We start from the raw sequence: 112,878 nt of genomic DNA, 5'->3' as shown, positions 1-112,878 counted from the left end.
TCAACGTCGTCGATGGACCACATTCAAGTGCCAAAGCGACGATGATGCAACGGTATCTGTAGGACCGGAAGATATCAATAGCCGTACCAGATCACAACCGTTTCGAACTATCATATTTTTTCAAAGCCCATTTTACACAGCACATTTTGTTTGGTATATGTTTTTTTTTTGTATTTGATATTTTTTTGCAAACATTTTTGTATTTTTGTTGAAGTAATTTTATGTAAAATTCTGGCAGGGGAGTATTGTAGCGAATTGAGGCATGTCGAATTTTACATCGTGGAATAACGGTCTACAAAATACCCAGAAATATAATCCCAGATGTTGAACACGGGCGGGGTGCCAATTGGAACCCGACACCGAATAGCTGGCGGCAACCCCGAGACGTTTATCTGGGATATTATTGAAGGGTATTTCGGTCATTCAGTGCTCAACCCTCGTTCGATTAAGACGTGCCACCATCGACTGCCCAAGCCTCGTCAACAGGTAACTCCGCTGCCATCCTTTTTATCTTTATATTTTTCTCATTTTTTATATTGTCAATAAATAACGGTCACATCATGTAAACACCACTGTTTCATTTCGATTTACCTCCATTCACCGAGCCACATCATTTACCCTAAAAAGGCTTTAAAGAAAACTGAATTTGTATTGTTTTATATGTATAAAAATTGTGTAGTTTTATACGAAACATTTATTCATAAACAGTTATTTATATAAGTTAAAAAACACTTAAGTATGTGTTGAGATACAAAGGGTTGAATTTTATTACCAAAATTCAAAAAAGTGATAAATAAGTGGTAGTAACTATAAAATCACTAAGATAAAATCGAAATCATATTTAAGGTCATTGAATATTGAAAAAAATACAAAACACTTGCTGTTATTTTGTTAAAAATTGTTTATTTTATATTATTTATTCCAAGAAAATAACTTTTTGGTAGAAATATTGTTAAAATAATGTTGGCTTAATAGTTCAATAATTACAATAGTAAGTTCGTCCTATAAAACACAGATAGAGTAAGTAAAAGTGGTTTTCTCTAAGTGCTTTTTAGATTTGAATATTTTTAGAAGAAAATCGATTATTAAAATTGAGATTCATTATTAAAGAATTAAACAAGTGAAATACATATCTTTTTTAATTGCATAAAATTTGCATTTTTTACATAAGATAATATTTTGATATAAGATACAAGCATCATCAAGCCGAGTTTAATTTTAGAATTTAAAAATCAATCAAAAGTAATGCCCATCAGTAAATGACCCTGTGTAAAATATCTTATTTTATTACAAGTATCTTACTTTCTTTTTATTGCACGCTCTGGATAGTCATATTTGATATTATATCTTATATCATTGATGGTTTTTGACGATTTTGGTTCAGTCTATTTAGCTTATGAATAACTTTCTTAGCTCTCTTTTTGAGCTTCTCAGAAATTAACCTTATGTTATAGATTGATACATTGATTATAAAAACATATTTAAATAAAATAAACTTTTGGGTTGAGTATTGAAGGTAATCATCTTATTTTCAACGAAAAGCGCTGTTAAATGATTCTGTAACATGATCTTATGCCGCAAAAATTATTAAATAGCACTAGAAGTGCTTAAATGAAGAATAGAATAGAAGGCCTATGCTACCTGCTGTATTTGCTGGAACTTACACATAATGAACTTTTTTTTGGTTTAAGGTGATAGAGTTGTTCAAACTTTTAATATAGATTTTCACTTTTTATGTCGATTTTTATATTTCATATATTTGTAGTTTCTAAGAAAATATAGCATGCCTCCAGTCATTACAAAGCTGAGGAAATATCTTACTTTCTTTTTTATTGCAGACTGTGGACAGTCATATTTGATATTATATCATTGATGATATATGACGATTTTGGTTCAGTAAATTTAGCTTATAAATAGCTTGCTTTCTTTTTTGAGCTTCTCAGAAATTAACTTTATGTTATACATTCATACATTAATTATAAAAACTTATTTAAATTGAATAAACTTTATTTAAAAACTAGATGTATCTCACACATTTATTAATTATACAGTTGTATATTGTGAATTCTTTGGATGGCATTTCCTTGGATGTTCATTTCTTTGGCATCATTCCTTGGATGCATCACATTCAATCAAAAATGTTATTACTACGGAATTTTACGTGTCAAATGTTGACAAGAATTATTTTCCAAAAGAAATTGTTTTTTTTTAAACATCCAAGATTTTCCAAAGATAAAAGTAACTACCAAGATATACTCAGATATCTTTGCTACTATCCAGTGTGTACTAAGTATTTGGCACACTGTTTATATTATTAAAATTATTTCTCCAATAACGAGAATAGATTAAAGTATTATTTCAACATTATCTCATAATTATTTATTACTCCACTTTATAGGTTATTATTTATTTTATTTGGAAATAACTGTACTTTTGAAATATAATTTTTAATGAATATAATAAATTTAAACAGTAAATAAAAGCATGCGATGATGTTACAAATAACAATAACCAATACAACGACATGAAAAATGTTAATCACTTTGTAAATTATTTAGTACATATATAAATACACTACCATCAAACAAAGAAAAATGCTACCAATACATTTTGTTAACATTATTAGTTTTAAATTACCATATTTTAAGATAAGGTATTTGTCAACAATATAGCCTGGGAAATACATCAGATATTTTGTATCATTATATTGTTTTTATTTTGTTTGAGTTTTGAGTCAAATCAGAGTCATCTGAGGAAACGTTTTTTGGTTTACAGCAATTTAAATAATAGAAATTGATAAGATTTATTCAGTCAAGTATGAGAGTAGTTAAATCAACGTTAAAAACAGTGAAAATAGCAGAAAATAAGGAACAGGTTCAAACTAAACGAAATCATCATGTTTGGGTTGAGTATTGAAGGAAATCATCTTTTTTTCAACGAAAAGCGCTGTAACATGACCCTATGCTGCAAAATTTATCAAATAGCACTAGAAGTGCTTAAATGAAGAATATAATAGAAGGCCTATCCTATCTGATGTATTTAGTGAAACTTACACATAATTCACTTGCTTTTTTTTGGTTTAAGGAGATAGAGTTGTTCAAACTTTTAATAACTCTTTTCACAAATAAGTTGTGAATACGCAACTATAGATTTTAACATTTTTATATTTCATATATTTATAGATTCTAAGAAAATATAGCATGCCTTTGGTCATCATAAAGCTCAAGAAGATATAAAACCTGTAAAAAAATTTCGTGGATATGAGAGAATTCGTAAATGTATCTCAGAATAAAAATGATAATAGAAAGAACAGAAAAAGAGGCAAATCTGGGTCCAGTAATTTGAACAAACAGAAAGTTTAAGAAAATATTGTGTTGAAATAAATTTGTATCTCTTTAGAAAATATGCGCGCTGATGATACAGAATACCGTTGCTACTTTGGAATTTGTACTGAATAAAATATGTTTAATGAAATTTTAACAGGAAAAAAGTTTAGCTAAAATAAATGTATTGTAATGAAAGTTTCTAGCTGATCGAACAAGACAGGCCATCAAGTTTCAATCATAAAAAAAAGATTTTTACATCATATTATTACCTTTGTCAAAAAATGGGTTTCCTACAACAATCCCAATTGGATTTGTGAGTTAAGCTCCATAAACCATCAATACAAGTTGTAAATACTATTTATGTTTTTGATGAGCTCACCAAATAATTAATACTACTTTTAAAACCAATTAAAACTGTAGCAAAATTCGCTGTATAGAATTATTTTGAAATTTCAAAAATCAATCGTAATATTCTAAGAAGAAAATGCCATTTAGCATGATCTCTTGCTTTGGAACAATTGGAAATATCTTATTAGTTTTTCCAATATGTTGTTAAAAAATTTAGTAATAATTTATTCTACAGTGTTATAACATTTTACAACAAATATATTGTTACCTGTTACATGTTATTCCAAAAGATCAATCCTTATTAAAAAAAGATTTCACTACACTGACAATACGTTGAATAAGAATTCCAATTGGCAGAAAGTGATGTTATTCATGAGCGGTTCCGATTACAAGTGATAACAAAATGCTGAAAAAATTGTTGTTTTTGGTCATCAATTCCAATGTTATTATTAGACTAATATCAGCGAACAAGTCAAGTACCAATTGTGTTTGTTTTGTTCCTGTTTATTGTTGACAATATTGCAGTTCAACGTGCTTGAATCACATTTTTATCTTGAGATCATCTTCACTTTCGACTTTCTGGAGGTATAAAAAGATCGATCGAACACCGAGTAGCCATTCCTTGTGTTCAAGCGATTGAAATAAGGTAAGTTATTACGTATATCTGAAAATGTATTTAACTTGTTTAATAAAATAAGTTGTATTTTAAATTTACTAAAACTATGACCGGTTTTCTATAGGATTATGCGAGTATCTTTGGCCATTTTGGCGATAGCCTGCGTGGTGGGTATCCACGCAGGTGTCTATACTGACCGTTTCTTGGAGCAATATAATAAAATACACAACTCCGCAAATGGATATTTCTCTTCCCAAGGTATACCCTATCACAGCGTTGAAACATTGATGGTCGAGGCTCCTGATCATGGTCATCAAACTACCTCAGAGGCCTTCAGGTACAACTGTCTATATAATTTTATTTTGGTTTTGATATTTACGCGTTGTTTCCTAGTTATCATGTATGGTTGGAGGCTATGCATGGAGCCATCACCGGCGACTTCTCGTCATTCAGCAATGCCTGGAATATTTTAGAACAATATGCCATTCCTGCTTTACAATCAGCGAATGGTGCCTACGACCCCAGCAAACCTGCTACGTATCAAGCTGAGCTGGACAGTCCAAGCGAATATCCATCACTTATTGATAGTAGTGTCCCAGTAGGTATGTTAACACGTAAACATTAAAATTTATTTCGTTACATAAAAAACGATTAAATTACAGGTCAGGATCCAATCGCCAATGAATTAAAGAGCGCTTACGGATCAGATGTTATGTATTCTATGCACTGGATTTTCGATATTGACAACGTATATGGATTTAGTAACACCCAGGGACAGTGCGAAGATGGTTATGGAGGTCCATCTCTATTTAACACGTACCAAAGAGGTCCTGAAGAATCCGTCTGGAGAACCATTCCACAACCAACTTGCGATCAATTCAGGTAATCAGTGATATTTTAGTGATTTAATTCTAGTTTTTGTTAATATATCTGTTTTGTAACAGATATGGTGGTCAAAATGGTTTCTTAGATCTATTCACTAAAGACAACTCCTATGCTCACCAATACAAATACACTGCTGCTCCCGATGCCGATGCAAGAGCTGTTCAAGCCGCTTTCTGGGCTGCGAAATGGGCCACCGAGAAAGGACAATACGGGGTCGTTGCCGATGCCGTATCTAAAGCATCTAAAATGGGTGATTACCTCAGGTAAAACTACATTTCTAGATAAGATTTACCTCATATTTACTCATACATGTTTAGATATTCCATGTATGACAAATACTTCAAGAAAATTGGAAACTGCGTTGGTGCTTGGAGTTGTCAAGGAGCTAGTGGAAAAGACAGTGCACATTATCTGATTAATTGGTACTTTGCCTGGGGTGCCTCTTACAATGCACAGTACAGTTGGGCTTGGCGTATCGGAGATGGAGCTGCTCACTTCGGTTATCAAAATCCTTTGGCCGCCTACGCTCTCTCCAACGACGCAAATCTTAAACCTAAAGGAGCTACTGCTGCTCAGGACTGGCAAACTTCACTAGATAGACAACTGGAGCTATACGAATTTTTGCAGACACCCGAAGGAGCATTCGCTGGTGGTGTTACCAACTCGTGGAAAGGAAGATATGAAACACCTGATTCCGATTTGATGGCCAACACTTTCCATGGCATGTTCTACGATTGGGAACCTGTGTATCATGACCCTCCATCCAACAGATGGTTTGGAATGCAACCTTGGTCTGCTGATCGTCTTGCTCAATATTACTACGTCACTGGTGATACCAGAGCTCAAGCTATTTTAGCTAAATGGGTCAACTGGGTTATTCCCAACATCAAATGGAACGGAGATGACTTCGAAATGCCCGCTAATCTAGGATGGTCTGGAGATCCACCTAATGCCCATGTCACCATTACTTCCTGGGGACAGGATTTGGGTACTGCAGGAGCCACTGCGCGTACTTTAAGTTACTATGCCGCCAAAGCTAACGACAGCAATGCTAAAAGCACTGCCAAGAAACTGTTGGATGCCCTATATACCAGATACCAAACTTCTAAAGGTATTTCTGCCCCAGAGGTTCGTGACGATTACAGCCGTTTCAACGAACCAGTCTACGTTCCAAACGGATGGACAGGTACATACCCCAATGGTGATGTCATTGACTCTTCCGCCACCTTCATCAAAATCCGTTCATGGTACAAAAACGATCCAGACTGGCCAAAAGTTGAAGCTTACCTCAATGGTGGAGAAGCTCCCACATTCACTTACCACAGATTCTGGGCACAAGCTGACATTGCGCTTGCTTTTGGTGCATATGGTCTTCTTTTCAATGAATAGATTAATGTTACGAATTATGTTGAATGAAATAAATATTTTAAAATGATATTATATCTTTTATATGAAATATTTTCTATAACTATGACATAAATAGTTCCCTATTTTTTTAAATATATATTGTTTACTCTTTTATAGAGAAAAAATCGGTAATTTTTATGAACTGGGATAAATATTTATACCACCCTTTGAACGTCAAAGATTTTTAATCGAGTTATAACTTTTAATATTCAGCTAATGTTTTCACTATCATTACATAATTTATAAGAATTATATTATATTATTACCTAAATGTTTATTATTTTGAGCACTGTTGCAGCTGAAGATTTACTTTAATTATGAGTGTATTGGATTTCGTATTTACTAGGGAACAATATATTGAAAGAAGGTTTTTAAAAAGCACTAGGAATATTCTGTGTTGTTTCTTTTATTTTCGTTATTGTCAAGGAAAATGGGTCTAGATAGTACTGGAAACTTGGTATTTCGTGGTAAAACCGAACGAATCTTGTTAGTGTGTTACTTCCAAACACCATATACTAAGTCTGATGAAAAATACTTTATTTATATACTTTATATATATATACATTTTAATACTTTGTTTGATTAAAACCGTTCATCCACAGAATTAGTTAAAAGTCAGAATGACTTAAATCTGCAAAATAAACTGAATACCAAAATAATTAACATAACCACATATCTTGGTACACTAACTTTAGCAATAAGATAAAATATTTTTAATTCGATATAAACTCCCATTATACCCTCATTTTATTCTGACATTTGGGAATTATTTTTTAGTTTTTTACACTTAATTTAATTTAATTAATAATAATAGTTTAATCTTCTCATGAATGAAGAAATATCAAAGTTACAAAAGAATTGAATTTTTGCTCTTGACGGATTTCTTAAAGGTTAAAAGTACTGGGACAAAGTTGTTATGTTATTGGGTAATAGACAAACTTATTGAAAAATAGTTTAAAAAAGTTAAAAAATATATAATTCTCTAGAAAAATATGCATCCACTTTTCAAAATTTAAAATTATATTAATTAGACTCCAGAATTTGCTTATAGTCTATCAAAGTATTTTTGTACCTAGATCATCAAGATATTTAATGTATTGCCTGCCACAGTTTGTGTATTCGTTTAATGGCCAGACAATATTTTCCTACTCATTTTTTTCTAGTTAAAAAGAGACACAATGCTGTCTGATTAGTTCGAACTCGTACACGAATGAGCCTGTCAAAGTCGCCCAGTTGTCAGACGTATGTAAAGTTCTTGAAAGCAATAGTGATAAGAGGTTATAACTCACTAGAAGTACAGTAATGTTAAAATTAATTATATTTGATAACATTTTCGTTCAATTATTTTATTTAGATTAAAATTTCGTTGTGTATCAAAGCTCAACTAAACTAAAACTCAGAGTTGATGAGACAACATTGCGACGTTTTGATTTCACAAATTTAGATGACGTAACTTTGAATAGACTATCGACAACTTTGTACAACATAACTATTTCTGATTATATTACTACTTATTGAGACTGCAGAGGCATGGCTTGGCCGGCACACAGTTTTAAGATGCTGAAGAAGAGCGAAAATATATCGATGTTGCCAGAAATATGGAAAAATTTAATTGTATTATTAACTAGCATTTTATTTTGATACTATAAAATATATAGTACTAATTTTTCTCAATAAATGTCTGTTTAAAATGAAAAAAATATCAGGCAGCCTGTAAATATCTAATACAAACACAATTTATATACATAAGTGGTGAAATATGAAGGGTTTAAAATAATAAAAAAGTTTAGTTTACTTAAAAAATTATTTTATTTTATTGGAAAGACAAAATTGGCGACTTGTTGAACGGCCATACAAAACAACAATGAAAATATATCTAAACCTCTGATAATTATTACGATGAATCTTACAGCGCTTGTTGGCTGTTTTTTTTAATTTCAAGATGTTCACTCACATAGTAACCTAAAGGGCAACTTCTTCTCGAAAATGGAACAATTGTTTGTTTCAAACTGTTTCGAATATGAACACATTTTGTTTGATTTCGTTCATTTTGGAACGCCCATAGAGTCAATTGATGATTTCCTTTTGGGATTATTACAGATTCAGAATTTCACTGCTTTGGTATTAGTTGACCCTTACACCAATCGATATAAGTATCTTTTTAAAGTGTTTTGAACTGAAATTTACAAAAGGTGATACTTAATTATATTGGTATTATTACCAATATTATTTAAACGCTATATGTCTATTATTTCAAGCAATTCGTGTACACAGGGTGTAATTATGGAGTGGTCACTTCTTGGGTTATTGTCTAAATTGAAAAGAGAAAAATGAATAAAATGTCGTCTTAAATGCCTTATGGTTATTATATAATATCTTATTAGAACTTAATCAAGGAACACATGTTGATTGTGATAAATTGTCTGAAGTAAAATTCTGCAATTTTTAAACATTTTTATCATTCTCATAGGGACAAAATATCATCAGAGAAATGTAAATGACACAAAACACGTTTAAATAATAGCGGCTTGAGGAATTTTATTGCCAAAAATACCAAATATTTTATAGAAGCAGTCACCATGCTTTAACATTGATTGTTGTTGTTATCAAGGCTCTAAATGGACCTTATATTATTTTGCTGAATGGTGAAGAATCGCCTTTATATGAATTTTGATACATTTTTGGGGTAATATTTACTTGAGAACTTAATGTTTTTTTTTTGGTAAAAATATTATTGTTAATTGTTAATACGAATTAATTTACTATAAAATTATTTATAAACTAAATTATTCTAATATTTAATATTAAAATTGGGAAACAAAAATCACTTGGAAACAACATTTCACTTTACACTTTACTAATCAAGGAACAATAACTAAAAACATATTCAATACAAATTCACGTAACACCATTTTATCATTTGAAGTACAGTGGATAATTAACAACAAAAACAACAATAAACAATTAGGCGCTTAGTGACCAATCCTATATATAAAAAGATATCAGTAAATAAATTCAAAAACACTTGAAAATAATTATTTTGATACCTTTTTTTGGCATTTGTTTGTTATTTACCATTAGACGGAATTGATAAAATGCAATTTGTTTATCGCTTCTTCTGATTTAGCCTTAGATATATAAACCGTAGAACTGAAATCAGAGGATAATTCCTTGTGCGTGCCTGGTCGAACCAAGGTAAGAATAATTGGTTGTTTGTATTAATTTTTTATATTATAATTTGCTTTAAAAATATTTAAAAGTAACAAAAAAATTAGTGTTAATTAAACCAATGTTATTTGTGTTTATAAAGGATTATGAGAGCACCTTTAGCCGTGTTGGCGATAGCCTGCGTGGTGGGTATCCACGCAGGTGTCTATACTGATCGATTCTTGGAGCAATATAATAAAATCCACAATTCCGCAAATGGATATTTCTCTTCCCAAGGTATACCCTATCACAGCGTTGAAACATTGATGGTCGAAGCTCCTGATCATGGTCATCAAACCACATCAGAGGCCTTCAGGTACAACTGTCTATATTATTTTATTTTGGTGTTAAAATTTATGCGTTGTTTCTTAGTTATCACGTATGGTTGGAAGCTATGCATGGAGCCATCACCGGCGACTTCTCGTCATTCAGCAATGCCTGGAATATTTTAGAACAATATGCCATTCCTGCTTTACAATCAGCGAATGGTGCCTACGACCCCAGCAAACCTGCTACGTATCAAGCTGAGCTGGACAGTCCAAGCGAATATCCATCACTTATTGATAGTAGTGTCCCAGTAGGTATGTTAACACGTAAACATTAAAATTTATTTCGTTACATAAAAAACGATTAAATTACAGGTCAGGATCCAATCGCCAATGAATTAAAGAGCGCCTACGGATCAGATGTTATGTATTCTATGCACTGGATATTCGATATTGACAACGTATATGGATTTAGTAACACCCAGGGACAGTGCGAAGATGGTTATGGAGGTCCATCTCTATTTAACACGTACCAAAGAGGTCCTGAAGAATCCGTCTGGAGAACCATTCCACAACCAACTTGCGATCAATTCCGGTAATCAGTGATATTTTAGTGATTTAATTCTAGTTTTCGTTAATATATCTGTTTTGTAACAGATATGGTGGTCAAAATGGTTTCTTAGATCTATTCACTAAAGACAACTCCTATGCTCACCAATACAAATACACTGCTGCTCCCGATGCCGATGCAAGAGCTGTTCAAGCCGCTTTCTGGGCTGCGAAATGGGCCACCGAGAAAGGACAATACGGGGTCGTTGCCGATGCCGTATCTAAAGCATCTAAAATGGGTGATTACCTCAGGTAAAACTACATTTCTACATAAGATTTACCTCATATTTACTCATTCATGTTTAGATATTCCATGTATGACAAATACTTCAAGAAAATTGGAAACTGCGTTGGCGCTTGGAGTTGTCAAGGAGCTAGTGGAAAAGACAGTGCACATTATCTGATTAATTGGTACTTTGCCTGGGGTGCCTCTTACAATGCACAGTACAGTTGGGCTTGGCGTATCGGAGATGGAGCTGCTCACTTCGGTTATCAAAATCCTTTGGCGGCCTACGCTCTCTCCAATGACGCAAATCTTAAACCTAAAGGAGCTACTGCTGCTCAGGACTGGCAAACTTCACTAGAAAGACAACTGGAGCTATACGAATTTTTGCAGACACCCGAAGGAGCATTCGCTGGTGGTGTTACCAACTCGTGGAAAGGAAGATATGAAACACCCGATTCCGATTTGATGGCCAACACTTTCCATGGCATGTTCTACGATTGGGAACCTGTGTATCATGACCCTCCATCCAACAGATGGTTTGGAATGCAACCTTGGTCTGCTGATCGTCTTGCTCAATATTACTACGTCACTGGTGATACCAGAGCTCAAGCTATTTTAGCTAAATGGGTCAACTGGGTTATTCCCAACATCAAATGGAACGGAGATGACTTCGAAATGCCCGCTAATCTAGGATGGTCTGGAGATCCACCTAATGCCCATGTCACCATTACTTCCTGGGGACAGGATTTGGGTACTGCAGGAGCCACTGCGCGTACTTTAAGTTACTATGCCGCCAAAGCTAACGATAGCAATGCTAAAAGCACTGCCAAGAAACTGTTGGATGCCCTATATACCAGATACCAAACTTCTAAAGGTATTTCTGCCCCAGAGGTTCGTGACGATTACAGCCGTTTCAACGAACCAGTCTACGTTCCAAACGGATGGACAGGTACATACCCCAATGGTGATGTCATCGACTCTTCCGCCACCTTCATCAAAATCCGTTCATGGTACAAAAACGATCCAGACTGGCCAAAAGTTGAAGCTTACCTCAATGGTGGAGAAGCTCCCACATTCACTTACCACAGATTCTGGGCACAAGCTGACATTGCCCTTGCTTTTGGTGCATATGGTCTTCTTTTCAATGAATAGTTTTATATACATAACTAAATAAAATATATTTTAATATAACATTTATTGTTTTCGAATTCATTTTAAAAAAGATAAACGCATAGCTAATTTCATAATATAAGATATAGTTTGTAAAGGCCGATGACATAATTCAGTCAATATGTGGGACATTTTAAAATAAAAAATAACAATTTTAATATAATATACAAAAGAAGGATCAAAATGGTGAAAGTTTATCTCCAATTAATTGCAACTTATATCAGACCAAATTACATAAATTTCATCGGTTATATGTAATAATGCAGTTAGAAACTATTAATTTCATTATTCATTGGACGGGTGGTATTATGAATACTCTGTAACATTATTAAAATAATACCGAAAATTCATATTTTGTTTGCGTTTGTGTTTGTGAGCATATAAGTCAACGACTTCCCAGAATCTATAATCTTAAATTAGTTTTTGTTCTCTTAAGACAAAAAAACTATTTCTAATTTTGCCATAAATTGCTTTTTAATTATACACTATTTTTTATTCTTATTTCTCATCTCGCATAGCTTACGTAATTTTTTTGTTAACATTAGGAAATAAAATCAGCCAGGTGGTATCAAGTATGCCATATTCTTGTCTATATTTTAATGATATTGTAACTTTTGTTTTGGAAATTTAAGAACGTGAAACTAAAAATAAATTGCGGTGTATTTTTTTATCTGATAAGTTTTAAAATTAATTATCGATAAAATTAGTGTTCGGATATATTTTAAAGTTTTTTTTACAGCTTTCCACAGAGAACTAATTATAATGTAATTCAGTATTTAGATTTTCTTTTATGGATCGAGATTTATTTATAAACCATGCTATTTTCACTTTAATGATAATATAAATACGTTAATAAAGATATATTTAGAGATATATTTCAAAATATTTATTTTAATAATCTATTTTCAATATGATTTTCAGTGTGTACTTTATAATCGATGAATTACGTGATAAATTCAATGTAAATATGAAGAAATATAGTTTTTTAATTTTAATTCGCTTATCAGATGCTTAATGCTTAGTGTGGAAAATATAATGCTATTATTGCTGTCCCCTTATTGCTGCTAAAACAGGTAAGTATTAGAACTTTATATTCAATTATTAAATTCCTTTTCGAAATCAATATTATGTGTGTGGCGCCATCTATACAACCGAATTGTGACTAACTCAGTGAAATATTGTATTGCATTGACATAAAAGTTACTTTGGTTTGGTATTGTTTTATCGCCATATTTTTACAAATACTAAAACTATTTCACGACACTTTTCATTAGTAACTATTAATATTTGTTATATTTATATACAAAAAGTTATTTTAATGTACTTTATTCCATAGTGGAGTAATTACCCTTTCCTTAAAACTTATACACATTTTGTTATAAATTGTAATTATATATTTCTTTTTTTTTATTTGGATTATTTTCGATTATTTTGTTTCCGAAATAGGCACATTAGTAAAATAGCAGTTTTTATATGAGATTGATGATGGGGATAATCGATAACATGAGGGTACATTGAATATCAAGTATAGCTTATAAAGTTACATTTCTTTCTATTACACATTATTAAAGTATATTTTAAAGTTTTCTTTTTACCAACGAGAGTTTATCTGGACTGAACCTATTGATTAACGTGGGCTCCGAACCACGGTCTTCGGTATTAAATTAGAGATTCACTTAGAGACCATCTTAAAATACATCCGGTATTACCCAGCTTGGTTACTGGCGTGACCGGGTTGGTCATTCATTGTCAACTGTTGCTTATACAGATATTTACAATTACACACATAAACTACACCCATGTCCCAGTAGGATTTGAATCGCCGATTATCGCGCCTGTAGGAGGAACGTCCAGTCGTCTTGACCACTGCACCAACCTAGCCGGATTTCTATTATTCCAAATATTATTTTTATCATTGGCAAACACTGTCAATTTTATTGTTGATTCGCATGGGTTACCAATAATAGTTTTAGGTGGTTTAACGAAATCATTTTTTACTCTCTTTTTTATTTTCTCTGTTCAATAATTCATTAAAATATTTTCATCAATAATCGCTTAAATCCGAAAAAAAAATTAAAGGTTCTTATATCTATAAAATACGAATATTCAAAGGTAATATATGCAACCAGTACTACCAACAACGAATAGTACTAGATAGTCAAAATATTCAAGATACTCAAGATATTCAAAAGCCTATTTTATATTTTAACTTTATACAATGAAGTAATATGAATGAATTCTAAAATATATCGATTGGGGAAAAGGAATTTCGTTTGTCAGCTATTTTTCAAACACTAATCAGTGGTAAAACAGGATTTCAAAAATGAAAAAACGAATCAAGCGATTTTCGCTAGACGATGCATCGGTGAAAGAGTTTTTCAGAGACCAAAACAAATGAGTCCGGTGAGGCAAGGTGTGGGCTGTACATGGGATGTATCAAAACTTCCCAGCTAAACTCCTTACAATTTTTATGGGGTGATTGGATTGGATGGGGCTATTATCATCGTAAAAAACAGCGGTTTTTCCTTTTGATTAATCTCTTTGTATATCATGCCACCTTAAGATTATTTTACCTCAGAGATCACCCATACATGGCATAGGCAGTTCTATTTCCATAATTCTTCGTTGAGGGTCTAGCATTACTTAAGTTATTGGTTCTTTAATAGTTGTTTAACAATTGGTAAATCTTTTAATATTTTTGATAATATGTTAGTAAAATATTCCTCTCCAATGTTCAATATTAGTTAATATTAGTTATAACAATTACAATTTTCTATTCAAGCAATATGAGAGCATCTTTGGCCATTTTGGTACTATACTGTATTGTGGGAATCTACGCAGGAGTTTACACCGATCGTTTTCTACAACAGTACAATAAAATCCACAATTCAGCCAATGGATACTTTTCCTCGCAAGGTGTACCCTACCACAGCGTGGAGACGCTGATTGTCGAAGCTCCGGATCAAGGACATCAAACCACATCTGAAGCTTTCAGGTAATATTTTATGCTCATATATTTAGTGTCCTAAATAATGTATTAACTTCCAGTTACCATGTCTGGCTAGAAGCTATGCACGGTGCTATAACAGGAGACTTCAGTTCCTTCAACCAAGCTTGGAATATTTTGGAACAATACGCCATACCTGCTCTGCAGTCAGCTAATGGCGCTTATGATCCTAGCAAACCTGCTACCTTCCAAGCCGAATGGGATACTCCGAGCCAATACCCTTCCTTATCAGATTCTAGCGTCCCTGTTGGTAAGCTCAGCGACATTTTAAACCATAACTCCATATTAATTAAAATACGGATGCTCTTAGGTCAGGATCCTATTTACCAAGAGCTGAAAAATGCTTATGGTACAGACAGCTATTACTCAATGCACTGGCTATTCGATGTGGACAACGTCTATAGATTTAGTAACACCCAGGGAGCCTGCGAAGATGGTTCAGGGGGACCATCACTTTTCAATAACTATCAAAGAGGACCGGAAGAATCAGTGTGGAGGACTGTACCTCAACCAACTTGTGATCAGTTCAAGTATGGAAAATTTACTTAATTTTTTTTCCTTGAAATGACGTTATTCATAACGTAAACAAGATTATTACTTTAGACCTTATAACATTATTAACTAACTTGACATTGATCAGTATTTTAGACAGGCATTTTCTTGTGAATAGACTTTTAGACCGTTATTTATTGACGAGATAAAATAAAATGTGGAAAAATCTAGTGATAAAATGGATCGGCGCTGGGTTTACCTGTTGACGAGGTTTGGGCAGTGGATGGTGGCACGTCTGAACCAAACGATGTTCAGGTATATGATCGAAAGTATCCTTCAATAACATCCCTAAATATGATAAACGTCTCGGGGTTGCCAGATAATCGTTATTGTTTGATAGTTGGCGCTGCTATCACCCCGCCCGTGTCAACACCTGGTATTATATTTTTGGGTATTTGGTACACAGTTATTCCACGATGTAAACCTCGACATGCCTCAAGATCGCTACAGATTGATACTGGTGATACTAGATGATTGCTGTCTAAAGTTGTAATATTCCAAATTCTATTGAGATACACTGGCATTTTAAGTATATAATTTTTTCAAAAATTTAATATTTCAGGTATTCACACTTCTATTTATTTTCATTTACTACTTTATTTCATCTGCTGATACATCTTCATCCCTCTGAGACTATTTTTCTAAATCGAATATAATTAATATACCAATTTTAAGGTATGGCGATTGAAAATTAATTATAAAATTCATTTTCTTCTTTATGCTAGCTTTTTGCGGATCGATCAATGTTATTTAAGGCTTTCTTTTGGGGTATAAGAAAAGCCAGAATTTAAAAAGAGTTAAATCCAACGAATATATGAAACCAGATGTGAAAAAATTGTCCCTTAATTCATTGATTTTAGATTGATATTTCTTTCAGTTGTATGAACAGAGGTGTCATTTTGATGGAACATTTTCCCTCAATTCTGTTACTATACGCTTGAAATAATAATGTGTGTTGACAATTCCTATGAAATATATTGAAATGGTGCGTAGTTTTTGGTTATTTTGTGGAAAAATTATAGGTGTCCTGAGAACTTATTCCAAAACCTTTAATATCAGCATTATCGCCCAAATTTAGTCGTTTTAAATACAATAATATAGTCTTATTAAGAAACTATGTTTTATTAATTGTAACTATTATTTAATCTTTTATATTATTAACTTTTTGCAATGCTATTATTGGTTTAATATATTGTAGATTAAATATTACTGCTGTACATTGCTAAAATAAAAACATATTTATTTGATAATTTATTTCTAACTACACTAATAAAATTAAAATATTAAAGATAATTATAATTATAGATAATAATACTTAATTTATTTTATTATTGAATTATTCATTATAATTTTTATAATTAGTTTTGCTATGTAAGTTATATTTATTAAAAGTAAGGTAAAGAAAATGTTTAAAGAAAAAATATTTTTTTATAGATATGGAGGACCCAATGGTTTCTTAGACTTGTTCACCAAAGATAATTCATATGCGCATCAATACAAATACACTGCTGCTCCGGATGCTGATGCCAGAGCTGTCCAAGCTGCTTTCTGGGCAGCAAAGTGGGCAACAGAGAAAGGTCAATATTGGTCTGTTTCTGATACTGTTTCAAAGGCTTCCAAACTTGGCGATTATTTACGGTAACAAACTGGAGGTATATAATGCCAAAGAGTTCTAATTGAGTTATGTAATGTTGCAGTTATTCGTTGTTCGACAAATACTTCAAGAAAATAGGAAACTGTATTGGTGCTCAAGCTTGTCAAGGCGGGACTGGCAAGGAGAGCGCCCATTACCTAATCAGTTGGTACTTCGCATGGGGCGCTTCTTACAATGCTCAGTACGGCTGGGCCTGGCGTATTGGAGATGGAGCCTCTCACTTCGGATACCAGAACCCACTTGCTGCTTACGCCCTTAGCAACGACGCCAATCTCAAACCCAAAGGTGCCACGGCTGTGGAAGACTGGCAGAACTCTTTGGACAGACAGTTGGAGTTGTACGAGTACCTGCAAACTAGCGAGGGTGCCTTCGCGGGTGGTGTTACCAATTCCTGGAAGGGCAGATATGAAACTCCGGATTCCGACTTGTTGTCCAACACCTTCCATGGCATGTTCTATGACTGGGAACCCGTGTATCACGACCCTCCATCCAACAGATGGTTTGGAATGCAACCATGGTCAGCTGATCGTCTCGCTCAGTACTATTACGTCACTGGAGATTCTAAAGCCCAAGCCATATTAGCCAAGTGGGTTAATTGGGTTATAGCTAGTATAAAATGGAACGGCAATGATTTCGAAATGCCGGCTAATCTTGCATGGTCTTCTGACGCTCCTGATGCTCATGTAACAATTACCTCTTATGGAAAGGATATAGGAACTGCTTCAGCAACGGCTAGAACATTATCGTATTATGCGGCCAAGGCCAATGACGCTAATGCCAAGGCTACCGCCAAAAAATTATTGGATGCCTTGTACGACTTGTATCAAACCGAGAAGGGTATATCCGCGCCAGAGAGTCGTGATGACTACTCCCGTTTCAACGAACAGGTCTATGTTCCTAGCGGATGGACTGGTAAATACCCCAACGGCGACGTCATCGACTCTTCCGCCACCTTCATCAAAATCCGTTCTTGGTATAAGAACGATCCAGACTGGCCAAAAGTTGAAGCTTATCTCAACGGTGGTGCTGTTCCCGTATTTACTTACCACAGATTCTGGGCTCAAGCTGACGTGGCTTTGGCATTTGGCGCCTATGGACTTCTTTTCGACGAATAATACTTAAAGTTTTCATGTTTTAAGAAATAAAATATTTGAGTAAGACAGGAAAATATTTCATTTCCATATTCTTAAAAATGGCTTTAATTTTTAGTGGTAAAAAATGATTCTTTTGGTTTTTTTAAATAAATTTTATAATGTAAATGAACATCAGCAACAGATATATATTTAAATTAAAACGGGTTAATGACATTGTAATATATAATCGGTTATGCAGACTATAGGAGAGGCGGATTTAACGCCCTCACAATCTGGTAATACTAAATTCGCTTTGGTATCTCTTTGTTTATATTACAATTATCGCAGATGTATTTCGAAATAAAAATATTCCATTTTAAAGTTGTAAAGTTGACTTAATTTTACAGTATAAATTATCTGAAGGGTAATCTTCTGATCTACAGAATTCAGCTATAGAACTTCTGCTCTTCTGTAAGTTTGGTATTTTTTACGAATTGTTATAAGTAACTGATCCAACTCCTTTTGCATCTCAATAAAAACTTACGTCGATTTCTCAAGACCAAATTGTCTCGTACGCTGAAATATAACGAAATATCGATGATATAACGGAGAAAACATTCCTGGCATTGCTTGAGCTAACGAATGAGCTTGAGTTTCTAATTCTACAGTACTATAACTAGGAATATATGAGTTAAAAAAAGATTCTCAGACCTAATCCTTATGAATCTGAAATAACATCGTGAAGGAACCCGAAGATTATAACAAACCATCCCAGCTACCTTGTTCAAAAATGCTAACAATTCTTTTGCAGTACCCACTTAGTATAACCGAGCGGTGATGGTTATCCCTCCTTCGTCTACCTTTCACCTTCTTCGACTGTCCGTGGTTCTTTAGCTCATTCAAGAACTAAGTCTTCGTACCGTACGCTTAGCTTATAGCACTCTTTCGCGGGCATTACTCGGCATCGTCAACACAACATTATCCCCAATAATTTTACGCGTTAGTGTTTAGTGTACTAGGATATTTGGTTCTTCTTTTTAGTGTTTTTCATGGTGATTGGATAAACAATTATGATCATGCCGGTGAGTGAACTTTATTAAATAGTGTCCCGATTTTTGTTCAAACAACTCCTGACTATACGATAAGTGAAAACTAATATACTGAAAATAGTGTGATCGCATTAGAATGCAAATTGTCCTGCAAATCCATACTCTACGTTTATTCGTTTATGTTTAATATCGACTTATATCAAATTAGTGGCGTAACAAAAGAAAAACCTCTTATGTAAGAAGCCAGGAAAAAGCGCGTATCGAATGATATTTGGTTGAATGATAATATTTAAATGTAATGTATTCAGCGAGCTTTTACTTTCAATCTAGCCCGAGGTTTAGGCGATAAATGTTGAACAGGTTTTCATTAAAATCTGAGGAATTTCAACAAATTGATCGTATTAATTATTGAGGTGATTTTTTAGGTCAGATTATCTATTAGTTTATTAATAGAAACATGAATTTTTCTATAAAAATATGTAATTTATATTTATGTGACACAAAATTGATATAATAGTTTTCTTCTTGTCAATTTACTATATATCTCAATATGTATTACACTACTCTGTGTTTTTTTAATTATATTAATTAATATTTTATAATTATTGTCGTCCTCTGTTATAACAAGTTTTCTAAAAAGAAAATCTAGCTACCCATCAGAAGTTATTACTTTGATATCAATGACAAAGAATGCAAGCATTTTTGAGCAATAACTGCTTATAAATTCATCTCATATATGCAATAAAGTTAGAGGTTTTTACCTGGTTATTCAAAAAGTAATATATATATATATATATATATATATATATATATATATATATATATATATATATACAGTTCAAACAATAATTTAAAAAAATACTATTATAAGAAAAAAACGAAAACATTATCAACTAGAACTGAAGAACCATTTTGAATAAGGAAACTGATGTACTATAAGCTCTTAACAAAATGGGCGTAAAGCCTACGAAAAATACCAACAATTGGGAGAGGGTATAATGGGTTACCTGTTGTATGGAGTTTAAAAACATCTAAAGCCTATTCTAAAATCTACATGTATCCAGCAATCAGATCAGGTGGTGTTAAACGTTTTAGTCTACGCCCTTCATTATCACGTCGCATATTTAGCTGATGAGCGAGTACATTGGGATGTTCTGACACTCTTTCGAAGTATTTCATACAAACACGTTGAATTACACTCGTTATAGGTTCTAGAGGAATATCGCGTTGTATCACTTTATTTGAAATATAGTATGGAGCATCAACAATGGCACGCAACACCTTATTTTGGAACCGTTGAATGATGGATATATTAGATTTGCTAGCGGTACCCCATTGTTGGATTCCATATGACCAAACAGACCAATAATGATAACTTGGATTTGCGCCCGATGAGCCAATACATTTGATATAATTTCAGTCCAAGTTGTTTCCGTTTAGAGAGTATGTGCTTCTTCCAGGCTAGGCGTCGATCTAAGTGCATACCAAGATATTTAACATGTTCTGCTTGGGGGAGTTGACGATGATTGATATTCGCTTGTGGACATGTTCTTCTACGCAGGGTAAACGTTACATGCGTGGATGTTTTCTAATATATAATTCTAATTTTGTACTCGAAATTTGTAAACTAGCTGCAAGTATGTAAATTATTTTAAGTTATACTTCAAATCAAAATCAAGTACGTAAGTGTTCTTTAAGAAAGAATAGATAAAATATTAAGATTACATTGTATTCATATGTCTTAAATGGCTTCTCACTGTTGTGTATAATGTTTTTTATTGTTAGGATTATTTGTATATAAAGTATTTGAAGGTAAGAAGCCATCCATTGACATTGAGACATCGGCACCGAAATTATAATAAAATCGTTAGAATATTTTATAATAGAGTTATTTGACAACATTGCATCTTTACTAAATTTGTTGATACATAACATATGTCAAGTGAAAAAAAAACTATAATGTGATATGAATACAAATATACAAATATAAAGTAAACATTATTTTATTTGTTTTTAAGTTCCATTTGAAAATATAGCTACTATAAAAGATATAAATGGAATCAAGAATTTGTAATGTAGGTAGAGTGAGTTGCGAAATAATAATACCTGGATATCATCATCGATACGGCGAAAAAATAAATATTACATTTCTCTGCGAATTCAATGTTGTGTCGAAAGTTAAATCATGAAAAATATTGATGAAAATTACTAATAATTTGAACTTTGTATTTTATTTTGTGTTTTTATTCAGTGAAAGCTGATCTTAACCTAAAAATCGGACAGCTATAATTAAAAATTAGCGAAAATATGTAAACAAATCATTTCTGACCTGAAATATTAAAAATTAAGTAAAAGTTAAACTCGGTAAAAGGATATGTAAATCTTCTACTAAAACTGTGACAAGAAAAAAAAACTAACGATATATTTTCATGATTATTTAAATTCGATATTATAATTAAAAATTTAACTCTATTTTAATCAAAATTATTACCCATTGTGTGTTTACATATTCTATTGGTTGTCTTTGTGGTAACAAATGAATCCCATACTGTAAAAACTGATTATCTCTTCAATTATTTATATTTTGATACTTAGACCCTGTGGTAGGGATGTCGAAAAATATCGATTTCTAATTTTTATCCATATATATTTTTTTACTTAATTTAACTCTATTTTAATCAAAATTATTACTCATTGTGTGTTTACATATTCTATTGGTTGTCTTTGTGGTAACAAATGAATCCCATACCGTAAAAGCTGATTATCTCTTGAATTATTTATACTTTGATACTTATTTTGACTAGAATCTGTAAAACTCTTTAGTAGGGATGTCGAAAAATGTCAATATCTTATTTTTATCCATATATATTTTTTTACTTAATTTAACTCTATTTTAATCAAAATTATTACTCATTGTGTGTTTACATATTCTATTGGTTGTCTTTGTGGTAACAAATGAATCCCATACCATAAAAACTTAATATCTCTTGGATTATTTATACTTTGATAATTATTTTGACTAAAATCTATAAGACCCTGTAGTAGGGATGTCGAAAGATATCGATATTATATTTTTATCGATATATATTTTTTTCAAAAAAGTTAGATATATTTCTTAAAAATTAAAAAAAAACTACCCCAGTGTATTTTGATACATAATTTTAAAGGCTCAGTAGCTTTTTTTTAATATATTTTTTAAAGTATCGATATACTTTTTTTAACTATCGATATAAAGAAATATCGATATTTTTCTCTGTAGTCGACACCCCTACCCTGTAGCTCAAGTTTCTCACACTACCTTCTTTTCGAATCACTTTTATTTAACTATAATAACTTGACCGACGCTTAATGCTGTTAGAAATGATTTTGTGTTTGACTTTGATTTTTGCCCAATAATTTGTTTAAAAAATTGTTTACATTAAAATTACTATTTTCTACGTCTTTTTCTTCTATTCACAGTATCTTATAATTTAGAATCATAAGAAAATTATCTATCAAAAAATATAGATTTTTTATATAATATATTTCTGTTGTTTTTAAATTAAATTAATATGGGTTTAAGGGTTTGTATACAATTATAATGTTATTATGCGACTTTTAATTAAATATTACTTAGAATATAATAATATAAAGTTAAAAGCTATATTAAACTATTTATTAATAGCTGCAATTAGATTGTCACACATTTTAATCTTTCTCGTGTAATTTCCTATTGTTACTGGTTTCGGCTAGATGACTTTAATTATATCATTGGTTTAATTTAGTTTTGCATAATTTACTATACAATTTGCGTAATTAAAGTTATTGTTTTTGAATTTCCAAATTAAATATTACTTATCAGACTTTAGATATAATGTTCAATAGTTATCAGCTATTCTAAAAATAATATTAATAAAATGATAAATATTCTAGTTTTATCAATTATACAACATAATTTTGAGTCAATAATAGCAACTTTATCAAAGCATAAAATTTATTATTTTGCTAGTATTTTTTTTTATATATACTTTAAATTCTCCTTTTACCAACTATGGGTTTATCTGGACTGGCCCCACAGTTTTTAACGTGGGCTTCGAGCCACGGTCCTCCGCATTAAGCCTACCGACTGGCGAGTGACCAACTTTAGAAATCATTCCAGAAGACATCCGGTCTTACCCAGCCTGGTTACTGGCGTGACTGGGATGATTTTCCTTGTCGGATTTTACACTCTTGCCTAGAACATTCACAAATTTTAAACAATTACAAACATAAATTTACGACCCCAGCAGGATTCGAACCCGCGGTTATCGCAACAGTAGGAGGAACGTCCCATCGCCTTTACCACTGCGCCACCAAGCCGGCTTGCTTGTACTTTCATTTGCATTATATATTTTTGTTGTCAAAAATATTGAGTTTCGAACAGAATAAGGTAACAATTGATTTGAATAAATTTGTAGATGTCATGGCGATTGCTCGATATCCCTAACATATGATAAAAGTTTGGGAACGGAAAATTTTATGCAAACGATTAAGTGACTGGTTTATTTTTAGTTGCAGAAACTATTTTTCATACCGAGATACCAGACAATTCTGTCAATTACCCATTCTGTTCGATGGAACTACCTAGCTAGTTTCAGAAAACACTTTAGTTCCCTTTACAGGATAAATAGAAATCACACTCGTTTTTACTTAAGACCGCCTTGGTCAATTCTTCTTTTATTCTTTTCGTAGTAGTTTTTAATGTACCTACACTATCTAAGACCTGATTTGGTATTCATGGACATTTATACAATTATCATCGTCCTTTTTTGCGGTAGATTTTTTACTTTGTTTCTGCGAATGACAATGAACTTGTTTTAAATTAGATCATCTCAAAAAAATAGCAAAAACAGAGGCGTAACTAGTAATAATTTGAATTGTTTGTTTGTGATCTTCATATTGTTCAAAGTCAGTAGGCCTTCAAAGTTGCTAAAGTTCACGTTAAACAGTAAATTGACCCTAAATAGTTACTGTACTTGGTGTTGTTTATTATAATTTTTTCTGTTGGGCCTAACTGTCATGAATGTCATGAAGTAATATTATTTGAGTGTTACGACTCGTGTCAGATTTATGAACTGATAACTCACACAGCATCGGTTCCTCTTTCAAACGCAGCATTGGTACAAGTTCAAAATTCATGATTCAGCAATCGCTCTATTTACTGAATTCATTAAATTAACTTCGCTGGGTTTCTGGCGTGGCGAGTACTTTGAAAAACAATAAAAATATATTCGCAGCTTAACTATTTGTTTTTTTCCTTATTCTCGAAATATAAATAGTGACCCTCGTATATAAATATATACATAAATATTTATAAAAATAACAATACTGGAATGTTATACGTGAATGAAACTCACAGACATTTCACAAAAAGTTAAACGCAAGGCGTCAAGCCTTCAAAACGTGTACCTAGAAACGCGTCAGCGATAAAATGCGGAACAAAATACAGATAAAATAAGTGAAAGCTTCAATATTAACTTCTAGTTCGTCAATGTTGTTAACAGTTGTCTCATAGTTAAGAGTAATGTTATTAAAGAAGCATGTTTGCTTATTTATAACCAAAAGAACAGTTATTCGAAGTTATCACGAAGATGATTAAATGTCATTTTATTTTTTTTAACACGTTATATCATAATACGTCAAGGTAAAATAATTTAGCACTTTCGTAAAGCACTTGTTCGTAAAGTAAAAAAACTATTCGAATAATGATACATATTTATAATATTGCTAAAATTAACAATTAACTATTAATTTTCAATTAGTTGTTAGTATATAATATGATAATAACACAATTATTCACGGAAAGATCACAATATGAATGCTCTATTGGCCTACAAATTCTTCTTTTGTTAGTACTAATTATACGTAAACAATGTTTCACGGTTTTCTTATTGAATACAATGTCCAGTTTAAGGTTAGAGGAATTTTCCATAATTCCCACATAAAAACAATATGTATTCTTTGGTTTTAAGTTTATTTAAGTATTGAATATTATTATAGGATTTAATTATAAATATAAATTTTTAAAAAATACTAAAACCTGAGCAGGATCAGACATATCGTTGTTAGTTTTCTTAGTGAATTAAATTCGTCATGTAAATGTTCTCAACACGTCTTAAAACAGTGAAAGCGATTAAATACTTATGTTTAAACCGAAAAAATTATGATGTATATGGATGGAGAACTAATTGCATACAGATTCTTCTTTCTTAAATCTGTTAGAAGTTATATTTTTAATTAAAACAACTACAATTACTTATTAATAGATGTCCCTCGTATAAGAATTGATAATGAACCTGATTTTGGTTGCCAGAGGTATGTAGGGGCTGGCCAAATATCTGCCCCACCCTAACAAATCGAGACATTTTGCTTTCTACAGAAGAAAAAAAACCAATGCAATATTATATTGTCAAGGAGAGTATACCTCGGTGCATGATAAAAAGACAATAGCTTTTTTCGGGGCATTTGTTGCAGGAAATAAATGCCAAACTATGTTAACCATTATTTTTGAGGTTCGACTAACGTTTTACACCTTAACGTTCTGTCGAAAGTGACGCAATATCAGTTTCATTTCTTTTTTCGCTTAATTAACATTATATACTTACTACGTTCCTGTTTTGTTTAAATCTATCAAGAAATAATGTTGACAGCATTGACTTATAGCCAAGGAGAGTAGACGGAACTATAAAGAGTCCAAAAAAGATGCCAGTTGCCTTTCGTTTTCTTTGAACTAGTTTTTTTATACGTCATACATGAAGTATTCATTATGAAAGAGGTTTGGTCGGTAATACACACACCCTTTATACATAGTATAAGTGAAAACGAAGCAAACATGACATAAAACTAAAAAAAAACTCAAATATTGCTAAAATGTTAAAATCATTAATAGACGACTATTTTTGAAAAGCCATTTCTGCAAAAGAAATCGATTTGAAAGCTTGAAAGCGAAATTGACGTTTGAAATATTGCAATTTTAAATGTGTGCTGAAACTCCAAAAATCTGGGCGTGACGTAGTTGTTTTGGTCGTACTGGGCAGTTTGTACAAGTCTTACTTACACATTATTTTAAAAATTTTGCGTTACTATCGTGTAGTGTCTTTAATTATGTCTAAAATGTAATTAACGTTATATCAAGGTATATAACACAGTTGATAACATTTGATGTGAGGCCTTATTTATTTTGTTTATTGTATATATATAAAAATGTTGGTGTTCTTTCAGTTACCAATTAATATAGAAAATTGTATTATTATGTGCGTGGTTTAGTCGTATAAGTATGTAAGAAATAAGTAAACATTTCTACAAGATCCTATATATAATGCCTATATAACACCAACTAGCCAGAAAAAAATGGGCTTCTATAAACTCACGGAACATTCACTGCTAGTCATTACTAAATGACCATATATTCTCAAAATACAAAGATAAATACTAATTAAATTCAAGCTTCAACAAGTGTAAATCAATTATGTTTAAACTACGAAAAGCCAATGTCAAATATCTTGTACTTCAAATAGTTAGATGGGTTATACTTCACCAGGTTAAAGGTAAGTGACATTTAATTAACCAATATGATTTTCTGAATGGTGTTTGATCTATGATCATAGCAATCCCACTTTTAATTTTAAAATAAACACATTTTTAATAATCTGTCTAGAGTATATTGTTATTATCAATCAATATTTTTGTAATTCTTTATTACAGTTATCTAGCCAATTAAAATACTAATTTATATAATTTCTTAGTATTTAATTTTAAATATATTTAACTTTTGTTATGAGCCAGAATCTATTAAACTCCTTCGATTTATTTTAGAATATTTTAAATTAAACAATTACTAAACAATTTCGAACGATGTTCACATATACACACCCAAAAAATATAAGTGAAAACGCCGACAAAAAAAAATGACGCAAAACCGATGTAAATTTGGTTTGATTGTGATTGTTTAAAAAATTTCACTATTACGTATGTCATTCCACCTTTGAAATATTTGTATAAGGTGACAATATGTTTCCTTCTTGTCAAACATGTTAGGAAACTTGTTGAAATCAACACACATATACGTAATATACAATAAATATTTCGAATGTTTCGAGTAACTAATTGTTGAAATGTAATTTACGTGAATTCGTTTTAATGAATTTTAAATTTGTGTAAGACATTCCTGCATGATATTAAATAAATCTATGATAGTTCCTAAATCCCTCTTGTCGGTTTTTTAAAGTCATTTATTAAAATATTCATTTGATTTATATGTTGAGTACTAATAGCATATTAAATACATATATATATATATATATATATATATATATATATATATATATATATATGTATATATATGTATATATATGTATATATATATCCACCGTAACCTCTGTAAGAATTAAGCCTACCTACTGGCGAGAGACCAACTAAGAGATCCCAGAAGGTTACTAGAGTAGCTGGGATTATTTTCCTTGTCGGATTTTACACTCTTACCTTGAACCTTGACTCTTGACAGGAAAAACACACATGATAAAAATGACAAACACATTTGCTAGCACGATTCGAACCCGCGGGTATCGCGATAACAAGGGGACCGTCCTGTCGCCTTTACACTGCGCCAAATAAACCGGCCTGTTAAATTCCAGTTTTACCAAAAAAAAGTCTTTGAAATGTTTGATTTGTTGTCTTAATTAATTTAGTTATTTAATCAGTTTATTCTGATTTATTGTGATAGTGTTTATGCTTTATGCAAGAAGTAAACGTTTTTGTAAGACTTGACACCCAGAAGTGGCCAGAAAATGTTTTTCCCGGTATAGAAATTAAAAGTTAAAGATAAGACACGTTAATTCATATAAAGATATATTACTGTGTTAAAAATCTCCATTAGCTGTTGATTAATGATCTATTTGAACATTTGTAGATTGACTTATCAGTACTTTTTATAGAGGACTCCAATAGATCATTGTATGTGATACTTTTCAATAGATAACTGATAAAAACAGTCAGCAGATTTATAATGTTACTAATGCCCTTACATATGACGAATATCTTTCTATACTTCCAGTACATCCGCAACACTGACAGGTACTTGACCTAATAGCCTTAGTATCAGAGTTGCCACCCTGAAAATGTAATTTGCGAAACGTCGACTAGTTTTGGCTAACCAACACAGCTCCAAATCCAATTTTGAAGCCGATAGTTCAGACAGTGAATCCTACAACAACTAATACATGAATTCACTGATTTTTCTATCAAAAATCCCCAAAAGGTTATATATTTACTTGTTTAAAGATTTATAGAAACAAATGGACAATTGTATTCATAAAATTATTTTATGCTCCAAAAAGTAAATTCTAACTAGCCCTAATTCGGTTCAGAGTGAACACAAAAAACAAATTAGCCGGCTTGGTGGCGCAGTTGTAAATTCGATGGGACGGTCCTCATACTATTGCGATAGCTGCGGGTTCGAATCCTGCTGGGGCATGGTCGTAAATTTATGTTTGTGATTGTTTAAAATTTGTGAATGTTCTAGACAAGAGTGCAAAATCCGACAAGAAAAATGATCCTAGTCACGCCAGTAACCAGGCTGCGTAAGCTGAGTCTTCTGGGATGATTTTTAAAGTTGGTCACTCGCCAGTCGGTAGCTTAATGCCGAGGACCGTGGTTCGAAGCCCACGTTAAACTATAGGTCCAGTCCAGATAAACCCATAGTTGGTTTCACAATTTTTATGTTATAACAAAAATGAAAAATTATCTTTAGCGTAATAATATAATGAAATTGTAGATATACAGTGAAGTTTTTATTCTTTAGTATAAAATATGATTAACATATAGTAATAGTAAATCAGTGCCAGATTTCTTTATTCATCGATAAGTGAAAAGGACGCCATCTATTATCGACAAATATAACTTAGTCAAAACAGTATTACCCCTTTCGATTAAACATTACATTTTATTCAAAACAGTTATGTAACCTTTTAAGTGTTTTGACCAATTTCGATTTTGTGACACTACTTTTTACTTTAACTAAATTGTTTTACTGTATAACTTGAAACATTCTACATTTACCTTGAATTCATTCATGTAGTATTTTAACATATGTGTGAGGAATTTTCATCTCGAAATGAAAAACGTATATACGTCGCGCTTTGACCCTGACATTTCGATTTTGGCCAGTCCTAGACGACGGCTTGAACCTGTGACCTTTGCCGATAAAACATGTCGGAAACTAGATCGATTTCTAATCGAATTGCCATCGATTTAGTTCAGACCGTCGTTCTTAATTGGCATTCATTCTTTTTCGCTTTAGTTTATATTTTCGAAATTCGAAGCATTTCTTGGAATTGCGACAAAAATGTTATCGACATAATGGTACGTCATATATTTTGTAATTCCCCCACGAGTTTTAGTGAGAACTATGTTATCATCCATGTTTAAACTAAATTAAATTGTGCGTGATCGTCTTTTATCTGAATTGTTTCCACTATTTGTTTATAAAACGTAATATCTTGTTTAAAAATTTAAATATCTATAGTTGGAAAAATTTTAAATTAAAACATAGTATGTTTGTATCGATAAATTGGGTATATATCCTTGTAGCGTCGTTGATTTGTAGAGTAGGTGGTATTTTATAGATGATAGATAATTTTTCAATGTTTTGATGTTAATTTGAGTTTAAATATACCGATACGCTTTTTTAGCCTATTTAGGAGCTAATATTATAATTTACATGGAATGTGTGTTTTGACATTAATTTAACATTATAGCCTATTCAAAGTTTTTTCGCAATTTGTCAATTCTTTTCAGAACCAGACAATGTTTTTCTTGTCATTTTATTCTAGTTAAAAAGAGACACACTGCTGTGTGATTAGTTCGAACACGGAAACGAATGTCATTGTCAAACGTATGCAAAATCCTTAAAAGCAATAGTGATAAGAGTTTACAACTCTAACCTATAAACTATTGTGGCTGTATATTAACTGTAGTTTTTGGATGTACTAAAATGTTAAAATAAATTATATTTGATAACATTTTTTTTCAATTATTTTATTTAGATTATAATTTTGTTGTATGTCAAAGCCAAACCGAGTAAAATCCAGAATAGCTTTGACTAGACTGTATGTATAATAGGTAGTAATCAGCTGGTTTGATATCTCAGTTTTGAAAATCTTGATTCCGATCATTCAAGGCTATCTTGATTGTTATTATTGTTTAGGTAGGACGATTTTAACTATCATGGTTGAATTCTTGTTCTTCTTCTTCATCTTCAACTAATAATACTAAGGTTCTTGTTAATAGATCTATCTGGAATCTGTTGTCTAGGTCATTTTTGCTTCAAGGGTATCAGTTTATTGATACCCAACGTCTGACGACACAAGTCTGCTGCAATTTTCTAAGCCCTTTTGATACCACAGCGACTGAACAATAAACAGAAGTTTAAGCAGATGCCACCAAAACATCATAGCTGTCACTGGCTATGTCACCATCAACACTTCCTTATTGAAAAATCCCTACAGAATATGATTAATCATAATTTTCCTCAACTTTCCTCTTCCTTTCCTAATTTTCCTTTAATTATTGATATTCTGAAAATATAGAAGAAGTTACAAGCTAATCAGGTCGTATAAAGGTGTGTTGATTGATATATTTGCATTGGTTCTGGTCATTTGAAACGAAATTAAAAAAAACTATTATTAAATGTTATTAAGTCTTCCCACAATTCTGCTGAGTTCAATGGAAATCGATTAGACATAATTCAATATGAAAGCCATGGCTAAAACTACCAATTCCAAGAAATCAAGAATTGGTGGTCTAGACACAAAATACGTTTTAATAATTATTTCAATAATTTTTATATCAACTGAAATAGTGTGTTATATGTAATTCTTAATTAATTAAAATACATATTGAATGAAAAACTGTATATTACATATCAGACAACATATGTATATAAATTAATTATATCATTTCAACTACAATTAATTAATCACTATGGTGGACCACGATTTCAAGTAAAAACGTTACTTCCGATAAGAAAACTAAAGAACGCGGAACCAATAATTAAAAAGTCTCCACTCTAAGTTATTACGGGCTCGTATTAATTATATAACTGGCTACAAATCGAGTTCCTGCATTATGGTATGAAACTTTAATAAATATGCGTACAAGAGAAATGCATTGCAACCGTAAATATTCTATAATTTGAGCCTAACGTCGAGCGCAACCTGCATAACAAACTAGTAGGCTGCGACTTTCGAGACTTTCGTTTGTTTCTGTTCGGCCGTCAGCTCCGAAAAATGTTTGTTCTGTGCGAGTGGTGACGGTAAAAAAGACGATACCGATTTTAATTGAAATATTTCGGTAGTTTTTTATATGGGCAGACTTACGAATGGTGCTTTATGTAATGCTGGTTTCTAATGTTGTCGGTTTTCTGTAAAATATTTTATGTAATAGAGTTGTTTGATACAAACCTGAGTTTTTTGTAACTTACCGTATGATATTTAGAATTATTGCTCTCGTTTTCATGTTTGTAATGTAATTGTAACAAATAGGTTATCGATAACTAAACTTATATAGACATAAGTTTCGTAAAATTATGCTAGTATTTATAGAACTGATTAAAACCTAAGGATAAACCTAGGGATATTATAAAAAATATAAAAAATTAAACTTAAATAATATTGTCTTATAAATGGCTATAAGACAAGAGTGTAAAATCACTAGTAACTAGGCTGGGTAAGACCGGATGTCTTCTAGGATGATCTCTAAGTTGGTTGGTCACTCGCAGTCGGTAGTCTTAATGCGGTCGAATATCATTAAAATATTATAAATAAATAATTTTAATTTGAAAGAATATGAAGAATGTCGAAGAACCATATATATATGATATTTAAAAATACAATAAACAACAGAATAGAAATAAAACAGGTAAAAATACAATGCTACAATAAGGTATTTAATTATTAACATCATTAGTATAGCTCTTAAACTATCATTATCATTATTAACAGTTTTGTTTAATATACGAATATTTTATGCTATTTATGAAGATACTTTCATCTCTGATAAATTATAAGGGAATTAAAATGTGAACTTTTTCACTATTTGTTTTTATTTTTAATCAATGGATGAATTCCGTTTTGGTTGTAGGTTGTCAGATATTGTTGAATTTCAATCAACGAATATTCATGTGTGAAAAACAGGTGAATTATATTTCACTCAATTTTTCTATTTTCTATTAGTAGTTATTATTTTGTTACCAGCTATTGAATATATCGCTTTGTTATATATTTTGTGGCAGGAGCTGTCCTAGAAAAGTGTATGCCATAATAATATGGTGCGCCTTCAGCAAACATTCACATTACTAAAATAGTGAGTTAATGTTGAAAGATCTACATTAAAATATAGAACATTAGATACATATAGTCTATTCAAATTTTATTTTTATATACGTAATGGAAATATCTGACGTCAAAACGCCGCAATGTTGCCACATCAACTCTGAGTTTTAGTTCAGTTTGGCTTGACATATAACAAAATTCTAATCTAAATAAAATAACTGAACAAAAATGTTATCAAATATAATTTATTTTAACGTTATAGTACATCTAAAAACTACAGTTAATTTATACAGCCGCAATAGTTTATAGGTTAGAGTTATAACCTTTTATCAATATTGTTTTCAAGGAAATGCATACGTCTGACAAGCGGACGACTTTGACAGGCTCATTCGTTTACTCGTTCGAACTAATCAGACAGCATTGTGCATCTTTTTAACTAGAATAAAATGAGAATGGAAATTATTGTTCAATTCTATAACGTATTTACAAATTGTGGCAAGCAATACATTAAACATCTATATGACGGATATACAAATAAACTTGAATAGACTATATGTAGCACATACTCATGCTATTAACTATCCTTTATTAAACATAGTACGAATTGAATATTATTAGAGTTGATAAAATACGATTTCCTCTACCAAAAAAAACCCTAAGATTGTTTTTTTTCGATACACCAGGTTACCAAAAAAGCAGAACGAAAAAGAAGATGAGCAATAATTGAATTTAATTTTTGATTTCATTCAACGTCCATTAACTTTAACTAAAAATATCTTATTGTTATTTCAAATATCTTTTTAAAAATATACATTATTTTAAAATATTCTAGCTAACGAATAATAAGGAATAATATCCTTCTCTTACGATTATTTGATGTAATTGTGGGAAATCTCGATAAGTTGTAGAGATCGGTCCATTCTCTTATACATTTATTGTACCAGCGAAAGTTTAACCAAACGAAATCGCATCTTATTACTATGACCATTCACTCATCTGATGGCGGTACATTCTTGTTCAAGACCATTAGTTCGATCTGTATTAGCTTTTAGAGAAACTGACCTTATTTTACAAGTGATTTAATTGTCCATTGATTTCAATTTCTATCCATAGTAGCACTTGTTTATGAGTATAGCTTTAACACTGTCTGTTGTACCTTGAATCATATTTGTGATCTACGATACTGTCAAACAAGTCAGCGAATGTAAATATTTGCATATTCAGGGGATATTTTAATTATGCTTAGCGAGGATACTTGCAATTTGTTTTAACCTTAAACTGATTTTGCTGTAAAATATAATATTAGTTTAAAAAAAAACAGCAATGGGATGACTGTTAGGTAACAATTCTATTGTTTCTAGTATTTAAATGCTTCATTTTTAATGAATTGAGATATTATTCATTATATCCTCCTTAATCACTAGTTAAGGAGGATAATGAATAAAAATGCGAGACTCTTTTTGACTCATTTTATATATTCGGTTTTATTTATTTTACCATTATTCATTAATAATATAAATAATACAAGCCTTCTTTGATTCAGATGTATAGTATTATTTATTATACATATAAATATACCTTAAAATTATATATATCTTTTTAAAGTAATATTTCATTATTTTCATCTATCGATATATCTTTTTGTAAAATATCAATATTTTTTATACTTGTTGCAACAAATATATCGATTTTTTTCTCTCTGATATATCGATATTTTATTTTAAATATCGTAAAAAAATATCGATATTGTTTTGGTGGCCATCATCACTAAGTTAAATCGTCAAATCAGCAAATGCCACTCACTTCAATCTACTCATCATTATTTTGAAATCTACTTACATATATTTAAGAGTCTATAAAAAATTGAAAACCCACTGCAATACTTCAAATATCTGAGGCAACTTCATTTTTGCGGTCTTTCAATCTATTTTGCCGATTTTTTAATGTTTTTTTCAGGCGACTATGATTACATTTAAACCTAGCACCCAGAAACAGTTATTTACGTAGGGCAGTCATTATTCCGCCCTTCAAAGACCCTGTTCGGTTTTTAAATAATTTAAGGTCTATCCCAAGTTACTTAGAATTTTTGCTGTGTGGGATAACAGATATTTATTGGTAGTTTGGTTCTAGCTGAATTCAATATGATCTGGTTTACTCTCGTTAACTATTATTCTCCATGTTTGAGTCGCTGGTTTGGATAAAAAATGGTTGTATGGAAGTATCATCAGCAGGTATAGTCATATAGTAACATTTTCTATTTATATGTCGAATTCCTACTTTTCTTTCTTTCATTGTTGAATAAGCTTCTTCTTATTTAACCCTAAATATCCTGGCTGAAATAGAGATAGTTTAAGAGTTCAACATATTTCCTGTGTAATATTTTAACAAGTTTACATATATAAGTCCCCCATATCAGGCTTTATCCAACGCTTGCGCTATGTCCAAGAATATAGCTGAGCCAAATTTTTTCTTTTCGTAAGTGTTTTTAACAATATCTGTGATTCTTTGCAGTTGCGTAAATTGATTTAACTTTTGTAAAGTTATTTTTTTTTTCAGTTTAATTGAATTTCTAATAAGCATATAAGTGGTAAAGGAGATGGGACGGTTCTCCTACTGTTGCGATAGTCGCGGGTTCGAAAACTGCTAGGGCATGGTTGTTTAAAATTTGTGAATGTTCTAGGCAAGAGTGTAAAATCCGATAAGGAAAATGATCCCAGTCACGCCAGTAACCAGGCTGGGTAAGCCCTGATGTCTTCTGGGATGGTTTCTAAAGTTGGTCACTTGCCAGTCGGTAGGCTTAATGCTGAGGAACGTGGTTCGGAGCCCACGTTAAACTTTAGGCCCAGTCTGGAACTCAGAGTTAGTAGAAGGATACTTTAATATATATATATATATATATATATATATATATATATATAATATATAACATGCATGGAAAAATTAATGTATAGAGATATTCAAAATAAGATTTTTTGATAGCACAAAGTTAAATCATAAATATTATATACGCTACTTTAATTCATATATGATATTTAATTTTATGAAAGTTGATATAATATCCAACCAGTTATTTACGATCTGTATTAACCTTAAACAATTTGCATGAATAAAAAATATATTAAATTCTAAACTTTCGCGTGGTTGATACTGATATATCGTATCAATATGATAACTTTATTCTATTTATCAAGTTATTTTCACGTAAATTTAAAAATATTGTAATTTAATTGTGACTAATACAGCAAACAATAATAGCAAAAATACCATAAAGATTAGCAGAGTGTCGACATCCACTGGTGATTTATGTAAGACCATTATTTAACAGATTTTATAGCTGGTATAAAAGAAATGTGTGTTATGTTATATCAGACATCGCATTAGATATATTGAACAGATAATATTGCAAAAAATACATTTAATTTAGTACCGGTAACATCCTAGGCTATTAGATACTTAAAGGAAAGTTTAAAAGAGAAATTATTTTTTATGTGGCTCATGAATAATTTGGTTTTCATTAGACTCGCATTGTTTAACAAGTACATATATGAAGTTAGCTATAAAATATTGTTTTATCCGTGCTTCATTTTGATGTTTAATTTATTCGGACTTTCTACGTATTAATTTATCTATATGCCACTTTATTTGCAGAGTGTTTAGTGATATTAAGATAAAATTATGGCAGAACTGAGTTTAATTCTTTAAGTATCACAAATGTTTAACTGACTTCAAATGAGGAAAAGTTTCTATATTCGACTGTATACTTTGTTAATGTATATTCACCGATTTCTCCATCAACTATGAACCGATTTTCAAAATCCTCTTTTTATTCGAAAGAGTGCCCTTCCGAGGTGGTCCCATTGGAACCAAATCAGGATCTGATGGTAGAACGGGGAGGAAATCAAGGGAATCCCTGAAATTTCAAGACACGTACACTGTTTTTGTTTGGGTATAATGTATACGTAATAATAACGTATTTCCTATGAGGCCATAGGAAGCAATAATTGAATTTAATTTTTGATTTCATTCAACGTCCATTAACTTTAACTAAAAATACCTCATTGTTATTTCAAATATCTTTTTAAAAATATGCATTATTTTAAAATATTCTAGCTAACGAATAATAACGAATAATATCCTTCTCTTACGATTATTTGATGTAATTGTGGGAAATCTCGATAAGTTGTAGAGATCGGTCCATTCTCTTATACATTTATTGTACCAGCGAAAGTTTAACCAAACGAAATCGAACGAAAAATTGCAGAGTGTTTAGTGATATTAAGATAAAATTATGGCAGAACTAAGTTTAATTCTTTAAATATCACAAATGTTTAACTGACTTCAAATGAGGAAAAGTTTCTATATTCGACTGTATACTTTGTTAATGTATATTCACCGATTTCTCCATCAACTATGAACCGATTTTCAAAATCCTCTCTTTATTCGAAAGAGTGCCCTTCCGAGGTGGTCCCATTGGAACCAAATCAGGATCTGATGGTAGAACGGGGAGGAAATCAAGGGAATCCCTGAAATTTCAAGACACGTACAATGTTTTCACATATTTTTTATCTAATAATAATCAGATATTTGGGTATAATGTTATTGCTGAAATAACGTGATGAAGAACCGAGAGTTGTTCAGGGTAAAAGGTGTTCAGTCTGCTTTGGTGGCTGGCTGCTAAGCACTAACAAGATGATATGAGAAGCTGTAGAAATATTGCTCACAGACGGAGGTTGCGGGTTCGATTCCCAGCGGGGACAACGACATTTTGTTGTTGTTTTAGTTAAATATTTTTGACAAAAGAATTGAACCGACTTCAAAAAATAAATAAAGAACTCACTAAAAAGTAAAAAACAATCAAACTTAGATTTCTAACACAAAAAAAGTTTTTAAATAACATATGTACATAATAATCGTTATGATTATTATGTACAATAATGTATATGTATATAATAATGTATAAATAAAATATAATATGTATAAATAAAAATAAACAAAAAACTTATTTTACCTAGTTACTATATGTATTTTATATTCTACTATTTAGACAATTTAGCTTAATACCTACCTAAACCTATTTGTTTATTTACAATATTATTTTAACTACTATCAACTAATGACTTTGAAGTCAGTATTAAACTAAATTGTGTATATACTAGAATATAAATTACGTATAGTAGATACCTTAAAAAATCATTGTGTTTCTAAATTTAAGTTTTCTTGATAAAAATACTTTATTTAGAGTTGCCGTTACTTTAATGTCAACACTGCACTGGGCCTTTTATCTTTGATCTAAACAAGTTCACTGACTGTCAGTGATATTTGTGTGAACCTAAATTCTTCTTGCGCAAAGGCAGAAGGTATTTTCACACGATAATGAATGTGAAGTTTTCTTGTCAAGTTGGTAGTTCTATTGTTTACATTTTATACATTTGCATAAATCTACATTATGGCTAATTAATTATACAGTCAGGTCATGTCATTTAAATCGCTAGAAGATTAAGTTTCATTTGAGATTAATAACTAATTGCAGAAGAACAATGTTTTATTGATAATATCTTCGATAATAGTGATACCAAGAGGTGATAACAGTTTTTTGAATTATTATTATCAAACTTGGTCAATAGAAATGCATAAAAGTTTCGACATACACTGAATTTTATAGTTTTTAATGTATCCATTATTTAAACGATTATTATCAATATATATTGGATTATTATAAATTAAATAACGTTGTAATAGATGAAATATGTATCGTATTACTATTTTTTATTTAATGAGTAACAATTGAAAAGAAATAAAACCTTATATTGAGATTGTTCAAATAATTAACTACTCGGTACTATATTCATTGTTATATAATATATGTAATTAATCAAAATAAGTCTTTAAAAACTGTCGCTTAAATTTTGAAAATTACAGACCTACTATTGGTATCTTGTTTGTTAAACTTGCAATAAGGTTCACAAATTCCAAGCAAGTATCAAGCAACAGGTAGTGAAAGTCTTGAATGCAACGTATTTATAGTCACGTAAATTATCTACTAACACAATATTAATTTAGGCGTGTAATAAATAGATATAATAAAGGTGTTATAAAATATAACATGTATGCTTGGTTCAAAAGTTTGGAATCATTTAGTTAGAACAGTTACTTAAATATATTTAGTACAAGTAAATACATTATTAATTTATTGCTTTTTAAGCACTATTATACTGAGCTCGATGAGCGTCGATTATTCATTTTTCTATCAAGTTAATTACATATTTACTATAGAAAACATGGGAGATTGGTATTGATTCCCCACGATTGGGACACAGACGTGTCTCACTTGGATTTGGTTAAATTGGCAGTTACAAATCAGTAGCCTGTTTAATTCAAGAAGTTTGAGCTGATTTAATAAAAGATCTAAGAATCAGCCCAAAATGTTTCGAATACATTGCATCTAAAAGGATTACCTTTTAAAGAAAATTATTAAAAAAACTATACCAGTGAATAAATTATAAATTATGTAACAAAAATAGTTTTAAAAATGATGAAGGCTGTTACGACAACTTACTTTAAAGATCAGATATCTTTGCGGTAACGTTTTGGGTTACATCCTAGCTGAACAAGAACAAAACGAATATTTCGTCTTGCGGTACGACACAGATGGCGCAAGGTACTCTCAACAATTAACTGCAGATTACATAATGATGCGCTCTGATAATAAGTAGAATAATATCTAAAATTACGATTAACTGGGGTACTTAATCAGAAAGGATTTGTATGGTTTATGCCCTGTACAAGATCTGCTCAGTTTTATGTAGAACTCGATTTAACATAAACTTTTGCTGTTGAATTCATCTGTTTTCAAAAATATTGCAGAAGTTCGTCTATATAATTTACTGCTGCAACAAACGTTTCTAATACGAACACAACTATGTCATATTGAAAAAAAGGGAGTCCTTTTCTTGATATTTGGATGTGTTGGCTACGGTGAATTCATAATTAAATTTTATGGGAATTCTTACGCAAAATTTACTAGTGTAAACCTTGACATTTGCGGTCAGTTTGGTATAGGAATGTACCGAAGATGCTGATGCACGGGTATCAATAGGATGAGACACAAGCTCAAGGTTATAACATTTATTTTTGGTTGATTTACGATCTTGTCTGTTGTCTGTTTTGAAATCAGTTTTATTAGAAACGTATCACTATAAATCAATGTTGTAACAAAACATATTTAATTCGCCTTAATCTTAATAAAATTAAGGTTATATGACATATAATCCATAGTTCTAGCCTAATACAAGCAAATAAAAGATATTTATACCCAATTCCATTAATATCTCATCTAAATTTCTCATAATTCTTATTATTTACAATATCTAACCATATAACTTGATATTGGGTCTCAAAACGAGACGATTAGAAACCAACTGAACGACTGAATAAATAAGAAAATGGAAAGTGAATATTTATAAAGATAAAATGTGCCGAATTTCACGCATTACGTGTATTATTCTTGACAATGAATGAATATCCCGCAGTAGTTTATTTTAATTTTTGCTCAAAGCCTCTCTTGCAAAATCCATTAATATAACTTATTAAAATATTTAAATTATTAATAAACTTACTTTGTAACATATATATATATATATATATATATATATATATATATATATATATATATATATATATATATATATATATATATATATATATATAATGCCTGAGAACAACGGGAATAGCAATGCTGCAAAAAAAGATAATTTTATTGTTTTTGCGAAGCATATATCGTCTATTAACCTGTTTTTGTATATACATCTTGATGTTTAATGTATTGACTGTTATTTTATATATACATCATCTAAATTTGTGACGTCAAAACGTCGCAATGTTGCCGCATCAACTCTGAGTTTTAGTTCAGTTTGACTCTGACGTACAAAAAAATTTTAATCTGAATAAAATAATTGAACAAAAATGTTATGAAATATAATTTATTTTAACATTATAGTACATCTAGAAACTACAGTGAAATATACAGCCATAACAGTTTATACGTTAGATAACACCTCTTGTCACTATCGAATTCAAGAATTTTGCATACGCTTGACAACCGGACAACTTTGACAGGCTCATTCGTTTATCTGTTCGAACTGATCAGACGGTATTGTGTCTTTTTTTAAGTAGTATAAAATGAGGAAAATATTGTTTGTATTAACTATATTTATTTTGGTAAAAGAAAAGCCTCATAATCACCAATGTCAACATAGATCTGTTCAAACTGAGTAAAATACGATTGCAAGATAAGTGGAGTTTTTTTATAAGACAATCTGGCAGAAAATTTACTGAAATAAATTGATATTTCATTAAACAGATAGAGAGTTAATAGTTAACTGTATTGTACAACTGTTCAGATATTATATTAACTCAAAATTAGGTTAGATTAGTTCGAAATGAAGATAAAAATATAATTTCCATGGCAATCTAACAGTACAATTCATTAATACATTAGCAAATCGACTCGATTATAATCAAGGCCCTCTAATTGTCCTAATTAGCGTCTGACTCACATAAAGAACGGACGTTTTCGTCATCGAGCGCCGATAAAATAAAATCGCCGCCATTATTGCCGACATTTTCCAGCAGGTTTTTCTCTCCTCGAAATGGAAAAGTATCGGCAGGAATTTACGTTAGGTAACCGCGTGCTTGCGTTGTTATTACTGTTTTTTTTTAACGTTCATATGTTAACCCAGTTTAAAGGTCGCAGTTCTCTTATTAATCCGATTACCCTTGAGAAAAAACAAACCAGTACTACCCTTGAAGGAACTTAAATGCAATGGTCATGAAACACTGGTTTGATGGTAAACATTCATAAAAATAACTATTTTATAAGTATTTTTATTAAATTTTACAGCGTTGCAATTTTTATACCAGCGCATTTTAAAAATTTTTTCGTCCACCAACCTATTAAACGACTTAAAAATACGTTAGGTTGTCTTGCTGTTATTTACTTTGATAGTTCACATTTTCATCAATAGATATCGCTAAGATGTAGCAGAAGCCTTCGATTTACAATAAACAAACAAATATAAATATAAATATAAATATATATATATATATATATATATATATATATATATATATATATATATATATATATATATATACTATAAATATATATATATATATATATATATATACATATATATATATATATATATATATATATATATATTATAATATAATTACATATATATATATATAGAGAACTATTGTAGGTATACCCAGATAATACAGGACTGATTACTTACCTTCAGATGCCAACTATCACTCAGGAAAACAAGAGAATCGCAAGGAGTCATGAGGAAATATTTCTTTCTCATATGAATATTGAAATAATGCAAATCTTGGATAACATCAAAATAGGACACAAGCTCAAAAGAATCAATATATCTCTACATAGTATAAAACAAAGTCGCCTATTCTGTCCCTATATCCCTATGTGCGCTTAAATCTTTAAAACTACGCAACGGATTTTGATGCGGTTTTTTTCAATAGATAGAGTGATTCAAGAGGAAGGTTTATATGTATAATACATGCATAATATACTAAGGCAACATTGCTAATTTTAGAGGTTTCTAACGTGATGTCGTAAATTAACTTATTTTTTTAGGCTTATTTAGCAATTAGCAAAAACGCTGCCTAACACTACGAGTTAGATCAAATTAATGTACTACAGTATTGTACACCATAAAAGGTCTACAAAAAAGTCCGCGATGGTATATGTTTATCTTTTAGGGATAACCCACATTAACCATTTTTATTGTTTACTTTTTACGTGTGAAAATGGCTTATTTACGAAGCTATTTTAAGCAATACGGCATTAATCCTTATCGAATTAAGTACCTTAAATACAGTGTGCAATTAATATAGATCAATATGGTTCCTTACAGCATGTAAATTAAACAAATATTTTCGGAGATATTACAAATTTAAAATTTGCGTTTAAAAATGTGTAATGTAATAAAAATTGTATGAATTTAGATATTCCAAAGATAGCAGGAAATCTTCATAGTAAGTATAGGGGAAGAGGAATTGTTTTACTCCAAATTTAATGCGTGCAGGCCAAGGGCAGTAATGAATGAACCAAAAATACTGGATCGATTTTAATCATGTTTTCATTGAGTGACATAGGCATATATATTTTATGCCCGTGCAAAGTCGGAGCGGGCCGCTATGTTTTTATATACAACGTTCATATTATTTCTGTAGTGTATTTAATTTAGTATCAGCATTGCACCCGTGCGAAGCCGGGGCAGGTCGCTAGTATACTATACAACTATATATAGTTAGGATACATTTAATAGAAAACCAGTAGTGTTAATACATAAACATTAGTTAGCAACGACTAGTAACGATGTAATTAATAACATATATGATAAAATATTTAGATAAAAAAAAACCTAGATTTTCAATGTCTTTGTAGAACAATGGTTTTCTCGTAAAATAGCCCTCAGTTTCAGAAATTAAATTTTCATTCAAATATTGATTATCAGGTCATCATCGCGTGTAGAGTAGAATAAATCCTTTCTAGGTACGAAAGTGCGACATCTATTTGATAAGAAACTTGTGTGAAACTATAAACACGCTACCTTCTGTTGTATAATGTTCTTCAAAAATATTTAGTGGGTTATCTTAATATTAAAAAAAAATTGTACGGCTGCCTTTATTGAGTTTACATATTTGACTTCAATTTTATAAAATATTTTTCCATCAAATAAAAATGTTTAAATAATATTTACTAAATTAACCATACTAAACTAACTGTAACTTTTAAGAAAAAGACTTGTATCAGTTATGTTATCTATGTATCAGTTTTGATCTTATCTTCTCATAATTATATTCTCATAGACCAAAATCTTATCCAATAGAATCTGGCGTTCTAGTGATATTTACAACTATCTTTACGTAACCGCCATACATACTGAAAACCGTGCAATTAATTTATCTTTAAACGGCAACAATCAAAAGACCATACTTAGCATATTCGTTCCGACAGTCTGCACGACTACGAAATAATACGGATGATATTTTCCGTGTAGATGGCGTTCAATAGCGTCCTTGCATATTCTGACATTTACTTTTTGTCTTTTTATGATCGTCGTGATTCCGATCATGGATAAACTGGGAGCAGCTGAAATATCGCCAAGGATCCGTTTAAAAAATCGGCGATCGCCACGTTTTATTGTAGACAAGTCGTATATCACATTCAGTTTCTGTTGTGAAAGAACAAATATAGTAGGTCAATGCACACTTTATATAGAATGTGCAAATAACATCTCATAACAATAACATCAAGTCACTAAACGATTTTGATACTGTTTCTGTTATATTACATAATAACAGGGTTAAAAATTAATTTTAAATGATTTACAACAGATGGTTAGCAATCATCTTCATGTTGATGCCGCACACTTTTCAATATATATCATTTTGTCAGTAAATATGACCAAATTTCTTTTTTTACAGTGTGTTGAAAATGTCTGAATTTGTACCGATTAAATTGAATTTACGGGAAATTTTACTTTCTTATATTAGGATGAAGAAAAAGGTAACCTTAATATGAAGAGAAAGGTCATCGAATGTTCGGTGAAGCTTATGGCAGCCATGCTCCATCGATTTCAATATGTGAATATTGATTTCACCGCTTTGAACGTGGTGATTTTGATATTTAAGACAAATTGTGATCTGGACAATTAAATAAGTTTGAAGACAAATATTTGAAGACATTATTTTATAATTATCGGTGAAAAAGCAAAAATAATTCAGAATTGTTAAGAGGAACACAAGTAACCACCTTCAGTGGTTTGAAGAACCTGGAAATGATCCAATAGCTTGGATATTTTGTTCCATATAAATTGAGAGCAAGAAAGAGGCTTTTGGTCATGTGTGAAATTGCTTAAAATTTAATGAAACCATCGATGGGAGTCCCTTTCGACTACAACTGACGCGTTTTAACTGAGCACTACGCGAAAAACTGCCGGAATTTGGTGGCAAAAACACAAGCTCGACTATATGTCTTAGAACCGGTGAAAACGTATATGAAAATATTAAAATGGACCTCATCCGTTGTATTCTCCAGACCTTGCCCCCTTCTAATTACTACTTCAGCCTCAAAAGATGCATTGTTCTTTCGAGATGGATTCCGTAAATTGCTTGAAAGATGGAAAAAAGTAATGACTATCAATGGACAATATTTGGAATAAAATACAATATACCAATTCTTTGATTCAACTATATCATTCAGTATTCAATATAGGCCTAATATTAAATATTTAGCTGTATTCTTCAAAATGTATTGATTTATTGGAGGCAAATCTAGTTATTCTTCGATAACAAGATACTGCTGAGTGAATAAACTCTTAATATCATTTGGTCATTCTTAAGGCCATCTGAAAATTAAGAATATTACTTAGTTTTATTGAAGTGTTTTTTTGTGTTTAACTTTGTCCTTCTTCTAATGATTCGCCCACAGATTCTCATATCACTATATTTAATACCGTAATATTTCTTTATCAAAGTCTTAAGCCAGTACTGGTTTCTATTACATAAACAAATAATGCTTGTTTTTAGTTGTTTTAAACTTTATAATGCAATATAAGCTTGAAATAATTTTCCAGTTCCTCAAAATAACCTGAGAAAAATAGAGCGTTATAACATAAAATGTTAGTAACACTACTACTAAATATCTTGAGGAAAAAGCTCTCAAATATACCTAAAGTAATAGTCTAATTTATATGAAATATAATTGACTACATTTTAATTTTTAACTAATGATACGACAGCTGTCAAATTTATACACGCATCTTTTGAGGGTTAGGGCTAACTAAAAAATATATGGATTTAATTCTAGTAGCGCCATCTATGTGTCAGACTGGAGATTTTTCAATTGACATAGTATCTGTACCCTCGCTAAGCAAAATCAGGAATTAACCGATATACAAAGTAAAGTAATATCGAGGGCACTTATTCTATTATTTAATCTTTATTATTCCGAGATATATTAATTTGTTCCGAACTAAATTCTCTAATCAGTCATAAATCTAAACAATGTTCCAATTTAATTAGAATACAAATAGCACAATCACGATGCCGCAAATAATCGTGAATCCGAATTAAGAGTTGAAAAAACACCTGCTTCGGTAAACTGTATCAAAATCGAAAGTGGCTCGCATTCCTGATCGTTTGGTTTTTACTGTTAATGTGTTACACAAGCGGACAAGAGAAGCGATACAGTCAAACACGCAGATCGCCAGTCAGCTTCAGCTGACCATTGCGAGACAACGTCGATGAAGCAATTGCCCAGTCTTTGTCATTATAGTTAAAGGTATGCGATGAAGTGACTCTTTGCCTTTGAACTTTCTATAATAATTTTTCGTTACGTTTTGTTTTATTTTTATTGTAAACTATGGTAATGGTTCGAGTACCCCAAACCACTATTTTCATGATCATCTAGGTTTTTCTAATATCGATGATGTAGCCTGACACCTGTAATTAATTTTAAATTAAGAATATTCCACTCTAATTTAATGTTTCCTCTTATACTGTCCAAACATTACACGACAATAAAATTTAGCCAAAATATCATCGATTAATTATCATATTTTCGAACTAACTAACCTGTTAATTGCTCCATGGAATCCAGCACGAGTGATGGTAAAAATATCTCGACACGTTTTCCTTTCACATGACCTTAAATGATCTTGAAAAATCTTGAGAATTACTGTTTTATCATTCGTCAAATGCATAGATAATATATAAGTTTTTTGCTCATTAAAAACAATATAAAATGTTAATTAAGATATATACAGTACGTGATGATTACGATCTAATGTCTGCTGTTAAATTGTTTTTACAGAAAGAAGACTCCTCATTACATGATTGTTCGTGTTTTAGTACAGCCTTTTAGAAAACATATAATCGATGAGTACTAAATGAAAGTAATTTGGCTTTGTTTTTATTCTGTGACAAGATACAATTTGTTTAGTTTCACAAATAATATATATAAGTGTTTTGTGGAATTATAAGTATATTTTATTAGATCTAGAAGAATAATTGGATATATTGGGATTTTCTCTCATTAAAATAGTAACGACAATATTATAATAAAGTACTTGATTTCTGTGCTATTTGATTGGCATCATGGGATCATTAACAAGGAGAGAAAGCGTTCTGTAATGTTTTTTGTTTTATTTTATGACAGTTTTGCTTCTGTTCTGAATAAATAACTTTACTTTATCTATGAAGAAATCATGTTGATGAGTTATTTAAATCATTATAGCACATTACTTCCAAAATTAGTGTTTATTTTACTGAATATATATAGTACTATGTGAAATTCACCATCTTTTAGTTTTTATTTGTTAACCTATTATGAAAATCAGTACAATTTCTAAATTTGAAGCACTGTTGCGTCATCAAGAATGTATTAAATGCTGTGGTTAACAATAAAACAGACAATATACGTCATAGATGATTGTAAAAATGTAAAATTCGTTTAAAACTCGGAGCGGATTTCTCCTTTTCATTTTACCCGGATTTCAAAGTGAAGCAACTTGTATTGGTTAGTCGAAAGATACTCCCAACTTGACCTAATATCAAAGAGATTAGTTTATCGTATATAGGGCCTCCTATTTTAGGCTTTATCCCATATTCGGATATTACCACCAATAATTATTCTCAGAAATCTTGTTTTGTTAAATATGCCACTTTCATTACATAGGACATTGACATTCAGGTTTTCTAACGCTTGGTTAGTTCACCTTTTTTCGAACGTATGTTTTTCAATTATGTAGAAATTGAATAATTAATCTTTTGCAATAAGTAAATAACACCGTAAACCTAATACCCAGAAACATTGTATGGTCGGTGACATTACTATGAAGTGAATAATAATGAAGTTTGGGTTTAAAATAAATCGCCTAGGTATGATCTCATAAGCTTTGATGATATAAATTCCGAACTACGAAATATATGTCAATGAGTAATTATTTAAATATATAACAAATATTTAACGAGCTTGAGGCGTTTTTGTTCTTGAAAAAATTAATACTTTCTTAATTTCAGTATTTAATCAATCTGATAATATTGTTTACTGTTAATTAATCATACTATTTCTCAAATAAATTGTATATTATGTTATGTTTATTCCTAAAAAATATTTTGTTTGTTTCTCTTTAAAGATGATCAAATAAATCAATACATTTTTATGGTCTTGACTATGTTGAGATTTTCTTTTTTTTTTATTAACAAATGTTGTGAAATAGCCAGGACCTCAACTGTATTGAAGTCAATGTTATGACCAGTGTTTATCCACTGATTAGTCAAAAATTACTGTACCGTACGTCCATATCTCACACATCGTTGATGTTCTTTTATTCATATATATCACTTTCTCCGTTACTTTTATATGGACATTCCTACTCTCACAGGGGAACTTACAGGGATTCACTCTGATTGGTTTTGGTTTATCCCTTTTAGCTTTGGGGTTAAGGAGTCTTCCTGTGTTTTCCTTCCTTCACTATCCTGTCAATGTGATGAACTTTTGTGAAAGAAGAAGTGTGAGAAACTTTTAGAGCCATCAACTGTGAATTTCGAAACAATAAGAATTAGTGAGGGTTCTATCACAACCTCAAAATTAAGTACAACGTGGGGCAAAAGTCCCGCTACCATTTTGATTGCCTATAACTTTGCTCAAAGAAAAGATAAGTAAGTTTGGTTTTCATAAAAAGCTTACTTGATCTTTACATTTTTTTTCGTTATGATTGAAAAATGCCATTCGCTATGCAGCTTTCGGCTATTTTTAAGGCATTTTTAATTACATCCTGTAACATCTGAGGCTGAATTTCTTCAATTTTGTGACCAATATTGTCTTTAAGATGTTAAATCGTTTGGGGCTTATTGACATAGACTTTCGATTTAAAAAAAAACATAAGAAAAAGTCTGGCGCTGTTAAATCCGGAGATCTGGCTGACCATACTAAATCGCCACTTCGCGAAATTAGTTTTCGTGGAAAAATGGCATTCAATAATTGAATAAAAACATAAATCAAACGAGCTGTGTATGCTGTGACCTCATCTGGCATAAACCACATGTCCTCTAGTCCTTGCTCTTCCATTTCAGGCACAAGAAAATTTGGAATCATGTCTTGATACCATTCAGCAGTAACAGTAGCAGCAACACCTTGGTCATTTTCAAAAAAATAGGGATCAATGATGTTTCCAGTATACCAAATCAAATCATACAGTTGTTTTTAGTGGATGCAATGATGTTTCATGAATTAATTGAGGATGCTGTGTTCCCCAAAACTGACTGTTCTATTTATTGACGTGGCTACTGAGAAGATTCATCGTTCATTATCAATTTAGACGAAAAATCTTCAATTTCACCTTAGAATTGCCTTAATGTACTCAACTCGTTGATCAGGATCTCTTGATAGCAATTTTTGCACTAATTGAATATTGTACGGGAACATTTTCAAATCAGTTTTCAAAATTCGCCTTAAACCGCATGCATAAATGTTTAACTGGGAACCACGTCTGCGAATTGATGATTCACCAGAGCCCCATTTTCAGCGTTATGAGATGTTCGTTGTCTTCCAGAAAGAGGCTTGTCTGCTGTCGTACCATAGTGTAGCAAATTCGCATGTAAACGATAAATTGTGGTTTTGTGAAGAACTGTGCAATATTGTCGCTTTTTCGGCTCGTTCATGTGGCATATACTTATCTATAATAAAATTTGGACGTCTACACAAATGGTAGCAGGACTTTTGCCCCACCTGTTTTATCAATCAGTGATATTTGTTTTCTTTTGAGTGGCATGATTGTTATTATATTTTTATGGGTTTCACACTAAACGCAACGCCAATAAAATTATTGTGTCTCAATATTTAATGATCGACAGATGATACTTTCGAAATCTACACATTTGTCATCGAAGGTTACGTTTTTGTTTCTAAACTGTAAAATGATTATTATACTTATGTTTTAGTATGGATATGTTTCTATATTTGGATTGAGTCTCATTTATTTAATAATCTTTTTGTGCAAGTTTAAAGACAACTAATAATTAATAGATATGTCTATAAAAAATAATTTTGCCAGTAATAAAACATATGATGCCTTATTCGTCAGAGAAAATTGGACATCGATCATATTGAGTGTTGATGTATTATGCAGTATAAATTATTGTATTAAATAAAAATTAATTACACATGTACGTTGTTCTATTTAAAATCATTTATCGTTGTATTACAACATAGTTACAGTAAAATTTTTCTTTTAACGGCTATTTATTCCTATTTAGCATCGTTAAAGAGTTCAGTTCCAACCTTCGTAGGGTGAAGACGTATTTTCAATACGGTCCAAGCTATAAAAAGATACCTTTCTTTAAAAAAACCCAGTATTTTATTACGGTTATTTAATTGAGTGTCAAAAACGCATAACAGATGCGGCTATCCGTCTCTCAGTGGACCTAAAGTGTAGTGAATACGTGTTTACGTGACCAGACAAAAGGACTGCATCTCATTTTTATTAGTGTTTAAAATAATTTCATCTTATTTTACAACAGTCCTTTTGAAAACCATTTATTGTATTTATAGTAAAAAACTAGTGCTAAAATAATGTAAGTGAAAAATGAAGTGCGTGAAATAAACAATGTATTTATTTTATTTTTTTTATCCTCTGGAAGTAAATTAAATAAAATATTAAAAATTAAAAAATGGCAAACAATAGCGATTCAACCAAATCACCTGCACACTTTGATATAAGATTAGAACAAACAGCAATAACGCAAACTCCACCATCAGAATGGACTACAGTCGTTAACAAAAAACGATTGAGAAGTCCAGAAGAAGAAATCGCGAGGAAACAAACAAGAATCAGTGACTATTGGTTGCAGAAACCGATAGAGACAAAAAACAGTTTTAGCAACCTGTCGGAAGAAATTGAAGAGAACATACAACCAAGCCCTGAAAAAGTTGTTCCCAAACCACCACCAATAACAGTCTATAAGGTAGGAATAATAAAAAACATCCATGATTTATTAAAAACCATTACTACGAACTACACATTTAAAACAGTGAGCTATGAAACAATTAAAATCCAATTGTTCGAAGCGGATCACTTTAAAGTTCTTATAAAAGAATTAGATGAAAGAAACACCCAATACCATACATTCAGGCCAAAATCCGAGAGAACATTTAAATTCGTATTAAAAGGATTACATCACGGGACGGACTTTAACACCATCAAGGTAGCACTAGCTGAAAAAGGCCACGAGATCGTAAATATTCACAATATACGACATCACACGACAAAAAAACCTCTGCCTATGTTTTATATAGACATAAAACCTAATGGAAACAATAAGGCGGTGTATGAAATCACCAAATTGGAAAATAATATTATTAAATGCGAACCACCACATATAAAAAGAATTATACCACAATGCACAAGGTGTCAAGCGCACGGGCACACAAAAACTTACTGTCGCAAATCATATAGATGCGTAAAATGTGCAGGAGAACATAAGACAGGAGATTGTACTCGTAAAGTTCGCGATGAAAAAGTGAAATGTGTCAACTGTAACGGAAATCATCCAGCGAACTACAAGGGTTGCGCAGTTCACAAGCAACTACAGCAGAAACTCTATCCTGCCTTAAGGGAAAAAAGGCATCAACAAAAACAATCCACTACTACCAATCTACCACTACCCACCAGAACAAGTCAACCAGACATAACTTATGCCCAAATAGTTGAAAATGGTTCAGCACAAAAACGAGAGACAATATCTCAACCTACTGAAACTAGCAACATCTCAAGATTAGAAAATATGATGGCCAAACTAATGGATCAAATGAGTACGATGCTTGGTCTACTCACAACCGTCGTAAGCAAACTTGCCTAATGCCTGAAACCAATAGCTACAAAATCGCCGTCTGGAATGCCAATGGGCTCCAGCAACATGCCAGGGAACTAAAAATGTTCGTAATTGAACAAAATATTGACGTTATGATGGTTTCCGAAACACACTTTACGGACAAAAATTATTTGAAAGTTCCTAAATATAAGCTTTATCATACAAAACACCCTGATGATAAAGCACATGGAGGTACAGCCATAATAATTCGAGATGATATAAAGCATTTCGAAAAAGAAAAATTCCGCAAAGACTACCTGCAAGCCACCAGTATAACCATAGAGGAAGCCCATGGACCATTAACAATTTCTGCGATTTATTGCCCACCCAAACATAACAACAAGGCAGAACAATTTCAAGAATTCTTCCGTACGCTAGGTAATAGATTTATAGCAGGAGGAGATTATAATGCAAAACATTTAATGTGGGGTTCAAGAATAATAACCTCAAAAGGTAGAGAACTGCTCAAAGCCATAAGGATAGATAACTTACAACATATCTCTACTGGAGAACCAACATATTGGCCTTCAGACAGAAATAAAAAACCAGATACAATAGATTTCTGTATTACAAAAAATATTGATCCAAAAAAGTGTCAGGCAGAATCATGTTTCGACCTGTCTTCTGATCATTCACCAATAATAGTAACAATTTCTTCAAAAATTACCATCAAAGATAAACCCCCTTCTCTGTGCAATAATAGAACTAACTGGCCCTCATTTAGAGAAAACTTAGACCAAAATATCTCTCTAAACTTACCGTTACAAACTGAAATGGATATAGAAATAGCAGCAATAAATCTTACAAAAAATATACAGGAGGCAGCATATTCCGCGACTCCCAACATTGAAACATTTCCAAGAAAAAATACACATATATCATGTACAATACAGAAAAAGATAGCAGAAAAAAGAAAGTTACGACGAAATTGGCAACAGCAAAGGACTGAAGAGAATAAAAGAAAATTTAATAGGGCCATAAAAGAGCTGAGAGATCTAATCCAAATCGAACAGAACCAAGGCATTCAAGAATACCTAGAAAACTTGACATCAACTGAGGCTACAGACTATTCGTTGTGGAAAGCAACAAAAAAGCTTAGGAGATCCCAGCAGCATAACCCACCTATTAAAACAAGCGAAAATAATTGGGCGAGAAGCAATAAAGAGAAGGCCGACATTTTCTCAAAACACTTAAAAAATGTTTTTAAACCTTTCCAGTCTCAGCTACATAAAGATGACGAAAATAAAATTACTAGCTTTCTAGATTCGCCATTTCAAATGGATTTACCGCACGAGAAATTAACGGTCAAAAAAGTTAAACATACAATAATGAGAGAGATTAATATTAAAAAAGCTCCTGGTTATGACTTAATTACTGGCAAAATTTTAAAAGAACTATCAGAAAAGGCTATAAAACTATTAACATATATATTTAATGCTATGCTACGAATTAATTACTTCCCTAGTATCTGGAAAGTAGCTAAAATATTAATGATACTTAAACCAGGAAAAATACCAGAAGATGTGATCTCCTACCGACCTATAAGTTTATTACCAATAATCTCGAAAGTTTTCGAGAAGTTATACATAAAAAAACTAAACTATATAATAGAAAAAAGAAAAATTATTCCAGAACATCAGTTTGGCTTTCGCAATAAGCATGGGACTATAGAACAAGTGCATAGACTTGTAAACCAAATAAACGCTGACCTAAATGCCAAAAGATATTGTTCGGCTGCTTTCCTAGACATATCTCAGGCTTTTGACAAAGTATGGCATACGGGCTTGCAGGTTAAACTAAAGAAACTTCTCCCTCATCCGGACTATCAGCTACTAAAATCGTATCTCACTGACAGACATTTTATTGTAAATCAAGGCGATGAACATACCGAATTAAATCCCATATATTCAGGAGTTCCGCAAGGTAGTGTACTGGGTCCAGTACTGTATCTTCTGTATACGGCTGATCTGCCCACCACAAAAATAACTACTGTGGCAACATATGCAGACGATACAGCAATCTTAGCATCCCATGAAGATCCAGTCACAGCATCAATAAACCTACAAACCCACCTGGAGCAAATACAATTATGGTTGAAGACATGGCGCATTAAAGCCAATGAATCAAAATCCACGCATATAACGTTTACCCTGCGTAGAAGAACATGTCCACCAGTAAATATCAATCATCGCCAACTCCCCCAAGCAGACCATGTTAAATATCTTGGTATGCATTTAGATCGACGCCTAACCTGGAAGAAGCACATACTCTCTAAACGGAAACAACTAGGACTAAAATTATATCAAATGTATTGGCTCATTGGGCGCAAATCCAAGTTATCATTAGATAACAAGGTATTGCTGTATGAGTCTATACTCAAGCCCATTTGGACATATGGAATTCAACTATGGGGTACCGCTAGCAAATCCAATATATCCATCATTCAACGGTTCCAAAATAAGGTGTTGCGTGCCATTGTTGATGCTCCGTACTATATTTCAAATAAAGTGATACAACGCGATATTCCTCTAGAACCTATAACGAGTGTAATCCAACGTGTTTGTGTGAAGTACTTCGAAAGAGTGTCAGTGCATCCCAATGTACTCGCTAATCAGCTAAATATGCGACGTGATAGTGAAGTGCGTAGACTAAAACGTTTGATCTGAACACCATCTGATCTGATTACTGGACATATGTAGAGTTTAGAATAAGCATTAGAATAAGACTAATTAATTAAGATAATATTTTATACAGAAGATTGCTTAATGAAGTGATTTTCTACATGCCATGTATATATAATATAAACAGAAGAAATACTTATTGCCAATAGGGCAGATTGTGGACTCACGAAGAGTAATAATAAAAAAAAAAAAAAAAAAAAAAGCATCGTTAAAACTATTAGGTATAATATAATCTACAACATATACTTGTGTTTGTTATAAATTATTATATAACCTTATAAAAATGTCAGAAGTGGTTATGATTATATTTTTTTAATATTTGACAGTGTCTCAGGGTCAGTCTTAAAGGACACCCACATTTTACTTTATCTATCGACACCTTGTAACTATGTCACATATTTTGCATTCATATCACTACCATCATATCAAATTATCTCTTTCTTCAAGCTCCGTCTCTGTTTTTATAGTCATTGGTGATTTTTTAATTGTATATTTTAGTACGCAAATAAATACTTAATTTACATTAAGGATTGAATTATAACTTTGATTTATTCAGGATTTTTTTCTTGATTTAAAATTGATATTGATAATATTAAAGATTGATATAAATTTGATTTTATTGGACAGCACTGAAGAAGTTTTTACTGATAGGTTAATACGAACAGTGAATTGATATTTTCTTTCAATTGATTCAATATATAGCGTTGATATTGATGACGAAGCCTCAAGTTTGGGTCAGAGTATAGTTTACAATATGAAGTCGAGTCAGTTTGGATGAAAATATCAAGGTGTTACCGATAATTGGATCATCAAATACTAACGATATTAAATTGTTTTCACGGGAAAATAAATTCACAGGTTTGTTACAGAATAATTAGAAATTTTATATAGAATAAGTCTTAAAACATCTTAATTGTTTAACATTTTACTAGCGTCAGTATCTATGGTTGTTATAGCATACAGAAAAGAAAATCTGACTGAAGAACATTAAAAAGGTTTGTGGCCGGGCCACATAAAATACCTCGGTAAAAGTGATAGAAGAATTCCACAATCACTTGAGTAAAACTGTTGGAGGAAGCTCCATAAAGCTAACATTAATGGAAGGCTCAATATTGTAAAGCTTTTTATAATAGAAGTTAACGCTAAGCAATAAAAAACTTGTGCAACTATCATAAAACTTGAACAATCGATAATTTGAAGAATGTAGTAAGATCCAATGATAAATGAATCGTCATTTACATGTTAGTTTTTACAAACGACTAGATTTATGTATGAAGAACATAAATGAAATAATTGAACAAAAATATTATCAAATATAATTTATTTATTATACATTATATTATACATAACACTCTAGTACATCTAAAAAGTACAGTTGATTATACAGCCACAATAGTTTATAGTTATCAATATAGATATCAATATAAGGACAAAGTATATTTCCATCTCCAAGATTACTGAAACAATTAGCGGCTGTTCTGGAACAATAATGAGATAAAATTCCTTTGGAAACTTCAGACACTTTACGAATCTATTCCACAAAACATACCAGCTGTTTTAAACACCCCGTTAATAGGTAAATATTCTGTATGTATCAGCTTTTCATATTAATTTGTCCATAAAATACCAATTAGTTATTCAATAAGCGCATTTTTATAAAACATACGAGACTAACATAAAATATATATGAATGGCTTAAAATTGCTATTTCACGTACTCATCAACATCCGCGTGACTTCCTACGCTTCATTGTTACACAACCTCCCATCCTGTATATTCCAGTTTTTTTTATTAAACAATACGAAATATGCTTTGTCGGTTTTCGTCAATGGTCGTACCAAATTACGTGTTCATATTTTAAAAGCTTCATTCATATTTTCGTGGAAGTCTTCTTTGGAATTAATGTTTTTATGACATTTCGCGTGGATTCTAACAGAATTATGATACACGGTGAGATAGAGGGAGAGAGAAAAGAGATTGTTATGTCGGTATTGCAAATATTTCAAGGCCTATGATTGATTTGATTTGCATTCAGTTTCATATCGTTCTTTCGGTTTAGACGATACGTTGAACAATTTTATTGTGTAATTATTTGTGGTATTAAAAGTTTCGTTCAGTTTGTTCATCAGGTTCCTCGCCTAAGAACATTACAATAATATAATATATGGTATAAATAATATGTATTAAGAGTAGCCCCCTTTATCTTCCGATGTTAAATTCCAAAATCTGTTATCATTAATGTTATAGAAATAATATTCTTAGAATATTCATTTGTGTAACTATTTCTTCATTTATATTTTAATACTATATATAGCAGAAGAGATAACATAATATATAGATAAGTTGCTACTAATTGTTTAAACATTCCCATTTCTTATAGTGGACGGTTTATTATTGAATAATAAAATACGACTAGAATATATTCTGTTCATAAAGTTTTATTGTATTTTCCATTTAATATATAGTATATTCAAAGTTTTTTGTACACACGTCATCAAGATGTTTAATGTATTGCCTGGCACAATTTGTAAATTCGTTTGAGAATCAGACAATATTTTCCTTCACATTTTATTCTAGAGAAAAAAAAAGAGACACAATACTGTCTGATTAGTTCGAATACGTAAACTAATGAGCCTGTCATAGTCGTCCGGTTGTCAGACGTATGCACAATTCTTGAAAGCAATAGTGATAAGAGGTTATAACTTTAACCTATAAATTATTGTGTCTGTATAATTAACTGTATGTTTTTGATGTACTATAATATTAAAATAAACAATTATTTTATTTAGGTTAGAATTTTTTGTATATCCAAAGTAAATCCAACTGAACTAAAACTCAGAGTTGATGCGACAACATTGCGACGTTTTGACGTAACAAATTTAGATGACGTATGTACAAAGTAACTATAATATATATTTGAATAGACTATAAAAGGAATGGTATATTGCTATTAATTATACTCTTTCCTCTATTTCGTACATTTTAATTAATCCAACTGGATCTGAGATGTACAATTATGTAAAATTTTAGCTAAAAATAAAAACTTATACTGTTGCATATCCGCTGAAATAATATAACTGAACGTTCGAGACAAAATTTACAATAATTATGTCGAAACAAGCGTAACAACTAATTATATAACACTAACAGGAAGACATTTTCACACTTACTTTATAGACTTCAGACATAAAACATTTTCTGTACGAACAGCAAAAAGCTATATTTAAGTTGTACAAATATTTTTTAAACTTTACCATTCTTTTCTAATTAGCATTAGGTAATGTATTTGAATAAGAGCTTGTCAGAAATATAATACAATTGAATCTATTATTTTCCGGGCTTTCTGAGCCACTACTATACTTTAAAATGTATCAAAACCAGCCAAAACCAAAAAAGTACCAAAACAATGTCTGCCGGTTTATAACCTCTTATCTCTGGTGATGGTTTCAAGAATTCTGACAATCGAACGACTTTTGGAGGCTGATTCGGTTACATATTCTAACTTATCAGACAACTTTGTATTTCTTTTTAACTGGAATAAAATGAAAAGGAAAATATTATATTGTCTGGTACTAAAACGAATTTACGAACTCCAACAGGCAATATATTAAAGATATTGATGACGTAAGTTCACTGCTACCTATCACAATAATTAGTCTCAAAAATACCGATTTATTTGATTGAAATTCATTAATTATTCATTAATTGCTGCATATATATATATATATATATATATATATATATATATATATATATATATATATATATATATATATATATATATATATATATAAACTTTATATTTATAAATTTGCTAATGCTAGGTAACGATGTATTTTTTATTTAAAAAAATGTTGGGTAATATTTGTTTTAAAAAAATAAGTTCCTTTATTGACACCAAAATCAATAGCAAACTGAAAAAAACCATTTCACCAATCGTGTCTATTTAAGCGAGTGAAACAAATCATTGTATGCAAACTTGTTCGTGAAAAGGTCAGAAAAAAACTTCGTCGATTGAGCCCGCGGTTTTCCTCTCCCATTTCTACATTTAGCGCGTTACATTCTACTCGTATCTCCACAATAACCGATACAAAAAAGTATCCTATAGTTTTATTAATATAATTTCGCGTTCGATCGTCAGAGAGGCGGGGGGAGGAAGGGGCAAGATCGTGAAATGTAGACAAACGGTCGTGGCAGGATATGGCGCAAGCGGAACGGACCTGCTAGCAAGGTGAGCTGTTCTAGATATCAGTAACCCTTTTAAACGAGGCTAATTATTATGCAGTCTTACTGCAAAAGACATTATAGACTGATGTGTTTTAAGAATTAATATATATCTTATATAACAGGTCAATTGAAAAATCCCCGGCCTACTGTAGTAAAACACATTATTTTGGCAAAATTAGTTTGTTTTTATTCAACATAATTCCCTTCAAGGGTGAGACACTGATTATCGCGACCCTCCAACTTTTCAATACCATTTTTGTAGTACGATTTGTCCTTTGCTTCAAAATCGGCCTCAGTTTCGAGGAAGACCTCTTCATTCGACGAAAATGTCTTCCCAGCATGCATACTTTTGAGATCTGAGAACAGGAAATCGTCGCTAGAGGCCAAATCTGGAGATTCCAAATCTGGCCAAATCTTGGATGAGGAAGCAATTCGAAGCCCAATTCATGGATTTTTCACACGGTGCATTGTCTTGGTGAAGCAGCACTTTCTTTTTCTTCAAATACTTCCTTCAAATTGATCCAATAACGCTATGTAATAGTGGCTGTTGATGGTCCATCCTTTTTGAAGGTAGTCAATGAAAATTATTCCAGGCGCATCCCAAAATACAGTGATCATCAATACATTATCATATCAAGACAATATCAAATTAGTAAGTAGCCGGCTTAGTTGGCGCAGTGGTAAAGGCGACAGGACGGTCCACCTACTGTTGCGATAGTCGTGGTTTCGAATTCTGCTGAGGCATGGTCTCCGGATCTCTTCTGGGATGATTTCTAAGTTGGTCACTCGCCAGTCGGTAGGTTTAATGCCGAAGACCGTGATTCGGAGCCCACGTTAAAAGGAAAAAAATATATAAAAAATTCATAACTTTAACTTGTTGATGATTAAACATCACACCTAATATTATTTATAAAATCAAGTAATAATTAGTACTCGAGTGAATATCAAAAATAATTTCTATTCAGGACAATATATAACTAAATCGTGAATAATTATTGCAGATATTTTTATTTAATATGCGAAAACATAATTATACTTTTCAATTAATGTATGGGAATCTAGTACCTGTTTTTTTTGCTTAATAATTTACCATTATTATAAACTCATTATCCTATAAAGATAAGCTCCAGGGAATATTATTTTAAAACAATCGACCGTTTGAAACGGAATTTTGGGTGATCAATTTCACTTTCGCTTTGTTGCCCAAGAATACAGCGAATTGACTTGCTATTACTTTTATTTTCGTTGATGTTTTTATACATCTAAGTGGTAAATGTTGATGGGCATCCAATTTAATGTAACACTGTATATAGTGAGAGTTTTTTTTAATTTCAAGCCTGCCTTTTTTTAATCAAATTTTTTAATTTTATCTAATATTTGTTATGGTTTGATTGTTTCCAATGAATCCTTTAATTTTTAGGTAGCAAGTATCTTAACAAAATATTTGATATTTTACAATTAAAAAAATTGTTTTGTACCACCAACGGAAAGAAAAGATAAATGAAAAAAACTGAACTGGGATTTATCAAGGCAAATAATCTACATTTTCCCACAATCGATTCATCGATAATGATTGTACTCTTTGGCCGAATTGAAGTAATAATTTTAAAAAGAACAGTAGTACATTTATAGAATTGAAGTGTGTGAGTGTCCCAGATGCACTAACCAATATTGATGAGCTTCAAGTAAATATACTGTCAGTATAACACTTGGCAAGAAAACTAATATATTTAGATAATAACTGTAAACAGTAGCCAGTAATAGCACAATCGCCACTTAGAAACTATGAGGATATTATTGAAATGAAGTGATCTATATTTGCTGAGACTAATCAGAATTGTTTCAATGACACACTTACTAAAATAGTGTCAAATGTATTTGACCAAAATATTCATTTTACATAGTTGAACAAAATTATTAGCGACTCATACAAGATAAACAAAACAAATTAGGCCCAACATCAAATGTTATCAATGGTATTATTTACTCATACACAAAAAAAGATTCATTTGATGATGCAACTCTGTATTCTACTGTCAAATTTCCTTTAATGTTTGGGTAAATAAAAGCACAACTTGTAATTTTGAAGTTTATTTTAATAATAGCCCAACAATCTTATAAACATTTGGTTAACTACAATACTTCACCAAACACTTTACAAAATCTGGTTTAAAATATTAAGATATTAAGTTTTCTTATGAATTTTTCATACATTGTCTTTACATAAGTATTATTCGAAATGTTTGAAATAACATACATATATTATATACTAGCGACCCGCCTCGGCTTCGCACGGGTGCAATGCTGATACTAAATTAAATACACTACAAAAAAAATATGAACGTTGTATATAAAAACATAGCGGCCCGCTCCGACTTTGCACGGGCATAAAATATATATGCCTATGTCACTCAATGAAAACATGATTAAAATCGATCCAGTATTTTTGGTTCATTCATTACTGCCCTTGGCCTGCACGCATTAAATTTGGAGTAAAACAATTCCTCTTCCCCTATACTTACTATGAAGATTTCCTGCTATCTTTGGAATATCTAAATTCATACAATTTTTATTACATTACACATTTTTAAACGCAAATTTTAAATTTGTAATATCTCCGAAAATATTTGTTTAATTTACATGCTGTAAGGAACCATATTGATCTATATTAATTGCACACTGTATTTAAGGTACTTAATTCGATAAGGATTAATGCTGTATTGCTTAAAATAGCTTCGTAAATGAGCCATTTTCTCACGTAAAAAGTAAACAATAAAAATGGTTAATGTGGGTTATCCCTAAAAGATAAACATATACCATCGCGGACTTTTTTGTAGACCTTTTTATGGTGTACAATACTGTAGTACATTAATTTGATCTAACTCGTAGGGTTAGGCAGCGTTTTTGCTAATCGCTAAATAAGCCTAAAAAAATAGGTTAATTTACGACATCACGTTAGAAATCTCTAAAATTAGCAATGTTGCCTTAGTATATTATGCATATATTATACATATAAACCTTCCTCTTGAATCACTCTATCTATTGAAAAAAACCGCATCAAAATCCGTTGCGTAGTTTTAAGGATTTAAGCGCACATAGGGATATAGGGACAGAAAAGGCGACTTTGTTTTATATTATGTAGTGATATAACATACATACAAATATATAACAATATATAACAAATGTTATAGCGAACATATAACATACATATGTTTGCTATAACACACATACCACTCTAAGAACGTGATAAAATGACATTGTTCAATCAAATATGGGTCACTTACCCTTAACCTGGTGAAGTATAGCCCATCAAAACTATTTCATCTGCCAGAACTTGTTTGATATTGACCTATAGTAATGTAACGATGATGAGGTTTGATTGACACTTGTTGAAGGCTTGATTTAGTGGTAAACAATAGTGAATGTTGAGTGAGTTCTATCTGGTTGGCATACGAATCTTATATAGAATATACTGACTTCATGCATACTTGTATGACTAAACCAGTCACATTATATTAAATAAAATTTGAATTTTTATTTGGTAACTGAAAAAAAAAGAAAATTATTACTCATATACACTATAAACAATACAAATGAGGCCTAACCTAAAATGTTATCAACAGTGTTATTTAGACATAATTAAAGGTACTTAAAATACTAAATACTTACATTAGAATGAAGTTTTTGCTGTGAATAAATTACCGATATTCCAAATATACTGGCTGGTTCCGGTATAGCAATATTTTTATGCCTTGGGACGAAAATACAAAACTTGATGGGTTTTTTAGTATAGTTACATTAGGGACACCAATACAATCGATGCACGATAGAATGTCTGATTATAACGCAAGATTATTACAATAATGTATAAAGAAGACATGTACCCATACAAATCGTCCGATGCTACCAAAACAACTGCGTTACGACAAGTTTGGAGAGTTTTCGCGCTCATTTAAAATTATATTATTTCAAACGTCAATTTTTCCTTCAAATGGATTTTTATGCAGGCATAACTTGTATTCCGGGTAAAGAATTATCATAAGGTGGTTTTTCAAAAATAGTAATCTAAAGAGTATTTCAAAAAATGTTTGAATTTAATTTAATAGTACCTTTGAGGACATTTCCCATAAGGATGGCGTGTTCCTGACACACCTCTTTGTTCTACTATAACCCCTAGTGTTTATCTTACTCTGTCTAATGCCTTTTCCAAATCTACCAAACTGATGTTAACAGACAGCCTCCACCAATTATTAAACCGGTATAATAACGAAGAACTACTTTTATGAAAGTGATTTACTTTGATAAATCTATACGGCATCTGCATTTAAAAGGTAACATTTCCTCATCGATGTTTTCTAATAATTACGTTGGCTCCGAAGGCAGATATATCCACGCCCGTTTGAAAAAAAGGATCGAGGCTTTTTTAATTTATGTAAAATTATTAATTGCCGACGTAAGTCGTCCGATATTCACAGCGGTTACGTGAACGCCATCTCACTGCGTGTTAGATTTTTTTCTAATTCGTCTGGTTGCGTAAATTTTCATTTTTCCGCTTTCACGACGACTCATCGTTCGATCGATTCGCGTTCGATATTTTTATGATACTAGTTCGATTGTAACCTTCAAAAGGCCGAATGCGCACCTGCGTTTATAGAAACAAAATCGCTTTCTCTTTCGTTGACAGCCAAATACCAGTAGTTGACGATAATTTGCTATTATTTCGTTGTTTTTGATAGATGAAATAATTAAATTTAAGAAAATACTTTATGATTATGTAGCTTTTTTAATAAACTCTTATATAAAATTGTTTTATTCCCGCTGAAGTTGATCCAATTGTCCCATTAATAATATAGAACTTAACAGTAACAAATTAAAACAATACATCCAGTACTACGTGGATCGGAAAGACATTACCCGTTTTTCTTTTCGGAAAAAACTACATCATTTTCAAGAAAATGGAAATATGTATTTATTCGAAGTATTGGCCATTTGATTATATACATCTTACCCATATTTCAGGCAATTTATGGATTATAAAAAATATATGTTTGTCCAAAATACTGTTTGTCAATATCGAAATATGTCATCGGGGATGAGCGAAAAGCAAAGCAAAATGGAATATCACAATAATATCAGACTACTGTTGAACGCTTGGAAATAAAAGTACAAAGAGGAGCCCCACTGAAAAAAGAAAAGGTTTTATGGTTTTATTGTGTGCTAGTGAACATATATTATATAAATATATATATATCGTTAATAGATTGCACATAAAATTATATTTTTCATGTCTAGTCTCTTTTATATTAATGTAATAACTCGTTCAACATAAACATTTGTCATCCTATGACAAAAATGAAGGCATTTTCGCATTCAGCACACTAAAAAACATAAAGATTGCGCATTTCTTTGCAAACCTGCTTATTAGAAATATAATTATAATATTAAAAACCTAATTATCAATGGTAAAAAATATATTGTTCCCATTCAGATTACATATTTGAATAAATTGACAAAATCGTTAATAATATGCACTCAATTTATAAGATAATATCTTTAAAATATCTTAGTCTTAGTCTTTTAAACCAAATTTAAACTGTTTTTACATATCTCTTGTATAATATTTACAAGATCGAGCATATATTCAGACACAAATTAATTGGCCTCGAGCGTAAAGAAGAAACTTCCTAGTCGTTTACATTATAATAAATAGCTCAACAGACCATACAATGTTACACTAGTAACACATTTTCTAGTTCAGAATCCCATTAAGATTAGAAACAACGTGACGTTATTACGTAAGTAATATTACCGATTTGCTAAACTGAAATCAATGCAGAACTATGGCGGATAAGATCAAATATAATAATATAGATAAAAATAAATATTAGAGTGGGTACTATCAACTGTATAAAATGACCATTTGTTTCTTAATTTCAAACATTTAATGACATTTTTCAATTCATTCGTTCATCAGAAATAATTTAAAATAAACGTGTAATTTCGTGCAATAATGGATCGGAGAGAAAGTGCTATATTAGTTAATTTGGTTTGAAATTACCCTAAAAGAACATTTGGGTTCTAATTGTTTAATACTTAAAATTATATTTAGACAGTCCTCAAATTTACGTAATATATGAAATATGCTCTAAAATTGTTTGAATCGGTAAAAATTAAGTACCGAAAAAAGAACGAGTTTCTTCATATTTTAAATGAGATGATTTGATTTAACAACACTGTTTGATTTACTTTTATGGACTTATTTGAAATCCAAATTCTACACTAAACACACAAGAGAGTAATTCAATTTTCAATGTTCAATATTAAGAAAATTCAATAACATTCACTCAATCACATAATTATCATTTAAATTAAATACATTTTAAACAATATGTGTCATATATATTTGATTTAAATTAATTAATTAAATTAGATCGCATGATACTAATATAAATTATAAGTTAGATTAATTATATGAATAAGGAAAATTGTTATTAAAGTTATTAAATTCAGTCCAGTTCGATTAAATTTGTTAATGTTTGTTACGAATTTCCTTTTACTTCTTAAGATCTCATATCCTGCAATTCTCTTTATTTCCTGAACTCTGACAGATGATAAATGATTATGCCTCTTACATATATATAATAACCTTTAGAGTACTTCCTATTTTATTGTCGTTATAATGACAGTTCTGTTCATTATTCTCTACCCTTAGTAGTTTAATGTTTTTCACTTTTTATGCTACAAATATTACATATTGTATAAGGTTGAAGGCAAAACAAATTCTTTATTTGGATGCTGAGCATGATTTCACTTACTGGATTTCATTTCACTAGAAAACTGACACAAGGTCATTGATTAAAACGGTCCTCATATTATATTAGTGTTCGAAATGTATTCGCATAATAAATTCGCCTGGAAAAATACAATAAAACAATTTTATTTTTACCTCAATTTATTATTATCTACAATATTTATTTTACTATGCACTTTTTATATCCTTTACCTTTGTTTTTGACCATTTTATATACTCTGCTCCATATCTATAAGTTTTTTTTCTTCAAAAATATGGTTTAAAATTAGATAAATATAGATAATGAGAGTTAAGTTTATAAATCTAGTATAATAGTCCAATTACTCCAAATAATAAATAACAATCTTAAAAAATGAGTTGCATTTGTGTTACTTCGAGAACGTACAACTGTATAATTAATGTATTAATGTAATTATTAATTTTAATGTTACAAGATATCGGCAACATTATCTATACTTCGGCAAAAATAATAAATCACTGCTAGCTGAAAATGTCAGGTACAAAATGTACGATAATCGTATTTAAACGTAAGTTTTAAACTTTATTTGCAATTATTATACTCACAAAGAGTCGTATGAATGCCAATATCGTATGAATTTTGAAAAATAAATCTTCGAGCTCGAATATAAGCAGTGGTTGATGAACATTTCAATGAATTTAAATATTTTTCTCCTCATATTTTATTATAAAAATAGCTTTGATTTTATACAAGGGGGAATTAAATATAAACAGTAATTTTGTAAAATAAATTTATTGGTTGATTTATTTGTTGAAATCTAAAATATTTAGATTTTGTGTTAATTAATAATTCTATAGTAATAAAAGCACGTAGGGTAAGTGCAGAATGTAAGGTTAAATTTTTAAAAGTTATAAAATCCAAACAGCATCAATTTTATTTATAGTGAGAATTTCAGCAGCCAAATTAATAATTCATCATGTTCAACGACCTGGAATAGGTATCAGCATATGCCAAAATTTAATGATAACAAGAACAGAGAAGGAAATGATTCCTGTTGCGTTGGAAGTAGTAAAGTCACTAATGAGGTTTGTCCATCAAGAATAGTAGCAAATACTGTAATAACTGGTAATAATTAGACATTTATTTTAAACATAATATATTTTAGTAATGATTTAAATTTTATTTTATAGCTCAGGTGTAGCTAGAATTTCTTGAAAGTAAAAGTCGAAGAATGTGGAATTCAGAGAATCAGAGAAGAAATTAGACAGCATTTTGCTGAGGTGTAAGAACAATGTACAGTGGATCAAATCAGACCTGGATCAAATAAACAAAATATAAGACTAGCAACGACAATCTAATGATCTAATGATAAGGAAAATATAATGCATTATTATTTAAAAGTATAAGTAAATAAATTATTGTTTTGTAAAAATAATGAGTGAGATGTCTTTCAGCTTTACAATCATGCATTCGTTTTAGGCTAGTAAATGTACAATATGTTAAGCGAAAACTCGAGGTAGTCAATTTATTAATGAGGTTTGTGGATCAAGAATAGTAGCGATAATATTTGGAGATATTTAGGAAAATTCTACGGCTTTTGGTCTTTTTTTATGCAGATGTTTATTTATATGGTTCTGGGAGTCCTTGTTAATTGTTTAAATATGTAAATTAATTTAAATATGTTTTTTTTATAAAAATTGAAAGAAGATAATTTTTTTTAATAAATTTTATAAAAATGGAAGGCATATAGAAATTATTTTTGTTATATCATTTTATTTAATTATTTTTTAAATAAAATGTGTTATTTCAAAAAATTTCAAATGTTTATTTCCCTCTTTATATATAGTTTCAACATTAAATCAATTATTTATCATATTAGTTTATTTTTATTTATAAAAAATAATGATGCTGTGTAATATAATGTTATAATAAAAATAGTGTATATAAAAATAGTAAAATAATTATCATATTATATAGAATAAAAATTATATTTCTGTTATTTCGCTTTAATTAATATTTTTTAAATAAAATGTGTTATTTCCAAAATTTTACTATTTTTATTTAACTCCCTAAGCTATTTACCTATTTAATATATTCGACAGAAAATCTAATAATCAAGGTACAAAGAATATACAGCCGAACATAGAACTTCCTTTTTCGAAGTCGGTTAGCATGCGCCAAAATCGGATTACTCTCTATTTTAAAATTAAATGGCGCCAATATGCGCATGCGCCAAAACCCGAGATGTGTTATGGAGAAATGTATCCTGAGCTCCTCATAAACCAAAGGACACTTCTAGTATTGAATCCTCTAGATCGTAATTAAGTGCTAAGCTAACTAGTACAATTACCGTTTATATTTGATTCCCCCTCGTATATGAAGGCTGAAGATTTATCGGTATAAGTAGTAAAATAGAGGATGCAAGCTTGTATACCAATATTTTAGGAATCAGGTATGTTTACGCTATTAATTTTGCCAGTACTTCTTTGCAAAGAAATTTTTTATTTCGAACGATCAGATTTTAGATTAGATGAAACCTATTTTTAATAATAAAAAATGCCTAGCATAAACAAGAATTGCCTGTGACGTCCGACGTTTTGGAGTATGTGACTAAAGCCAAACAGAGAACAATAAAAATATCTTGGCATTAACAATACCATGTATTATAAATCATCTATGTTTAGATATAGTTTCTAATATATCTGTAACTGATATATGATATTGTTATTGATACTTATGTTTCTATTTGAATAATTCTTTTTGAGACAACATCTAGATATCAATGATCTTCCCATCGATATCATTTGAACAAAAATGAGTCTTTCTTCTTATTTATTTCGATTAAGCTATCAATAATCGTAATTGCAACAGAACTGTGTTGCAAAGGCACAGCATTAATCATAACGGATCCAATCAAACGGCTGTGGCTTCCTGAGAATAGACTTTTTCTAATTCACGAACCCATAATATTAAGAAATTCCGTGCGGAGCCTTTCATTCACTGCGATTATTTTAATTAGTTCTTTATGCTGTCCGAGAAATCAGGTTTGGTCGCTCTATTGGCAATTTGCATTATTAACGATATTCTATAATTTATTAAATATAGTTACCGATTTTTTTTGCCTCCTAAATCGTTATAACGAAATAATATTTTAGTGGCAGGATATTTTAATTGAAAATTCCACCAATACAGTTTGGAAAAAATGATAATTAATTTAATGTGCGCTTTTTTTGGAGATATTAAAATACGTAAATAATGACTGGATGAGAACCTTTTAGAATAACAATATTTTGGTGTTTCACTTCACAAGTTGGCATCATTCTGCATTTGACGAAATTAGAAAGTCTTGACCCAGTATTCGGATTATTATCAACAACGATAATTGCAACATCTTCACAGCAAAAGGAGAGCATCTGAACTAATAACAGAAATCTGTAATAATAAATGAAATATTAAATTATCATCAATTAACATTTTCAATATAATGATAATAATAAAGGTAATGTTTGGATATCTTCAATCTTTTATATTCAAGTAGTATTTTATATCTTTGTTATTATAAAAAAAAACTACTCTTACTAGATCCACAATCTGCCCAGATGGCCATAAGTACATCATTGTTTATATTCATCATTATACATAGATACTTCATACGTCATTAAGTGATATCCTGCATAAAATACTATTTTAATTAATTAGTTTTAATCTAAAGCTCATTCTAAAGTCTATATGTGTCGAATAATCAAATTGGATGGTGTTAGACGTTTTAGTCTACGCACTTCACTGTCACTTCGCATATTTAGCTGATTAGCGAGTACATTGGGATGTACTGACACTCTTTTGAAGTACTTCACATAAATCCGTGAAATTACACTCGTATTTCATTTACAACATAGTACAGAACGTCGATAATGGCACGTAACACTTTATTTTGGAACCTTTGTATGATGAATATATTAAATTTGAGTTGGATTCCATATGACCAAATAGGCTTGATTATAGATTTATACACTAATATCTTATTATCAAGACCGATAAACCAATATATTTTGCAAAGTTTAAGTCCATGTTTGTTATAAATGTTTATATTCTATATTGTTCAGTAAATTATTGAAATTAAGCAGACATATCCGAAGATATTCAAGCTTTAGATATATAATACAAAAAATTAATAAAATGCTTCGATAAAAATAAATAAAGATCTGTGAAAACAAGTGATGTTATATCTCTTATCTTGTTATTAATAAGCTACAATTTTGCATACACCAAGGCATATTGAAAGTGTCATATTTAAACATACAGACTATATTCTAGAAATCGAAATCGCAAATATAACAAGAGAGAACATGTCAATATTACCAACCTAAAAAAATCGTATATATTAAAAGTAGATTATCGATGAAAGTATATAAAAATCACTTTCCTTTTATTCAAATATTACCGTTTAATAAACGATATATTTTCTCTTATTTAAATACTACTTCATACGTCACCTGATAATCGAAAAATCCAAGTAATATTGCTCAATTTTTTCTTACTTAATTTTCACATGTTACGTATGACTAATCTGCCGGGAAACCTTGAACATTTAAAACAACTATAACGTTAAACTCAAGAAGAATAAAAATCACACGAACAGACCTTGACTTATAGGATAAACATTCCTTTGTCTGTATGGATTATTTTTCATTATTATTAGTGTTCATTAAAAATAGTACTGATCGTTTAGGAGCCAGCAATAAGATCCCATGTGGGACGCCATAATTGTGCAGGTAAAAGTGAAATGAAACTGTTTCTAATGAAAGTATTTTCATTTTTCAGACTGGCATTTATCGATGGCTGTTTCTATTGATATCACTATCAACATGGACAACATTAACAGGTAATTAATTAGTTATAAGAAAACAATCTATCGTTAAATAATTGTTAATAAATTTCACTACTAATATACTACACTACACGCATTTTACTAGTATAGTCCGTTCAGTAAAAGAGTGAACTCACGTCATCTGAATTGATGACGTCAAAAAGTTTTAGGTCATTTTGGTTTTGACATACAACAAAACAAACAAAAATACTGTTATCAAATGTAATTAGTTTTAACATTATAGTACATCTAATGTATATATTATCGAAGGACTTAAAACTACAATTGGTTAATAACGCCTTCGGTTTTGGATGAATTCTATATAAATATTATAACTGTATAATTAATTTCTGTTTCTAGCATGAAAATGTTATATCTACAACGAATTATTAATACATTTTTGACTAATAAAACTTAATCAATGTTATTCCAACATTTACCTTTTTGCATCAACTTTTGTTGTTTTTACACTATACTTATTATTATCTTGCCATGAATGACCATTGGATATATTGCTCCCATTCTGAAGTATGCATGTCTAACCTAAATACACAAATCGAAATAATAAGTCTTCCTTAATTTTATTATAAGCTTCTAAAAGCTTTATTTCTTAAGTATTATTTTACAAGCAATGTCGGGAAGTTGCATTAGACCTCTTCGTGGATTATCTTTACATCAATTAAATCCTATATTATCTAACAGTGTAAGAAGGATGTTCTACGTTCTTCTTCTGAAATAATTATATTAAAATATGTTTATATTGAAAAAACTAAACTATAATACATTAAACATCTCGTTGATTTGCGTTCACTGTTATTTTAAACAGACTGTATTATAGGTGAAGTTTTTTGATGCAACAGCTTGAATTGTTATTCGCATTTTAATAACTTTGCATGCAATGCTGTGGTTGCTTATTTTAAATTAACTGATTTTAACGAGCGAGATTGCCATACCTGTATAAAACTTTTTTTTTGTTTCAGATTCAAAAGAAATGCGTGTGGTTTGTTACTACACGAACTGGTCGGTTTACAGGCCAGGCCAGGCAAAATTCAGTCCGCAAAACATCAATCCCTACCTCTGCACCCATTTGGTCTACGCCTTCGGAGGCTTCACCAAAGAAAACACACTGAAACCGTTCGACAAATATCAGGATATTGAAAAAGGTATGCACCCGATAGATTGTTTTGATCGAAAGCGTTAACATTAATTGAATAAAGATTTCATGAAAAAAAATTGTTTCATGCCAATGTGAAGCCAATGCCAACTGCTTATATTAAGATCGTAGAACTAGTTGTCCTTATAAAGTTTTAACCAACTATATAATATTAATATTTATAATTTGTTTTTTATAATAAATAAGAGCTAATTTAAATAAAGAACACTTTTTTATATATATATTTTGAAGTCTCCTTTTACCAACTATGGGTTTATCTGGACTGGGCCTAAAGTTTAACGTGGGCTCCGAACCACGGTCCTCAGCATTAAGCCTACCGACTGGCGAGTGACCAACTTTAGAAATCATCCCAGAAGACATCCGGTCTTACCCAGCCTGGTTAATAAAGAACATTTGATTAAAAATATAGAATATTAATAATATATAATAATTCAAAAAGTTTCTATCAACTCTTAGTCTATATTAAAATAAATTGCATCATATGCATCTAGTTGAAATATTTTTTATGAATCTAACTTGGATATTTTATTTTTGAATTACTATCTATATTGTCAATTTATATATAATATTATGTTCTGTTAATATTTCTGTTATGTGAAAACAAAAATGACAAAATATATCGGGAAGGTGAGATAAAAGGTCTAGACTTTTTTTAAAAAAACAGCAATAGAAACATAAATCTTGTTTTAATTAATATTGTAAAAAAGATTAAGTAATAATTATATAATTAATTATAAATCAGCAATGACTTATACAGTACAACACTGATGTATTACATCTTGCCATCAGGCAAACAAAAATATGTAATAACTTTAAATTTTATAATTGATATCTAACCAGCTTTTACTATCAGTATATAAATACATCAGTACATATTACATGTATTCAACCACAAGAACAAGAAGAAAATAAACATTTCTAGTAAAGATTATTTAAATCTTGCAATCCTATCTCGATTATCTTTCTTTTTATTGCATTTATTTGTCGTTATTCTTTTTGTTTTCTCTTTTCTTTACACTTACAATTTCCTTTTTTCATGTCTTTTATTGTTTCTTTCCTATCTTGCGATTCCCAGCAATTTTGAGTTTATTATTTTTCCGAATTGTGATTTTAAATAAAGGGCCGTAGAGAAATACGATGTTTTAATGTAATATATATATATCATTGGTGAACATGATACTAAATGTTATTTTTTTTACATTTCAGATAGATGAGTGTCTCTGTCTTCAATATTTTGTAAATTGAAAGAGACAAAAATCGAATAATTGCCTCTTTAAATGCATTAAAATCTCTAGATATTGTAATACCTACACTGCAGTTCAAACGTTTGGGGCACTCTAGTTTTAGTTGGCATAAAAATATAATAAATACCTAAACTGGCGGTTTCAGTTATTGTTTTTTTATCGAATATGGTCTAATCTATTCAATTTGGGTTTACAATGCCAAAAACTATTAGTTTAAAGTTTAGTGTATTTTGTGTTGTTTATGTTATACTTATAATATCTACAAGCGCATAAAATGACACAAAGGATGTGGATTTTTCTTGAATAACAGCATGCCATCTGTACTTTGGGTAAGGGAGGATATTCTATGTGCCAAAGTTTATAAAATGTCGGAATTTCATGTAAAGATGTATTATACTGTAACACAAAATGAGCTACTGGTGGAAATCCAAGCCGAAAAAGATCTTGACACTCCAAAGCTACAACAAGGCAGTAAGATAAGATTCTTGTAATGTTATTGAAACGAAATTAACGTTTAACTGCGGTTCAAATTACCGATGCTTTAAATGTAACACAGACAAAGTCAGTTTTAACGTCAACTGTAGAGAGATTCTTACGGTCAGTTGCCTGAAAGGATACGTGGTAGCCAACAAAATGATACTAACTAGTAAGAAATAGCTGGAGTGGGCTAAAATACATAAGAACTGGATGGAACAAGACTGGAGAAATATCCTATGGACGGATGGGTCAAAATTTAAGATTTTTGACTCTGGTGTACGTGTTTTGTACCTTTTGTGTGTTGTGGGTTTCAGAAATCTGCTCTGTACAAAGTGTTAAGCATTCTAGCAAACAAACATTCATATAACTAAAATTGATGGAAAAAGTGAATAAAATAGGCTGAAAATGCTTCAGATATGATACTTTCTGGACTGAATCTAATTATTGGATATTGTTTTTTATTAAAATTATCGGTTCCTGAGGCAAAAAAGAAACGAAGAAACTTTGGAAATAATGAAATGACCATCAGCATCATCATACCATTCTTCTATTAAAGTGAAATGGAAAAACCCTGATAGTAAAGTGAATAATCGATGACGATAGAGCTCAGCATAGTTATGAAAATACTTACAAGGTGCATGAAAGAATGGACCCGAATACTTAAATAAGCTAAAAAATGATCACTAAAATTCTGTAGACGAACATTCATTTTGTATACAGGAAAAGTATTTGTATATTAGTCGAGTATTTCCTAATAGATGTTTAGCGATCAATTAGAACACGCAACAGTAATCTAAAACATGCTCCAAATAGGGAAACGACTATTATCTCTCAACGCACACACCTAATACATCAAAAATTCTGCATTTTCTGGGCACACCTTGTACATGGAAGCTGACCGTTAATTGGTTATGGATACGTTACGCAACATCACCAATTTAGTTTTAATTAAAAAGTCATTTTAATTGGCTTCGTGTGAGAGATACGTTGACGAACCTCGATTCTTCATCACTTTGTGTCTGCCGAGTTATCTTCTGTGAAGCTATTTGCGACGACCTTCGCTATTATTAAAAATTATTTTGTTCACCTACACTCCTCGAATTCGGACAGCATTGTCTCTTTAAACGCTTTCGTTTCGTAAACATTCGAAGCTCATCGTGCAGAAGTAGTCGTCATTCTGCTATTTTTATAAAGGAGTGATTCAGATTTCGTATGAATATTGTAATATGATTATATATTTTTCATATATTTACATACTATTGATTAAAGGTTTAAAGTGTACAGGAATAACTATAATGAAATAGTAATAATTACTAATTACCAGCACTAAATAATTCTGCTATTTCTTTTAGAATCTATATTTGTTTTTATGCTGTTTGAGTGTCCAGGGTTGGTCATCTTCAAAAACCAAAGAGTCTTTTGTAATAATATATGTGTTAAATTGAATAATTTATTTCTATAGTTAACTCTAGGGTGGGGCAAAAGTCCATTGATGCAATTTCCTCTGAGTGACAATAATGGAATGATTAATTTCAATAAATATTGTCATTATTTCTGCTTTCTGCGTTCTTGTGGCGTATATTTATCCATAATAAAATGGACGTCTACACAACACTTTTGTCCCAGCCTATATATCTGCAATTACAAACTATATTTGAGGGAGACTTTCCCTTTTCGGAAATATTCCCAAAACAGGTGGCAGAAAATAATCTTAGATCCAACTTTATGAACCATCACCAAGGACTCAAGGAGGAAGTACTTTGTATCATTTTGTAAATACTTTAGTCTTACATCCCTTATTGTGTAGTTTAAGTATTTATCATAATATCTAAGTTGTTCATAAAATAAAATCACTTAAAATTAAGTCCGTGTATGTCCATTCATTTACGGAAAGAAAAGAGAAAATACAGTTGCATTTTTTAAATCAACATGTTTGCTCTCCTACAGTTCAAGACTGCTATCTGAAAAAAAAATGTTAAAAGCATCAAAGTTAACAGTTGTTTGCAATACATTAAACGTTCACCAAATGATATCATAGGTCAAAATATATACAAGCACCTAGTAAAAACGACCTGGTGAAGTAAAATCGAACTTTCCATCCATCAAATTTCAAATACTTGAGAAAATGGTTATCAAAATAGGGATATAGAATTTTAAATTTTAGAAATTTAGAATTATTCTATATATAATATACATGCCTTATTCTTTCAGGTGGTTATGCCAAATTCACCGGTCTAAAAACCTACAACAAGAACCTGAAAACCTTAATCGCTATTGGTGGATGGAACGAGGGTTCCTCCAGGTTCTCGCCCATGGTGGCCAACGCCGAAAGGCGTAAGGAACTGGTCAAGAACACAATCAAATTTCTCCGACAAAACCATTTCGACGGATTGGATCTAGATTGGGAATATCCGACGTTCAGAGATGGGGGGAAGACGCGAGACAGAGACAATTACGCACAACTGGTGAAGGTGAGCTAGGCAATGAATCATATCGTTGTGGGATTAAGAGGTTTTTGTCTATTTTCGACTGGTGGAATGTAGTTTTGTGTAAATAAATGTGTGTTTGTACGAAAATAGTCTATAATGTTTGAATAATTTGCTCATTTTATGATCAAAACAAACAATTTAAAATAATAACTTAATAAATAATAACAAAGAATAAAAAATTATCAACACTTATACGACGTGATATAGCAAATATTCTCATTTTTATAACAATGTATTTCATTTACAATCAAAATGTCATATTTTGTTAGTCAAACAAACTGCAAGTTTATTTGGTTTAATTATATTTATTATGTTTTATCATTTATTTATTATTAATTATGTTTTTTAACTCAACAATACAGAATACCAAAAATGTGACAGTTACATCCAATGTCTTCTTTGATTTTATGAACTAAAATGCTTTATCAACTGAAAATCATTACTACTAAATATAAGAGATCATTAGTCTTACAATATTCTTTTAATTTATTTTATTATATACATTGAAGTAATATAATTAAATAATTTTGTATGGGGTATTTTAAGAATACAGCTATTGTCTGTCTGTTAAAACAGCCAATGCACGTCATCATAATTTATGACGTCCACACGTCGCGATATTAAATTGTAAAGAATTTTGTAAACATTTGACGACAGTGTCGAGTGGTAACAAAACAAATCGAATATAACAGACTGATTTGGTTACATGTACCGACGCATCGGTCCGCATTATGTCTCATTTTAATTAGTGTAAAATAAAAAGGAAAAATCCGCTTGTAGTTCGAAAAAAGATTATATTTTTACAAACTGTATTTGGCAGTATATTCGAAGGCCAAATTAAATTGAATAATGTTTTTGATGAGAAAGATCAGTACTATTAAAACATAAATTCCACTGCTGTATAGAAACATAAAGTTTTAATGGGCAAATTGAATTATTTTGTGATAATATTTCAGCATCAGTGAAAGGCATGTTTTACAATACATTATTACATTATCTTATTATTCAGTTTTTAAATTCGACTGCATTTAAAACATTTTGTAGATAATACATTTTTGGCTCTTATGTTTTCCTGATATATCTATTTCCTCTGCAGTTTTCCATGATGCGTGGAGACTGGTAAATCTAGTATCCTTTTTATAGACTATTTAAAACTGTAATAAACTTAGGTTGTTCTCTAATAGATTGCATTAAAAACTACATTCACCCTTTATCTCCAGTATTTTTTCTATTTGCTATTAAAAAAACTATTTCTACTCTTTGTATTCAGATATTTAAAGTAATTCTCGTTATTCGCCTTCTGTGCATTTATTTACAGTGTATTTATTAACTATAGTTTATTCAAAGTTGTTTTGTACATACAACATCTGATTTTGTGACGTCAAAACGTCGCAATGTTGTCGTACCAATTGTGATTTTTAGTTCACTTTTTCTTTGCCATACAACAAAATTCTAATCTAAATAAAATAAGTAAACAAAAATTTTATCAAATATAATGTATTTTGACATTACAGTGTATCTAAAAATTACATTTAATCATACAGCCCCTATAGTTTATAGGTTAGAGTTATAACCTCTAATCACCATTGCTTTCAAGAATTTTGCATACGTCTGACAACCAGACGACTTTGACAGCCTCATTCTTTTACGTATTTGAACTAGTTAGATAGCGTTGTGTCTCTTTTCAATTAGAATAATCAACCAAATCAGAGTAATCCCAAATATTCAGCAGCGATTTGAAGTTTAACAAAACAAATAAAGCGCCAAAATACCGATTTATAACCTCTTATTATCACTAATGTTTGAAGAATTTTGCAGACATTTGACAACCGGCCGACATTTGCAGGCTAATGCGGTTACTTCCTCCATTTCACTTGATAATCTCCTTTTAATACATTATGTATCTTGATCCCGTGAGTTCACTGCTACTTTAGACAGACTATATATTACAAAACATTCAATAACGAGCCTAAAAGTCCAAGGTCTTTAATTAATTAAAAAAAAAACTGAGTAAAAAAAACGCGACAACTTATTTTCTATTTCTAATAAAGCTCTCTTTGCTGTTAATTGCTGTGATTATGTAAGATATTAGAAATGTATTAATTAACCTGTAAAATTAATGAAATTTTTAGGAACTTCGTGAGGAATTTGAACGTGAATCTGATAAAACCGGCAGGACACGACTCCTGCTCACCATGGCGGTACCGGCCGGTATCGAGTACATCAATAAAGGTTACGACGTACCGAAATTAACTAAGTACGTGTCTTAACTAAGAATTTTATGATTATTTCCATATATTTTTCTGTTCATAGATATCTAGACTGGATGAACATTTTATCTTACGACTACCATTCAGCATTCGAGCCGGCGGTGAATCACCACGCCCCCCTGTATCCCCTGGAAGAAGATAACGAATACAATTACGACGCGGAACTGAATATCGTGAGTATCCGTCCGTTAATTATTTAACTGTTTTCTGTGTGTATGTGTACGGTCATTACAGTTATTTTGTTTAACGATCGTATTGGCACGCATAAATTAAATATTTAAATTCGCTTTTTGTTTGATTTCAATAAAAAAAACGCCGATTGTTAATATGACTGGATTCGAACGTGGGGTTTCGTTTAGAATTTTAAGTAATTTGTAACTGTAGCTGATATCTATAAGTTCTTTTACTTCCTGGTTACGTCCGGGTGTATACCGTGTCAAAATGTTATAACAAAGAGCATCCGTTGAAAGCATACGATTTGATATTTTTAATCTATATGACTAAAATGATAAAAATGACTCTGAAATGCAATAAAATTTAAATATACCAATTCAAAAAACTACTACTTCTCCTACCACTCCTTAAGGGATTTGATGTTCGCTGATTAATATAGCTTAAAATTAATAAGGAAAGAAATAAAGCATCAACAACTCACACTTTGGGATCCAATTAGAATAGCCCAATACTTCATAAACTTGGGATTAGTAAAACAGGAGAATTTTTCTATTGTAGAAACGTTTGCTTATCTGAGATGATCTGCGTGGTAGAGAAGAAATTTTAAAAGCATTTTTGCAGCAAAAGCTAAAATTTGCCTTTTTCATTTTTATTTCCTAGATCGTGTTAAAAATAAAGTAATTCGTCGCGAAGATGCGACAATCAGTTCACTGTTGCGAAACAAATTCAGAGATGCAGATTCGAATGGTATAGACATGCCTATCAAATGAAAGGCGAATTAATTTTTCGTAGACTTCTGGATGAAAGATGATGGCTGGACTTCTGAATGAAAGAAGAGCTCCGAAAAAGTCATGGATGAAGAACGACCCAAAAAAAAGAACATCTACGCGTTTCGTGTCAAAAATTCATGCACATATCAGACCACTATGTTGGCCGAAAAAATCCATCATCCAGTTAACAGAAATCATGAGCTTTGTGCCGTTTTTTTTTTGGACTTTACCGAATGGATCGAATTCGTATAGCATATAGCAGATATATCTGAAGACCTGATGTACAGATTGCAAATTAATGCATGCAAAATACAAGCTATTATTGTCCATATACATAGATACATTCGCGCATATCAGTTAATCCCATGACATGAAATTAACCCCAATCAACAAGGCCTGCAATAAAACATATACAATCGCCACATTCCTTTCCCAACTCATATACAGAAAAAGAAAATTATAATATAATATCCATCTATATTATATCTATGTGAATATGTCATAATATAGATATATTATAATGTCCATATACGAACTAAATGTCTGGTATCATTATATTAGTTTCAGTCGGATGGAAAAAGTTCAGGTAGTACAGAATACGATTCTACGGCATCTTTGAACGTTCCATGGTTTGTCAGAAGCACCCAAATTCATCCGGAAACTGGCAGACGCTGAATGTTTGAACAGTTCAAACCGAATCGAACCCGATAACAAGTCTCTCCAAAGTGTTTTCTTACTGTTAACCCACCGAAAATAACTCCCAAAGCTTCAAAAGAGTTGGTGCCTTCGTTAACATCAGTCAACATCAGCAAAGATATAAATCAGTTGACCAACCAGGCAATAGAACATTATTCCATACACTGCCACGTAGCTAGCTTGTAGCATGTAGTAGATTCCGTGTTTAAAGCTACAAGGTTATCCTACTGTTTCAATATTCGTAGATTCATCATCAGAATATCGAGTGGCCTTAGATGTATATTAAAATTGTTCTCTCTAGAGATAGTTTAAAGTTAGACAAGAAACAACCATCCCAGTTACTACAATAATCTGTAGGTTTAAGTAAAACAAAAACTTGTTATTATGCGGTAATAAGAAATTCTAATTTTAAATAAATAAAACAAGAGTATGTACGAATGTGAAAAAAATCTTTCTTAACATTCCATGGCACATTCGAAATGGTTCTTGAACAAATGTGAAATTATATTTTCAACATTTTAACATGCAATTGAAAAGTCCCGGGCCTGACACATATATGGCGCTACTAGAATTAAATCCATATGTTTTTTAGTTGTCCGTAACTTTTAAAAGATGCGTGTATAAACTTGACAGCTGTCGGGCCATTAGTTTGTAAATTTTAGTATTTTGAGTGAAGCAACTTTTTTATTGTGAAAAAAATGGATGAAAAGGAATTTCGCGTGTTGATAAAATATTGCTTTTTGAAGGGAAAAATACAGATGAAGCAAAAACTTGGCTTGATGCCGAGTTTCCGGACACTGCCTCAGGAAAATCAACCTTCAAGGATTGCTATGCTAAGTTTAGACGTGAATTGAAACTGAATAAAATAGCAGATACTCTAAAGATATCAACTGAACGTGTACATCATATCATTCACGAATATTTGCGTATGAGGAAGCTCTATGCAAAGTGAGTGCCGCGCGAGCTCACTTTTGACCAAAAACAACGACCAGTTGATGATTCGGAGTAGTGTTTGAAGGTTATCAAGCGTAATAAACCCGAGTTTTTCCGTTGATATGTGACAGTGGATGAAATTTGGCCATCATTTCACTCCGAAGTCCAATCGACAGTCATCCGAGTGTAAAAAAAAACGTGGAAAAACGTAACAGTCAGCTGGCAAGGATATGGCGTCTGAATTTTAGGGTGCGCATGGAATAATTTTCATTGACTACCTTAAAAAATGAAGGACCACCAACAGAAACTATTATATAGCCTTATTGGACCGTTTGAAGGACGAAATCGCCGAAAAATGGCCATATTTGGAGAAAAAGAAAGTCCTGCTTCACCAAGACAATGCAACGTGTTCAAAATCCATGAATGGGGCTTCGAATTTATTCCTAATCCACCGTATTCTCCAGATCTGGCCTCCAGCGACTATTTCCTATTCGCAGATCTCAAAAGGATGCTCGCTGGGAAGAAATTTTCGTCGAATGAGGAGGTGAACGACGAAAATGAGGCCTATTTTGAAGCAAAGGACAAATCGTATTACAAATATGGTATCGAAAATTTGGAATCAGTGTATCACCCTTGAACGGAATTATGTTGAATAGGAAAAAACTAATTTTGCCAAAAAAATTTGTCTTACTATGTTGGGCCAGGAATTTTTCAATTGACCTGTTAAATATGACGTTATTAACTTCTAGGACAACCTTCCAAATGTATGTAGTTGCTAATATATTTTATTTACTATTTATTTGATCGATATATAAGACTATTAATAGATTCAGCATTTCATTACATTTATATTTATTATAAATTAGTTATTGTTCATTTAATTCTCTCATCGACAAAAAATAGTAGCCTCAGTTTCTAGCAATTATTTTCGTCGTATATATTAATTTTAATTAAATCTCAACAATTTCAAATACATTACAATGATATCTGTCCGATTTCGTGTCGAAAGTTAAAATCAAAGGCCATTGTGTTCAAACTGACATGGGAATACGTATCTTAATCTTCGCAATTAAACAATGCTCATTCTCTTTGACAAATTCTATTGTTCCCTCTATCCAATAGCAAAAAAAATTAACATAAAACTTTAAGGCGTATTTAATTAACAATTAATACAAACGAAAGAAAATAGAGAAAGCCTTTATAACATGCTTTCTTTGTCTTATGTAATGATCTAGTGTCATTTAGTATGTAATTGCAGTGATATTTTAACTGTGACATCTGTCATTTGTAATTTACTTTTAGACAATCAATAAATGTATTTTACTTCAATTTTCAATAAATTCTGCGTTCTAAGGTCGTATTAATAATATATATAACATATGTTAATAGTAGTAAAAATTTGACAATATAATAGGCTTTATTGTCGATCTTCGATCATAGGAAATTCTGACCGTTAGATATTTACCCGTTAAATTTATTTAGGTGAAGGTAACTGTAATACGCAGTTAGTATTTTGAATAAACCGCATTTACAGTAATCATTCCCTTAAGTAGATCAATGGTCTGCAAAATATTTCCTGTCTGTTATTGTAAAACGAATTCAAATACAAATTTGCAATGACAATTTTGTAAATTTACTAGGTCAAATTATATTAATTATTTATATGATAACACTAAATTGTAGGTCAGTATATACTATCTAGTAAGCTTGTATATTGATTTATAAAGTTCAATAAAGATAAATTATTAAAACACCAGACCTAATCTACTCTAAATCTTATTCAATCTATAAAATTATAGATGATAGAGGAAATTTTTATTATGTGTTGAGCAGACCTAAATCTAGATTGGGAACTTAATATTAAAATTTGTCCAAATGAAAATTTTTTGGTAGTTAGTGAGAGTAATAATGTTTCAAAAGTAATAATATAGTAATAGTATATAATAAACAAGAAAAAAATGACCAAAACACTTTTAAGTTCATATAATATTTTGTTATATCTTCAAAAATATCAAATTTTTTTAGTGAATATTAAGGAAAAATGGCTTTAAAATATTGGTTTCTAAACACAGTGAAACTTTTATATTATACGTAAATTGTGAAGAAAAGATTATAAAACTATATTTTTTATATGAAGCAAATAACCTTTCAGATACAACCAAAAATTAAGTTCATTTTCTTTTTTCTAAAATTATATTTTGTCTGTATTTTTAAAATACTTAAGTTTTAACCTTGACCAATATAACCTGATAACTGAACATTAGAATTTACATAAGTGCTGATATTTTTAATCAGTGTATCTTTGATTAAACCAAAATTAGAAGAAAAAGACTGAAAATGGCCTAAAATCGCGATTTTTCCTGTAAGAAAAGTGCAAGAAAAATGTGGATCTCCAAATGAACTAAAAGTTTTGTATTTTAGCAATTTTGAGGTTAGGAAAACATAAAAAACCTTATTTTTTATATAAAGTTAATAATTCTTTTGCTATGAATAAAATCAGTTATAAAATTTTTCAGAGTTTCCAAATATTTTAATATAAATGAAATTATACAGTTTAAAATACTATATTTAAAAAATTAATACATTTATAAAGAAAATGGTATCATTACCTTAGTACCCACATATTTTTACAGTATAGTTGGTTAAGAAATACTCAACCCGCTACACACTATAAGATAAACGACATATTTTTCTTACCATTTAAAAAAGTTAAAGATAATAAAAAAACATTTAAACCTTCTTATGAAGCATTAATTTTTGCCTAATGATGATATTTTAAACAACATATCATTGTCTTATCCAGAGTTATACGATAATATCCAAGAACATTTTAAAATGATACTTACGTAAACATTTTAAACATTTCAGACCTACCAAAGAAATAATTACAGCCGTTAAGACTTTTAAATTCAACATACATCATCTTTAATTTTGGGAAATCGATATATTTTTGCAATGTCTTGTCAACTATCATATACAAAACACGTATTATTGCAGGTTTCATTGCAAAAACATCACAAAAACACAAGACTAAATATCAAAAAATAAACGGCGCGAGCAATGACATCAAAGAAACTTGAAAATCGCCGTAAAATTTTATTGATAGCAGCGCCTTTAGTGTGTATAAGATCAAAAATACTTCGCCCTGCTATGAAATGATACCATAATTCGCGGACAAGCAATGACACATCCAACAAATTTGGTGAAAATCAGTACTGTGCTGTTGTATAATCTTTGATTAAACCGTTTTTGTATTTAATCCAACTAACAATATTTCCAATATCGTAACAAGAGAATGTATCTTTCTTATTTGTTATTTGAATATTATGGTGCAGCTAAACAGTTTAAAAGGTCTATTTAAAATCAATTGCTTTTGAAAGTATTCGGTTATATTGAAATTTCTTCATACTAACTAGACATTTATAATTACAATTTAATAATTAATGGTCAGTTTTATAAGCATTATTTTGTGACTGTTCCGGCTATTAAATCAATTCAATTGAATTTTATGCAAGAGATAATTAAGTATAATACATTGGTCTGTTTCTTGTGTTATTTTATCTATGGATTAATGCACCAGACCCAATTCTGAGATAGTGTAATTATGGATAAAAAGTTCTATTGATTAATATTGACTGGTTATATAATTTCGTCTTTAAACAATAGCACAGGGTTTTCTGATTTTTTAGTTGTTAGTTTCTGTAACATATTCAGTTTTATAAAAATCAGTTTAATAATTAACCGAAAAACTACTGGAACGATTTTAATGATATCTGATTTATTGGATTCGTCTTCGTTCTGAATTGCAGAATAACTATTAAAATATCAGAAAAAATTATAAGGAAAATTGGTTTTTGAATAAATTTGGTTTACCATTGCAAATTAATGACATACACAGAATAAATAGACTTAGAATACTATCTCCCATGTATAATACTGTAAAAGTATTGGTCGTTCGAGCCACATGAGGGCGCGCAAAGTGGATTTATTTACTACAGGGGGAAATAAATGAAAAAATAAAATTTTCATAAAATATTTTTTACAAGACTAGTTTGTACTAGTTTGTACAAATATTCAAATTGGAATGTATGTTTTTAATGACTCTGACAAAAGAGAAAAAGTTAATAATTTTAATACAAGGTCAAATCGATTGGCCTCAATCATTCCAGATTATTGGATCAACCGATCATCCAGATTCACAACACACAATGTATGGGAAACCTCAATATACTCCAATGTTGGTGCCCTATATGTAGTTACTAATTATAGCTGTATATAACCTCCATTATTCTTCTTTTTTATATTTGTTTTGATTTTGTTTTGAAACTTTTTGTGGTTTGTTTAAAGAAATGGTACATTGCTTTTAAATATATTTATGACCAATTATAATGAAAGTGTCAAAAACCATTAAAAAAAATAAGCTGAAGTTCTGATTTAAGTATAATATTGAATTTATTCTATGTGATAACGGTATATTGTAATAACGACGGGAAAGTATATTGGATAAAGATTATCAATGGTTTTAATTAAAAATGAAGTTCCAATGTTTCTCAAAAGAATGGTGTCATTGATGAAACAAGAAGACGAAACGAATTCAGTATTCAATATTGTCAAAAATAATATTTCCAACAAACCCTTTCGCGAATTTTTCTGAATTTTGTCGCGGATTTCAGAAACACGACCAATCAAAAGAAAAAAATAATTATAAAACAAGCGTAACGTTTTTGTAACGTTGCGGACTTTTTCAATGGACGGTTACCTAAACTATTTACGATTATAAAAATTACTCATTACCGATTATAGAATATTTCGATACGCGATTTATCGGCACAATCAAGAAAAAAATGGAGCTCGGAGATGTTTTTCAACTGTCTAATTGATACGGTTCTCGATAACCGATTTGCGGTTAATTAAAATTGAATGATTCAGTTAGCATCATCGGATTGGCCGTTTAGGTAATATAACTAGTGTTGCCCGCGTTGGAAGAACATTTGGCCTGTTCCAAAACAAAAAAATCTATAAAACGAAAAAAATAAAAAACTGATAATTAAACTGATGATTAAAATGCAGTCTAGGTAATTTGACAAATATTCCAATCAAACTAGAACAAACATAGTTGCCACCCTGTTGGGAATTGAATCCACAACCTCCGCATATGGGCCCAACGATCTAACCAATACACCATAGAAACAGTTGCCTGAAATGTTTCTACAACGTCCCATATGCTATGGGTAGAGCTTAAAAAGCAAACCGACTGACTTTTACACTGAACTACTTCCAATTATTCGTTACATCAGTTCAACAATTACAGTATACACCAATATCTGATTATTTTAGATAAAATAATATGTGAAAACATTGTACGTGCGTTTGGAATTTGAGATTTCCCCCCCTTCTCCCCATCAGATCCTAACTTGGTTCCAATGAGACCACCTCGGAAGTACACTATTTCGAATAAAAAAATAATTTTCAAAATTAGCCCATAATAGACGGAGAAATCGGCGAACATACATTTGAAAATGTATATATAGCTTGGTGGCGCAGTGGTAAAGGCGATGGGACGGTCTTCCTACTGTGGCAATAGCCGCGGGTTCGAATCCTGCTGGGGGGGCTTGGTCGTAAATTTATGTTTGTTATTGTTTAAAATTTGTGAATGTTCTAGGCAAGGGTGTAAAACGACGAGGAAAATGATCCTAGTCACGTCGGTAACCAGGTAGGGTAAGACCGGATGTCTTCTGGGATAATTTCTAAAGTTGGTCACTCTCCAGTCGGTAGGCTTAATTAAACTTTAAACACTTTAAACTTTAAGCGCAGTCCAGATAAACCCATAGTTGGTAAAAGGAGATTTTAAAATATATTTAAAAAAGTATATATATACAACCGAACATAGAATATATAAATAATCATGGCGTGTATATCTGATCTGATTGATATTAATTTATCTATTCCTTGCATATTAGTCTTAAAATAAGCTTAAGGAGATTCATTTTTGTAACAATATTCATGTACTTTAATAAACCACACATTTTACATTTTGGTCTAATCACAATTTGAATGTTTATAACATAATATTTGCAATTTTGTTTTCTCAGTTGATTAATACTTTTCCACTAAATTATCAATTGCATAATTTTTTAAATGTTTTTATTCTCTACTTCGATTCAATTTATAACTAAATAATATAGCTTATTTTAACAGTGACTTGCAAGAAATATAATTAATACATTCTGACACCTTAGTGCTAAATCTTTGATTTTAATAACAAATTCTTAGCAGGATTTAGTAGAATTTGCGAACATTTTTTGTTTATAAATTTAAAAATACTTTAGCTCAATTATGTATTATAAATTTTTATGTGTAATTATTACTTGAGATTTTATTTATTAAGGTACTTAGAATGTTTCTAAAAATATTTTCGTCAACAAAACAATCAATGATAAGGATTACTAATTGAGGTTTTTATTGCTACGTACGCTAATGTCGTAAAATATGATTTATCGCTTTTGTGTCATTTAAAAATACAAAACTAATATAAATCAATAACTGTACCTAATTCACGAGAATGCGCTATTTCATAACAAAATATTTCTTGGATCAAAGCCTCTTGATTTGTAATGTATTAAAACCTTTATTTAATCATGACATTTAATATTTGTTTTGTAACATTTGTGTTTCGATAAGATATAGAGGCTATTGACATATACATTTTTATTCCACTAAAATTAAATTCGTTATTTTAGTTCGAATCTACTAACTAATGGGTTTATAAAGATTACACACAAAATAAACGAATCTATATATATTTAGCGACCAATCAAACATGTCGATCCTTTGTGAAAATGAAACTATTGATAACAGCGACGGGACCCTTTATTTTTTATATTTTCTCGCAATTATTCCACCTTTTATTGCGATATGACTTTCCCTAGACATCCATAAGTATTTCAACATCAAAATTAGCCAAATCGGTCTTGCCCTTATCGAGTTTTAGCATATATAACAGGTCAATTGAAAAGTCCCCGGTCTACCATTGTAAAACACATTTTTTGGAAAAATTAGTTTATTTTATTCAACATAATTCCTTTCAAGGGTGATACACTGATTATAGCGACCCCCCAACTTTTCCATACCATTTTTATAGTACGATTTGTCCTTTGCTTCAAAATAGGCCTCCGTTTCGGCGATCACCTCTTCATTCGACGAACATTTCTTTCGAGCGAGCATTCTTTTGAGATCTGAGAACAGAAAATAGTCGCTGGGGGCCAGATCTGGAGAATACGGTGGATGAGGAAGCAATTCGAAGTCCAATTCATGGATTTTTGACACGGTGCATTGTCTTGGTGAAGCAGCACTTTCTTTTTCTTAAAATTCGGCCGTTTTTCGGCAATTTCGTCCTTCAAACGGTCCAATAATACTATTTAATAGTCGCTGTAGTAAAGTAGTCCTTCCTTTTTCAAGGTATTCAATGAAAATTATTTCATGCGCATCCTAAAATGCAGACGCCATAACCTTGTCAGTCGACTATTACGCTTTCCCACGTTTTGGAGCGGGTTCATCGTGTGCAGTCGACACGGATGATTGTCGATTGGACTTCGGAGTGAAATTATGGGCCCATGTTTCATTCATTGTCACATATCGACGTAAAAACTCGGGGTTATTACACTTGATCATCTTCAAACATTGTTCCGAATCATCAACTCGTCGTTGTTTTTGGTAAAATGTGAGCTCGCGCGTCACCTACTTTGCATAGAGCTTTCTCAAATATTCGTGATTGATATGATGTACACGTTCAGTTACTATCTTTAGAGTGTCTGCTATTTCATTTAGTTTCAATTTACGGTCATTCAAAATCATTTTATGGATTTTTTAAATGTTTTCGTCGGTAACAATCTCTTTTGGACGTGCACTGCGTTCACCGTCTTCGGTGCTCATTTCATCATATCTAAACTTAGCGTACCAATCCTTGATGGTTGTTTTTCCTGAGGAATGTCCTGAAACTCGGCATCAAGCTATCAAGTTTTTGCTTCAACTGTATTTCTTCTCTTCAAAAAGCAATATTTTATCAACACGCGAAATTCTTTTTTATCAATTTATTCACAATAACAGAAGTTGCTTCACTCAAAATGCTATAATTCACAAACTAATTACCCGACAGCTGTCAAATTTATACACGCATCTTTTTAAGCTTAGGGCTAACTAAAAAATATATCGATTTAGTTCTAGTAGCGCCACCTCTGTGTCAGGTCGGGGACTTTTCACTTGACCTGACAATACCAATATATATGACCAATATATATAAATACTATCTGAAAATTTACATATTTTTAGGATTATACAATCAAACATTACCTGAAACTTGGAGCTGACCCAGACAAGCTAGTTCTCGGAATACCAACCTATGGAAGGTCATACACCCTCTTCAATCCTGATGCTTATGAAATTGGATCTCCTGCTGATGGACCTGGCGATATGGGTTCCGCCACTAGAGAGAACGGATATCTGGCTTATTATGAGGTATTGTATATTTGTTTCAATTACTGTATGTATGATTGTTTGTTTTATTTACTTTGAAACTCGCTCGTTATGACATTCAGTTTAATGTAAATGAACCGTCTTGGTAAATATTGAATGATCTTTCGAATAACATAGTTTTTACCCAAATGGTGGTAGTAATTCCATGCTGTAGCTGATATGGAATGGTTTCCAAGTAACTCCTAACTCCAATAATCTATAACTGTGCTGTTGCAATCCGTCTTTGGTGGCACTACATCCAAACATTAGCTCATAGCAACTTCAATCTACCTTTCATGGCGTTGCACCTTGAACAGCGATACGCCAAACTCCTATCATATGTTCCGCTCCAATATAAACACACTGTCTTCATATCAAGTAGTATGTTTAAAAAAATCACACATTATTACGTTGCAGATTTGCGAAAATGTTAAAGATCAAGATTGGGAAGTCGAAGATCCGAATCCTGACGCCATGGGTCCAATAGCATTTAAAGATAATCAATGGGTCGGCTACGATGACGAGAATATCGTCAGGAAAAAGGCGATTTACGTTGCCGAAAAGAATTTAGGAGGAATCATGTTTTGGGCCATCGACAATGATGATTTCCGGGGAAACTGTCACGGTAAACCGTATCCTCTCATAGAGGCGGGTAAGGAGGCCCTGTTGACCGCTTACGGATTGACCGAAGAGAATCTGATTTCACCGCCATCGAAACCGACAAAGTCTCCAAAAACCAAACCCAGAAGCAGGCCTACAAAGACCACAACAACTACCACGACTACCACAACAACCACCACTGAAAAACCCGAAGAAGTATCAACATCCGCACCTAAAAGACGAAGGTATGCTTTTATATATATCAGGCCTATAAATTAATTTTAAAAGATTTACCACAGATTATACTACTGTGTCAAAACGCATCGGGTATATTTGTAACCAACTTCATGGTACAGCCTCACTGAGGGTATCGATTGGTCGAAGTATCAACAAAAAATGTTTTCAATGCGTTGAAAATAAATTTGTACCGAATAAGTCGCATTCGTGGGAAATTTTACTTCTTAACATCAATTTTAAGAAAAAGACGGTTAAAGAGAGGCATCGAATATATTGTGAAGTTTATAGCAACCATTCTTCATTGATCTAAATGTATAAATACAGCTTCGTTTTCAAAGTGTGGATTTTGACACCAAGATGAGGATCTGAATGTATTGCTTGATGAAATCCTTAATGGGGATCGCCATTTACTACAATTTTTGTGTTTGGGCCGAGCACTATGCGAAAAGAGCCCCAATATGAGCAAAGATCCAACAATTATTCCTCAACAATGACAACGATCGAAGACATGTTGCAAAACCGATGAAGACATACTCCGACACGTTAAAATAGGTTAAATAGTGTTAGCCCACCCATCCTATTCTCCAGACCTTGTCCCTTCTAATTATTAATTGTTTTAACATGAGTCATGGCCTGTCGGAACAGGGCTTCACTTCTTATGAATCAAATCGTTCTATCGAGATGGAACATGTAGATAGTTTGAAAGATGGGAAAAATTAGAGGCTATCTAGCGACAATACTTTTAATACAATACATTATACCGATTTTTCGCAGCGAAGCTTCAAATGTAAAATAAACCTTTAAAACTAATTTATAGGCTTATTAAAATATATACACAACAAGGTAAATTAATATTCTCGTCCTTTAGAATTAAATCCAAGAATCGATCTAGTGAGAGATCGTCAGCAGGAAAAAGAAGAAAAGAATCGTCATCTAGTGCAGAAGTAGAGACGTCTAGCTACAGCAGCTTAAAAATAGTAACTCCATCCTATACAACTCCAGCACCACCACCGACTCCAGATATGGGAGGAGGTAACGACATAAACTTGTATAGAAGAAGATTGGTTTACAGTTAATTATGTTTTGTTATAGAGTTCAAATGCGAAGATGAAGGTTTCTATCCCCATCCTCGTGATTGCAAGAAATATTTCTGGTGTTTGAGTGGCGCTGGTGACTCTGGAATCGTCGCTCATCAATTTACATGTCCTGCAGGTACAACTCGCGGATGAATACAAAGTTTATCGACATAAAGTTTATCCCTTCTTTGCTAGGTCTATACTTCAACAAAGCTGCCGATTCTTGTGATTATAGTCAGAATGTGTTGTGTAAGAAGAAGTTGCAAAAACCCACCACGACTTCTACCACCACCACCGAAAAAATTACTCAGTCCAGTACAACGTCAACTACTACGACAACAACACCAAGACCGACACTGAGTAGTATATTCTCGACTTCACGAGTACCACCTAGGATAACTGCAGCTACTAGCAAATCTAGTTTCAAATATACAACAACTACAGAAGCTTATAAAGAGGTAAGGCTCCGAAATGGTAAACTTAATTATTTAAAATACCTATTTTTTATATATTATCTTTTTAAGGATGATTACGAATATGAAGATGAGGAAGAAGAATCCCAACCGACGAAAGAAGAAGATCCCCAGGTCATCAAGGAACTAATAGCCTTGATAAAGAAAGCTGGCGGCTTGGAAGAATTAGAGAAACAGTTAACCGGTGGGAAGGAAACCTCTAGTTCATCAGCAGCCGAGGCCACCACTCAATCCGCTTTGAGCAAGTCGCTGTTTGAGCGAGTTCTGAGCAAAACGTCAAAGAACACCATAAACGCCCTGAAGACGACCTCGAGAAGCAGAAACAGCGGTGGACCACAAAGCGCGGGACTTCCAAAAACCGAAGAACCAAAGAAAACTAGTAGAGGGAGACCTCAGTACAGTTCGATTGCTCGTCAGCGGTGAGTAATTTATTAAGCAATATTTTAACATATTATATCATTGGAGAATTTTAGACCCTCCACTGAAAAATCAATCGATGATGAAGAAGAAGACTCAGAAGAGGATGATGACGAAGTAGTTGAAACGGCGAAAAAACAAGAAACACCCAGTAGAAGCAAACAATTTTCCAGGCCCAAGACTACCTTGGAATACGTTAACATCAGAAGACCAAAAAGTAGTACCACCACAGAATCAGTTGACGACGAGTATGTAATATTTCTAATAAAAATTACATATGAATGTTAATTTTAACATTATTTCAGTGGATTCAAACGTAACAAGATATTAGGCGAGATTGAAGACGACGAATCTGATGAAGAAGACGAGGAGGAAAGCGACGATGAAGAAGAAGAGGAACAGACAGTAAAGAGGAAATCCAACATACCGCAATACGTCAATATCAGGCGTCAACGACCATCAACGACAGAATCAAGTGTTTCGACGTCCAAGTATGTTTCGATACGACGTCCAACAATTACCGCACCATCGGATGACGAGGACGAAGAAGACGCTGGTGATGATGTCGATGATGCAGAGGACGCCGAGAGCATTGCGAAACGACGATCGACTACTGAATCATCACGAGATGAAAAAACGAAGAAGTAAATAGATGCAAAAGGTTTATAAATAATCCTCTCTTATATGTCATTTCCCGCTTCAGATATCAAATTTTGCGACGAACTACCACAACCACCCCAACTAGTATACCGGAAGCTGAAGGTGAAGCTGACGAAGAAACTAAAAAGTAACACATCTGTCATTCGTGGAATGAACTCTTTTATTAAAATCGATTTATTTAGACGGGGTTCGACTACCGCAACGCCATCAACCACCGAAGCTCCTCGTGTTGAATCGAAATTCAAGTTCTTCCGACGATCCACAACAACTACCTCAGCACCTGTAACTGCAGAAACTGAGGAAAATGACTCCATCAATAAGACACGATCAACCACCGAGTCTATCGCTTCTACGGAAGGAAGTAAAACCGAGTCAAGATTTAAATTTTTCCGAAGAACCACCACAACCTCAACCGCACCTACACCAGTCACCGAGGAGATTGCAGATGATTCGAATTCGATACAAAGAGTTCGATCTACTACTGAGTCGACCACCACTACGGAAGAAATCAGCACTGAAGCTAACTTGAAGCCTATTCGACGAACCACAACGCAGTCGCCATCACCAGCTGAGACAGAAAACATTACATTGTAAGCCGTTTTGTCTCTTAAACTGAATAAACTGATTAATTCATTTGGTTTCTAATACAGGAATGATTTGATCACTGAGGTACCAGCTTCTAGAGAACCTTCGACAACTACAGAACGAGTGGTGGTCAGCGAAAACGTTTCAACATCTGAAGTGTAAGTACTAGTTAAATTCTCGTTAGAAATTAAATTAAATAATTAATTACCAAAAACAATTTTTGGGGATTGTATAGCTTGGTGCCTCCATTCACCAATAATAAAACACGAAATAAAGCAGTGATGGTTACATGGTGTGGCAATGTGATGTGATGTGATATAAAATAATTTTACAGGTTTACTAAATATATGGCTATGCTTTAAAATAGTTTAGGGAATATTAATATTATTTTGGGGCGGTATATCAATAATTTTAATTTTTTTTTTAAATATCAATACATCTTTAGTAAAATATTGATATTTTTCCTGCTGCAAACACAATATTGATATTTTATTCATTGATATTTCTCCGAATTTTATATATAAAAAAGTTTGTTGAGGAAATAAAATTATTTAATAGAGAAAATTAGCAGTAGACAATATACGAAAATAAGTATAGAAATTGTAAAATATTATTAAAATGTTCTAATTGTGTAGCACTAATTTTATTTTAAAAATTATATATATATATATATATATATATATATATATATATATATATATATATATATATATATATATATTTATATATATATATATATATATATATATATATATATATATATTTATATATATATATATATATATATATATATTTATTTATATATATATATATATATATATATATATATATATATATATATATATATATATATATATATTTATATATATATATATATATATATATATATATATATATATATATATATATTAAAGTCTCATTTTACCAACTATGGAATTATCTGGACTGGGCCTAAAGTTTAACATGGGCTCCGAACCACGGTCCTCAGCATTAAGCCTACCGACTGGCGAGTGACCAACTTTAGAAATCATCATAGAAGACATCCGGTCTTACCCAGCCTGGTTACTGGCGTGACTGGGATCATTTTCCTTGTCGGATTTTGCACTCTTGCCTAGAACATTCACAAATTCTAAACAATCAAAAACGTAAATTTACGACCATGCCCTAGCAGGATTCCAATCGCCTTTTCTACTGCGCCACCAAGCCGGCTTACATATTTATTAATCTTGTTTTTGTAAGCCATACGAAAGTAAAATCTTTTAAAGTAAAGTAAAGTTTCCTTTTACCAACTTTGGGTTTGTCTAGACTGGGCCTAAAGTTTGACGTAGGCTCCGAACCATGGTCCTCAGCAGACCCAGAAGACATCCGGTCTTACCTAGCCTGGTTACTGGTGTGACTGGGATCATTTATATCATATATTTATATCTAACATTTTTTCATAAAAGAAGACAAGCATACCCAAAAATTAATCGACAGCAAGTTGTTTGGTTGTATTTATTTCTTTATTATATTTACAATAAAGTCCACACCACTTATAATGTGGAGTTTATGACGCGTTTTTTTTTATTTTGTGGTTTCCCCTATAGACTTACTCCACCTTTAATAAGTTTTCATTAATTATCCTGACTGATACCTGAGGTACTTGATCGATTGATTTCAAAACTTCATATTCTTCATATTCTTCAACACATATATTCTATTCTGTTACCAAAGTCATTCACCTTATTTGGTTATTCCGTTATTCCCTGTGTATATCTTTCTTGGATATATTCTTTCAATATGTATGAAAGAGTGCCCATTCTCATCTCGTGCTAAATGTAAATGCTTACACAGGGTATTGTTTATTGTATAATCTGGGCAACTATAAACATACCTATGCACACATATCGTACATAATCTATAAGTCCAGTTCTCACAAATTTGATTCACATTTACATTGTATTGTTTTATTCTGATAATTTATTTCAAATTTTTTTGAATTATCTAATATGCACTTATCTTGTGTTAATTTTCTCTGTTAAATTATTATGTTATCTCGACAATTTATATAAATATAAAATTAACCTAAAAAATACTGCCTAATCACAAATCTCGTAAGGAACAACCATATAGTAGTATATAGCGTGTAAACTTAATACATATAATTTCAGAATTGTTGCACGTGGTCTTGGCGGAAAGGCGCTAAGAAAGCCATTTCATTGGTTAGTTTTTAATTGCCATTACAGACACCTGTAAAGAAAATATTTTATTAGGAAGGTATTTTATTGGTTCAGGATTTCATACACATCACGCGATCAATCCCTGCAGTCACATTCTACTGACCAATTAAATTTGAAATAAAACAACATTTGGCTCTAGATATATATTGCATGGCTTTACACTAAAACTTTTTATGTAGAATAATCATTTTTACCTTCAATGTAATTTTGCCATCGCGTGAAAACAAATGTTATATAAAAAATTGTATAGGTACCAGAAAATGTCACACACACATCACTAATCTACCTAACTTGGACTGTTTCTTCCAAGGAAAACGACGTCTTATTTCCACACATACACATGCATTGGTAGGACCACGCAAAACATTTCCTCGATTTCGTCTACCTCAGTTAAACCTCTATATAATGATCTATAATAATAACGAAAAATTTTTATATAGGTATCAAAAAGTTTTCTTGGCAATAACTCGAACTATTATGTTTCAGTTTGAAAGAGGAAGACGGCGTAAAAGAAGAAGACGTCCCAGCCACTGACGCCGAATTATCAGCCACTACGTACACCGAGCAAACGCCGGCTTCTATCATTCTTTCGACCGAAGGCGAAGCTCCACTGGGATCTCCATCGACAGAAACCGATTCAGCTTCGGCCAGCTCGTCCACCTCCACTGAAGCCACGTTGGTATCGCAAGCGACAGAACGAAGACGGCCTGTATTATTCAACCCGCGACCATTTGCCGCCACTTCGACATCTACCGTTGGTCCATCTTCATCTAGCGACGCTACGTCAAAGGTAGGTTTGCCTAGTTTCAAATTCAGGGCACGGGGGGGCACCACAACCACCACCACCACTACCGCAAGTCCCACCACTACCGAATCGGCCACGTTCCGATCTCGAAGCAGAATCAGATTCGCCGCTAATAACCGCAACGAGGATTTGGAACAGGAGGAGAAAGCGGAAAGAGCCGAAATCAAATTTCAACGATCTAGGTCTCGAGTAGTACCCACGACTACGGAGACCTTCGTTGATTTTACCACCGAACAAATTCGTAAATATCGACCTGTTGAGCTAGCCGACTTATCATCATTGACATCAGTGGATCTGAAGGCTTCCGATGTCAATAAACGTAGAAGAAAACCGACTGATCCTACTCCCATCACAACGACAACCGAACGTATCTTAGCAGAAGATGAGAAAACTGGGTCGAGAACATTACCACTGGCGAGAAAATTAATTGAATCCGCAAACTTCGGAAAAAGTCGTAGAGTAATACCCAGGAACAACGATCAGCTCGAGGTGGAATCAGAGAAAGCGGCAACCAGAAAAGTTATAAGACGTTTCAGATCGACTACGCCAAAAACCCTACCAGAATCCTCATCCAGTACGGCTCAACCGGAATCACAAGAAAACGTGAGAATAACACCGAGACCGAGAAAGGTTATAAGACGATTTAGACCAACTCCGTCAACATCCGAGAGGCCCGAGTCTGTGAGCGAGCCGTCATCACCATCAAACCCCAGTCCTAGAAGGAAATTCGGCCTCTTTAAAACCACAACAGCGCCAACAAAATCAACCAGTACTACCACAGAACCTAGTGGAATCATCACAGAACTGACTATCAGCACTACCTCGAATCCTCTATTGGCTTTATTCAAAACCAGATCCAGATTTGATCTTTCTAAAAATGTCACAGCTAAAGATGATACTGACGATGATGGTGATGATGACGATGACGCACAAACTGACAACAATGGAGTTTTGAACGGAGAAGAGGGAGAGAATATTAAATTATCTGAGTCGAATATTCGAGAAAGCAGCCAAAACGCATTCGGATTCGACGATAAACCCAGAAGGAAGTTTGGAAAATTTGGTAAAAATAAGGAGGAGGTGTTCGTTAAGGCCACCGTAGAAAAACAAGATGCTGTACCTGTTTTAGATCAAACTGAAACCACAACTGTATCGACCACAACATCTACGACAGCATCTACCACTGTAACACCTGAAGACGATGTTACCCTTTTAACTCGTACAGAACCAACTAGAATTATAAGGAGAAAAATCATTAGGAAGTTCAACAGCACTGCCCCTTCAACCACCACTGAATCGAACCAAAAGATTGGACGAACTCGTAAAGTTATTCGCCGACTTAAACCTGGCGGTAATACCATTTCTAAGGACGATATTAAATCAAAACCCCGCAAAAAAATCATACTACGAGGTCGTACTACGACACAGCCACCATCTACAACTACTGTACTTACCACTGAAGCTGATATCTCTACATCAGTACAAAATATACATTCTACGGATTTTAACTTAGATGGTATTACCGAAATTGAGACCTCTACGGCTGAAATAATGATATCATCCGAAGAAACCAGCACTGACACTGAAAGTATGGAAACCACCATTAAAATTGAACCTACCACTAGCATGTCTACAACACCAACACCAGAAACAACAACTGTTCAGTCAGCAAGAGGGCATTTCATTTTCAAGACAGCAGAAACAACAGAATCAGTAGTACCAACCAGTGAGCGTACTAGAAAAATATTCAGACCAAGACTATTCCAAAAACCCGTTGATACAACACAGACAGTAACAGAAAAACCAGCATTTGCCCAAAGAAAACCTTTTAGACCACTTTTTGGTAAGAAACCGAGCAGTGCTGACACACTAAGCGAAACAACTAGCACACCAGTTGCTAGTAGCCCACGATATAACCTATACTCGAGAAAACCGTTTACCACATCTGAGAGATATCACATTGAAGATACTCATCTTGGCGAGGACAGTGAAGAAAATAAAAATGAAGATGATGATGACGAGGATGAGGAAGAGGATGACGAAGAAGATGATGTCTCAGAGCATGATGATAACGAGGAAGATACGCCAAAATTCACCGTCTACACTTCATCAGTTAGCAGAACCCACAAGTACGAATCCAACACCAACTTTAATGATCAAGACGAAGAAGATAACGACGATGGCATCATAGCAAACAAGACGGTCAGTTCTTATACAATCAAAACAGCTCTCAATAGCCTCAATGAATCGGAGACTCTGTTGAATAACGACGATTTCGCTGAGGCCACTGAAATCCCTGAAGCGGAAGTTACAGATGATGACAAAGACACCGATGATCAAGCGCAAGCTGATTCCAACACGAATTCCTCAACCAAACGTAATTTGTTGTTCAGGTCGCAGAAGGACCGACCTCTTTATAACAGACAGAAGATTTTGTTGAGTAAAGAGGAGGTTGAAAGTAAATCTCAACAGGATCTCTTAAAAAGTCAACCTGGATTCAGTTACCGAATAACTACAACAAGCACTACAGCTACGCCGATATCAGAGACCGAGACTATTTTGCCGGAAACATCAACTGAAATTCCCCAAGATGAAACATCAACAGAAATTCAATATACTACTGAAGCAGTTTCTAGTGATATTGTAACACCAGGTGAAGAATTATCGTCCGAAAGGTTCATTACAACAACTGATAACAGTATTGATATGACCACCATTGATTCATTCAAACAAACTAGCTTAAATCCTATCCCTGATGAACTTCCTATAACCACAACTGTAGATACAGAAACCACAGTAAGTGAAACCGAACAAGACACTACCATAGGTACCACTGAACTGCCTGAAGATAGTACTGAAACAACCAAGGCTCCTATAACGACAACCACAGAGTACCTGAAACGAAGTACGTTAAGATCAATAAAGGACAGACCTAGTTTAAAATTCTCTCGTAAAGTTCCAAAGCCCACGTTCGGTATTAGTACGACGCCTTCTTCTCCGGGTTTCTCAACGAGAAAAACGTTCACCAGAACAAACGCTCTCGCTAAAAATCGTTTCACCAGACCATCCACTATCAGATCGGTATTCAAAACTACTACCCCAAGTGCAGGCATAACGCCAATATCTATTCGACAATATCTATACCAGCAAAGAGATAAATATAAACCGGAAGAGGAAAGTGGTGAATATAGCGAGGAAGAAGACTATAACGTTAATAAAGAAGAAGAATACGATGAGGAAGAACAAGTCGACGAAAAACAGCTGGAAGAGAAACAGGTTGAGGAAGGGGGATCTGAAGAAAGTGAGCCAGAAAGTCCGGATATCGAAACCAGTTCCAGATCAACTTTCAATTCACCATCTAGTACAACCAAAAGGGTGGTGAACACGCCTTTCGTTAATAAACCGGTGAAAAACAGTAAAGGAAATAAACCGAAATTCTCCAAAGTTGTCAACACCCCAGTAACCCCAACATTCGACATCGGTCAGGACATAGGCGTTGATACAGAAGCCGTAAAACAACGAAATAAAAACCTTTTCTCGAAAAGGAAAATGAACACTCCAGCCGTCCTATCCTCAACAACACCAACCACTGAGTCCGTTGAACCAACAGTCACTGAGAGTGTGAGCGTTCCAGAGATTGTGGAATCAACCGAGACCATCACCACCGAAAGGACGGACTTCGAATCGTCCACCACCGTACAGCTGAGTCCCACGGACCCAACTGATCCTAATCTCACAACTCTGCATCATGTGTTCGCCGAGGTCGATGACATAAACACTACTACGGAATCCATGATGTCCTCATTAGATCCAAACCTTGGTAAAATCGAAAGGTTAATTGAAGTGAACCGAATAGTGGAGGTGAAAACCAAGGAGGCAAAAGTGAAGAACCATACTGGGTCTGTAGAAGTGGAAACTAAAGTAGAAATTATACCTACGGTGGATAAAATTGGCGAGATATCTCGAATAACACTGATCAAGGTGGTTGATGGTAACAATGAGACCGTAATTAAAGACCCAATATCCAATGAGATTGGAAATAGTGATGTGGTGTCTCCTGTTTATACCACCACTGAAACCAAGCTCGATGAAGTCACAGCTAAAGTGGAGGAAGTTACTACAGCTTCGACTTTACATAAAGTTGATTTTTCGTTGAACGTTGATGATAACGACCAGCGACAAGAACGAAAATTCGAGATATACGGTGGTAGTAAGGTAGCCGATAATAAAGTCTTAACCATCATTGGTGGAAAGCCGGAAATAATTGATGGAATCTCGCACATCAACGTTGTGACGCCCAAAGCTCTTTCCGTAACCGAGGCCTCCACAATATCACTGGAAGGTCTCTTCCATAATAACCTGAATCCCAGTTTCTCTTCCACCGATGAATTACTCGAAGCAGGACGGTCGGAATTTGTTAACGTCCGGGTTCTGAATCAGGACGAGTCGGAACCAATAGCCAGAGCGGATAGCGCTATGGTACCCGTCCGAGTTCTTCCACAAGATGACGAAGAAGTCACTATGAAAGCTCACGTGGTGGAGATCCTCCCTAAACCTGATGCCAGAACAATAAAAATAGTACCGATTCGGGTGGAGATGTCCAGAAGCGTGGCATTCTCTCAAAAAACTTAAGCTTAATTAATTAGTTAATGTTAGTGATTTATTTATTACGACGCCCGTAGGAAAACGAAATTGATTTTCCGGGCTCTAAGGAAAATGAACGTGTAAATAGAAATAATTGTCGAGAAGTTTAGTCGGTTAAGTATAGAACAGCATGTAAATATCACCGCCAGCACTGTTTATATAATACCGTAGCACAGTCTAAATTAATTAACCCCCTTCATTCTTTTTGTGTGCATGTGCCATAATTAATGGTTGATAATTTTATTTTAATCACTTGTGTATGACCAGCGTGGGGTTTCTTCCTTTCCCTCTAGTACTGTCTCTGTCTCTCTCTACATATATATATTTTTTTAAATAATGTATTACCTAATATCTTAAATATAATATTGTGATATCTAAAAAATGGGGTTTTCTTTCACCTTTTACTTGTACAGTGTGTCATGTCTCATTCACCACGTGTTAATACCACCGAAAAAAAATATTGGTAAAAAACGAGTAAAGTTGATTTGGCGTCAGTGCCGATAGAAAGCTGAATTGAGATTTGGTTGGTGAGATTTCACTTGACCGAACAAGAGAACCTGAAATAAAAACTGAAGAAATGTTTGACACCTTAACTATATATTTAATTAAGAGAAATTAACAATAATTTTCACGATGTGCAATAACTGTGATTTAAACAGAATTATAGAGATAGTAAACGTTTTGATCCACTGAGCAGTTGCGAGTAAAAATTCGCAATATAATTAACTACAACCCATAAATTGCAAATGTTAATAAACAAGAAGTTTTGTGTACACTTTTTTGTTGGTAATTTCAAAAACCTAGTAACATTTTTTATAAAATATAAGACAAATCGTTGTCTATTCTTTCTTATCACCTCCATTTGGAAGTAATTTTATATATTTAAGAAATTTTTTGTATAAAAATCTTGAAGTTACTCTTCTAAATTGTATTATGTTGTGGATAATGTTACGAATGACACAGAATTTTGTGATTAAAACATATTTGTTTTAACTATTAAAGAAAGTTATAGAGATTAATTTACACATACTAAAGATACTTAAATCGTAATTTATCTTGTTTTAATGACATTTACATTACAAATGCTGTAAAAACATGGCCTTTTTCTTGTAAGAACCTCTGAAACCATTTTGCTAACAACTTCACTGCTATAGACTTGGCCCTAGAGCTTGTACCTCCTCCTATAATAAGGACCTGGAATACGATCAGTTAACTGCAGTGACTGCAATGTACGCAGTCATTTTCATGAATATCAGTGTCATGCCATGTAAAGCTCTTCTTTTTTCACAATGTCTTCATTTTCTACTTCCAACTAATAACTTTGGAATGGAATAGAATAGTGTACGCATTGTTCTTTGAACAATATTTTGTTGACATATTGTTATTATTAATGACAGGTTAATATATAAACACAAAAGCAACAATGTAATGAAGAATATTACGTTATCTTAATTGAATTGCAACATCACAACAATATCATTGTTTCTACTAAGATACTATGCATATGAAATTAAAATATGATTAACCTGAGCTATTATAGTAGCCACTCATTTCAAAAAAATTATGTTAAGGGCTATTACCCTATTATTTATACAATTATATTTAATGGGACACTATTTAACTGATAATTATATAGCTTACTGACTGAGAAAACAATCCATTATAATTTATCAGAATAATGCGTTCTCCTGTAATGAGTACAGAGTCCTAAATTCACTATTAAAACACTATGGGTTTCATAAAGGGGGTTTGAAGTTTTTCATTCTAATTCAGAAACTCATAAAGACAAGTATTTTCAAGAAATAATAATATTAACATCACCAGTAACAAGATTCGTTGTTCACTTGACAACTAGTGAATTTAGTGAGTCACAAATTAGCAATGTTTAAAAATAGTACTTCTAGTCGTCGAAATGTCCAATAATTTGATGCCTGTTATACCCCAAACTAAAGAAAATGTAACAGTCCAACTTTGTTATTGTACACTGTTCGAGCTAAAATAATAATTTCATTTCAAACAATTTACAAGGCTTTTTTATTAACATACTTATTTTGTGTATTAAAACGAACTGGTATATGACTCACAAGTTCTTGCGTAACAGTCTGTTTTTTTTTCAAACAGTGTTTTGTTAGTTATATTATTAAAGAACAAAATATATGATTTTTATATCCCGACATTTTAGATATAATAGATATGTTTTTATGGCTAACGATACAATAATATTAATCTTTTAAAACTAACCAGGAAGTATTATTCTTAAAATTATCTACAGAAAACGATCTTGACCTAAAAGTACTTTCATGCAGCTTGAAACTAGAACCTTACAGTAAAAGTAATGTAAGTAATTGTAAAATATTACTCTCTATATATGTACGTTAAAAAATATATCAACATTTTTATTTTAAATAAAATTTATATTAACTTTTTGTGTTATATTACATGTTTAAATGTTTCTATAGTTCCAATAAAATTATATAAATATTTAAGACATTCAATTTGATCAATTCAATTAAATATCCTTATATTAAAAAAAATTACTGTATTGGCATTTTTTAAATATTTTTGTTTTGATAATATAATCATGTACCGAAATATTGTATTTAAAAAATATATATACATGTTTTTTGATCTTAAAAATGCTGTTATTAGTACTTCAGATAAGAATATTTAGTTAAGATATTTTAGCTATATTAATATAATCTTAATAGATGGTTGTTTAGAAAAACAGATTTAATAAAAAAATTCTAGCCGTATATATTAAATATTATTGTCACAGAGATTATTTCTAATAAAATGCCAGCCTTCTTTTGTTGAGGAGCGGCAAATTGCCGAGATACATTTCGAAACAAAGAAAACAACACGAGCCAATCCCACAGAATTTGTACAGACTCTAATTTAAATTTGAATATGTAGTTAAGCTAACGTCTGACATCAGAATACCCGAAAACATTAGCAAAAAAAGACTTTCAAATACGCCTACAGCCAATTTCCTTTTAAGTCGAACGATTTCGGTGGAATTTATTAATCAAGTAGGCGCTTATAATTTTAAATTAAATAAGCAGTAAAATAAATTGGCAAACGAAGATATTATGTAATAAACGATAAAATTAGTCAATGGGTAATTATTAGATACTTCACCCTAATCAAGTAGTGATTAAAATAGTATTTATACATATTAACACATTAAATTAAAATAGTCTTAATATGATAACTTCACTTATTTATATATTTGGAAAATCGTACAGCAAAATTTTTGTGTAATCTAACATAGACGAAGACACATTTCGAAACAAAAAGATGTGTTAAATTGTTAGTTTTACTTAAATTTAATTGTTACAGGTTACCCACATTTACTTACGATAAAATTATGTTGTAATAACATATAATACGCATTTTTGTTAAATATATTCTTAGCTACCAATTTTAAAAATACTACGGTAATATTTAATACTTTTTAACTACTTAAAACTTTTTTTATTAAAACACTACAGTCATGATAAATTAACTGAACAATTTTACTAATAATTTTGATAATTTGCAAGCAACATTATTGGTTACTAGATGTTTAAAATATTCAGTTAAAAACCTGTTCATTACTCATCAATTTTATTTTTAAATAACTACGTAGAATTATTTGTATGTGACTACTGAAGAATATAATAAATTTAGAGTAATGCATGCTGTTTTTGCACGTAATTAACCATCAAAATACACTGGATTAAATAAAACACCAAACACTGAAGGGCTTTTATTACAATTTGATGAATTTATACTTACAAATATATTATTAAAATGTTTTTTACAATATTATATAACTTAATTAATAACCATAACAAATTCGACGTATTCTTTTTTTTGTCTAACCGGCACAATTCTCTTTCTTTTAGACGACCACATCTCGACCTGGCATCCGTTCGAGCTACCGAAGACGAGGTACCGCCACGAAGACCACCACGACTAAACCGAGCACCGGCGCGGATTCGGCGGCTGTACCTAGCCGGACGCCTTCCCCGAGAGGTGGTACCAAGCCGATCCGAAGGAGAACGACACCAAGAACGTCATCGACGGTTAGCGGTAGCAGGACGGTAGAAAGTCAAGGTGAGCTGGAACTTTGGGATGCGACCGATGTCATTTAGGGGGGACTAGGGCCTTGCGATGGAGAGTTTTGATCGATTCTGATGATTCACATCATTTTGAGGAATTCGAAAAAAATTATGGGTTTTTTATTATACCACCGCGAGTGAATCACGGCGCAGAGTGTTAAAGAGTAGCGGATCTTATGGATTTTCTATCGTTTAGGTCATCTTATGAGTTGTTGGGGGTCATTGTATCGGATGAGTTGAATCATCTATCGCGTATCATCAATTATCATGAATGATTTTATGTAACCATAAGAATACAATTAAAATACAACACATTTTTTTCTTTTTCACAATCTCTATTAATCGTAATAATTAACAGGTCAAGTCCCCAGCCTACCACAGTAAAACACATTTTTTTGGCAAAATTAGGTTTTTTATTCAACATAAATCCCTTCAAGGGTGATACACTGATTATAACGACCCTCCAACTTTTCGATACCACTTTTGTAGTACCATTTGTCTTTTGCTTCAAAATAGATATCAGTTTCGGCGATCACCTCTTCATTCAACGAAACTTGTGACACGGTGCATTATCTTGATGAAGCAGCACTTTCTTTTTCTTCAAATGCGGCCGTTTTTCGGCAATTTCGTCCTTCTTCAAAATACAGACGCCATAACCTTGCCAGCCGACTGTTGCGTTTTCCCATGCTTTGGAGCAGGTCCATGCAGTCCTCTCGGATGACTGTCAATTGGACCTCAGAGTGAAATGATGGAGCGATGTTTCATCCATTGTTACATATCGACGCAAAAACTCGGGTTTATTACGCTTGATCATCTTCAAACACTGCTCCGAATCATCAACTCGTCGTTGTTTTTGGTTAAAAGTGAGCTCGCGCGGCACCCACTTTGCACAGAGCCTTCTCATACCCAAATATTCATTAATGATATGATGCACACGTCCAGTTGATATATTTAGAGTGTCTGCTATTTCATTCAATTTCAATTTACGGTCATTTAAAATCATTTTGTGGATTTTTAAAATGTTTTCGTCGGTAACAACCTTTTTTGGGCGTCCACTGCATTCACCGTTTTCGATGGTCATTTCGCCAGGTCTAAACTTAGCATACCAATCCTTGATTGTTGATTTTCCTGGGGCAGCGTCCGGAAAATCGGCATCAAGTTTTTGCTTCAACTGTATCACAGTACAGAGCTCATTATAAAACAAAATATGCTGCATTTCCAACAAAATGAGATAAAAAAGAAATACAATCTACGATAGTTAGCATTGAAAATGAATAATACACTGAAATAAACATAGGAGCTATATATTGTCCCCTAAGATGCAAAATAATATAACAACGATACAGAGATTTATACACAGCCCATGGTCCACAATTAATAATTAAACACCTGAAAAAAGAGACGAATTACTCGCAGCAATTAATATTACAAATTGTAACTATCATTTAGGGCATGGGACCCATTTAATGCCCCACCGATAGTAATAAAGTGCCAGACCTACTGGATTTCGGTACAAAAGTAAAACGCCAAAGTATAGACGATCTTGAGCAGCAAACCCGAAATATAATTAAACAAATTTCGTCAGCTGCAAAAGAAGCTTGAAATTAAAATATCAGCTAAATTAACCCCTTGAAGTTAGGTAATAGATAAAGGAAAGTCGAAAAGTTAGGAGAGTATGACACAGAATCAGAAATGCTGTAGACAAAACAATATTTAATAGAATTAGTAATCAGACAAATAAAAAGACTAAATAACATAAACAGAAACCAGAGCAGAGACAATGTTACTCTCTATGGAAAGCAACTCGGAGCCTTAAAAGATCAATTATTAAAGTTCCGCCTATTAAAAGTGATCAAAATGAATGGGTTCGACGCAACGATGAAAAAGCTGAATTATTCGAAAAACATTTAGCTAACGTATTCCAACTGAACGATATCAATGATGTTTATCAGTCCAAAATAGCTGTAAATCTGATTTCTCCAATGGACCTTATCCTGGAACTAATGGACACAATAAAAATATATTATCCAATTTAGTACAGTGGTTTGTTGCTATGACCTTGCGCTATATCTTGGGGAACATATGATTACTGACAATATTCAGGAGAAATTATGGTACGATAATTTACGATGCTCATCTGACGCAAAATATATTATCTAGCCTCACATATTTCAAAATATATCATCCAAGCATTTTTATCTAGCTCTGACTAACATCGATTGGCCAAAATACGAATGTGTTTCGACGGACAGCATCGCTAAATGACGTATTATTCATCCTAAAGAAATCGAAAGTGAAATAAAGGAAATTCTTAAACATAAACAGACTCATCAAAGGCTATCGATGAGTCTCTTCTTACTTAATTATACGGCAAAACCAGTTATAAGGCAAATGGCAGGACGTTCGAATTCCTGCGTTGAAAGCGAGATGCCAATACCGTCGACATTTTTCTCTGGGGAGATGGAATTAAAATGTCGTAACCCGTCAGTTTTCCGATGACAATCTTGTCTTCTTATAAAATCTTCATAAAATACTTGTAACATTTAATATTTTGTTACGTATTATTTAATATCGTGACAAATGATATTTCTTTTGGAGTTTGACATACAACATTTTGTCCATATTCATTATTGTCTATTCTAGGGATTGCTTCGATAATGTTAATTTAGACTGTTAATTAATGTTAATTGACATAATGCCATTATATTACAAAATATTTCAGTGTATAATATAGAAAATATTTAAAAACTGCTGAACTTTTTCTGAAACTGCTGACGCATAGGCGCTGCAGTGCTGCAGAGCTAAAACAACAAAAAAAACTAAAGAAGCCCACAAAAAATAATTAATAATCTCACTAAGACACTAAAATATCTTCTATTACTTGGCAAAAGACAAATGAGTCATGTTTTACTAAATGAATAAAAAAAACCGCAATGCTATCACGCTATCGGTATTATTTATCTGGCCCACACAATCGTGCTCTGCGAGCTCCTTCAAACACCCGCACGGCACTACCACGATGTCCGTCCAAATAATTTAAAAAAAAAACCAAGTGAAGATTTCGCTGCATTGAGTCCAGCGCAGTATGGCCCGTATGTATTACCTGTTATCTGTATAGAAATTTTAGGCAAAGTGGTCTTTAATTTAATTAATATGAAGACATTTTTTAAATATTCTTGTGAAGAAAAGTTGGAATTTAAAGGAAAAGGTAAACCATTACCAGATAGAGAAATTTTTTAGAGAGAATAGAGACATTTATTTAAAAAATGAATGGATTTTCACTTTTATTTTCGGAATATTTTGGCAAAGTATTGGAAACTCATTCAAGAAATGATTTCAGAATATTTAATAGTACATTATCCCTTTAGAAATCGTGATAACAACTCCCATGATAACATCAGAGGCGGAAGGTGTTTCTCAACACTAAAGCACATCAAAACGGTTGTCAGAAATTCAATGGCCGAAAATATTTTAACAGCTCTTTTAAGCTATCTATTGAAAAATAGTTTATCTCCGAAATAGACAATTTTAATGACTTAATGGACTTAATTTATAAAAATAGGTAAACTAGGTAATTTTTATGAGGACCTCCCACTGAATCTTTGCGAAATACACAGAAATATATGAGGTAACATTTGGATCTAATAATGACAATGATCATGATAAGAATATTTTAATGATGAGTTAATATTTCATAGGTTTTGTCTAGAGTAAGCCCATTGCAATTCCTATTGTAATATTTCGTAATAAATCAAGGATCGCAAAGAACATATTAAGGTACAGATGATGGACAAAATAACATGTATACCTGACATATATAGCAAATCCTTCACGAAATAGCTTCGTATAGTGACTGAAGAGTTTCTAATGAAATGCTATCAAAGAAGATGATATAATGATGCTCTTCAAACCACGACTGATGATGTTCTATCATGTTTTATTTAGGCCGTTATTTGACACAAACTTTTGCTTGTTGAACAAAGCGTATAATAGACTGGGAGAAAACGTACAAGACTTGGCATTTAAGTTACATGACTGAACAATACACATGAGTCACATTATCTACACGGGAAGAACAAGATATATTTTAGTGCATGGCGTTCATATTATCTTGTCTAACCCTTGTATATTAACCCTGTATGTTGGATCACATTTTGTTTTATGTTACTATTTCAGTTGTAACAGTAATCTTCTTGTTGATTCAAGATATCGATCGGCATTTTCTTGTATCTGTATTCGATGGCATTTACAAAAACAAATCAAATCAAAGAAAAAATAAATGCGAGTAATTCTGCATTATATTTATTCCCGTCACTTTCACATAATTCTGACCGCAATGAGACCACCAAATCGAATTCAATAATAAATCCAAGTTAATTACAACCGTATCTTTGTTTTGTAAAAGTACAATAACAGAATCAATGAAAATATGTCGTAATTTTTTTCTAATAAGCCTACAGTCAGTTTTCTTCCATGTCGGATAATCGGTATGATGTACAAAGTTGGCCTTTATATTAATTTTAGATGATAAAATAAGTAATTAAAACAGTATTCTGCTGTTCTACCGTACCTTTTTTATACAAAAAAATACAACAGAAACAACAAAATTGTATCGTTATAATTTGTAATTGTATCTAGCTACTCTTTTAACATGTTAAGTAATATAATGTAGGTCAATAAGACTCTATTACATCAACCGGTAATATTACATCTGATAGTACCAAGTCTGGAGTATAGCAGGTGTGAAAAATGTCTCATTAAATCTGTGACAGTTTTTCCTTGTTCAGTATGCAGTTGTTTTTATTCGTTACTTAATTCATTACATATAGTCGTTTAACATATAGAATTTTTTTTATTATTATTTAATTATTACATTATTACTAGTCATTTCCGACTAATCTACAATTTGTCTTTATGATAACATAAATCTAGGTATATATCTATCTTAATATCTGGTGAAATAATATTTATACATATCACTGCTGTATTTTTTATTATACGCACTTCACTACACAACACTACACAAGATCAGATGGTTTGATACATTTTAGTCTGTGTCCTGCTCTGGTGGTAACCAAAAGTTACAATACTTCAACATTCTCATGAGAATGGAGTCTTTCCTCATGCCTCCTTGCAATTCTCTTGATTTGTTGACTGACTGTGGCTATCTGATATCTGGAGGTCTCGATGTAGGTAGTCAGTCCTGTAGTATTTGGGTGCACTCACAATACTTCTCAGGACTTTGTTCTGAAAAATTTGTATTTTGTTTATGTTACTCTTTGCAGAATATCCCCATAATTGAACTCCGTATATCCATATAGATTTCAGTATTTGCTTATATAACAGCAATTTATTATGTACTGATAACTGTGATTTTCTTCCAATTAGCCGATACATTTTCCTATATTTTCTTTTCTTCTTTATATGTTCCTTCCAACGAACTTTTGCATCAAAATTCATTCCAAGATATTTAACGTTGTTGTTATATGGAATGATAGTATTATTTAATGTTATTGATGCTTGTAAGGTCTGATGGTAGGTGAACTGATTTACTTTTATTTTCCAAGCTTATGTCCAATTATATATATATTGTCACTTGCCTGTTAATAAATATTGTTATACGTCTTTGTATTGCTTAGACTGTAATATGGTAAAAGGTAATAATTCTAATTTAAAAACAATATTATTAATATAAAATTCTAGAAAAAAGACTTGTTTTTGTTATATAGAGATAAATGTTTATTAAAATTTAATTTATTTAAATAACTATTTCCGTTTCTAGTGAAAAATGTTACCCAATTAAAAATTGCGACAACAAATAATAATAAAATAAGTTCCGATTGAAAAATCAATTGATTCGGCAGTTTTTAAAGTAGTTTAGCCAAGGTTAGATGGATGTTTGTATAATTTTTATTAAACATTAAATTAAATATATCCATCATAACTCTTGGAACTTGGTCTTGTGAAAAGTTGTTAGTCTTTCTTGCAACAATATGTTGTTCAATTTGTTCAAATGACTTCATTAGGCATCTGCAGTAACAATTTTGTTTGGTTTTAACAACTTATAATACACCATATGCACAACAAATTTATAATCATGATTATTCCGCTTCGGTGTCAAGATGTCTTCACTTTTTGCGATTGTTACACAACGTTGGGCAAAAGTCCCGCTACCATTCATGCAATTGCCACTGGGTGGAATTAATGGAACGATTATTTTCAATAAATATTGTCAATATTTCTTCTCGTTATTGCGGTGCATATTTATCCATAATAAAATATGAATGTCTACACAACACAATGGTTAAAGCGAAACTGAGCTAAACGTCGCACAACCAAGATGGCGCGCAATCAAAATGGTAGCGATACTTTAGCCCCATCCTAGTATATCCACTTTTCATTACTAAACTTACTGACTTACTCACAATAAGTCAGTGCAAAATATAAGCTTCAAAAAAATTATGAAACCGCTATGTTGGATTCGTGTGATAGCAATTTTCCTGCTAAATTACAAAACAGCTAAATTACCTGAAAATTTTTTAATAGTTTCAGGTAGTCTAATAAGTCTTGTTTTGAAAATGTTTTGTTCTACTGTTATTCAAAAGTTGTAACATTTCACTGAGAATATTGACATGATTCTCACGATTTCCTGAGTGACAATCATGATCTGAAGGTCTCGGTATCAGTAATCAGTAATCCCCCCCCCCCAGGTAGTACCCCAACTGGAACACCTACAACACTTCTCGGGACTTTGGCCTATAAAACTTATTGTATTGTATTTATACTACTTATGTCTATATAGGTTTCAATACTTAATAATATAAATACATTATGTATTGATAATTGTGATCTTTTTATAATTTCCAATTATAATAACCAGTATATTTTCTTATATTTAAACTTCAATTCTTTTTTTACATGTTTCTTCTAGCGAAGTTTTGTATCAGGAATAAACATCGAGATACTTAGCATTGTTTCTGCATGGAATGATAGTATTATTTATTATTATTGGTATTTCTGCGGTCTGATTATATGTAAGCTGTGCAGACATGCACAGATTTACTTTTGTTAATTTTTATTTTTCAGGTTTTTGTCCAATTTTTTATATTTTCACTAGCCTGTTGTAATTTTCGTGTGGCTTCTTCGCTATTCTCTCTGACAGCAAGAATCAGAGTGTCATCAGCAAATATAGTGACCCTGATGTTTTTCATTTGTGGTATATTACATGTGTAGAGCAATTAAAGAATTGTCTCCAATAAACCGCTTTGTGGTATATTTGTTTTAGCTTCTTTTATTACAGAGTAGGCTTGTTTTTGAATGACTAAACATTCCATAGTTCAGTGTTTTGTTTCGATAACATTTTCTGTAGGTTATGAACAAGGCCGTCATGCCATACCTTGTCGAAGGCTTCTGCTACATCTAAGAATATAGTTGAACATACCTTTTTGCCTTCATAGGTTTTTTCAATTACATTTTTTATTCGGTGCTCCTGGTCAATTGTTATATGCTTTATTATAAACCCAAACTAGAGTGTTAGTATTAGGCTTTTTCTCTCAGTCGGATAAAGCCTAGTTAATAAAACGTTAAAATGAAGTTAAAATGTGTATGTTAGTTATGACATCATCACAATAAAAACAAAGACATCCTTTTTAAATACATTTCTTCCCATTATTCTCTTCCTGGTTATGTTCGAATTATAGTTAAGAAAATCCAAGATATATTTGTGAAAGCTAGTACTTGCTAGGTTCTTTTATTTCAAATTAGACGTCTTGGACAGCAGGAAATTGACCGAAAAAAAAACGAACTAGACTCCGAGAGATCATTTTACGTAAAGAATTATGAAAAATCGAGCTACTGAACGCCAGTTTCCTTTCGAGCGGTCAGTATTTTTTCTTTTCTTTCACAGACACGAGTGTAACAAAAATAACAATGGACCGAACTAGCGAACCGTGAGTTATATATCGAATCGGCGGAATTTAATTTGTTTTCGTTCTATTCATCATTTCGCTCTGCTTTCTAATTTAGAATGAGATACGAAATGATTATAAAGAGAGCCGTTTAGCGATTGATAA

At 31.8% G+C, this 112,878-nt stretch overlaps 4 protein-coding genes and 1 long non-coding RNA gene across 5 annotated transcripts; all 5 read left to right on the top strand.

Moving 5' to 3' along the window:
- Positions 1–4,173: 4,173 nt before the first annotated feature.
- On the top strand, positions 4,174–6,610 carry LOC143198856 (endoglucanase F). The gene is made up of 6 exons (XM_076408428.1): positions 4,174–4,320; positions 4,415–4,627; positions 4,684–4,892; positions 4,953–5,172; positions 5,235–5,438; positions 5,493–6,610. Exons 2-6 carry the CDS (start codon positions 4,419–4,421, stop codon positions 6,562–6,564), a joined length of 1,914 nt encoding a protein of 637 aa, XP_076264543.1. The 5' UTR covers positions 4,174–4,320; positions 4,415–4,418; the 3' UTR covers positions 6,565–6,610.
- Positions 6,611–9,638: 3,028 nt separating this feature from the next.
- Positions 9,639–12,081, top strand: LOC143198855 (exoglucanase B). The gene is made up of 6 exons (XM_076408427.1): positions 9,639–9,777; positions 9,893–10,105; positions 10,162–10,370; positions 10,431–10,650; positions 10,713–10,916; positions 10,971–12,081. The coding sequence occupies exons 2-6, from the start codon at positions 9,897–9,899 to the stop codon at positions 12,040–12,042; spliced, it is 1,914 nt and encodes a 637-aa protein (XP_076264542.1). The 5' UTR covers positions 9,639–9,777; positions 9,893–9,896; the 3' UTR covers positions 12,043–12,081.
- A 928-nt stretch (positions 12,082–13,009) lies between these two features.
- LOC143198858 (exoglucanase B) lies at positions 13,010–18,441 on the top strand. Its single transcript, XM_076408431.1, has 6 exons — positions 13,010–13,133; positions 14,843–15,055; positions 15,109–15,317; positions 15,378–15,597; positions 17,054–17,257; positions 17,317–18,441. Exons 2-6 carry the CDS (start codon positions 14,847–14,849, stop codon positions 18,386–18,388), a joined length of 1,914 nt encoding a protein of 637 aa, XP_076264546.1. The 5' UTR covers positions 13,010–13,133; positions 14,843–14,846; the 3' UTR covers positions 18,389–18,441.
- A 797-nt stretch (positions 18,442–19,238) lies between these two features.
- On the top strand, positions 19,239–101,085 carry Cht6 (Chitinase 6). Its single transcript, XM_076408401.1, has 18 exons — positions 19,239–19,428; positions 70,204–70,264; positions 71,230–71,412; positions 75,356–75,615; positions 77,766–77,890; positions 77,947–78,076; positions 88,805–88,990; positions 89,405–89,832; positions 90,693–90,856; positions 90,917–91,036; positions 91,096–91,358; positions 91,425–91,792; positions 91,847–92,038; positions 92,096–92,434; positions 92,494–92,577; positions 92,633–93,040; positions 93,101–93,193; positions 95,741–101,085. Exons 1-18 carry the CDS (start codon positions 19,417–19,419, stop codon positions 100,689–100,691), a joined length of 8,367 nt encoding a protein of 2,788 aa, XP_076264516.1. The 5' UTR covers positions 19,239–19,416; the 3' UTR covers positions 100,692–101,085.
- Positions 101,086–102,917: 1,832 nt separating this feature from the next.
- On the top strand, positions 102,918–104,683 carry LOC143198911 (uncharacterized). Its single transcript, XR_013006315.1, has 2 exons — positions 102,918–103,040; positions 104,591–104,683. It is a non-coding gene; the product is annotated as an uncharacterized LOC143198911 (long non-coding RNA).
- The last annotated feature ends 8,195 nt before the right edge of the window (positions 104,684–112,878 follow it).

This window comes from Rhynchophorus ferrugineus, unplaced genomic scaffold, assembly GCF_030347505.1.
Source record: "Rhynchophorus ferrugineus isolate W39M unplaced genomic scaffold, kcgeb_rfMv2 rfM6, whole genome shotgun sequence".
NCBI lineage: Eukaryota > Metazoa > Arthropoda > Insecta > Coleoptera > Curculionidae > Rhynchophorus > Rhynchophorus ferrugineus.
The sequence above is the reverse complement of the archived record's forward strand: the minus strand, read 5'-3'. Positions and strand labels throughout refer to the sequence as shown.

Bases quoted from the DNA above. Each gene is read 5' to 3' on its own strand.
- LOC143198856 (XM_076408428.1), top strand. From the start codon at position 4,419: ATGCGAGTATCTTTGGCCATTTTGGCGATAGCCTGCGTGGTGGGTATC. The intron at 5,173-5,234 runs GTAATCAGTGAT...GTTTTGTAACAG, and splicing joins CCAACTTGCGATCAATTCAG to ATATGGTGGTCAAAATGGTT. The intron at 5,439-5,492 runs GTAAAACTACAT...ATACATGTTTAG, and splicing joins AAAATGGGTGATTACCTCAG to ATATTCCATGTATGACAAAT.
- LOC143198855 (XM_076408427.1), top strand. From the start codon at position 9,897: ATGAGAGCACCTTTAGCCGTGTTGGCGATAGCCTGCGTGGTGGGTATC. The intron at 10,651-10,712 runs GTAATCAGTGAT...GTTTTGTAACAG, and splicing joins CCAACTTGCGATCAATTCCG to ATATGGTGGTCAAAATGGTT. The intron at 10,917-10,970 runs GTAAAACTACAT...ATTCATGTTTAG, and splicing joins AAAATGGGTGATTACCTCAG to ATATTCCATGTATGACAAAT.
- LOC143198858 (XM_076408431.1), top strand. From the start codon at position 14,847: ATGAGAGCATCTTTGGCCATTTTGGTACTATACTGTATTGTGGGAATC. The intron at 15,318-15,377 runs GTAAGCTCAGCG...GGATGCTCTTAG, and splicing joins AGATTCTAGCGTCCCTGTTG to GTCAGGATCCTATTTACCAA. The intron at 15,598-17,053 runs GTATGGAAAATT...ATTTTTTTATAG, and splicing joins CCAACTTGTGATCAGTTCAA to ATATGGAGGACCCAATGGTT.
- Cht6 (XM_076408401.1), top strand. The intron at 71,413-75,355 runs GTATGCACCCGA...TTATTCTTTCAG, and splicing joins ATATCAGGATATTGAAAAAG to GTGGTTATGCCAAATTCACC. The intron at 88,991-89,404 runs GTATTGTATATT...ATTACGTTGCAG, and splicing joins GATATCTGGCTTATTATGAG to ATTTGCGAAAATGTTAAAGA.